Source organism: Agelaius phoeniceus, chromosome 1 (genome assembly GCF_051311805.1).
Source record: "Agelaius phoeniceus isolate bAgePho1 chromosome 1, bAgePho1.hap1, whole genome shotgun sequence".
In the NCBI taxonomy this organism is placed as follows: domain Eukaryota; kingdom Metazoa; phylum Chordata; class Aves; order Passeriformes; family Icteridae; genus Agelaius; species Agelaius phoeniceus.
Genome location: NC_135265.1, coordinates 115,407,942 through 115,552,120, shown reverse-complemented (window position 1 = coordinate 115,552,120; position 144,179 = coordinate 115,407,942). Strand labels below are relative to the sequence as shown.

General features: G+C 39.8%; 4 protein-coding genes and 1 long non-coding RNA gene across 12 annotated transcripts; 3 read left to right on the top strand and 2 right to left on the bottom strand.

Annotated features, from left to right (window-relative positions):
- The first annotated feature begins 6,395 nt into the window (after positions 1-6,395).
- On the top strand, positions 6,396-15,236 carry LOC129127522 (epidermal retinol dehydrogenase 2). The gene is made up of 6 exons (XM_054644212.2): positions 6,396-6,722; positions 10,009-10,140; positions 11,576-11,675; positions 13,337-13,481; positions 14,400-14,522; positions 15,029-15,236. The coding sequence occupies exons 1-6, from the start codon at positions 6,396-6,398 to the stop codon at positions 15,120-15,122; spliced, it is 921 nt and encodes a 306-aa protein (XP_054500187.1). The 3' UTR covers positions 15,123-15,236.
- A 38,108-nt stretch (positions 15,237-53,344) lies between these two features.
- On the bottom strand, positions 53,345-56,161 carry LOC129125213 (uncharacterized). The gene is made up of 2 exons (XR_008534947.2): positions 55,782-56,161; positions 53,345-53,545 (listed from the first exon to the last, which is right to left on the bottom strand). It is a non-coding gene; the product is annotated as an uncharacterized LOC129125213 (long non-coding RNA).
- Positions 56,162-56,277: 116 nt separating this feature from the next.
- On the top strand, positions 56,278-67,035 carry LOC129118699 (epidermal retinol dehydrogenase 2-like). Of its 2 annotated transcripts, none has more exons than XM_054630205.2 (7): positions 56,278-56,513; positions 59,839-60,182; positions 62,745-62,876; positions 63,849-63,948; positions 64,734-64,878; positions 65,444-65,569; positions 66,149-67,035. In XM_054630205.2, the coding sequence occupies exons 2-7, from the start codon at positions 59,862-59,864 to the stop codon at positions 66,240-66,242; spliced, it is 918 nt and encodes a 305-aa protein (XP_054486180.2). In that variant the 5' UTR covers positions 56,278-56,513; positions 59,839-59,861; the 3' UTR covers positions 66,243-67,035. The 2 variants fall into 2 exon arrangements, with proteins under 2 accessions (XP_054486180.2, XP_054486189.2); XM_054630214.2 differs by lacking the exon at positions 56,278-56,513 and adding an exon at positions 56,984-57,004.
- Positions 67,036-76,657: 9,622 nt separating this feature from the next.
- Positions 76,658-91,299, bottom strand: CHCHD7 (coiled-coil-helix-coiled-coil-helix domain containing 7). 3 transcript variants are annotated; one of them, XM_054630097.2, is made up of 5 exons: positions 91,011-91,299; positions 89,855-89,972; positions 88,200-88,277; positions 87,528-87,626; positions 76,658-86,773 (listed from the first exon to the last, which is right to left on the bottom strand). In XM_054630097.2, exons 3-5 carry the CDS (start codon positions 88,251-88,253, stop codon positions 86,672-86,674), a joined length of 255 nt encoding a protein of 84 aa, XP_054486072.1. In that variant the 5' UTR covers positions 88,254-88,277; positions 89,855-89,972; positions 91,011-91,299; the 3' UTR covers positions 76,658-86,671. The 3 variants fall into 3 exon arrangements, 2 of the variants coding, with proteins under 2 accessions (XP_054486072.1, XP_054486064.1); XM_054630089.2 differs by lacking the exon at positions 89,855-89,972 and having other exon boundaries at positions 91,011-91,151; XR_013184213.1 differs by lacking the exon at positions 89,855-89,972 and having other exon boundaries at positions 86,724-86,773; positions 87,528-87,746; positions 91,011-91,071.
- A 41-nt stretch (positions 91,300-91,340) lies between these two features.
- Positions 91,341-143,580, top strand: PLAG1 (PLAG1 zinc finger). 5 transcript variants are annotated; one of them, XM_054640962.2, is made up of 5 exons: positions 91,341-91,560; positions 132,507-132,606; positions 136,416-136,599; positions 136,705-136,774; positions 137,371-143,580. In XM_054640962.2, the coding sequence occupies exons 3-5, from the start codon at positions 136,533-136,535 to the stop codon at positions 138,632-138,634; spliced, it is 1,401 nt and encodes a 466-aa protein (XP_054496937.1). In that variant the 5' UTR covers positions 91,341-91,560; positions 132,507-132,606; positions 136,416-136,532; the 3' UTR covers positions 138,635-143,580. The 5 variants fall into 5 exon arrangements, with proteins under 5 accessions (XP_054496937.1, XP_054496921.1, XP_054496945.1 ...); XM_054640946.2 differs by having other exon boundaries at positions 136,416-136,774; XM_077185729.1 differs by lacking the exon at positions 91,341-91,560 and adding an exon at positions 127,152-129,533 and having other exon boundaries at positions 136,416-136,774.
- The last annotated feature ends 599 nt before the right edge of the window (positions 143,581-144,179 follow it).

Below are 144,179 nucleotides of genomic sequence, written 5' to 3'. Positions count from 1 at the left end.
AAATAAACAACCCATCCTAGTAAAATAGTCTAAATACTTGTCATTCAAGTTGAAAAGAGTTAAAGAGGGTTATTTCAGCCTTTCAATTAATTGAGAGGAAGGGAATACCATTTGACAGGAAGAACTGGTCAGACTACACACAAAATTACTTTGTATGTCTGACTAACTTAAAGAAGACATCATTCTCCTCCCTGGCTTTTTTTTTTGGCAAATATGTTATTTCTGCAAAGCAAAGCCAGTTTTCTACCTGTGACAGAAAGCTTTATCATTTTGTCCACTCCTCATTTGCCTAAAATTGTCCCCAACATACCTGTACTTTCCCTTGTGAAGACCACAGTCAACAGCAGCTTTTCCCCAAATGTTTTATATTTCCAGGGATGTGAGGCTCTGCAGCTTAAATTCTCAAGTGTCTTTACACACAATAATGACAGGTTCTGCTCTCTCTGCCCTGCTCCCAGGGAATGCAGCATCAGCTGTGTGTTTTCACAGGAATGAAGCAGCAGACAAGCACTGGTGCCCTGCAGCTGGTGCCCTTACACCAGATATGACTGCAGCCTCACAGATAGCACACCTGGATAGTGCCAGGTCACAGACCTGCAGCTGCTGAGGCACATACCCCAAGCACCTTCTCAGTCACAGGGTGGAGTTGCCCTTTGACTGACAGGGTAGTCACCAACTGGCAGAACATGAGGCAGCTGCAGGGTTAGATGTGGATCCAGATAAGCAGCATCTTAGAAGATGGATGAGGCATGCACAGGCCTGAAGAGGGATCCCTGCCCATCTCCACAGCTCTAGAGCTGCAGTGGCTCTGCAGGTTCACTGTAGGATGGCTTAAATTCATTAGCTAAGGATTTGCTTTAGAGTATTGAAAGTTTTTCTCACATGCCTCTTAAGTACATACCCTCCCACAGCTGCAGTAGCCTATAGTTATCCCCTGGATCATGCCTCAGCAGTATTACAACATCTACCTCATACAGCAGCTACTAATTTTTAGTTCAGTAGAGATTAAATTAGTTTGGCTGACTGTGTGATGAAGTATATTGAATCAACTAAAAGAAAAAAGAAAAAAAACATAGAAAAGGAGGTCTTCTGTGCTCCATACTACTCCTTGGAAAGCAAGCAACACATGCTTTGATTCAGGATACAAGATCAAAGTTTTCTGAGCTGGAACTCCTTTTCTTCCCCATTTATAGGGTGTACAGCCACTTCCTGCATACCTCTGATCTTCATCTTGAGGTAGGATGGCAGGTTCGCTGCAGAGGGCTTTGCCTAGTGGGTGCTCCCCTGTAGTCCTGAGTTTTGGCCAAAGCTGTCAGAAGGAATACACACAGATCCACAGGATTCATTGAACTTGTGCTGAGGATTTCCTTCTGATGAATTAATAAAACTATTACTTAGATTTTAAGACATAGCTATCTGGTGAGATTTCAGGCCGGTGCCTTTGACCTCTATGGATCAGAAGCATGTTTTCACCCAGTAAACAATTGGAGCTTTTCCTGCCATTCTGAAAGTTAAAATTATTAAAACTGGAGAGTTAAGGTTGTCACATACACTGTGTAGTAAGGAATTCCCACTTGTCATCTTGTATTTAATATTGGATTACTCTAAAATGTCAATCACATGACAATTCACTATCACAGACAGACACTATGTGCTTCTTTCTGGGTCCTTATATACATTTTGTTTTCATGATATTAATTCACTAACTTCAACAAATGCTAGTGACCTACAGAGAGGTTCTTTTCCTCACCAGTCTTTACCAGTGCTAAACAGTTCACCTTTTGAGGAATTATGTGTATTTAGGAGGTTTTCTGTTCCTCCAAACATATGAATGCAAATTGCCACATCATTTGAACAACTACATTAATTATTAGCACTGATATGATATCAAACAATTCTGAATGTCAAATAAAATTCTTCCATAAATTCAACAGAGACCTAAAGAACTGTTAGACCCTGCAGGAATGAGTTTTGTCAGAAAATGTTAAAATATCTCTTGCCTGTATTTATCAAGGAATTTGTCACATCTGTTTGCAGTATGTGAATGGCTTATATTAAGTTTTAAAAAGACAAACCCAAGTCATTCAGCTTCCCAGTAAGGTAATTATTTATCAAGCACTTTAATAAAGTAATCTTATTCCACTAAATCCATATTTTTCTTTTTAGTTCAGTGGAATTTTAAGCTGATAATATATGAATGATTTATTAACATATTGAAAAATACTTAATAACCATTTATTAAAAGCTGTGGGATATAATAATTAACAGTAATTTATAACACATATTTAAAGCATCTATTGCAACTCAGCTGTGAAAATACTTTTCAATACCATTCATCTCAGCACCTTGCAAGTAAGCATCTTCACATTTTTGGTAACAAAAAGTACTGATCAATGTATAATCCACCAGAAATATTCAAAAGGTCCAGCTGGCTTGAGGATAAGAGTAATTATCTAACCCTAATCTTTACTACCAATCAAAAGGCCAGCCAATAAAATGAATTATACTTACAATTACTATGCACGGTCATTAGCAGCCATGACAATTTCACACGTCACACAAGTATATACATTAATATACTGAAATACTGTCAGCTTTATCACTTTGACAATTTCAAGTATGCCAGAGGATTTACACAATGAGAAAATCTCAGCCAAATCCCTCACTACATGGGTAGATTTTAGTATATGTGTTTGACTGATTCTTACACACATAAAAAAAGGAGAGTGAGTTATTTTAATAGACTTGCTTGATAGACTTGAGAGGCTTAATTTGACATGCTTCTGTGCTGGTTTTGGCTGGGGTAATTTTCTTCACAGTGGCTGATTTGGGGCTTGGTTTTGGATTTTTGTGCTGAACACAGGGCTGATAATGTAAAGATGCTTTTGTTGTTGCTGAGCAGGACTTACACAGAGCTGAGGCCTTTTCTTCTTCTCCTGGTGCCATGAGTGTATTGGGGGTGCATGGGATGCTGGGAGAAGACACAGCTGGGACAGGTGGCCCCAACTGACCAAGGAGATACTCCAGACCTTATGGCATCATGTCCAGTGTACAATGTGGGGGGAAGAAGGAGGAAGAGGGATGTTTGGAATGATGGCATTTATTTTCCCAAGTAACCATTACATGTGATGGGGCCCTGCTGTCCTGGAGATGGCCAAACACCTGCCTGCCCATGGGAAACAGTGAATGAATTCCTTCTTTTGCTTTGCTTGTGTGCACAGCTTTTGCTTTCCACATTAAATTATCTTTATCTCACTAGTTTTCTAGTTTTTTCCCTCCAAATTCTCTCCCTGTTCCCACTGTGGGGAGTGAGCAAAGGGCTGCATGGGGCTTGGTTGATGTCTGGGGTTAAACCACAACAGCCTCTTACAATGTCTCTTAACTTCTCATAACATGGAGTATATACAAAGTGTACAGAGGTGAATAAACATACTGGTGAACTGTCATTTTTAGGCATTCTTGGTTATGTGGTTATCCCTGCTCTCAATATCATTAGTGATGTACTTTTAGATTGATCTATCTGTGCATTTGCCCTGTTTCCTACGTTTAATAGATTTTTTATGATTAAACCAAATGACAGACATGTGAAGGTTTGTTACTGGAAGGTCAGTAATAAAAATATCACTCACAGAATTACTTCCATGGCTTCACTAGCTGCAGCAGGTTTTTTGCTTCTTTTTTTTTTTCCAGTGCAGTTAAATGTGGACAATTTCATTCCTGTATTCTTACTATCACTTAGGAAATTGAGCTTTTGGTACAAATTCAAGGCTAATGCAGACAAAGATAAGTTTGGGGTTAGAGACCAGCTACAGTGCATACATCAGTCAGGAGAATAAGTTTCTGTTTGACAAAAAAATTCAATGTTTTGAAACACTGGGACAAAATTGAGACAAAAAGCCACACAAATACCTAATTTCAAAATGATAAACAATTCTCTAAATGAATCATCAAATCCAGCTGGCAGTGAGTGGAATGCAAGCTATCCTAAATCACTCTGTGTTCCCCAAGACTCTTGTCACTTACCACATCCACTCTTTATCTCAAGATAGCGACGAGCTGTGACATTCCATTACCACACCAAAGCATCTAATTTAGATATATAAATTATTAATCATCATTGTCATTTTCATCACAAATAGAATGATAGCTGGCTGCTCCTTAGGTATGTTCAGCATAAGAGCAAGGAAGTCATGTGTTTGCATCCTTGCATAAGGACGTGCTTTGGAAACAGGCTCCTCCTGTTAACTTACAGCTTACGAAGTTCTGGTTGCAACACCATTCCTCACCAATGTTGTTCACCTTGAAATGTCATCATAATAAACAAGCATCTTCCCTGAATTGTTTCATAACCAGGAATTCATTGCTGAATCATCTCAGCTTCCCCACCGTAATCTGCTGCTTTTGCCATGTAATTACTGATTACAGCATGGGACACTTGGAGTCAGGTTACCCACCTATTTTGCATTTCTTGGCACCTTGTTTGGAACCACAGCACACCGAGGCTTTAAAGACCTGCCACTCTCCTCAGTGTGAGTATTTCAGCTTCCCTTTTGCTGGCACCTACATAGAATATTCAACAGTTAACTGTGCATGGAAACACATCCTTTCCATACAACTGTTTACACTGACAGCATATAGTTTTACACTGTATTTCTTGGTGTAAATGACATCAAATTTTCTGAGCTACCATTTTATCTCAGCTCAACAGAAAAATACCTTATGAATTCCCATATACTGTAATCTGAATGGTGTATACAACACAGATGTGTACATCAGAGCACAGTGTGAGTTTATTCCATTTTTTTCCTTTTATGACTTGCCAATAAACAAGGCCTCTAATGTAACTCATTTGAAATGCAAAGAACACCAATTCAGTAGTGTTCTCTTCATTGCCTTTTTACATAAACAATATGTGGAAGACATCATGGTGATTGATACAAGCTGATGCCATAGGAGAAGCACATTCATATGGACCTAAGTATGTGTGTGGCTTTCCATCCAAAAATATTGATGATACAGTGGTGTGGGGCTGTACTTTTTGAGTTGGATAATTCACGTATGGGAAACTGCGGACCCACAAAAATAATTTCAAAGGTGTGAAATTATAATCAGGGGATTCACTGTTTTACGGGCCACACAATCATCATCTGCCTTTTTGCTCCCAGCTTGGCAAGCTGGAAAGCAGTAACTTATTATATAAATTAAGTGTTTAGCTTGGTACCTCATGCGAAGGAGCAGCAGACGCAGGAGAGAGCACTTGCTCTCCGAGCCCTCGGCCGGGCGGGATGGAGCCAGGGGAGCCTCCTCGCTGGCCGGGCCGGCCCAACAGGAGGGCCACCGCCGTGGCTCAGCAGCAGCAGCAGCAGCAGTGCCGCCCCACAGGTGCCCTCGGGAAGGCACCCCGCTACCCTCAGCCGGTGGCCTGGCCGGCATCCCGCACCCGCCCAGCCGGGAAGCGCCGCCCGCCCGGGCCCGCACCCCGCACGTCCCCGGGCCGCCCCCGCACGGAGCCAAGCCCTCGGGGCGGGCAGGGCAGGGCCAGGCCAGCCCTGCTCCGGCGGGCAGGCGGCTGCGGGACAGTCGGGAGCCGGCGGTGAGTGCGGGGGTAGCGGGCGCAGGGAGGGCGCGAAGATGGGACTGCTGGGGCAGGGCCGGGAGAGGCCAAGGGACCGGGACGGGACCGGAGGGGACGGGACGGGACGGGACGGGTCCGATCCGATCCGATCCGATCCGATCCGATCCGCCGGGATGTGCGGGCGCTTCTCCTCCTGAGCCTCTCCTGTCCCGTGTCAAACACTGAAAAGGGAGTGGTGCTGCCTAAAGCAGGATGAAAACCAAGGCTCGTAAGTGCCAGGGCCAGGCTTTTCCCCGCGGCTGGCCAATTGCAAATGGGAATGCGTGGTGTGATTTCGGCCGCCCGGCACTGGAAAACACACAGGGTGTGGGAACGTTCCAATTGTCTGGCTTCCGAAAGAGGTCACGGCTCCTGCTAAGGAAGACACCTTCCTTCCGAAGGTTGATGTGGCACCAGTGTGTTCAGTGCTTTTTGTTCAGCTAGCATCAGCTTGCTGCGAAAACAAAGTGCTATTGCCGTAACATACCTCCCTAAAATGTATGTTACTAAACGTTTTTAAAAGCAGAGTTGGAAGGTGAGGAACCTGGAATCAAACAGGTCTGTAGCATCTAGAGGAAGGCAATTGCTTTACCCCTACTAGTAAGGTAGCTTTCACAAAACAAGTCTTTAATATATTTTGTGTCAGAACAGAAGAACACTGCAAAAGAACTTGCTGTTTAAAGGTCAACCTCTTCTTTTTTTCAGTCAATATCCCACTGTTGTAATGTGTTGTGTTTCTGGGTTTGCACAACAGAAGAGTGGTGCTTGTTCCTGAGAAATCATGTTCAACTTCAGATGCATCCAGAAGTTACTACAGTACCTGAAATTTTTTATTTTTTTAATTATCGAGAACACCTTCTGTTTATTTTCTCTCCGCAAAAAATATTTTGCTGGTGAAATAGTACTTATTACTGGCTCTGCAAATGGGATTGGAAGGCTGGTTGCCTTAAAATTGGCTCCTTTGGGAGTAACCTTGGTTCTTTGGGACATCGATGATGAAGGTAACAAAGAAACAAGCAGATTGGCCCAACAAAATGGAGCCAACCGGGTGTTTGTCTACCACTGTGACTGCAGCAGGAGGGAGGAGGTCTATGAACAGGCAGACAAGGTAAGATCTGCATTTTTGCTTCTTTCTAATAGAATATCCTATTGAATTTATTGGTTTTTTAGAAACCATGCCTAGAGGGAAGTTATCATGTAGGGTAATGTCTTTCTACTTTTGAATAGTTTCTAGATGGAACTTAAACTATGGTTGCAACAAAGTAACTGGGTTTAATCGGTTCTGTTGAGATTTATCCATTTCTGTTCTTCATTGTGAGATGGTGATGTTTATATTAAGAGTGTCATAAAGCCTGCAGCAGAGGTTATCTCCATATATTAACATATATAGAGTTTATAGTTTCTTTAAGATATCAACAAATAATTTTAAAAGAAAAGAACAATCAGTGGATGTTGTGAAAGGGGGATTATTTCCTTTGCCTATTTGTTTAGGAAGGAAACTATAGTTCTTTAAGGGTGATGTGGGATGTAATGTTTTCAGACATGTCATTGGGATGTGGTTAGTCTCCAGTCAAATTGATGATTCAGCTTCAGGTCTTTTTTTGATCAATACAGGTGGAAAACAAGGTAAAGAGCTCCATTTTCAATGAAACTCTTCTGCTGTGCTGACCTGTGCTTTGCAAACTATTACCTTATTAACATTGTCAGAGTTCAGAAATTGGAAATTGAATTAACATGATTAATTTTTACTTTTTCTTAAACTGCCTGAAAATGCTTCTCAGTGTAACTTCACTTATAATCCAGTTACTCACTCCGCAAACTTCATCCAGGTGTAAACTTCTGTTAAATTCTCAATGTATGTGCTTATATACATGACTCTCAAGCCACATCTTTGACATTCTGTGTCTGAAGGCATACATCAGAGAAATTAGCTAAATTATTTTATGATGTGAATGTTGATAGATTGTTTCAGAATAGACTTGAAATGTAATATTAATTTTCTATGAGTTGTGGGTGGAAAGGTGGGGACATAGTGGGGACTCAGCTTTTTGTTTTGTGGTTGTTGTTTTTAATTTTAACCAAATCAGATAAAGTCTTTCTGAGCAAGGTAATGAAAGTTTGAAACACCTTTTTTCCTCAAGAAATGTTCCTGAGGAAAAGTACTTTTAAAAGGTAAGTTGGATTCAGGATCTGTAAGTGTCTGGAACTGCAATTCCCATGATTTCAAACCAGCAAGGGTTTCTTTTACCCATATTTGTAAGTAGCATGTGGGCCACAGCTCACTCACATTGTAGACAAATAAATGAACATTTTGAAATTATTTGTTTGCTCTTACGTTAGCAGAGTCTCAAAAGTTTTGTTTTGTGTCCTCCAGTAATTTTCAATCTCCAAACACATTAACCAAATCAGCCACAGGACTCCAACCTGTGGAATTTTCTGTGCCCAAATCAGCAAACACTATTCTGAAGTGCACAGATTGACCTGCCAACAGAAACTTAAAGAGCAGTTCAACATTTTAAAATTGCTGTTAAGGTGTCAAATTATTGTTAACAACACCAACATATTCACAGATATTTACAGGTATTGTTCAGTCCTGGTGGAGATAAAAAATTTCTTAGATGAAGAGCTTTTCAAATATGAACGTCCTCTACTCTTGGAAATACCTGCAAATTTTTGATTGGTAATATGAAAAGACTTGAGCTTGGACACAGAAGAGAAAGCAATAGCAAGGAAGTTAAATTAATTGGTTTTATTTGGTATACTCACTGCTGCAAAGCATAACTATTTTCCCAGAATGTAACTTTTGCTTCTAGGAAACAGAAGAGACCATTGAAGTCTTTAAAGAAGAGGTTTTGGAATAAATTGATCAAGTGAGCAACAACTAATTTTCAGGAACAAGAGGTGTCCACCTGGGAATTCTGAAGGAAATCAGACATGGATCTGGTGGACTAGAAATGCAGAATGTGTATTTTGCTACAACAGATGAGCAAGGAACAAAGCATAGTTAAATAAATAAAGCACAGTAAATTTGCCAGTCTTAAAAGGCACTTGAGAGCCTTTTGAAGTTCTCTTGAGAGCCAAACACACTATGAACCTGTCTTACAGAAAACTAGTAGAAATTATGCTAACAGAAGAATAAACAGACACCTAAAAATATACATAATATAGAATAATCATCCTGACTTTTTCTAAATGGAAGCCAAGCTTCACACATATTTTGTAGTAGTGAGTAAACAGGACAACTGATGCCATGGTAAATAAAATGCTGCCATTGGTGAAGATATGTTGTCATGTTAAGAAAAAGAGGATCATCATATGGACTGACACAGCAGTTAAAAGAGTGGGGAGAAGGTGCAGATGTGTTCCTCAAAGGAAGAATTGAGTAATCCTGCCATAGTGAACAGTGTCTAGATTTGCATTCATTTATGCAGGTGGAAAGGTGCAAGTATCTGAGCCCTACTTGTCAATGAGAAGGCCTAAACCTGACACAGCTGGAGAAATGTCAAACAAATCTTCACTGAATGCTAAGGTTCCCTGAGAGAGAAAAAGGAAGGTCAAATGTTGGTGCACCAGATCCAATCACCTCTTTCCAAATTGCCAGAAAACAGCATATGTAGGATTTTAATGTTTTTGTAGTCATAATTTTTGAGACCACACATAATCATCTACCTTTAGCAGAGAAATCTGTGAGACTTATTCTTCATACTATAAGTAAATCTTGGCCTTCTGCTTTGGTGCAAATCCAAATCATGGCACAAAATCTTTTGAAAACAAACCCAAATGGAGCTAATGATGATTTTATCTGTCTATTTCATGGTAGATGCTATTGTGCTCAGAGGATGGTATCCCCCAGTTATCTGAGCTGAATTCTTTTCAGTTCAGTAGAAATTACATGGAAAAATGGGAGCAGGCTTAGCAGAGGAATGCAGGTTCTCACAATACCAAAAATAGGGGACTGGAAGTGTTGTGATTGCAGTTAAAGTGTGCTTACATTGCATACTAAAGCTGCATAACATTTTACCTTTGGTTTCTGTGGAAGCCAAAAGTATTCCAGAGTTCAGGGAGCAATTAGACAAATTTGGGGAGGAGGGCAGGGTGGAGAACCACTGGGATATATTAAAGACAATGATATAGATATCTTATACCTCTCTAAAGATCCTAAATTGGACCATGTGAAAAGTTGAGCGCACAGGAGGACTTAGAGCCCAGGTCCTTTTTTCATTGCTTTCCACCATGAATTTGATCTGATGCAATACAACAATTCTTGCACACTTATGTTTTCATACATATCAATTATTGCAAATATTACTAAACATTTTCATAAATGAAGCACAAGACTCAAGGATACCTTCTAAAGCTTTCTGTTTATCTTTTTTTTTTTTTTCTTAATTCAGGTTAGAAAAGAAGTTGGGGATGTTACTATTCTAATCAATAATGCTGGCATACTGATTGGGAAAAAGTTCTGTGATCTTACAGATGAAGACTTTGAAAAGACCTTCAGAATCAACTTCTTTTCTCAAGTCTGGGTAAAGTTTTTGTGGGATTTTTACTCCTGAGTGACCAAAAAGTACAGACAAGTATTTTGGTGTGAAAACCACAATGGTGGCATCTATCTTAAAAACTCATCTGGGATAGGGATGTGAAGGACCTTGATTGGGGGAATATGTGTTTTCATGATCATCCTGTAATTTGAGACAGTCTCCCCAGTATGTCTCAGCAATGTTAACACAAACCTGCCGGGGCACTCAGGTAAATCAAAGTTTGTGGAGCTGCATCATGAACACACCCTACCTGTAACAGCTGTGGTTGAAAGGAGAGTGCTGACATGATGGCATTTGACTTCCCTGCTCCTGATGTTTCCAAAGCATCTGAAGGCTTTGCCTAAGAGACTTGCAGCATTGAGGGAGACACAACCATGGTTTACTGGCAGACTTAGCAGTGGTACACTTAGAGTTGGTCTCGATGACTTTAAAGGCCTCTTGGAGCCTAAATGATTCCATGATTTTATGCTGCACATGTTGCCCTTCAGGCTGTGCTTTCATTCCTAGTCACCATCTGCTTGAAATACATAGAAAACTAATCCAGCTAGTAAAAATTTATTTTGGTATTTTTACCTCTGGAGGAACTTGCAGTTATTTGGGGTCTCAGTAGATTTGGGAGAGTTTTTTTGTGAGAGAGTGTTACTATTGCCCCTCTTGCATTTTTTGTTTATATGCCTGAGTGAACAGCCTGCACCAGGGAGCAATACAGCATTGCAACTCCTTTGTTAAAAGGCATTTCTCAATGGATAATCATTGCAGATAGAAGTTCTCTAAGTATTCCCCAGTCACACTGCATCATTCTTCCAAACACTTGAGGAGAATGGACTGGGAGAGATGTTACCCCTGAAAGGTCTGAAGAAACCCAGGGCAGGAGGACAGCAATGTACTTAGCCCTCACATCTGAAGTCTAATAGGATTCCTCAGCTATTGAAAAAAAAATGTTACTGCTCTTGTCTCTTTTTCTTATCTCCCCCTTTGTAAAACACTAGCATTCTTCCCAGTTCGTATCACCCACAGTGATGTCCTGGACCGCTGGAATTGTCCGGCAGTTCGGCTTGTAACAAAAAGGACCCACAGACAGCTGAACTCTCCTTAATGTGTTGACTTCCAGCTCCCTCTTGTGTACCAAACCTTTAGCAATAGACAAACTCAGGAGCCAGGAAAGCAGAGAAAATACAAACTTTACTGCTTTTAATAAGATGCTTTTAATGCTGTTAGATCTTCAGACAGAGGCAGACATTCAAGGAAATGTTGTCTTTCATTTAAAAATTGTTACAGAAATAAAATATCATTTGGGTTTCTTGTATATTGAAGTCCCAGAAAGCAAGTCAGGTTGTACCACCTAATTTTGGAAAGAAACATTTTTGTTATGCCTATTTATAAAGGGGATTTTAAAATAAATGTATTTATATTCTTTTAGACTTGCAAGGCCTTTCTTCCAGCCATGGTGGCCTGTAACCGTGGGCACCTGATTAGCACGGCCAGTGGAGCTGGATTCCTGGGACTCTACAGGCAGTCAGGTAATTATTGTCAACTGCCATTACAAAATAGATCTACATACTAATCACTTTTCTTGTGTGCCTTATAAATGCTTGGCTTAAGCAGCCTGTACTGACAAGAGCCTGTGGGTTCCAGAGGTGATGGTGTACTGGAGTGTGATGGTGTCACATGCCTGAGCAACACAGGGAGCTCGCTGCAGGTTTTACTGTCTGGTTGCAGACTATCTTTTTTCCACAAAAAAAAAGACAATTCTGCTTGTACACATGCAGTGGGAGGGAGCCCTGCATACAGGTTGTGTAGTGCTTTCTCATGACAATTTTTCTGCAGGTGAATGTTCAGAGACCTAAGACACACAAGGGTTGTAACCTGGAACTACACATTCAGTTGGTTTATCAAGTGCAGAAGGCATTCTGGCATAATTTTCAATAAAATTAATTTGAATGAAGTATGGTTTAAGCTATTTAAAGCTCAGTATTCTCAGCTGTTTCCCTCAGGACAGCAGTCTGATAGTCTAGCCTATTTCATTAGTCTGGGTCTGCTTCCCAGTCTCCCCTCAAGCCTCTCTTACATGTTGATTCTATCTCTGAGGTCACCCTGTGAGAACTTGAACTTCAGTGTAATAAGGATCTCTTGTTTCTTCTACTGATTGATGGTGTTACTGTAGCATTTACTTGCCATCTATTACCTAGGGGTTACCTTGATATATTATCAGTATTTGGTATTGATAATACAAATCACATTCAGCTTTCATCATATAACTATAAGGCTCATGAGAGTAGTCCTTCCCATCCATGCATTACAACCTTTTACAGCTTATATACAGGTATATATTTTTAGGCTGTGTGGTCCCATCATTCACTGCGAGTGAACTCCTGAAGAATAGCAAACTGTTTCTCATGCCAGTCTTTGGAGTCAGTCTTTTAGCAAAATTTGACTTCATTGTATCTAGCAATTATTTTCACACACATTTGAAAAGGTTTTAGGAAATTACATGTAAGGTATTAAATTCATTTCTAACAATTGGAAAACTGTAGAATAATTTGTGTGGGAAGAAATCTGTGAAGGTCACTTGCTCCATATCCCCAGATAAAAACAGGCTCAGCTTAGGTTAGGTTGCACAGGGCTATGTGAGGGCAGGTTTTGATTATCTCCAAGGATGGGGTTCCATACATTCATCAAACAATAAAAATCAGATGAGTCTTCCTGGGCAAACAAAAAAGTGCTGTAGTTGCAGGGCAAATCAGAAGTAATAGGCCGAAGCAGCATTTAAGTAAGGTATTTTTATTTTACTACTAGAAATAGTTCTGTCTGAAATGTAGCCTATGATATTAAAAGTTGAAGACATTCTGAACTGAAAGAATGCCTGGTTGGTATATGAGTATCTGGAAATTTACATAAAATGCTGAATAAGCTCATTTGCCTATATCTTTCTATAGTGCACTGAAAAAAAAAAGAAAAAAACCTCCTCTGAAAAGGATTCATTTTATCCTTAGGCAACTGTGCATCATTCAAGAGAAGAGCCATTAATATCCAGAGCTTTAAATACTAATTATAAGACTGCCAATAATAGAAGTAAATAATATTGTGGCTTAAATGGTATTATAAAGAAATCAGTTCTATAAATAGCTTTTATTGTGGTGCTTTTAAAATTTTGGATATTTCTCTTTTCTTCCCTTTCTAGATTATGGAGCAAGTAAGGCTGCAATCATTACAATGATGGAAGCCATAAATTCAGAACTGTATCATGGAGGAAAACGTGGCATTAAAACCACAATCATTTGCCCTTATTTTATTAGTACCAGGTTAAGCAAAGGCTTCAAAAGCGCGTAAGTAAAGCTTTGATTTGTACTATTTCATCTATAAAAAATAATTGCCACTCACTGGGTATATCATATTCAGTTTTTGGTTGGTTGATTTGATTTTCAATTCAGTATTTTTGCCCTATTGGCACAGACATAAAGAAATGCAAGTCTTGCATACAGTGAATAACAAGAACTGTGCAATAACCTCACAGTCAAGGAACAGTTGGGGATACACAGCAGTATTTAAGGGTTCAGGGAACCTTATTTGTCAGGAGAGCGCTGATGTTCTCTGCCCCAAGTAATTTTGGCAGTATAATTACATTTATGGCTGTCAAGATACCCATGACCTGTACTTATTAACTGTCTGCACTGGCAGGGACTGTACTTTGAGTGAGAACAGCTGTGGTGATGGTATCTGCTGGGTGGCTCTGTGGCTGCACTGATAGGAGAGGCTGCAAGCACTGAATGAGCCATTGCAGGAGTACAGGACCAGTGATCTTGGATTTTCAGTGCTCTGCTCCTGCTTGCACCATTCTTCACCGTGCAGCAGCATATGTATGCAGAGCAGAGCCCTTCTCCTGGCTGGTGACAAGCCTGGTCCTGGTCTATTCAGCTGTCACCTCAGCACTTACATCTGCTGGAGAGCAATGATGCACAGAGCAGCACATAGTATGGCTAAGCCTGGATGTTTCCAAAGCTGCAATCAGTGTGGGCATCAACTTCATTGTGGTCAGCTTACAAAAAAGTCCTTAAATTCACAACATCATCAAAGTGTCTTCAATTTATTTTGATGATAGTAGGAACAAAAGGATTTGGAGATTCCTTTTCAAGACTATGTGAGGGGAAGGGGAAATTGCATACATTATTCAATTATGTATGCGTGTGTATTTACCACGAAAGTAAAGTTCTAAAATTTCACAACCCTTTTTTCCTGTTTTACAGAAGACCCTGTTTGCTTCCTGTTTATGATCCAGAGTATGCAGCCAGTAGGATCGTGGATGCAATTAAAAAGGAGAAATTTTATCTGATCATGCCTCCATCTGTATACTTACTTGGTCTCAAAATGTAAGCACGTGACTTGTCTTCTAGCATTACCTTCTTTCCTTTGCCATTTGCCTGTAAAATCAGCAGGAGCATTTAGTCAAACAGTCCTTTAGTTAATATTCCCGCAATCAATCCAGTTATATGTACCCAATTTTAAAGAAACAGTGGGTTTGATTTTTCAATAATCTAGGTGAATAACATTCCTCTGGCCTCTTCTGTCTCCAAGAAATGCTTTAAGCTGCAGTTGGGTGCAGAAACTTCAAAATTTTTCCTGAGATGATACACTGGGAGCAATGCCTGGTCTAGCACTGTCTGCTTCCAGTGCCTGCCACCACTGCAGGGTGGGATTTCACAAAATGTCTTGGTCTGTCATTCATTTTCCCAATTCATAACATTGAAGTGCCAAATGTGCTACTAGCAGACATTAGAAGTATTGAGCACATATAATGTATTTGTCATTTCTTTATTTACAGAGTACCTTTATCTAAAAAAAAAAAAAAAGGCTAATTCAATGTTTGTCTCCTCAGTTTCCTTCCTAGAAAAGTAGTGCTATTCCTTGAGTCTTATGTCAAGTTCCCTGAGAGCATGGAAGAAGCCTTTGCTCAGAAGAAAAAGGATTGAAACAAAAAGTATTCTGAAGATCTCAAGTGCTATCTAATTTAACATTTTTAGTAAAAAAATAATTTTAAGTCTTATTTATTTCTTGGCAAAAAAATTCACTTCTTTTATGCTATTTTACATTGGCCAGCATGCCATTTAATTCTTTACAACTGTCTTTTAAGCCTTTATGTTTGGCAATTTTCTGAGAAATTTTTGAAAATTCACTAAAATCTAAAATAAATTAGGTATTGTGTTGAATGACCAAGCAACATCTTTGCACAGACTGTACTGTTTTCAGACTGAAGTTTCAATGAGGTATCCTGTTAGTGTGGAACACAATTCTGTTGTAAATCATGGGAAAATGAAGACAGGAGGAATACCTGGAAAGTTATACGTGAAATCTCTCCTTGTATTTGGAGAGAAGTCACACCCATGTTCTTCAACTGTCTTCGAATGAAATTACAACATAAGGGTCCTAAAGAAAAAAAAATTCCCCAATAGCAGAAGTTTGGGGATTAGTTACACAAAATATGTGCTAGTACTTGATTGATAAACATCAATCCTCATGTAAATTTTCAGAAAATGCTAACATAAAATGTTCATAATTATCTTAATTCAAAAACAAATAAACTGCATAGCCAAATAGTGAATCTACAAAGCCTGGTTCATAAAACCTTAAGGAATTACAGAAAACATTTAACAGTCATCTATTGACCATGTTTGCCATCATAATTCAATTAACTAAACTCGTACTTACAAGCTCCCAGATACAAATAGTTATTAGAGTACACACTATTGAAATCCCTGTGTTTCCAAAGCATGTATGCATTCAATAAATTCTTTCATGTACCAGTAGCTATTACAGGGAACCTTTTCTCTGAGAGAAGGGAAAAGCTATCTGAAGTTTGGCTCTTTGGAAAGCAAGGTTTATTGATTTATATTGTTTAAAACTCTCTAGGTGATGAGCAATTAAATATTATTTTCCTCTTATTAATGAGACAGCAAAGTCTAAATTACTTCCTGCAAATACCAATCATTTTCTCAATTGCAGGCAAATATGTTGAATATTGGGATTCCCTTGTTCTGCATGAATGTTACTATTTGGCTCTAGATCTATTATCATTTTCAAGTATGATTACAGGAGTCAATGCAAATTGACATGACATTATGTTTGGGAATATATTGAGAGCTCAAACATCTTCATGCATAATTTCATTGCTGGTGCTTCAGAGCGTAAGAGCTTAAGAGCAGGGGTCATGAGATGAGAAAAATATATTTAAAAATTATTTGTGAAACAAGACTCCCACTTGAAGTAGTCTCACATGCTAGTGACATTAATATATGGTGGACTATCCATCATTTAAGTGTTAAAGGTTTCAGGATGAAATATTTGCAGGCAAGGAGCTCAATGTGAGGGCTCACTTTTAAGGATGCCTTTCTTGTTTTCAGTTTTCTTAACTGAAGTGTGTCTACCTTACCACCTACATCTGCAGTTGTAAATTAACCAACCATATAGGCAGGACATGAGTAGGTTAAGAATAGTGCAAAGGAAATAATACCCTATTCTCTAAGCTGTATTTCAGCTTTTCTGCACAGCCACCCTGCAGAACCTTATTCTGTATTGCTGCAACCTCAGCCAAGGGCACTTTTGGCTCCATATTCTTTTCAAGCTAATCTGCTTGTCTCAAGAAAGAATTTGTAAAGCTTATACTTTCTAAGTCTCACAGTGATCTGTTAGATCTTCTTATCAGTCCTAGAAATCAGTAACTCACTCTGTTCCATGAAAATACCAGGAAAAAATTTGAGGTTTGGGGTTGGTTGATGGTGGTGCTGTTTGGGGGGTGTAGTTTCTTTTTCATACAGAAAAGAAGTGTGATAGATCCAGTAATACAATTCTAAAACTGTAAGCCAAAACCTTCTTATTAAAGTTCAGAAGATGCATTTGAATGGTGTTCATGTTTTTTAATGGGAAATTATCTTCATATTTTGAAATATAGTGCGCCACTTAAGAAGTATCTCAGACTTACCAACAACTCCTGAGAATCCTGTCCTTTCTTTGAGGCTTTTTATCTTATTTGTAATTCCTCCATGACAAAAACATTTTTACAGGAGAAATTCTGTTACTACAGAAGCTGCCAATGAGACTACAATAGTTTATGTTAATTTGTTCATATCGTTTTCTCACTCCTTGTTCTAAGCAAAACTGATGAAGAAAGGCCTGTGTTGCTGCACCTATAGTGAGATAATCTGTGATGTCAGTTTCTTGTACTTTTTCTATGCCCATTGGTACAGCATAGCCCTTCAGAGCACATTTTTCATATAAAGGAAGTTGCAGTATTGTGTATCTTATGAAGATCATTAATCATATTCAAATTATAAGCATTTTTATGAAGAAACATCTGAATTCTTCTCGGTCACTTTGTAATCTAACTCTTTGAATAAACCTTAGAGGCAATGATATGCAACTTTGATTTCTCATTAATTTCATTCTTCTACATTACTTAGTTCCTCTTTTACTTCAGAGTTTAATGTTTCCACCCAAATTCATTATGTGTTCCCTGTAAGTCATTATTACAATTTTCATAGCTGCTCAAGTTCCTCATTTATATACCTAAGCATGTAATAAAAGCCCAGAGACACTGAGATGCAACTTGCAGGAAATCAAGGAAACAACTGGACTTTCCCAGAAATTGATAGCCTGTTCTTCTTTATCACTTGAATTGACATTTCCTCATTAAATTTGAAAACATTTCCATAAAAACCTCCATCTTTCTGAAGGCTGGATCACCATCTATTATCTTAGAAGGATGGCTTTTATAGAAGACACTCAAAGCTAATTTGAGGCAAGTTTCATATACTAAAATGAAAAACATATTTCCAAATCCTGCAATATTTGGAGTCTTTTTCATTAGTAACTTGTATTTTCTCACCCTCTCTCTGGAAAGATGTTTGGTTCACAGTTCCCACAGGTTATGGTACAATTGTGGACGGATAGATTTGGCACTGGAAGTCCAGAAATTCCCTGTTTCTCTGTCACTTACCTTTGTCTTTGGCCTTATTTGTACCCTGAGAAACAAAAGAAATATTGAAAGCTGCATAAACAATGTTATAGGTGTACTGTCCTGTCTTTTATCCCTGTCCTGGGAAAAGGAGGCTTCATGCCTATACAATTGTTCATGATGACTAGAAAAAGAATTTTCATCTCTTTACTTTTACACCTAGAGAAATGTTATACTTTCTATATTGCCTGATGATTTTCAATATTTTATATAATTTAATGAGGAAGAAAGATCTGAATCAATCCAAAGAGCCCAGTTATTAACAGATCAAAATTCTACATTGATTACTATTATGGATTTTCCTAGTCTATTTCTGCAGTCAATACAATGCCTCTGTTCAATACTTCAGATTCTTCAGGATGCTACAGACTGCCAATAAAGAATGACTGTGTAATTTTAAAAATAATTAATACAGCTCTAATTGCCTTCTACTATTGCACAGAACTGTTGCTGAAGCCAAATAAATGGTCAGGTGATCTTCCACTTCATTAAATTATCTCAGCTGGCAGCAGTGCCTGAGGTAGCAGTGATTTAAAGAGTCATGAGGCATTGCTCAATGCTTTCATAAGCTCCACAATTCTGCAGTGTTCATTGATCAAGTGAACTGTTGGATGGAAGGGGCATTCTAGCAGTTGCCCTGTTGTTTCCTCTGTATCTTCTTTCTCAGAAAAGTAGTTAACAAATTAAATGTCAAGAGTTCCAATATCCATTTTGGATGGATATTGGATTTAAAGTCCAATTGGATATTTGACTTAAAGATACTTTCTTTTCTGCAGCTGAATGGGCTGAGTAGAGCTGGCCTCAAGAGTCTGTTGTGTTGCCCGTCTGCCTGGGATGATATGCTAGCTGGTGACAGGACATAAGGACTGAGATACTCCTACAGAACAGGAAAAGAAGCCAGAGAGTGTGATAGTCCTGAAAAGATCTTTGAAAGCTACTTAGAGTGTGACAGCAAATAAATTAAAAGCAAGAAATCAGGGTAGACGCGATGTCTTCTGTGTTGTCTAAAGCCCTTCATTATCTATAGCTTGGATTTCGCTGGAAGCTGAAGGAATACGAGTGCCTCGACTGCTAGACTGGCAAACCTAAGAGTCCCCACACAAACTAAGAGAAGACCCATGATTCTAACCATGTCTGCAAAAGCAGGAGATGAGAGACCACACTGTGGGACCATGAAGGAATGGAAATTAGAAGGAAATTGTTCTTCTTCAATATTTAAGCCATGTTACATAGGACTCTGCTTGCCTTACATACATCTGTTTACCACTTGGTAAACTGGTGGTGTTTATTTAATTTACATAATTCTTTAATATACCATTTCATGGCAGCTGATTTCCTGTTTTGCAAAGGTTTTACAATGACTTTCTAATCAATTATTTCCTTCCATTTGCATTTTTACAATCTGCTTTCCAAGCAAGGAACATTCATCTATACGAAAGTCAGAAGCCACTGCAATAACTAAAGTAAGGATCAGAAAATTAAATACCACTTCTTTTATATATGGAAAAAGTTGCAGAGGCAACACACAGAATTCCTACACAAGAACAACCCCCACAATTTGAGAATGCTGTTAGAGATGTCACAATGGAAAACTTAAATCACTTCAACCACTCATAATGGCAACTTGATGCATTGTTGGCACAAATTCTCATCACACATTCTTTGTAAATGAAAGGTCTTTCCATCTTGGAGATGGCATCATGTCTAGTGACGTTGATGATAACAATTAGTTCTAGTGGTTTGTTTTCCACCACTCACAAAATACCTTTAAAATAGCTCCTTCAATACTATTGCAACAGAGATGCATTCAGATACTTCTTAACCTGATAAAACATCTAAAAGGGAAGTGCAGAAGGCAATATTATCAAATTAGAAGAATTTGATAATACTATACTTGCAGCATTGTGTTGTTTTTGTAATATTAATGAGAAATGTCATCTTTCTGGGGAAATATGAAAAAGAAGCATCTAACATTAGGTGGTACTTCATGCAAGAGAGAGGTTGTACATGTTTCATTCTTAAGTGTACAGGCCTTCTTTTTGTCCTAGTATTTTTATATTTCCAGCTTTTTGATTCTGGTTTCTTTGCTTTCTTATTAGAAAATTACCCTTAGTATTTTTCATGTGCAACTTTAAAATTTTCTCAGAGACAGTTCAGTCACTGGCAATCTTCTTTGAAGCTTTTGTATCATTCTTATTTCCCCCAAAGCAATAAAATCAGAACTTCAGGTTGTATGAAAGGCAGTTTGCCTTAAACTGAGACACAGTTAGACCTACCCTAGTGCTCTAGGTCACTAATAGAGAGTGCTAAAAAGAACATTAGGTTATCTGGACAAAATGATGTGTAAGGAATGCTTGCCTGCTAACAGGGCTGCAGGAGTAAGGAGGAAGGCCACAGAGGAAGGACAGGATTTCTTGCTTACGTGTTATTATTCATTAAAGGGGTAAATCTTCCAAAATCTTGTTTATTAAATTGTGACATTTAGGAAAGGGGAGTAAATAAGCAGGTCTGTGATCTTTTTCTAATTCAACTAGGAAATTGTAAAAAACCATTTAAACTGTGTCTGTAATAAATAGTCTTGGAACATACTTCACTTTAAGCTTCCCCATAACACATATTAGCAAATATTCCCCTAAGATATTAGCTGCTTTGGTCAAAGAGCAGAATTAGCTGTAAAAATTGAAGTTTTTCCCTTTTTCTGGATAAGACTCAGAGTTTCCAAGTTTCCAAAGGGTACCAAGAAAGAAAAAGGAGCAGGAAACTTCTGGTTTTGCCCTTTATGTTTAGCCAAGTGTGTATGAGCAGCAGTGCCTGTTACACTGTGGTTTCAGGGTGTGTCTAGGATCCAGGACAGTGTTAACTTCTCACAGAGCCTCAGCCCTGCTGCTGCCTTCTGCCTGGGTGGCACAACAAGAGGAAAGTTCTGCTTGTGGTGTTCACCAGAGCTACAGCACAAAGACCCGCCATGCTCTGCCTTCACTTGGCTCTTCTACCACACCTCTCATCAGCTTTGCTCTCTGGCACCCAAATGTTGCTAAAATCTAACAGCCAAACAATATTCCACTGATTGCAAATATGAAAAAAGTCCATTTTGGAAATCTCATGGCTTGTAAATAATGCCCATTTGCAAGAGGCAAAAACTTCAAAGACTCTTTCTTATAAGAAATACTTATCTCCAGCCATATTTATTTCAGCCTGTCATAGCCAGAAAGAACTAACCACCTTGCCTACAAGTGTAAGTCACAACAAGACCAATGAAAAACAACAAAATAGAAAGCTAAATGGAAAAATATTTTTAGCACCTTTGCCAAATCAGTGTGCAAACTCTCAGGTATGGAAGAGCATTTTGATTTGCCTCCCTAAACTATGCTTTTAAGCAAAGGACAGCAAGGAATTACTGACATGAGTCACAGTTTTGGTAGAAAGAGTCAACAATTTGGCAGAAAGGGGATTTATCCTGAGTAGATATTGGCAGAACAAATTATATCTGTGATACCAGTGACAACCTTCTTCCACACAAATGTGGGGGGGAAAAAACACAGAAGTTTGCAGTCATTTTGAGAAACGTATCAGAAAGGTACTGGATAACAATGTGTCTCCAAACAATGTAATGCCAGAAATATTCTGTAAAATAATGGCTATTTCACTAGTAATACACATTTCCATTCAAGCAGAAACTGATCCTACAAGTCTGATAAATGCCTAGCTGACTGCTGGTCCACAGCTTAAATTTTCTCATCCTGAAAAAAGGAACCAAGGAAAGAGTAGGTGAGTGAGAAAAAGGAAAAGTGTGTTTAAAGTTGGCTGCCACCATTCTCAGCACAAACAAGAGAGGCTTGTGCTTGTAAGCAAGGACAATTTCTCTGAAAAATACTGCTTCACAATCCTAAGAAAGGCAGAAAACCTGTCTTCCCTGCCAGTAAAATTCTCTGATGGAACTAAAAATACAGAGGGAGTTCATCTGGTTTTTTTAACCAATCATTGTGAAACAGATTTGATTAATAAATTTCAAATGTATTTACAGAATTTTTTCTAGATGTCCTATTTTTTCTCACATAAAAACCACAGAATAAATAATGCTAATTAAATCTATTTGAATCTTTCCTAATTTTCACTTTATAATAACATGATAGCATTTGCTTTGCTTACACATGAACATCTTCCTTTTAATCACCAACTATCCTTGTAGAGCCTAAACAGCAGAATGAATATTTCTGATGGTGCTAGTTTGAATTCAAAGTGCATTGCATAGAATTGCAGTACACTTTACACTGAAGACTGAACTGTGCAGCATTCGCTTATTTAAGCTAAAATGTATTCGCTCACCTGAATGATCCTGCAGAAGTAAGCAAGTGATCTGTCTCATTTAATTTTAGTTATCTGGAGGTGAGGTGGCAGACCCAAACCTCTCATTTCACTGCCTGATTGCTTTCTCAGAGTATCAATTTATTTCCACCAGCAGATGAAGAAGTTTGGATGGATTTCCTGTCCTGAGATGTCCAGTTTATTGTGTAAAAATAGGATGAAGGAGTTTCAACCTATACTCTTATTGACATCAGCTCAAATATTTGGACATTTAATATGCATCACAAAACAGACAGGAAGGATATAGCTAATTTATATCCAAGTTTAAACATATTAAAAATAACATGTATATTATAACTACATGCAATGCCAAAACATCACTTTGCTGTTGATATGTTGGATTATTCCTTCTTTTCTTCACTTCAAAGATTAGCAATTACTTATAACTAATAAATTTGTACTAATTGGGCAAGCTGGAAACAATGGATTCTGAGTTGAGTGCAGCAGGCAATTGAAACACCAGATGTCTTCCCTGTGGCTGTTGAATTATCAATAGGCGTTCAAATTGGTATTTTAGGTAAAAACCTTTTTCTGGAAAAATCTGGTTCACTTCACTCATGGAGATCAATGTGGAGTGAAAGGTTTTTATACTTCAGAGGATATTATCCTCAAAAATGCTGCTGAGGTTAGGAATGAGGTTACTTCCCATTTCTAAAGCAGCTTTGGTGAATGTGGTCTTGGCTAAAAAGTTTGCCTGCCCTTTCTCATTCACAGCTTCAGAAAGGAAACCAGGTCCTGAAATGCACTGATGTAGACATAAAGTTTGAGTTCAAGTTCTGATTTTTTAATCTCCTTATTATCATGCAAATTTCCAGTGTGCCTTTTAAGATTTTAAATTAATTAGAAATGCTGGTTTTCACTTATGAAAACTAAGCTGCTATAAACCAGAAAATTAAGGCCCTTGTATAGGTAAACAGGGTGGGCTTAATATGGAAGAACAACTAGGAAGAGTGAAGAGTTGATTTCCAGAGTGGAGGTGGGCTGTTTGGGAAACCTTAGTGCTGTGCTCATTTCATGTTTTTGTTACTGATCTGGAATAGAGGATGAAACAGCAAAATCATCTGAAGATATTAAGGACATCTGAACTATTTATTTCACTCTCTTCTTCATTTGGCGCCTTTGTGTCACAGGCATCCCTAGACCAGATGTAATAGCTAGCTACCAGCCAAACTAAGGCAAACCTCAGTTTCATTTTTTCCCAAAATGAACACTGGTCAACATTTTCAGGTTACTTGATGGAAGGCATGACTCTGTGGGAATGGTGAACTGCACTATGGCCAGAATACAGGACAAAAGAGGAATCAAATGACCCATTATAAGTTTGAGGTATATGAGCAAGGGGGAAAGGTATCATGGTCCCTGTGAGCCTGGCACTTAGACACAGATGTGACACAGATGTAACACAGATTTACATACCAACAGGTACACTAAATTTCAGAAAACACTCTGGCACAATGGCATTCCATCACACACATATAGATTCCTTTATGTTGGAAAAGACATATCAGATCATTGAGTCCGACTGTTAACCCAGCACTGCCAAGTCCACCACTAAACCACGTCCCCAAGAGCCACGTGTACGTGTCTTTAAATACCTCCAGGGATGGGGATTCCACCACTTCTCTGGGATGCCTGATCCAATGCTTGCCTACTTATCCAGAGAAGATTTTTTTTCTTAATCTCCAGTCTAAACCTCTGCTGGGACAATTTGTGTCCCTCTTCCAACTTCCTCTTCTCCCTGGTTTCCCTCCCATACAGTACCGTTCTCACTGAATTTTCCTGCAGCTCATCAGCTGCTCCCGAAATTACGGAGAACAGGAGAGACCACAGTTCTGCACGAAAATAAACCTGACCTAAGCCTGCTCTGTCCCCCGGTTCCTAGCGGGGACGGGACTCCCCAGAGCGGGTGCCCGCCGGGCTTGCGGCGCTCCCGCTGCCGGCAGCGGCAGGGGGACGGCCCCGGGCAGCGCGGGGCTCCCGGCACTGCGGGGCTCCCGGTACCGCCGGCATCCCCCGCTCCGCGCCTGCTGCTGGGGCGATGTGCCCTGTGCGCCTCCGGGCCGGGCCGCCGTGCCAGCCCTCCCTGCTTCCAGCACCGGGGATCGCCTCGTATTACCGACCCACCCACTCACGGCTATACTCATGGCTACTTAATCCTGTTAAACTGGCATATTCCATACCAGGAACCTCACCTATTGATGAAACACCATATAAGCACTTCATCACTCTTTTTCTTTTTTTTTTCCTTTTTTTTTTTTTTTTTCCCCGAGCATATAATTTTTAATACTCATCAACTATTTGGAAAGGAGGAGAAAAACCTTCGAGGGTCGCCAGACCACAAGTGCACAGCCCTCGGCGGCAGCACGGATTCCCTGGAGGAAGAAGAGGGCTCGTCCCGTGAGAGCAGAGGGCTGCAGGAGAGACAAGGGCTCTGCTGCCGGGGGTCGCCTCCCCTTTGGGAACCCGCCGGCGAGGGAGGAGCACCGGCGGCTCCGTCCTGCATCTCTAAGAGGCAATTTCACAGACTCTTCACTCGCTCCTCCAATCCTGTCGGCAAAACTTGAAAGGCAGAAGGGTACTTGTGCTTAATTCTTTACCTTTTTCCAGATGGTGGCGATTTATATTTCCCGCTCACACTGGGGAGTGTGATTTATGGCGAGAGCATTCACCACTAGAGAAGACAGAGGGGTCAGTGCCTCTTTTCACTCCCTTCTCCCACCCCCGGCCTTCACAAGCCCCCAGAATGAGAAGATCGCCTTTCGGTGACACCACAGAATTGTACATCAAGACAGAAACGTGAAGGAAACATTCTCACATTACAGTGTTATAAAAGCGCAAAATCCTTAATCCAGTCGATCTTGCCTGGCTGCACTGTGCCGTACAAGCTTTGCGCACACAGGAGTGCCCTCTAGTGAATAACAGTATCTGTATATTGAAAGCAATGTTTTGCCGTGAACATTTCGGAGTTAAGAGAAATTGTCGTGGTTTTGAACTGCAAGTAATTTTTTGCCTTTTCTTTAGAAAACTGTCCCGTGTATGAGAAGATCCATATACACTTATTAAAACTTCTTGTTTTAAAATGCCAGGGCACTTCTTTATGATTTTTGACAAAAGCATTTATAACACCTTAATAATTGAAAGCCTGGCAACTAGAAAAGACAGGGGACAAGAGTGAAATTCATGCAGCAAATTCTTATGGAAGTAAGCAAGCTATTTAAAAAGAGAGGTGCAGATCCAAAAGGATCTGGATTCCAAAAACTAGACATGAGACAGAGCCAAATTTGGAAGCCCTTGGTAATATGAAATAGCAGAAGCTAATGATGTTGCCCAAAGTTTATGAGGAAAGAGGAGGATGAACACTGAAAAATGTTAAAGAGTTGGGGTACAGAGCCATAGCTCCCTTCACAGGGGGTACTCTAAGAGTAGTGAGGGTACAGTTATAAGCATGGAATAGCAATAGTGTTGTCCTGGCCCTGATAAAGAGGCAAATAAATCACTGGTCTAATTTACAATGAAAAGTCATGTGTTTGCAGGTTACTGCAGGAGACAGTTGCCCTCATTCACACTCCAATGAAAATTTCCTCTGGCATTTCTCAGCTGAGATGTCCTTAACAGGTTTTTCACTTGCTGTAAACATGAAGACATCGAGGATGAGCAATGTCAAAAAAGAGTGATGTCCCTGTTATACAGGTCTGGCACTCAGGAAGACCTTAGTCCTCCTTCTCATGAAGCAGATGAAGTTCCCTGTGGAGATCAGGTACTCGGCAAGTACCCTCAGAAACAAACAAAAAAATTTTGTCCTAGTGCAGACAAACTGTGTAAAACTTTGTAAAACCTACAAGCTCTCTCTCTTGCTGGCTCTGCAAAGCCTGCACATCAAGTGGATATGTTTTACTGGCACACCCAAACCAGAGGGACCATGGAGATAATCTGGAGCTGTCTGAGGCACAGACACCCACTGCATGGCTACCACGCACATTTGTGATAAAATCTTTGTATGCTCCCGATATGCTTCAGTTCTGAAAAATAAATGCTTTCTCCTCATCAAGTTTAGATTCAGTTTGAACACCCCATCAAATAACATTGCAATTTTTCATGCTTTTTCCTTCAGTTTCCATTGAAAAGCACAGGTATTTTTCTGAAGTGTAACAGGGCACAAGAAAGAAAAAAATACTTTCCCAGAAACGCTGGCATCCTTTTTAGTTGCCTAGGCAGACAATATCCCAAGAAATGTTGATAAGGTTTGTCCCAGCAGTACAGCTCATCAGCCATGAGCTTCAGCTTTTAATACATCCTATTTAATCAATTTGCTGAGAACTGTAACCAGAATTGTGGGCATGAATTCCCCTTGCAGGCAGTAAAAAGACCAAGAAAAGGAGACTGAAGGCAGGTAAGTAGTCTGAGATACCATGGAGATTTTGAGCCCACTTTGTGCATGTGAGTGTGCAAATTAGGTCTGCCTTCCCAGAAAAGTGTCCACATTGCTGCAGGAAACTGCAGTTGCCTTCAGCTGGCCCCAGTTAGGCATGCATTTACAGGCACAGAACCCTGAATATTTACACATAGCATGAGTTAGTAAACATTTGAACAAGTCTGTTACTGTGGGAAAAAGTCCTATAAATTTCACCAGGCTCTGGAAGAAGTGTTATTTATTCATTGTTAAAATCTCACAATGTCTGCAGCTGTTCTTACAGATTTTATTGAGGTAACTCTGTGAGACTGGAGAATGGATACTGAAATAATTTGCTTTAAAACAAGAAAAGCCGAAAGTGAAACTTTACACTTTTTTAAATCCCTATTTCTTATTTTATCAGGTGCACATTTTCATTATCTACTTGGACATAGGGTACGCTGTCAGAAAGATCAGCTTGAAGTCCAAGTGGGAAAACTCAAACACATTCCTACTTAAGCACTTAAGGATGTGTATTTCCTCCTTATGATATCTTTCTTCTCTTTGCCAAATATTGATTAGCAAATATCCATTACTACAAACATGGTAAAACCCTGCAATAAAATAGACTGTCGTACTCATGGTCGTTTTCAATCTGTGTCACAAAGAAAATGTGTTTTCAAATTTTATGCTTTAGATTAATCAGATTCCTATAGAGACACATGCTTCAGATATATTTTACCAGTCCTATGCATGTATATATTTAATCCAAGAATTTCCATTAGTCTAAAGCAGAATGCTCTGGCAAAATGCCCTCTGCAGGAGGAATCAACAATTCCCAGTTTCTGAAGCCTCTGTTATTGACAGTTCTATCAACTACAGAGGATAATTTAAGTAAAGGTCCTTCTTCATCTGCAGCCTGAGAAGGCCAGCTAGGTCATGAAAAACAGTGTTGGAAATGTAAATGCAAGATGGTATTTCCATAATAGTTAAACAAAGTTTGCAATAACTATATATAAACATAAATGTTTTGAATTTTATGGGGGGCAGGGTTGTAGATATAATGAGGGGTTTTCAGATATCATTAGTGGAGGCAAAATACAATATTTTCAGGCCTAATTAGAAATGTCTCCTTGGTTTGGCACCGCCAATACTGATGCTCACATTGTTCATTGTTCACCTTACAAACTTTCACTGAGTGAAATTACTCAGTTTGTTGAAGATTCATGTGATGAAAAAGAAATTGTGAAAGAAAATGGCTCTGAAGATCTTAAATGCCAGCAATTTAGCAATTTCTATTACTGCATTTACCCTGTGTTCTTAGCCATATGGGTTGTTCTACTTTTGTTGACTCTTGAGCAACCTTGCAAATACAACATTAATAAAAAAACTCCAGAGACTTAAAAAATACCATGGAGCACGACTTAACCACATTCATTTTAAATTGGTTTATTGAGGATGAGAAAGAAGAAGGTGACTTTCACAGTATCTTGGGCTGAGAGGAAGTCTGTATTTGCCACCTCACTTTTGCACAAAGAAAATGATAATATTGCTTTTTAATTACTTTTGGATTTTCAGCTGCCTAAATAAGATCATTGCTCAAAAAAGGAAAGACTGGAACTAGACATATTTAAAATATTGTTACTGGTGAACAAACTTCTTCTTTAGTCACTTGCAGAATTAATAAATTACTTATGTTTAATCTTTCTTAGGTCATATTTTCTGCATGACACTGAAGATTTTTCAGGTTGCTATTCTTAATATCTGTTTAAACAAAAAGATATTGTGAAAATTTCTCTTTGTTCTTTCACACATACAGTTCTGTTCATTATTTTTTAAAAAGCACATAACACATTGAGTTTCACAATAAATCTAGCTGGACAATCATCTCTTTCTTATAAAGCAGTAAAAGAGAAGAAGATATTTTAGTATATATTTATACATTGTAGGCAAAGCAGGAAAGGAAGTACTTTCACACAAGATTATTTTTCATTAGTATCTGTTGTAAACTCTATAAACTGTTTTATTCATCAGTAAATCTTTGGGAATTTATTGTTTGTAATTTCTAACCTTCAATTTGATTACATATGGGGCTGTGAAGAGTGTTAGATAACTGCCTTCAAACAATAGGCCATGAAAATATTTGAATACAAACATGATTATAATTAAATGAGAAATTAATTTATTGTTTTAAGGGATATGCTATTATGGAGCAGGTCTAATTTCTTTCCTCTCTAAGCTCTAGTTTTCTCAATAGACTAAAGTGTAAAATGAATTTTTAAAAAAAAGTCATCAGAAATAACTTATTGCCTTGAAATTTCCTGGCTTTAGCCATACTTTTTTTATTTTGAATGAGTATTCTAAAAATGTCTTTTTTTCCCTAATTACTTGTAATTTCTTGAATTACAGTGGGGTACAAATAAATCACAAAAATAATTCCTTGCATTATTGTATTCAATTGCAAATTCTGTATCATTGTGTCGAGATATGTACAAGTTTAAGCACACAGTCAAATAACACACACACTGAATTCACATTTAAATCCATAGAATGATAATTCCTCTCACAGAGTATTCTGGATGCTTAAAAGTAACTGAACACAATCTGAATGCAATGCACTGTTCACCCCAGAATAAAGAAACCATTTCCCAGATAACTTCTGAAATATATTTTCAGTTTCTTGGTATTTTGTTAATCTCTGAAAAGAGTAGCAGTGGATGTCTGGAGAAAATGGTCCTTGTAAAATCAAAATCTTGCCTCTGTGAAGGGCAGCAGACATGTTTTCACCTGCACCTGCCTTTTGCTAACATGCCTCTCAGCTGCTCCATCCCAAACTTAGTCTTCACACCTGAAGAGGCTGGGAAGCCAAGACAAACATGCAAACGTGCAGTGGATTGGGTCAGCATGGGATGGCAGCTCCAAGCACATCAGGCAGCTGAGATAATGAGACCTGCTGAGGAAGAACAAGAACATACAAAGCATAAAAAAGATTCAGTAGTGGCTCTGGAAGTTATGGGGAGTCTAAATGAAAGTAAGCTTCAATTAATATTGGGTAGACTTAAATATATAATGTTTTAGAGAAAATGTGGTGTCATTTATTATTGGTGTTTGTTCGGTACTGTCTGCAGTGGTCAAAATTAAGTGACCTCTAAAAAGTGTCCCTGTAGAGGTAAAGTTCATATTTATTAATATGTTATGGAAAATGAGACATGGAAATTAATTTACTCTATGTTTTCCATGAAACTTTGACATTAACCTCTTCCACAGGTTTCCAAGATGCTGGTTCCACTGCAAGTATTAATGCATTTTAGTGCATGTCACTAAAATGTCCTACAATTGAAGTGTTAAGTATTTTTAGGTTTCTGCTGAATTCTCAAGAGGTATTGATGAAGGAAGATGAATTCTCATAAAGGCAGAACAAAAATCGATGGGCACTACCTTCATTTAGTTTTATTGCTCTATCAGTATTTGGTTTTGCACTTTCCTATCAGTCTGATAATCAGGTTCTTAGCTTGTGTGTTTATGTGTTTGTTAAGTCAGCCTAAGAGCTCTCGTCATGGATAGGAAATCTGTAAGCTTAACAAGAAATTTGGCAGCTGGCAGAGGGAGTAAAAGGTGGAGTTCAGGGGTTAGGAGTCTAGGGCTGAGCACAGAGAACTCAGGGTGCTTTTGCAGTCTGGGCCTCAATCACTAAAACTTAAATAAGAGAAAAATACCAGTTTTGCGTGTCATGTCCCATGACAGTATTGCAAAAGTTCAAGTAGCAGTACCAAATGCATTTGAAGAAAAGAGTGTGCTTACTTCCTCAATGCCATTTACATGTTGTCCAAAAAAAGCAGGTATCAAGGTTGCACCAAAAAAAAAACCTTAGAGCATGGGAACTAGGCTGTGAGCAACTTTCTGCTCAGTTTTGCAAGAGTTCTTTATACCTCACTAGCATGGCATTGGAAAGTCATTCCAAAATACATTAAGCAGCACGACTTCCTGCTTGCTGCATGCTGTTTGTTCTCTCCTCTTCTTCCCAAGGGAAGATGCTTGGGCAGTGAAGTCTCGTCTATTTGGTAGAGTTGGTTTGATTATAAACAATTATGTTGCCTCAGTGTTTTTGCTAGAAGTCAAATAAATATGCCTTGAACTTTAATTGAAAGGTCAGGTTTGTGACTGTCCTTATATCCCAGGATATTCATTTCACTGTCTCAGAGTGGTCTCCAAGAACATTCTGTCTCCTAGACAGACAACTTTTATGACAGCATTTACCCCTACTGAGGTGGAGATAGGGAGCAAAGGGAACAGTCTGCATGGACAGATGAATGCAGTTGTCAACACCAAGCTCTAGACAATTTTTTGGCCATTGTGGAGAAACCCCACGGCGATGAGAAGAACCATCTTCTTGTGGGGAGAGATTGTAGACAGCTGAGGACAGGTCTGATGATACACTCAAAGTAAACAGAATGGCTGAGGGCTTTTTATTGTAGGTGAATTGTTCTAAGTGCTGAAAGCCTGGTGACCAAACACATCAGACTCCCGTAGTCCAGCCAGGAAGCAAGTGAAGCATGAATAACTGAGTAACGTGTCATCGTCTGCCAGCATGGGATGGGATCTTCTAGCCAATCAAAGCTTATAGAAAGCATTACTCATGGGCAATGCTATGTCCAAACTTAGCGCAATCAAGGAATGCAAAAGGACTTCTAAATTATAGATTCAGCTGATCAATCACAGATGTGCAACGACTAACTCCAAAGTAGACTGCACTCTTCAGAACGGCTTTCCTCACATCATGATTCTTGCATGGGTTTGGTTTCACACAGATGTTTTTCATCCTTGGGCTAACTTTGTCCAACTACAGAGCCGACAAGGCAGAAACAGCAGCACAGTTGTATGGAGTAAGTAACAGAGCAGTATCTCATCTACCTTTTTCTAGTACTTGAGTTTATGTCACCTGATGAGCTTCACTTGATGATAAAAAAGACCCAAGAGACATCCTTCTTGAACCCCACATGTGAGCAGCCTGACAGTATCTAACAATTATTCATCAGTGCAAGCCTGCAGAAAGGAGTCAAAGCAATTTATTACAGTCTCCAGCATCCTTCCCTTTCAGAGGAAACAACTCATTTTCATGGCTGACCATCTTGAGTGCTGTGGATATGGAAAGGATATGAGAGCATGTGAACGTGCTAGCTCTCTCTAAGTAGTCCTTTCTCTTCATGTTCATGACATTTAGCCACTCAATGTCAATGCCTCTGCACGTCAGTGTCCAGACCTGAGATCAAGTAACCTTATTTCTTCTGCAGAATAACCCAATTTCAGAATATTTCAGAATAACCCAGTGAGTTGTGGGAACTCACTGGGGGCTGAGATGTCATCCACACCTTAGCTCTGTAATGCCTGACATTTCATTTTCTTTACCTAATTGACCACAATGAAGACTGAAGGTTTAGTATTTAAACACGAGTCTGTCAGTATTTCCTTTTCCTAATTCTTTTCCAGTCATGACAGTCCTTTACTTTCTTATTCACACCACAGAACAAACTAGTGCTTAGTCAAAAGAGACTTTCTGTAGTACTGCTTTATATGTTTCAAATCTTCATTGCAATGGAGTAGGAAATAAGTAATAAATCTCTTTGGGTAGTTGCCTCTGCATAAGGACTCGGGAAATTGTTGATGGTAAAATATAAGTTCCATCAGCAATATTTCTTGATGGAGGAAATTTTGAATGGTAGATGTGCAATGTATACATTGCTGCAACTTTATCAGAAGATCATTAAAGCAGTGCAAACAACCCAAGTCAATTATATATTCCAGAAATATCTTTTTTCTGAATGGTTTCAGGTGTCCATTTCCACTCATATCATTCAATGTATCTCTATCTATACTTAGTAGATCTGTTTTCTGCAAATGACTGACACCAGAAATAGAGAATAAAAGTAGAATTTAATATACTTTAGGAAAGCCACTGCATTTACTTCACAGATCTATCTCTGAAGTAACCAAGAAGCCTACAGACAAGGGAAAAAAATATAAGAGTGTATACAGATTCAAAAAGACATTTGACAAGATTTTTAAAAATTACACTGACAAGGGCTAGCAGGAAAACCCCTTGTGCTATTACAGTTGATAAAAAAAAAAATAGGAGTAAATGCCAAGTGCCACAAACTGCATGGTGTTCTGATCCAAAGTGTTCATCATATCCGAAATGACCACAAAAAGGTGTGACTCAGAAGGAGACATGGTGTGCTGCTGATGTGGTTATTCAACATCATGAGGCCTGAAAATGAACCACAGAAAAGCCTCAGGAGATTGAGTGACTAAGTACAAAAATACCAGAGGAAATCACTTTTATGTAAACAAATGTAAAATGACACATGAAAACACAATCCTAACTTTGCAAACAAATCTAATTATGGTCCCAACTTGACTATTACTACTAGAGAGGTTTTATAGATATAATACACGTTTATGTAAAAATATCACTAATACAAACATAAGACGCCACTGTTTTTTAATAAAGATTTTTTATTAAAAACTCAGGAAAATGACATGAATTATTAGGAAATTAATACTGAAAAAGACAAAAATGTCATTATGCCACTGGATAAAGTCAATTATATGTATTATGAGTACCAAGATCATGACTGAAAGGGCATATCAGAAATGAAAAGGTAGAGAAAAACCTAGCAAGGGTAATTTTGACCTGCAAAGTGGCCTTTGTATGAGGAAGAGATAAAATAGAGTAGGATTAATAAACCTGGTGAGTAGACAGCTGAGAATATAAGAGGTCAAGAAATCAAGGATGTCATGAAAACAGTGACTAGAGAATCTGTACTGAAACATCTGGGAAACATCAAATCATACTAGCAACAAAATCCACTGTAGATACAAATGTGTAACTGTTACCGTTTCTTTTCATCAGAAGAACAGCTGCAAGCTCTTAAATAATCTTAGACACTAGATGAGCAGTTCTTATGGTACTTGAATTTACTAGCAACACTTCCATGATTGAACATCTGACTGAATCTTCTTTATGTCTAGTGAGACACCTGAGAAACCTCAATCTCTTCTTTGACTCCTTGCAGATACATAAAATCTTTGACATTTTTATGTTGCAAAAAATAATAAGTAGGATGTCCACTCACCTGAAGTCTACAAACCTAAATTATTTTCTCAAAAGTGGGTTGGCCTCAGTGAATGATCCCTGGCCTGAACTGTCCTCAAAACCATGACCATGCACAGTTTAGGGGAGGGCTGACTGATGAGGACAAAAGCCACTAATAATGGATGAAGACAAAAACCAAGGATATGATGCATCTCCTCACGATCTCAAGGGAGCCAGGAAGTCTGTGGTGACTGATCACTTCTTTCTTGTGACTCACGGGCCACTTGCTGCAGAACCTTTTTAAAAACTCACAGTACAGAGGTGCTCTCTATTCTTATGGAGCACACATCTGCAAATAACCTGGAATGAGGACTGTAGGCGCATCATAGATATTTCTGTTATAGATTTGTGCCATATAGACATATATCAACAGCCAAACAATGATAGCAGAGATTCTGTGTAACCATTGTACAATCCAGAGCTGTGTGAATGATGTCACTGTGTTTGGAATAATTCCTAAATCACATGAAAAATACTCATGGGCTGTACTAAGCACAATTGAACTTTGCCAGATTTGATTTCAGGCAGGCAGAAATTTCTTTTTCATAAGACTTATCACAGAATCATAAGCACATTAACTGGAAGGTTTCGCTGGGGGTTTCTAACCCAACTTTCCACTCAACACTACAGGGTAGTTTCTATTTGAAAACTGGAAAGAGATTTCTCCATCTCCCTGGACTCACTCTCTAGTGCTACACTACCAGTATAGTAAAGTTTTCTCTAGTGTCCATCCTGAACATCCCAGGCCAAAGTCTTGTGGTTATTGTACTTTATTATTAGATAACCAAAATAACTTCCCACAATTTGCTGGCAATAATCCTCCCAGTGTAGCCTACTATGCAACTGGCCTTATTGTGCACCAGAACACAGTGTTGGTCCAAATTTGACTTCTATTTGTCCACTGTAACACCCATGTAATTTGCAACAGGACTGCAACTCAACCTTTAAGCATCCCTTTGCTGAGAGAGGAGCATGTCTTTCTGTCCATAAAAAAGGACAGTTTGCTTTTTCCAGCACATATTCAAACAATGAATGCGATCCAGCAGTGGTCTTCAACAGCATCACTAAAACCAGAACCTCTGAATTTAATTTTCTTGGGAAGATAAGACCAGTCATATGCTATTTTAGGCCACATATATATACGTGTGTGTGCCATGCACACCAGAGTGCATGGCAAGATAGAATAACATCAGACATATTTAACAGTTTTATTTCTATTCTAGTATTCCTGTAAGAATTTTAAGATGGGTAATCAAAAAATACACATTATTATAATGTGTGTCATAAATCAATTAGAATTTACTTATGCATGGCATTCTTTCTTAAATTAAGAAAACAATACTTCAACCTCAACATTCATCTTTTAAATGCATAACCTGTTTTGGAATGAGTTTCTGTGGTTTATGCATGAAAGTTGGCCAAATAAATACTAGTTTTATGAAAAAATAATTATGCCAATGGCATGAGGAAAAAGAGTAATCCTAATTAAATAAAAGCTTATTTTTACTAAGTACATTTTGGGAAGTTCATATCGGGGAAAAGCTTTTGGTTCCATCAACACTATTTTTTTTGTAAAACTGACTGCATATCAGAGCCAACACATTACAGGTGAGATCAAACACTACTCAACAAAAATAAAAAATCTTACTTCATGAAAAGGCTTCATATTCAACATGCAAATGCTATATTTCAGTGCTGAAAATTATGTCACAACTAAAACATGAATAATTTTGAGATACAATGAATCAAATGCAAACACTAAAAGTAGAAGAAAACTGCCATGACTGGAGTTCTTACCTGCAACAATAATTTAAGATATTTTAGATAGTAAACCTTCCTCCACAAGTGCCTGCATTACTTTTATTCAATACTACTTGCAGTTTCAAGGTGCAGTTCCCAAGTTTCAGAAGATTTTCTATGGAATATATTAATCCAGCACTACTACTGTCTTTTCAAACAAAGAATGAATTTACCACATAAGCTGTGGGATGTGGGATATTCTCAAACTTTACCAATTGCTGGTCTCCTTATAAGATATCAGACAGTTGTTCCCTGACATGACAATGTGTGCTTCATCTAACTCAGACGGACAAAAGCCACACCGTTGATATTGTGAGTACATTTGATTATACTGTATGAGGCTGTGACTACATTATCACACTGAAAATTTCGTTCCAGAAAATACCAAGTAACACATATGATGAAAGCTAGACTTAGTCTTTGCAGACCAGTCAAAGATCAGCATATTGCTTTTAGCAGGGAAGAAAACAGAAGAACTTGAATACATAATCCATTCACTAGGAACTGGAAACTTTTCTGAAGAAAAAATAGTGCACAAAAGATCAGCAACGTACTGAAGCCAGGAAAAAAATTGAATACATCCCTGCAATTCAGAAGCCAAGCTTACCAACCATAAATCTGCAGTGAAATGCCTGGAAAACCACATAGCAGACTTTCAGCCTTGACAGTGCTTGTCCCTGATTCTGATGTTTCAGCACAGGACACTGCTCTGATACTCTGGGTGACAAATGGAGTCTCTCCCTTATCATTTGTCCTGAGAGTATGTGTTTTACTCAGACTTGTCTCCTCATCGATATAGTCATGTCTGTAACATGCCTGTGTTGTTGTATTCAAGTTGTGAAATAAGCTCTTGAGCTCTGTATTCTTCACTTCTATTTAGTTACAAAACAACCAGAAACAGAAATCATAACAACTGGGGCCAAAACTGTCCAGGTTCTTACTGGAAAACCAGGTTGATCTCTTTCCCTGTCCTACTGGATGGAAAGTCATCTTGTTTAATGGAGTTTTTCACTCTGACTGACCTGTGCATCCCGGCTGAAAGGAGGGGATGCACTGTGCTCCCTCCAGTGCCATTACATGCAGCAATCTCACCAGGTAGGCCTTGGCCAACCCTGTCAGGAAGGCTGGAATTTCTCATTTTCCACAAAGTTCAGTTCTATTTCTTTTCTAAATTCCATCACCCTATTTGTCTTGATGTGTTCAGCAATGGAGCAGTCTGGAAGTTAACTTCCTTTTCATCCCACTCAAAACCATTTTTCTCAGAACCCACAAAGCATTGCCTGCTTCTGCTTCACCCTCTGACATACCAAAGCTCATCTCTCACACTCCTGATTCCTTTAAAACCTGGTGTTACCATAAGACATTTATAATAATTAGTTGCTATAGATTGTATTGATACAGGTGGTAGCACTGTGAATTTTTCACTGAAATCAGTGGCCAAATTTCTATACATTCTTTAGTCATTCACGCTTTTGCATACCAACAGAAGAAAGGGCTGTGGAAAGTAAAAGAAATGAAGATGTGCCTAAAAGATAGGGATCTTCTGGTGATGGCATTCCATCTTCCAAAAACAGTTCACTTTTTAGACAGATTTTTGCAAGTGCAGAAAAGATCAAACATCAAGAATCTTCAGCTTGTATAAATCTTTCAGTCTTACCATCAGGCTACACTTATACCAAGTTCTGCTGAAGGCATTGCTGAAAGTGTGTCAGTTATTCACACTGCCTTGACTGCAAGGATATTTCTAGGGTGCAAAGACTATCCTGGACTGATGAACTTGCTCACAAACAGTGTTACCTTAAAGCCAAAGAGTAAATACTAAATTTGAGAAAAGAAAATCATTTAACAGAATTAGATAAGAGCAACACCTTTTTACAAAGCCCAAGAAGCATTAGCATGCCAATTTTACCACCACCTTCTTCCCAAAGCAACTTTGCTTCGCATTGCCATTAACAAATCCAGATACTAAGTTAATTGTAATGAATAAGTTAAAAGGAATAACATGGGTATTTATTGCTCATAATTTCCAACATCACACTTCAAGAGATAAAAATGCACTCTTTTTTTTGTTTGTTTATTTTTATGCATTTTTTTGTTTGTTTATTTTTGGTTTTAAGATCAAGATAGTTTTCCTGCTTTGCTTTGGACTCCTGCCAACAGAATCTGCAGCTTTTCTAGCATTTGTTCTGCTAATTCAACAATACCCAGTAGGTGGCCTCAGTGTATAATCTATTTCTTTTCTCCCAGTGATTTTGCCTGCTTTTTTCATTGCAACAATTTTATCTCAGAATCTCCTGTGTTTATCTCTTATTTTCCTCGGGGCTTAGAGAAACATTTACTTTAGAGAATATGAATATTATCCAGGTCCAGACAGACATATGGCCTGAAAAACACAGCAGTCCTTAGAGTCTCAAGCTCTGGATCTTTCAAAGAGTGATTGCTGAGTCTTGTGGTTCTCCTGCATCTCCACCTTCAGAACATAATTGACTTCTGGGAATCAGTCAGCCCCCGACTATGAACAAGGGTATCACCTACATATGCCATCCTATGGGAATGCCCTTTCAGGTAAAGAAAGGGAAGTTCTCATACAAAAAATGTGAAATTAATTCTTAACTGGATTGAACACATTAATTATCTTATTTCTTGCATTTAAGTATTTAAGACATATTGAAATTCATTTATCTACCCATTATCACAAAATAGGAAATACTGAGCTCTGAGTTAGTGGGGTCACTTCTATAATATTTTACAAGTATTCAGTCTGCCTTGCTAAACATCCTACAGACAAGACCAGTTGACATTTTCACTGTGACTTCCTACACCGAAAAAAGTGCCCATGCCTTTGTGAAAAATATTTATCAATTAAGTATATTTGTCTATGATGGAGTCCCCACATTTTTTGACCTGATTTTTGTAGTTAATTGATGTGCAAACTCAGTCTTTAGCAATTGCCAGTAAGCTAGTAAGACAGACAGTCTTATAGTTTCCTTACCATAATGAGGCCTGAAACCAATTTGGCGGAGATCAAGGAAATATGAAGCCTCCAAATATTTCCGGAATTGCCTCACTATAAACTTTTTCAAAAAGGCAGATTGAAATGTGCTATAATAGATGTGCCTGTCTGCATTAAGAAGGAGATATTTTTAGATTTGTGTTAACAAGAGCTTCCTATGGAGCAGTTGATGGTCCTATCATACCCTAACACCACTTTCAGCTAAGCTTGTGACCTTTGTTGCCCAATAATGTGACTCCAGTACTGTCCTCACTTAAGGCTTCATTCATATAGGGCACTAAGGAAAATGTTCGCTCAAGACAAATAACCAGACAATGTATGTAAGTAAGGCTTTATTCATTTTCATTTAGAAGAAGGGCAGTTTAATTTTTTTAGTAAGCTAAATATGGCGACGTATGTTACAATGACTGAGAACATCCACACAGAAGTTCAGAGCAACTTAGCATATGTGCAGTAATTTATTTCATTTTAACATTCCAAAGTGTCCAAGTGTAGGCAAGCCCTGAGAAAACAACATTAGCCAAAATGAAAACTTGGGTTTGCATTTGTTCCCTCCATAGCCTACTCTGCTACCATGGAGACAGACAGCTCTGTCACATCTAGTAATCTCATCTTCAAAGAAACAAAAACATTCTTGGTGAAAGAGCCTGTGAAGCTATATTATTGGTCCTAAATGTGATCTTGCACCCTTCACTGAAATCCCACTTCATCACAAAAGAAAACAGAACTATTCTCTGCCACTCTTGTTTTCCTCTCATCTCTTTCTCTCAATTGTAATCAGAGCTCCCAAATTGTTCCATGGGCAGCACTACTAATTGGCCTCGCACAACACCTTACATGACCCCAGCAATACCAACACAGCACCCCTGTCCAATCTCTCATACTCCTTCCTAACCCTTCCAATTCTTCCCCATCAAGGCAGGACCCTGCCACACCTTCAGTCAAGCCATGCATGCCTAACTGAGGCTATCTGGTTCACACTCTTGATGTCTCCTCTCCATAGCTCTTGCCAGTTTGGCTGGGGACGGAGAGCACCCTGCTCAGACAGCACTGGAGGACTGGCCAAGCGTTGGCTGCCTCTGAGCAGGCAATGACTCAATTCCTCCTACATTTCTCTCCGTTCAAATCTCTTCTCTCCTACAATTCTTCACAAGAAGTATGGAAATGCAACTTCTATGCCATTCTGCCAAATGTTCCTGATGATATCACTGGCAGAGACGTCTTGGTTAGTAGTGTGGCATTGTGGTCAGAAACCATGCTCATGAGATGAGGGTCCTGGGGTCTCAACACATACTAAAAATCGAGTTTCACTGTGCTCCCTACAAAGGAACCTCATTCCTCATTTCTTAGTCTATTAACAGAAACATGAAAGAGGCTATTAAAACTAAAATTCAGAAAAGTGTTGGGAGTTTAAGACAATGGTTGTATATTGGCATACTGATGTTTTTTATCACTGAAGAAAGAACAGACTGGGTATTGCAGTTCTCAAGAAAACACTGAAATAAAGAAATTAAAACTACATTCAAGTGCTTGGGGATAATTGTAGTTTGGGGGTATATTCTGAATACCAAACATAATTTTGCAGGAACTCCAACTATTTTTAAGGAGAGAAGTGACACATGGAAGTTATTTTCATGTTAGCTGGAGAGACATCGAAGGAAATGCAAACTTAACCCTCAGACTGGGAAGGGCAAAACTGCAGCACATTCCACTTTCATGAGACTTAAATAAGTCTCTTCACTACAGACAAATAAAGCTCTTACAAGCAAATCACAGATCTCAGCTCTGCTCCTTCCAGAAGCCACTGCCAGAAAATCTTGACCTCTTATTACTTTTAACCATGTGGTTATACATGATTTGGGTGACTATAGCAATCACAAGCTCTTTGTTAACATACCAGCACTGTGCATAAACTACTGAGGAGTCAATGACCTGGGCTCATCTTTCACCCAAGGCACTGATCTATCCAGATCAACAGAGTGATTTAACTGCTGCAATGCATTCACTATTTCAATCAGATCTTGGTATAAATTCATTAGGCTGAATATAAGAAGAGTCTCAGCCTTTTCTTTTCGAAGAAAAATAGTGAAGCTAATCACACCGCAATAAAGAGGCACCTGCAGGCACATAGGATACCTCAGGTAACCCAGAACTCCTGAACCCCAACTGACATTTATGGTGTGTCCAGCAATATAAAATGTGAGATGGAAAGCACCAACTTTTCACATGCTTGCATTGCCACCTACAAGACTTCAACAGGAATTAAAGAGGGTGAGCTGGGAATGCTCTCTGTCATAAATCTGGGGTCTTTGGGGGAAAAGTGAGCAGGTAAGTGGAAAGGAAAAGGATGTTCTCAATATGCTGCAGGGATTTGGCAGTTAAATATATTTTTTTTGTTTCTCTCAATGGCCCTAAGATATTTTAGCTATTTTGAAGTATGAGCATTAGCCCTCTTCTCCTATATAGTGGTGTACAGGAAGGCTAAGAATAGGGTCATACACCTCATGTTCATTGTCACTCAGACTTTTGAAGATAAGCAATAATGAGTTAAGATGTATGCCAAAATCACCTAAATTCTGCTCTCTTTGATCATCTGTAGTTTAATTAACATTAATATATTTTGCCTGTGAAGGTACCATTCTAGAATTGAGGCTCTGATACTGATTCCATCCCATTGCTAAATCTAAGCACGTGTCTACATGAGACATATTAAACCAAGCATCCCACACAGCTGTGCACTCAAACTTTTAGTCATGTGTCCAGAATTAACCCTGTTAAATTTTATAAACTGGTATTTTGTTCTCAGCCACACCAACCCTTACACAATGTTATCCTTTCACAGGCCTACCATGGACCCCTACAACACATATGGACCCCTGTATATCAGAAGCCCTGACAAGAACACAGGAATTCACCACTGATACATGCTATAAAACTTGATTCTGGCCATTCTGGTTTGCTTAGGGAATCCTGGAAATCTCTCTTGTCTTCTTTTGATCATACAAATGGGGTGGATCATAGAATCATAAAATAGTTTGGGTTGGAAGGGGCTTTTAAAAGTCACCTAGTCCAGCTCCCCTGCAATGAGCAGGGACATCTTCAACTAGATCAGAGTTGAACTTCTCAGAGCCCCATTCTACCTGAATGTTTCCAGGGACTGGGCATCCACCACCTCCTCTGGGCAACCTGTATCAGTGTTTCACCATCCTCATTGTAAAAAATTTCTTCCTTATATCTATTTTTAATGTACCCTCCTTCTGTTTAAAATGTCCGCACCTCCTTCTATCATAACAGGCCCTGCTAAGAAGTTTGTCCCCATTTATTTTACAAGTGCTACTTAAGTATTCAAAGTCTGCAGTAGGGTCTCCCTGGAACCTTCTCTTCTCCAGGTTGAACAACCCCAACTCTCTCAACCTTTCCTCATAGGAGAGGTGTTCCCTCCTTCTAATCAACTTTGTGATCATCAATTGGACAGGGTCCTGAAGAGAGCCTTCATCCTACATCCTGTACTGAAGGATGAATCATCTCATGTCCAATCACAGCTTTCTCAAACTGTTCCAGCTAATCCCCTAATCCCTCAAATCAGCATCTTCTAAAGATGGGGACAGCATCAGGCAACTCCAAGTGATTATCATCTGTTCAGTAAGGAAGAGCTAAGGTTACATTAGCATCTACCTTGATTCCACATTCTGGTTTTCAGGAATCAGAATGTTATTGAACTGCACATCCTAAAAGAGCATGAGACATTACAAAATAATTTTGACAATGTGGTAACACATTTTTCTGCAGTGAAACCTGCAGGACTATTGAGCTAATGGCCAAGCTTTTTAAATCACAAGGTCAACCACTTCTTTCTCACCCCTCTGTATGCAATCCTCTCTTCTGTCATGTGGTAATCAGGTTCAGAAAAATTAAAGACATCTTATCTCTCATGAGTCTTTGATGCAGTGTTGGCCCTGTTCTTCTGGTTTAAGAGCTTCTGAATGGTGTTATAATGAGCTGTAAACTCAGTCATAAGCCTAACAAGCTTGCATTTTATCTATGCAAACTATTCTGTAGAGTACAAACAATGTATATTTTCTTTCCACAAAAAGAAATATTATTATGATTATTTATGATTTAAAAATATGTGAAACTGATGTGGAATAGTGAAAAATAACATCCTGCAAAGACTGTGTTCATTTTAGTTTTGACCTGCAAGTGTGTTTTTAAGTGTTGCAAAATATACAAAGCAAAACCTGGACATAGACAAACTTGAAAAGTTCATGAGGTAAATAAATCTATCTACTGATGATACAAAATTATCTTGTCTGCACAAGGCAACATACTGACTGTTTAAAATATAAAGTGGCCTTTTGACTTCTTCCCAGTGAGCTTCAGTTCATATTCTACTTTTGAGCCTTCTCATTTCTGATATTCATTCAACTCCAGATCTTTCAGGCCTTGAGAGATGGTCATCAACAATTGAAACTGGAGTGAGGTCTTACCTAACCTCACACAGCAGGGTGGCAATCATTCCTGCTCCGTTCCACGTGTGTGTAATTGCTCAAATATGAAAGCCCAGGACTTCCTTATTACAATTGTCCTATTTTTCTTGGTAATAAATCAAATTAAGGTGTCATTTTATTACGTATGAAATATCTTGGTGTATACCTTTTACTGTGGTTGCTACAGGTCCTAAACAAATGAAGGAATGCATCATTACATCTTCACAGGAGCTGGCAGGACACACAAGAAGAAATTAATAAGTTCACAGGATACAGTGATAAAGAAGGAATAGGAGACACAAAATGAAGGTGGAAATTTGCCTCAAGGACTTTCTACAAAGGGACACCAGCAAAAAGAAGCTTAGAACATTGAGAAAAATACTGGCTCCACTGGAAGGACTGACTAGTGAGGCATTAGCTCTGAAAACCAGGCACCACTGGTTTGAACTCAGCTGTTCAGGACAGTCAACTCTTGGTTCAACTGTTCAAGGAGTCGCATGCCCTCCATTGCACACATTTTTCACTTAAGATTCCATGGTCATAGAGATGTAGCAGTAATATTAAAATTACACGCAGAGGAAATTTCTCTACACGAGCATAAATAGATCTACTTTAAAATGAGATTGTTTTGAGAATCATATTAACCTATTAAACCTGAAACCTCTGTACTGCACCAAACTTTGTACATACAATAGTCCAGTAATATCCAGAAACATCTAATGGCTATCACCTCTTCAAACATCTACTAGGTCTGAATTATGACATTCAGGAAATAATTACTTTTTTTTTAATTATAGCGCTATCAGGAAATAATGTTGAGTATTATAAAAATTTCTATGGAGCATGTTAAATAATTCAGAGGAAAAATTAGAAAGATCATCTAGTTTCAAAGTGGTTACAGTTCAATTTTCCACATGTGAAGCAAATTTGCCAAACATGAAGGAGGTTTACAGGAAACTATATGAAATAAACCCCAACAGGTTTCATTTTCTATCACACCTTAACACCATGATGGCAGAATAAATATCTGGCAGACAAAGAAACACAGATCTCTTCCTGTAAAAGAAACAAAACCAACCAACCAAACACCCAAAGAAAATGAGCAAGCCACAGAGTGAATTGTTCTTGAGCGCTTTGCCTCCCAACCAAATTTCATTCACAATTCACTACATGCAGAAACAGTTCTATAGTAGTTAGATACAGCAAAAACTGAATTGATAAAGAAGTGGAAAACAAACATCAGCAAATTGTGGAGGTGCACCTAAATATTTGAACATTTAGCAAGATCTAGAAAGTATTTAAGTCAGACATTATTTGTATGGGTTTGGAAAGAGTTCTGCCTGTGGCCAAGGTACTCCTATAATTTCTTGTGAGAGAAACTTTGCATTTTACAGTAATCTTTTAGTAAGTTACAATGGATAGCTTAGTTCATGCTTGGCATTATTCAGGCCAGCACCTTCCCAGTGCCCAGGAAAAGAAGTCAAGCAGCACAGGTGCCAGTATAACAGTGCTGCTCCCCACTAGCTCCAGTCCCAGCCCATGCAGCAGAACCTCTCTAGTACTGCAGTTCTAACCTGCGTAAGCCTGGCTGGCAAAGCACATTCCCATGTGCTTCTCTATCCTGGCTTTGACTACTGTTGTTTCACCTCAGAGATAAGGCTTCTCTGAGGGAGCAGCTGCTGTGTGCATCAGAGCTTCTCCTGTCCCTGCTTTCCAGAGCTAACACAGAACAAAGAATGGAACAGACCTCGTGGGTCATTAACAAATGCATTCTCCATTCTTACATCCCTTATGCTTAAGAGGGTCTCTGGCTTTGCTGTATTGGGAACTCATGTGCTAGCAGCCTCTCATAATCTTCTGCACATTTCTGGGTCTTGATAGTCAAGCGTCTGGGCAACATCCTCTGTGGAAGTCTTTTCTTAGACTTCTGAAGTTAATGAATGAATGAAACATGGATATTATTTTAATGTTGCAATTTGCAAGTAAAGGATTGATTTTTAAGATTTAAAGAGATAAAAACAAAATTGAAGAGAATAGTTAAGGGTAGAAAGAACAAAATAGTGGTCAGCTGGCTGAGTAGGAAGTACTGTATAATTTTAGGAATGTTTAAGTTAAAAATGCACAAAAAGGGAGTGGTGAGAAGAGCTAAGAATCTGGCCATAAAAAGGTGTGCGTATGACACCCATCCAAATGTCGAAGAGGTGATACTTGGGAGACTGGTAAGATTTACTACAACATGTAGTAAATATGGGTTGGCTAAGGTCCTCCTCAGGGGAACTAGATAGGATTCTGGTAAAGGAGAGCACATGATCAGCTTCTGATCCCAAAAGAGTTGAGGAGAGCACACCACCACCAAAAGAAAGGCTGTGGGGAAGACAAGGCAAGCCAGTAATTGGATGACTTGAGCTTTTAGCATCATGGACATGCAAAAAAGAGATTTCAGACCTAGTGACATGGAGAAGCAGGTCTGGTTGAAACACAGCCTGTAACACTGAAACCTGCCACAACTAAAACATGAGCACAGGATACAAAACCGCTCGCAGGTAAGCGCCAAGGTGTGTTTCCTGTTATGAGTAGAAAAGTTGCCCATTTTTAAAAGGTTGCAGAGTTCACAGGTTGGGCTAGTTGCTGCAAGGGTGGAGTTCTGTTTGTTGTTGTAATCACCTGTTGTTTTCGTTAACTACCTGTTGTTGATGGTTGGGAAATCCCCATTTTGACAAGTGGCACCCTGCTGCTTCCGAGAGGATGGCACCCGGACGGTGAAGAGGAGGGAACATTGGAGTTGGCATGCAAATGAAATCAAGGCTAGCATGCAAATGAAGAACCCCCTCACGAAACCTAGCAAAAAATCCCTAAAAACAACGAGCCAACACGGAATTGACGGATCAAATTGATGTCTAGGCGTGAGGAACAGAATTCAGTAGCTGCTACGACCCTTTTTACCCCTCGCCCTAAACCAAGAAGTCGGCTGGACAGAGGAGGTGGAATGTCAATCGAAAGTACCAGCTGGCTTTGGGTGGTCTGGTGAAGACGGAGCCCCCAGCTTTGCCCACAGACCAATCGACCAAGCTGCGCTCTTCATTCTCCTCCAGGCCACTTCTGGGAGCGGCAGTGGCAGTGACGGCGTGAGCGCGACTTGTCTGTTCTTCCCACTCGGGCTGATTAGTAATGAAGGTATTTAAAAGGAGAAAGATCTCCTGTTCCATTTTTTTCAATTCTCCACCCATGGAAACGTCGTTACAAGGGCACACCTAAGCTCGAGGCTCAGAGAAAACGTTTCGAGAGCCGCGTTGTTGTATCAGGTGCCTATTGCTCTATCAGCCCTCGTTGCTTAAGTGCCATCATTGCGGCAACTGGGTTCATCGCCCTGGGGGACGAGGCCGAGCCGGCCGCGGCACTCGCCCGTTCGATCCGGCAGGTGCCATTTTGTGCCACCTCAGGCCCGATCCGCTCCCGCGGCCCCCGCGGGGCTCCCCCGCCGACGTCCCCCAGCCCAGGAGGCTGCGAGCAGGGGCACGGCGGGGACCCGCACTCCGGCCCCGCAACGGCCGCCCCCGGGCCCCGCAGGCCGGGCTGCCCCCGCCCGCACTACATTTCCCGGCAGCGCGGGGCGGGGATCGGCCGGGCCCGGCTGGGGCTGCTGGGAGGGCCGGTGCCTCGCCTGCTGGCTTTCCGGAGCGTCAGGAAGGGAAGGGTTGTTTGGGGGTTTTTTAGTGTAGGTGCAAGCCGAAAGGGGAAAGCTCCGCAGCCTAAAAAAAGCATTCCCGCTTCCTCAGTTCGCAGCGGGACCGGTAACGGCAGCGCCAGTCAGTGGGGCGGCGGGGAGCGGGCTCCAGCCGCTTCCCAGGTGGTTCTACGGGGGAAGCGGTTCCTTCCTCCGGAGGGCTGTGGCACTTCAGAGGTCGGGTTTGGAAATCATTTACTTAATTTATGGTTTCTGTAATCACTTCGCAGGCATCCTGGAGACTAACAGCTCTTGGGGGATCGTGGTGGCTCCGGGCTGGGACTGTTTGTGGGTGTTCGTTCCAAATGCAGAGTCAGGCCCTGTGAGGCTGTGGCTGTACACCACTGTACACCTTACTAGAAAAAACCAGGAATGTGAGGTTGCCATCTGGGCCATCCCTTTGGCCGTACCTTCCTGACCAATGTTTTGTTTCCCAGTGTTACGCCAGATGAAGTTACATAAACATGCAAAACAAAACTCTAGCCACCAGTATTTGGGAGTGCACACAAACAAATGCAGACAATGTGAAAATAAGAAGAGAATCGTTAAAGCTCAGGTTTGGTTTTGGTTGCTTCTAAGTGAAAACTGGTGCCCAAGCTGGCCTGTGCATTTTCTTTGCTTAGAAAGTTGACAGATCTCTCTTTTTCTTCAAGAACTATAAGTGACCTGTCAATTGAAATAAAAAAAAAAAAAAAGAGGTCTTTATTGAACATGATGGAAAGTATTTTCCCACCTTCCTTACTAACCTTCCCTTCCTAATATATTTTTCAATCTCAGTTTTCAGATGTCTAGAAATTTTCCAATGGAGCTACATGTCCCCATATGGCAAATTTAAGCCCAGTGGGAAGAAGTATACTTTTTTAGTTACTGTTGTCATATGTTGGGTATGATCCACAGATAAAACAATCCATGGATCACAGCTTAAAATGCAACAGGTAGGCAGATGTATATTGTTTACCAATTCAGTGGTACCTTCAATAATTTATAGTTCTTCTAATTGCACAATATAAATATTATATGCCTATTCTCTAATACCTACAAGGGCAGGTAAGTGAGATAAGACTCCAAGACTTTAATTATAGTTCATGACATACTAACATGGACAGACCAAAAACATATACCTTACATATAAAAGGTCTTTTTCCTAAGGGAAAGTTCACAGGCATTATCTAGAGATCAAAAGGCATAAAAGCAACGTTTCCATAATTATTCAGAAGCTGCTGTAATGCACAAGCATGTCAATTATATTTTCTCCATTTATCCATCAGAAGCATTAAATGCAACACTGTTTTCTGTGGCTTAGGAAGCCCCTGACTGAATGTGTCCAAATGCACTGAGGGAGCCTTTGTTTGCTTTCCCTGTTCTTACACTGTTTGCCTAAGTACGTGCTGCTGGCTGCATGAGGAGTAAAATACAAGGTTAAATAGATGTTTTGACTAACACAGTATGGCTCTTCTGCAATGAACAGTGTTGCTGCCAGTGCTGTATAGGTATCAGTCATATCAGATCTGGTGTGTAATTTAGCTTTCTGAAATGAAACACTTCTTTCTTGAAACTGCTGCTCTGAGCAATAAGACTGTTCTCCACAATCACTTTGCAAGGTGTCCAATACTTATTACATACATACATAAAAGACTGTTGAATCTCTGAAATGGGACTTCTAGTAGGCAATCTGTGTTTTAATACACTTTTTCTTGTGTATGTATTTATTTTATAATCAACCTGCATAAAATAATTACAAGTTTGCCATGAAAATCAGTCTGCTTTCCAGGACTAAGGGTGTAGAGGGAAAGGGCAGTTTCTTTCCTTTCATTTACACCTTGAGGTTGCCAGTCACTTTTTATCACCTGCTTGTTTATTGTGAGAAACTGAATAAGCATTCAGTTCATCCACAGCATTTGGGATGTTATATTCCTTTATCACAACTCTCCCCTCTCAATTCTTCCAAGCTGTTAAAATGTCTCTTAGGCAAAAGCTATTGCACACTCTGAGAGCCTGTTCATTCTTTGGTACACCTTCCAAGTTGTTCTAGATCTTTTCTGAGATGGGAGTAGAAAGCAGGGGAATTAGTTCTCACTTAGCATGGAAGATGTGGGTTCATGATGGATTCATCATGGTGTGATTATTGCTTTGTATTTCCTTATCCTTTCTTCCCTGAAAAACTATTATGTCACTTTGCATGTTATTCTGATACACTTCCCAATGCTTTCCAAATTCTTTCCCTTCTTTAGAGACCATTGATTTGGGTTTAAAAAGAAGCAATTTTCAGCCTGACATATTTTGAAACAAAATCCAGTCAAAAATTAGGTGGTCTTGTGGTCTTGTTTTCTCCAAGTGTAATTTTCAGGGAACAGGAAGGAGGTTGAGAAAGGTAACGTTGGTGGAACTCTCCTTCAACCACAGGAAACTAAATAGGCAACAGTAAAGCATTTTGAAAATGGCTTTCTTTGGCTTTCAGCTATGGAATTAACATGTTACAGATTTCAAGTCTAGTATAGAAAATTTCAGAAATTCAATTTCAGAAACTTTATACATTTCAATTTCAGAAATTAAGTGAGCAATAGTGAGGAATACAGACCTTTCAGAAAACATAAGGGACTTACTTTAGATATATGAGAAGCGACACTGTGAGAGCTCAGATAATATCCTGCATTCAAATGGAACAAAAATGGGGAAAAACGTTCTGTCTCTGTAATATTGAGATGATTTCATAGGATTTCTGTGGGTGAGGTTCCACACTTAGCAAGTGATGTCTTGGGGAAAAAAAAATCTCAAAATCTCCCATAGCTATTGAAAGTCAGCTGTGGAAACTCCATTTCTAGTATAAAATACAGTGACAGATAAAGGACTACAAATGCAGTGATAAGGTTTTTTTCTTAGGTTAGCTGAGAGTAAAGATCTCCTGGACAGGTTTCCTTTCTTCACAAACTTCCTTGAGACTTTTTCATCATACTGCTTTGTGCTGCTGTGGCATCACATGCATCAGCCTTTTGCCACCAACCAACATGATTGATGCTCAGTTTAATCCATCAATAGCCAGCTACTACAGGCATTACAATCAGAGCTGAAATGAGACAACAGTGAATTTTAAAATAAGAATCTTACATATAATACTCAAAGATACAACATTTTATTGTAGGAAAATGTATAAACAAATGCATTTGATGCATTTCAAACAAGTGTAGGCAAATGGATGTAACAAAATCCTCAAAGTGCAAATATAGTAATAAAATACAACAAAATGTACTACAACTTAGGGTTGTGAAGTGTGACTAAAAGAGCTGAATAGGATTTTTCCATCTGCTTTAGGATTTGAAATGTCTTTTTCCTTATACTCTCTAACTTTCTAACCTACAGAGTACTGCATAGATCAGTAGACTCATTCGTACTCAAGACCTCAAAGCACTGCATACAAATCATCTCCCTAGTTTAGATCAGAATTTTACTGCTGTTTGCTTTGCATGTTGTGTCATGTGTACCATGCAGCACAAGTGTGTAGCACTGAGGCACATCTAGAACCTGTGGAAATCAGGCCTGTACACTCTTAGCTCTTCTGGGGAGTTGTTCAACTTAAATGTTAAGTGGACTATTAAGTGGATCACATAAATCTAGATTTGCAGATGAGAGAGAATGACATTTAAGTTTGAATCAAACCTGGCAAAGCAGAGGTGATTTAATCTCTGGTCCCTCAGAAATCAGCTGGATCACTCCGAAAGTAGCAGGTTTGAAATAACTCTTTTGAAGTAACCAAGGGAACACAGGGAAACATTGTCCAAGTACTCCTGTAAATGTACATACTTCATGCTCAATGTTCATGAATTTATATGTTCTCTGAGAAAATAATTTCACCAACATGTTTATGTGTGGATTTCCTCTGTAGCTGAAGACCCTAATAACTTAGAAATTATAAGAAAAGGGCAAGTTAAACTGCAAAAGCCAAACAGTGCTGTGATTTTGCATGTAGCAGAGACACGAGGGTTAATATCATTGCAGCTAAGTATGATATCATGGACATAAAAGTTAGCATAAAAATCAATTTTTCCTTTCATAGCATTTTTTTCCAATTTACAGGCCAACAATGCAGAGGAATGTATCACCCTTTATTTTCTTCACAGACATTAGGAGCATTATCTCAGCTTTTGAGAAATACACTGCAAGCCAAAATCAACCATCACAAGACATGGCAAGTATATTCTGGCACTCACAAAGTTTTACTGAGTGACCGAGGGTACTTTCTGTCTTATTGAGAGGCACATAGATGAGAATAGGCAAAAATCCTGATACTTAATAATTACATCAGCTGATACCCTAGAAAGTATGGGGCAGAGCTGGAAACCCCCATCTTGTTCAAGCCTACAAAAAACAAAGTGACAGAGGAGCAAAGGAGCTTTTTTTTTTTCATGGTAGTTTAGAGTGATACAGGTATGGAATGAAGCTGACCACTCAGAATTAGTGGCCACATGTTACAAAGTGCATTAGAATACACTAGAAACTCTGCACCTCACTTTCCCCAGGCTGTTTTAACATCTAAAACAAAAAGCAACAGTATTTGAAAAGAAGGAAAAGCAGAGAAATGAAGATTAGGTCTGGCACAGAACCATTATTCATTTCCTTCTCCCCTATCATTTATGTTCACTTCTAGCCCCTACCTGCATGTAAGGCTGCCCTGGCTTTCCACAAGGGCACAGATCTGCAAGCCTAGATAAGATATTCATGCCACACTTGGAGCCCTCCCTCCAGCACATGGAGGTTTAAATTAGGTTTTTGGTTATACCTTGCTGTTTCCATTCTGTGTTCTCCTCCAGTCCCTACTTATTCCTGTACTAGAACACACTCTCCGACCCACTGCTTTCCTATATATTCAATTAATAAATTAAAACTTTGCTAACTTTTCTTTCTCTTAACTGGATATCAGCCTTGCTGCTTCATTTCCCAGACATCAAATCTTCTTTGGTGGTTTTACTTCCCTGCTGTGTCTCTAATTTTTCCACATCAGAAACCTTACATTATTCTTTATTAGGAAGCATTTTTTCCAAGTCCCAAATGGTAGGAAACTGCCTCACTCTCTTTACTATTCAGCGGGAATTATTAATTACCTTTTTTTTTCAACTTCTCCCTTTAAATACATCCTGACAGCCTGTACATCATAAATGATGTTTTACCCCAGACTCCTCCAGTAATTATTCACAATTTTTTTTTCATGAAGAAAGGAGAAAAATCTCTTGTCTGACAGTCTCTCCTGCAGTACAGGCAGGTACTCTAGTAAGTAAGGATGCTAATAAGAGCATACCATGGGCACACAGGAGAGCATGCAAAAGGTCTGAGCAAACAGCTACATAGCAGCAGTCCTTTCCAGCTGCTTGTAGCAGCCAACAGATTACCTGTGTTCATTGTGCATAAAGTTACAGCTTATACATTGGCAAATAAAATCCTGGTGTGGGATCAGAAAACATACGCTGCTAAACAAAGCTGATTTATATTTTATATTTATATTTTTATATTTAGAGCTGTCCAGCTCTTGGACACAATAATATTTGATATTTAATATTTAAGCATATGCAGTAACATTTCTGCATCACACTAGAATGCACCTTTTTTTTTTTCATTCATCTCACTGTTCTGAATAAAGTGGGTTAACTCTGGAGATGGGCGGTTAGCCAACGCTGCCTCATTACCAGACTCATTTACCAGGCATTCATGTGTGGTAAAGAACATAATTTCATACACACCCCTGTGTATAATACTACCTGTTGCCATGGTTAGAGGCAAGAGCGCCCATACCACACTTTCTTACGGCATGAGAACCCCAGTTAGGTAGTCATGTTTGGCAAGCTTTCACTCCTCTTGCCACACAATCCTCTGCACTGTGTGAGCATACAAGAAATTTCACCACAGAGCTGGCCCATATAAACACATTTTCTTGTTCTGATGAGGTTCACTGCCAAAAATGCTTAGGGAATTAAAAACAATCTATCAGGTCCTGACTTTGGAAACACATCTTAACAGGCACTGAACTATGGGACCTGAGCATCCAGTGGCTAACTCATGGTGATACTTAGTGCTGGCATATTCCAATGAGAATTTGTCCCTCTCCTGATGTTTTAGGAACACCAAAGCTGCTGGTGTATTTGCTGTGTAGTTTGTAAATACTTTGAACAGATGTTAATGCAGCACATCTCAGCCCCTCACCCTCACAAAACAGGACTTGGCACTTTTCCCAGATGAAATGAATAGGGCACCAGTGGGTAACAGTTTGTCACTTTTACAATTCCTCTATTTTTAAATCTGCTAATACATGGAACTAGAATTCCATAAATCTCCATTAGACAGTAAAAATTACTCAAAGGAAATGCACATAGTAAATGAAAATTCAGAAGGTCACTTAGTCTTTTGTGTTCAGGATGATAATCCTTCCTCTTGACTGGAATCTCCTTTGCCCCAGCTGTTTGTCTTCTGCAGGAATAAAAAAGGAAAAGTCAATTTTGAGGAACTCTGGCTAAGTGGTGTTTGCCCTGTTTCCTTCAGAGGCAACACAGGACGCATATGACTACTATGAGCAAGGCACTAGGGTTTTTATGAAAACCACTCCCCTCCTAGAAGTTGGAATGTGTGACTGAGGACAAGTTTGTGTAGGCTGCAATTGCAGTGACATACCTAGAGTTGCTAAAGCAGCTCATACTGCCAATAAAAACTTAACCATAGAATTATAGAACACACTGAGTTGGGAGGGACCCATTAGGATCATTAAGTCCAACTCTTAGCCCTGCACAGGACACCCCAAGAATCACACCATGTGCCTGAGAACATTGTCCAAACTTGATTGCACCAAGCTTCTTGAGCTTTGTGCTGTGAACACTTCCCCGGGGAGCCTGTTCAGTGTTCAGTCACCACCTGGGTGAAAAATCTTTTCCTGAGATCCAACCTAAAACTCTCCTGACTCAGATTCATGCTGTTTCCTTGAATCCTGATGAGAGTGAAGAGATCAGTACCTGCCCCTCTGCCCCTCCACTTCCCCTTGTGAAGATGTTGAACAGTGCAATGAGGTAATTTTAGAATTCTACAGTAAGCATTGAAAGAAAGCAGAAAGATCAGACTGTTTACAAGCATATTACACATATTACTCCACTTCAACAGCTGGGGTACATGGGGGATAACTGATGCTTTAATATCAAAATATTTATTGCATTTTGAGTGTTCTGATGGGAAAAAAAAGAAATAATATGAGAGCTTTTAAGAGAATATGGCTCCAACAGCATTACAGGATATTCTTTTGTACTCTAAAGTGAGGATGACTGTTCAAAGCACCATGCAAGTGCATTTATCCAGCTTAGACCAACCTTAACTCTCTATTTGCTTTATCCATGCTTCTTCTGACACATCTATAATCAAGATGAAGTGGTGGTGAAGTCAGGTGAATGTAATAAAACATCTACCACAGATTCACATGAAGCATAAACAGCACTCTAGAGTGGTACTGGGTACACTGTTCCAGCAGAGGTGCCAATATCTACCCAACAACAGATGCCAAGTGCTTTCTTGAAGTAAAGGTAGGCCAAAATACAATACAGCCTTCAGTAAAAAAATGCTACAGACTAGCAGTACACTTACACAGCGTAAGTACTACAGAGAAGCAGAAGTGACAGCACTTACAAAGCTCCTCAAACATGTTCTTATGACTTGAATGACCTTGGGTTCCTTTGAAGACATCCAGTGGGACGTTACACAAAACAAACAAACAACACCAGTCCCAATTCTACACTTCTGGAATTCTGACAGCACTCAAAAATCAGTCCAAAAGTAACATGTGGCAAGAGGGAGACATCCTCATCTGATACAAATTAGCATAGTTCCATTTCTAGACTAGAATCAAGAGTAATGATTCCATTTGTGTATTCTCAGACACGAGACTCTGAAAGATGAAATCTGACAGTCTTAAAAATAGTTTCTCTACAAACTAGTTTTAGTCTTTCATAAGGTAGGCTAGTAAAGTGAAGCTGTCCGGTGAATTTTGTTTCAGCAAGTTTTATTCAGCAAGTTTCTTACATGCCCAAAATCTTCATACCAGGTGGGGAAAGGGGATGTGTCTTCCATCTTCTAGCCTCCAACTCTGATCATAAGGTTATTCTCAATGTTAAATACTATTAACTTCCAAGTATTAATGCAAAGCTCATATTTAAACCTCTTCAAAATTAAATAACTGGGGTGTTTTTTTACACTTTGTTGTTTTAAGTGAGCCACTTTAAAAAGAACTTTTTCTAAAAACAAAGCAGCAGCCAGTGTCACTGTTTGACTATCATTACCCTCCTAAATATACTGCTTTAATACAATAATACTGGAAAGTAGGCATATGAATGATCATGATAATGATTTGCCAAGCAAATGCCTTCAGTCATATTTTTTCTGGTGGAACTAAGCATTCTCTTATCATGCAAACTTTCCTTGAAGTTGTGAATGGTCAGCAACTTACAGTTCAGAGTTCTGCTGCCTAAGGATAAGCATATGGTTAAAAAAACCCTCCAAAACAATGCTGCCCTAAGGGACTTATGTGAATATATAGCAATAAACGAAGAGCATTTCACTGAATTAGCAAACCAAATACTCTAGTCTGGGTAGAGCCAGAACTCATTTTTTAAACTGAAGTGTCATTCATTCCCTCAAAAGGACACCACCCTGAAAGGGTCCTACTCACCCGGTGAAGCCGCTTCCGTGCAGCATGGCTTCACACAGGCTAGGTGACCTCTTTACATCAACCACGCCTCTAGGTGCAGGTCTCAGCACAAACCACCTCATGTGTATAAATACTTTTTTAAAACAAACAAAAAACAAAAACACAACCCCAACAAACAACAACAACAAACCCACGGAAAGAGCGTGGGAGTTAGGGCGTTGTGCCGAGGGCCTCCACCCAACAAACTACTCCGTCCTTTGAGCTTTTGACCTCTGGTCTCAGCGAAGAGCCCACGGGGAATAAGCGTCCTCACGGCCGCCCGGGGCCGCAGCTCCCCTTCCTGGGCACGACCCCACAGCTTCGAGCCGGGCCCGCTCCCTGCCCGGCTGAATCCCACCCCGGAGGCCGGCAGCCCTGGGCGGAGCGCGGACAGCACCACACCCCCAGCCCAGCGTTCTGCGTAGCGGGCACGGGCTCAGCCCCGGGCATCCGCTCAGCCCCGCGCCGGGGCGGGCTACCTGATAAAGGCAGGGCTACCTGATAAAGGCAGGGCTGCCTGTGAAAGCAGGGCTGCCTGGCTCCGCCCCGCTGTGCTCCTTACTCCCTTCGCACCGCCGCGCCTGCCCGCAGAGCCTCTGGGCCGCGGTGGGAGGCGGAGATTTCTTGCCTGTCCTTCACGCCGGCAGGTGAAGGTACCCCCGGTGCTGGGGGGTTGTGGGCCGGACAGGACAAGACAACACAACTCAACACAAGGTAGGGTAGGGTAGGGTAGGGTAGGGTGGTGTGCGGTGTGCGGTGTGCGGTCACTCGGTGGGAGGACCGAGGGCCGTGGGCAGCCGGGCGCTGCGGGGCAGTGGTGTGTCCTGGGGAGGCGGCCTGAGGAGGGCGGTGAGCTGGGTGCTGCTGCTTGTGGGCTTTCTTATGGTGCTGGTTGGGTTGGTAAGCGCGCTGTGCCAAGCCAGAGTAAGGTTATCCAGCATCCCCCGGGGGCTGAAGAATTTACTGTTGCGCTTGGGCAGCCTTAGCTACAGGACTGTTGTACTTTTGTGGGATCGCAACTCTCCCGGTACAGTGAGAAAAATGTATCCTTGCCAAACGCCGCTCAGGTGATTGCGTGATCAACCTTTAGTTCTTCGACTAGCAAGGGTGGTGTGTGTTCAGCTGCCAGCCCCAACCCTGGCCCTGTGATTCGTGAGCAGTGATGGTCTTTAAGACCCTCTCAGGTCTGCAAGAGCCTGTCGGTGGTGAGTGTTAGCATATACCAACAAGCCTTTGCTGGCCAAATTATCTACACTCGAAATCTGTCTGATAAAATGTGGCAGCAGCTCTCTGGCCACAGAAAGAAACAACTTTCCCAGGCATTGTCCTGGGGGAAAGTCTGTGAGAAGATCAGAGAAAAGAATGAGAAACAATTCTTACTTTCACTTGCTGCACCTGTTGTTGTGAACATGTGGAATGTGTTGTGGAGATTTGTTTAACAAAGGGTGGTTTCTTAATTAGCCAGTGGTGATGGTGTTTGGATTGGTCGACCAATTAGGTCCAGGTGTATCGTAACTGTCTATAAAAGCAATGGGTTTCTTAATAATTATATATATAATAAAGAGATTGACTAGCCTTCTGAGTATCATGGAATCAATGCTAATTATTACCGGGCTAGGGGCCTGCAACCACAATAAAATGTTGTAGAACATCTGATATTTCTCTACTGCATAAAAGCCCTCCACACTTACATCTCTGTGGACATAGGCATACTAAAAAAACAATACAAGACATCAGAAGTGATTTGAGATTTTATATGTGCCAAAGGCCCCCTTGGTTAATTAAGGGGGGTTAATTGTAAATACATCCCTGATCACTTTAGTTGACAAACCAAAATCAGCCAGGTGAGCGGCAAATTTAATTGTCTGTATGGATATGCTTGGTTACAGTAGCTGGTTTAATTAGCAATACTGATGCATTGAGTGAGATTGGAGGCCCAGTCAGATTTGAGTTAGGGGAGAGATGTGTCCGTGGAAATTAAGCATCTTGTTGAAGGATGTAAAGTTGGTCTCCTAATAGGAAGTCTCCTGTGGTCCGCATGCATACACAACTCTGTTTCATTAAGTGAAAGGTATACTTTTCTGAAAGATCTAATGTGCCTCTGACCTATATAAGCTTAATTCTTGCTTAAAGAATTACTGTCATAAATTTTCAACTGAGTTCAAATTGTGTATTGCCTCTGAAGGCAATTGCCTCACTTGGTTTTCCATAGGGATTAACTTTAGCATCTTTATCTATGCCAGAGATACCAGTCTCCTTTCATGCAAATGCAGGGTCTTATGTTAAGTGCATTAAATTAGTGCAATCAAGTTAAATTCAGAAGCTGAATTTATTTTAAAGACTTATTTCTTCTGTTTTAGACTCAACAAAGAACTTGGGCTTCCAAAAACTTGAACTTTTTTATGTGCATGAAATTTAATAACATTTTTCCTTTATAACTATATTTTTGCTTAGAACTGTAATATCTGTATAGATAAGAGAGCCTATTACAGGAGATGCTCTTATTGGCTCTAGAAAAACGTTTCAGTGCTGTTTTGGTATTCGTTTCACTTCTTACTGGAGTTACTGCCTCTGCGCACATTTTGTCACATTTTAATGAGAATGAAGAATAGAAAGTACTCAATAGAAAGCATTCACCCCATGCCTTTGCCAGAAAGAACTTGTTTTCCTACCCACTATGTCTGTGGCAAATGTTTTTTCTGTTATCAGAACAGTTTTAAGATGTTCCAATGTTTCTGCCAGAAAATTTCCTGAAATAACTAGCTCTGCTCTAGCAGAGGCCTGTTTCTTTTTAAGACTGGCCTAGTTTCCCCATGTAGAAAACCTGAGATTGGTAGTAACACGTGTATGTTCACAATCTCAGTTTCATGAATTTTGCTCAGAGTATCAGAAACCTAAGTTACTTATCTTCTGGCACTTGTCAAACATGATTACCTACCTATACACATGGATAGCAAAGTTAACTAAGAGATGTAATCAGGCTGGGTATGTCTAAAAGTTGCTAAATGTCTGAAAGTGCTAAAGGTTGAAGTGTAGGTGCCAGCATGCTCTACGTTTAGTTGAGAAAGAAGATGTTATTGTTTCATAATGTTGTTAGTCAAAGATTAAAACCTGTTTTAAGCAAGGATTAATTTCTTGCACAGCTTTTGTATGTTGGAAAATGCAATAATATTCCTCCAAGGATTTAAGGCCTGCTTGGTGTTGGCTTTACTGGGATGTGTACAGATTGTGAGCTTAAACATGTACCTGAGATGGTATAATTCAAGCCTATGACATTTGCTTAATGCAGGGAGGTGAAGAGAAGAAACTCAGCAGCTTTGCAGTGCATTCTCTAAGAGCTGTGTTCAACTGCGGAAGCAGGCTCTCCTCAGTAATGGTACTACAGGTAGTTGAAAAGTCAGTAGTAACACACAAGTATTTACCTAATGTGCTTTGGAGATTTACAAGCATTTTGTCTTCTGAAGCTCCTTATACTCATGTTTTTTCAGCATATTGGGACTGTGACTTGTTCTGCATATGATTTCATGGTGACAGAGAGTGCCTACAAAGCAAAAAACATTATGGTCCTAAAAGGAGAATTTTTCCTGACCAATAGTACTAGTGTGTGAGCACTGAAGTTCTTTGATCAAACCATAAATTTTGATTTGTAAGTGTCATGCATTTCTGTTTGAGATGCAGTAGTAGTATGTATTTATTTATTTTAGGTTTTTGTCCACATTCTGTCAGAGCAGAAAATGAAACCTATGGTATGAGGGATGGGGAATTTCTAAAGTAGATGAGGGCAGGTGTTTCCTATTGCTGCTGAATGGTAAATGAATTGTATACTGCATCCTAGAGGAAAGTGGAAGCAACCTGGAGACAGAAACAGGACAAATGGATTAGATATCCAGGTGTATGCCTATATATTTCTTTGAAACAGTACTCGAAAGCAGGGTAGAGAGTATTTACAATGGATCTGAAAATGTTTTTGCAATATTGATGTTTGTGTTTTCTCTATGGTTTACCCTATCTGATAAATGTTTTGGGTTTTTTTAATCAGATATCTGAAGAAATAGCCTGAAGATGAACTTCTTCCTGGAAACATTAAAAGTGATTGTACTTCTTGTTTACTACTTACTGGAGTCACTGGTACTCTTGGTTGTTCCTGGACGGAAGAAGAATGTTAGTGGTGAAATCATATTAATAACAGGAGCGGGAAGTGGCATTGGAAGACTCTTAGCGTTGAAGTTTGCCAGCCTTGGAGCCACGCTGGTCCTCTGGGATATTAATCAAGAGGGGCTCAACTGCACAGTAAGACTGGCCAAGGAAAAAGGAGCAGCAAGAGTACACTCTTATGTCTGTGACTGTAGCAAAAGACAGGATATCTACAGAGTGGCTGACCAGGTAAAGTATATTTGTGGCTTTGGCATTATTCCAAGATGAGTGCAAGCATGGGTGTAAGATGCATGGGTGTAAGATGCATGACTAAGTTTTCTAGTGGATTCAAAGCAAGAGATTAAAGTTAATTAATTCTGAATGTATTGCTTCCTATCTATTTCAAGAATTCTTGTTTTTAGAGTTGACTTGTGTATCTCTACTCCTTAAAAAATAAAAAAGAGCTGGCTCTTTTTTTTTCAGTAGCTCATTTTAACTGAGTAGCTTCTTATTTATTCATTCAATGACTGAGCAGGCACTTAATCGTGAAGTGCGGAAAATCAATTTATTGAAGCTAAAGCAGTATTTCAAGTTCTGGCAGCCTTTTACCAAAAGACCATACATTGTAAAAAGGATTAACTGCTTAAACAATTTCCAAATAATTCCATTGCTGTGAAGAGATTTTGGCAGACTTACTTTATCTGAATTAATAAATGTATCTTGATGTCTTATATATTTTATTTCTTTCTTTCATTTCTGAAGAGCTTTGTAAACATAGCATGTGGTTAAATAATTTGGGCAGACTAGCATTATTGCCAAAAGCTAAAATTGTTAAACAGTTTCAAGTCTAAGAACCTGTTCTCATTCACTTAAAATCTGCTAAACCTAACTGTTGAACTAAGAGATTTCCACTGTGAGTCTTGCTTGGGGATGATTTTTTTTAGCAAAAAGTTCAGCTGTCTTCAGGAACATCTTTTGGTTGAAATAATGTTTTGGTGGTCTTTAAGAAGCTCCAATTTTCTGTCTTTTTCTGTCTGTGCAAAAATGACTGTGATAGGCTTTCTGATACATGAAGCTTGTGTATGAATTGCAGCTTGCTAGAGGCTGGTGCTATTGGTTTTGTATGCCAGTAATGCTGTTCAGCTTTGGTCCCCCTTGCAGCTGTTACACCAGCTGAGCTGGACATCTGCTGTCCTTGCAAAGAAGTTGCATGTCTCTCCATAGAAAGAGACATGGGAGAGCTGGAGGAAGAATATAGTAGTGTGAAGGATACTGGAATGGAGCAGATGAAAATTAACCTTTGGGTTTGAGAACTTGAATTGAGGGCTAGCACTCTGGGCCCATGGAGAAAAGCAGTGGCTGAGCCACGCTGGTGAAATTTGAAAAAGAGAACTGGGTGTAGATCTGTGTGACATGGGTTCAGGATGATGCAAGCAGCTTGCAGGAACAGAGAAGTTGCAGTAGGGTCCAGTGTGTGGTCCCTCACTTAAAACCTTTTGTCAGCAGTTCAGCAACTGTCAGATTCACTAATAATCCTCATGCTAATCTGCATAGAAGAAAACACCTTACTACCATTATTTCATAAATGTCATGTCCTGCTAATGATGTAGAATCATCCAATCTTATCAGTTACAAAAACACTAGTATAGGTGGTGCTTGGTGCCACTGCTTAATTCATGCAGCATAGTAAACTTTGGTTCTTAGTGTTCATACTTTGGGAGATATGACAGCATGGTTCCAGGTCCTTTTTCCTCTTCTGGTGATTCAGCTTTATGCAGGCTTGGAGTTTTGCAAGACTATGGTCTTGCAAACTAAATTTATGCTGGTAGGGCAGGATATGTTTGAAAATTTTGCTCCCAATGAAACAATTTTATAGCCAAAATGAAATGTATGTGGATCTTTAATATGTGCTTCATCAGCCACACAGAGACAGCATGAAAACGTTACTTCAGTAGGAAGAAACATGAAGAGCCTTTTGGTTATCAGGTCATTGTTTCTTTCCTGTAGCAACAGATAAAGGACAGCCTTTTGGCTATTAAAGCCTATAGCTTAAAATTTATTTCTAATGTCTCTGTTCCAGAAGTACCCAACTCCTAAAGCTTAGTTAAAAAAAATAGACAAGATCAGAGCAATTTTAAGGAATACAAGGAAGTTAAGGTAGAATAAAGGATAGGTGATAAATTATTCTTTAATGCTTCACTGTGTTACCCATTTCATTTTTCGCAGGTAGCTCAGGTCAATGACTTGTATCTCAGATTCTATATTAAATATTTTCATTCTCCTTTGGAGAGCTGCCATAATATCTTGCAATCAGCTAGACTACATTGTTCTCTCAAATGGGTCTGTTCATGAAGGCTCTCAGTCTGGAGCTAAAATGAAAACTGTACCTCCTCTTACTGAGTTTAATGTATACGTATTATTTTTTAGCCAACTTAATTTCTGGGGTAGAGCGTACCAGATTCTAGTCCAGAATTACTCTTTAGTTTTAAGATGTGTTTACTGTAGAAAAATACTTGTTGTATTAGTTAAGCTTTCTCCATTAAAGACTTATCTGGATCATTTATCCTCAGAAACAGAGGTGCTGAAAGCAAAGCTTGTGTGGAGCTGTTGAGCTCCACAAATCTGAAGAAAATCTATTTGAGAGCTCACATTTAAAAAGGAATCAGGTGAGACTTCAAGAACCTGAGGTGTTTGGATCCATAACAAGTTCAACTTATTTAAGTGTGTAATATTTCTGTTGCGTTTTCATAAATAATACTTGGAAAGAATGTTTGGATTTATTGCATGCTCTCTTGATGCTTTTTGTTTTAGGTTAAAAAAGAAGTTGGTGATGTCAGCATCTTGATCAACAATGCTGGTATTGTAGTTGGGAAGAGATTTCTTGATTCTCCAGATTCACTTGTAGAAAAAACCATGGAAGTGAACACAATAGCACACTTCTGGGTAAAATCTGTATTTTGCATATATATACTAAGACATACTTTTAACATGTTTTCAATGTATTTTGCCTTTTAGAATTGAGGAAAACATATAGACCTCTTTGGAAGTTCAGTCAGAAATGATACAAGAAATTATTTATTTGCTCTGGAGTGGGTAAAATTTTTTTTAAAAGCGTGGAAGAATGGATTCTTTGGGAATCTCTAGTGTAGGCAGGTGGAAGCACTTCACATTTAGAAATTCTCTTAAGAACTGAAGTCCACCATCTGCTAAATTCTGAGGCTAGTCATAAATTAGTGTCTCATTATTAACTGACATGAAGCAGGCCCATGTTAATAGTTACTGCCCCGAGAAATGTTCAATTCTACTTCAGTTCTTCTGTTCTGTTAATGTTCTAGTTGTTCTGTGGCTGTGATAATTCCAGTAACACCACATGTTCTGATAATCCTCTTGATAATAAGTGAAGCTTTTGTCCAGAATGAGTAACCTGGTGTGCTTTTTCTTCCTTTCAGTGAAGGCTGGTCACCTATATGGTGTTTCTATCATAAAGAATTGTATAGAAAATATTCAATCATGTGTCAGTTTATTTAGAAATAAATTTAATCATAAAGATTTAATGAATTTAATGGAAGGAAATCTTTGCCATTTCACAAAATCTGCAGTGAGCACTTAATTCTCGTTTGAAAGAAACTTCATGACTAGATTAAGCCATATATTTAGCTTTCATCAAGTTACCATCTGCCTTGGGTAGTACAGGTAGGGTAGGAACTCGCCATTTAAATAGTTGAAGGTTAGAGTTCAAACAACATGCGGTTCAAGCTCCACATACATACACACACACATCTTTCCATAATGGAAGGGGAAAGCTTATTTAAACTGTTGGGAGAATTTCTCCAAAACCATCAAACACCTTCAAAATATTATGGCATGTAGCTTACTTAGTAAAATGTTACATTGCAGCTCTGATTTACTTTGCAGACTTACAAAGCCTTCCTCCCAGCAATGATTGCTGCTAACCACGGACACTTGGTTAGCATAGCAAGCGGTGCAGGCCTGTGTGGAACCAGTCAGGTTGCAGGTAGTGTATTAAAGAGGATTAAAGCTAATATTAATTTAAGTAATTAATTTGATTTTAAACTGTGCAATCAATATCTATGGGGGGGGAAAAAAACTAACTTATTTTGAATTTTTGGATCTTTCCATATAGTTAAAGCCAGTAGTCGGACTTTCAAAACAGCTGACTTTAAACAGATCATTTCTTTACAAAGTGTTTTCCAGAAGCTCAGCAGTGCTGTGAAACAGTTTTTTCTGCCAAGGCAGAAGGATCTAGAAGCCATATAGAGCTTTGGAAGCTGAGAATCTCAATGTTATTAAAATTTACTTGCAGGTTTCTGATAGGGGAGAGGCCACTTTAGATATAGAGGGACCTCAGAAGGCATTTCTGCAATATGTATACAAAGAGGGCAGAACATGAAATAAGGTGACATAGCAGTAAAAGAAATCTAGCTCCCAGAGAGTTTCAAGTCAAAACCACATTAGGGAGTCTTGAAAAGGTGAGTTTGAGGCATAATAAGTGAATGCATGGATTTAAAGAAAAAATGGTATGAAAAACAATTTCATTTACCATTGTTCGTTAGAGAGTGAAAAAACGGTAGCAGACATGTCATGAGAAACTCTCTGTCTGCCAGTCTAGAACAAAGGTTGATTTAGGAGAGGAAAGAAGAGGAATGAATCAGATCAAAAGCAAATTTTAACCTAATCCTGAAAACCATTCCTATTCTGATGTGAAGTGGTTTAGTATTTGACAGTAAAGTTTAATTTTTAAATTTAAATATTAACTGCAATTAATGTTTTATTTTACAGATTACTGTGCAAGTAAATTTGCAGCAATAGGTTTTGCAGAGTCAATTGATATAGAGATGAGAAATCTGGGAAAGACTGGTGTTAAAACCACAATTGTGTGTCCTTACGTGATAAACACGGGAATGTTTGATGGTGTTAAATCCAAGTAAGTAAACTCTTGTGATGTTTTTATGAAAGTTGCATTTTTAGCATGTTATAAAGCCCTATTTCCTTTATGAAAATCATGAGCCAGGCTTTTTTCTGCTTGTATTATTTTTAAGGGTTCAGATGGGTGTTGTCCCGTGACTGGGCAACTCAAAAGGCCTAGGTACTTTAGTATTCATTTAAGCTGAAAAGTGAAACATAATTGGTGTCCTTTCCTTTGCAGAAGCCAGATGCTCCATTTGTCCTCTCTGGTTTCTAAACCCTCATTCTCATCCTGAAATTGATGGTATAGCTTTGCTCAGTATGCACGTATAATGACAAAGTTTGGGAGCCAAATAAAAGTCTGGTGTGTCTTAGTATGAGGTCTCTAGTTTTGTCTTATGAGAGGTTATACAGGGGGGAATAATCATGTCCACTCACTTTAACATAATGAAGATTCTCTTGTTCATAGGACTTGTGGTATTTATTTCTTTTTTTAGTTGAATAACTGTAAAATTGAGACTTTTTTGAAGAAAATGTGAATCCAAAGCAATTTGTATGATAGCAATAAATACTCTCCTTTTTAGGTGGCCACGTCTGCTTCCTGTTCTGGAGCCAGAGTATGTGGCCGAGAGGATAATCAGGGCTGTTCGGCAGAACCAAGAAGTCCTGTTTATACCACGCATTGTTTATATTTTCTATTTTTTAAGAAGGTAAGTTATGTTTCTTTTCCCCTCTCTCTTTTCTGTTTGGGGATGCTTAAAGAATAAAAGAAGCTTCTACTTGCTAGTTTGAATTTTCATTAAGTTATGCACATTTTTGGAAGGGTTTTGTTTGTTTGTTTATTTGTTTCTGTGGGTTTAGTCTACCCTTGGGCCATAGAACAATGGCAGAACTATCTAACTGTGCCTTGCTGACTCCACTGGGGTGCAGTTTTACTGGGGGCTGTAGAGATCACCTGCTTCTCCATTACTGCATGTCAGAGAATTATTGGTTGGAAAAGACCTCTAAGATCACTAAGTTCAACTGTAAATCCACCTGGTGTCTTGCTCTAGCATTTGGGCACTTTTGACTCTGTTGCAAGCCAGGTTGGAATACTGATCTGTCTATAACCCAGGCTGCCAAATGAGTGTAAAGGATATTTTGAGAGGACCAGTGGGTCTATATTCTAAAGAGTATACTGCCTTTGCCAGTATTAGCCAGGTTAAACTATTTCTGTGATAAAACTGCACAACTCTTCTGATATCACTTTGTTTCTTTTTGTCTTCTTCTTCCATGTCCCTACCTTACAGCTTCCTGCCAGTGAAAGCAACAATTCTCTTTTTAGACTACTTTGGACTCAGTGATTTAATGAATACCTTCAAAGGTCGACCAAAGAAGGAGTGAAAAATTACAAAATTCAGAGACAAGCAGCTCTAAAGTCGGTGTTGAAGTTAGTTAAAGGTGGTGGTGGGTAAAGTTCACTTCACTAGCAGCTGTGAACTTTGGGTGCCTCATTTTGCAATAGTAACAAGATTTTTAAGAGTTGCTTTTTAACTGGCTCTTAATCAACAGCTTTCATCTGAACTATTGTTTTTGAATTGTTTTCTTTTCACCTGATTATGAAAATACATTAATTGAACTTAGTTGCTTTGGCTTATAATGCCTTAAAATGGATCCTGCATCACAAACCAATAACTGGCAACTTTGGGGGCAAGAAAAGACCAAGAAACCACATGTATTTAGCAGGTATCCTGAAAAGCCTGTAGTGGATCTGACTTCTTGCTGCCATTCTGTGATCCACGAGGATGATCTGTACTGCTGGTGCCGTTACCATTCCTGGTAAGCTGAGGAATTCAAGAATTTCCTTAAACAACAGATTCTAACTCTTACAAATGAAAGTTTTGGGAGATAAAAATATACACAGTGTTGGTGAAAAAAAACAACTACATTTATTAATTTTTGGAGGTGTGATCTCTCAACTTCCAGATGACAATGGATGTTGAGACAGGGATAGGGAAGGATATGTAAATTAAGCATTTGTGCTGCTAATCTACTTTGTGCCTAATTTATTTTAAAAGCTAATACTATGACTGCAACTTTGTAACAGAAGTCTTTGTATCTTTTAAGTACAGTATTTTAAGAACTATTTAAAATTGTCATCTCCTAAGAAGAATAAATTTGCATTTATAAAGCATGAGACTGCCAGTCTAGGTGGGCTATTCAATGTCTCATCAAAAGAGACAATGAACTACTAAAAGCAAGGGTGTTGTGTTGTATAATAGGGGTTTCTCTTGGGATTGTTTCAGAAAGAAATGATGTTGACAGAGCTGAATGGTATCATTACAGCCATCCTTTCAGTAACAGCATAATGTTTTGCTTCTCTGAGTTGGGTGATAGGTTGCCTTGTGTCTACAGAGACTTGGTTTACTTTCTGTTTACTCTTAGGACTGTTCATTTATTTTGAGCATATGCTGTGGAGGCATTGCCCTTTTTGACAATGGATGTTAGAAAGCTACCTTGACTTCTTGTAATCTAAAACAAGAAAAAGGAAGCTTATGTGTACATCACTTCTGTACATGCTAAATCCACTTCATCTCACAGTTGTCTGCTAGCAATTGGTATAGCAATTGGAACAGTATGGAGAAAAGGGGGACTTTTTAATGGGGAGTCTTTTTTTGTTTCAATGATGGCCTAGAAACCACCTTAATAATTTCCCTTGCCTATACACATAGTAAGATTTATTAGCAGAGAAAGGTTCACATAGAGCTACTTTACTACTGATGAGCAAGAAACACTGAGTAAAACAAGCATGTTAAAAATCACCTTACCTTTATGATGGATTGATGAGAGCTAGATTCAGAGTGATGAAGAAGAGATTTGTTTCAATCTCCTTTCAGATCTTCAGCTTCTCTTCCTCAAAATTTTTACTCATTTTACAGTACACCTCAGGAAACAGAAGTTAACCAAGTGAAAAAGAGGTTGTCTCAATGTGCAATCCATACACACATTGCAGTGTTCACAAATTCTACCACTAATTACTATGTGGTGTATCTGTGTCTTCAGCCTCCTCACCTTTTTATACTAACAGAACATACTTTTCCCTCCTGGAGCAAAGGGGAAAAGTGAGCTCTGCATATGCACACTATGAGTATCAAACTCCAGCTCTAGTGAGAGCAAGTAGCTTTTCATTTTTAGTGTCTTTGTGAACACCTTCTGTTGAGGAAAATTAGAAGCAGTAAGTCTGGCAGTAGGATTTAGGGATTCTCAGCAGGTTCATGTTTGTCAAAGCCCTAGGACAATTTTACCTGAAAATCTGTGCCAGATAAATACATCTCCGAGGAATTTTCCTACAGAATCAGTGGAAAGGACCTTTGTCAATTAAGTTTTGTATATCTCTAAGGTTGGAAACTCTACAACCTCTCTGGGTAACCTGTTCTAGTGTTTGTTCACGCTCTGTTTAAAAACAGATAAATGAAAATTATGTGTAAATTGAATGTACTTTATTTCATGTCCTTTCAGAGGATACCACTAAGAATCTGAGTTTGCGTTTCACACTTTCCTTTTAGGTACTTATACACATTGGGGGGCTCAACCTTTTCTCAAGACTAAGCAGTCCCAGAAATATAAATGTGCTGCTACCACATTAAATATTGTGGTCACTGGTAAATTACATCATGTACCTGGAGGATAACAGCCTGTCCTGTGGTGTTTATCTCCTATGATGGCATGAGAGATGTGGAGTTGTATCCTGGAGGTCAAACAGCACACATCCCTCCCCTGTGTTCAGGAGGTTGCTTGGAGTGAGTGTTTGGATCTTCAGCTGAGATATAAATTTCTTAAGATAAAAGGTGGCTTACTTCCAGCATAACAATGATCTTGACTGATTACTTTCCTGTTGCCAAAAAAGAGTCTTTTCTTCTGCTCTCGGCAGGAAAACTCATGGAAGGATCCTTGTGACAGCCAAACAAGAAGATAAAACTTGAAAAGGAAGAGCATTTCATTTGTGACAGCATAATGTCTGACTGCTGGACAATATATCAGGCAGCTCCCACAAAAGAATTTTTGGTTTCATGGCCATTGCCTAAAATTTTAAATAGTCTCTCCCCAAAAATGACTGTCCCAAATTTGACTAGGATGGCTGCATTAGCCTAATAATAATGTTTATGGTGAATCAAGAGCAGTCCATGGTATTTTATTGTTTGCTGTATTTCTTTTCCATGTGGGACCATATTCCTGTGGTAGCAGAAATCATGCTGTCCCCTAATGCTTCAAAACATGGAGAACATAGTGTCAAGAAAAATTAACTTGATTAAATCCTTTGAACAAGATTGAGAAGGAAGGCAAACAAAAAACCAGCAGCTGAGATAGAAGCTCCATTATTATTTTATGAACTTGGAATTCATACCCAGAAGCTATGTGCACCTGCTTGGACTTTGGTGTTCATGGTGGTCTGGTTTCATTTCAGGAAGGAGCCAAGCAGGTACCTCTTCTCTGGTAACTTTCCTCAGGACAGTTGGTCTTCCAAAGACACCAATGTGGACTGCATAGTTTGCTAAGCAGCTGTTCAAAGCCATAGGCTGTGTAAAATAAGCATTTCAACAAAATAACTTGAGTTCTCTCACTGACTTTTTCTTTGCTGTGACAATCATGAGAAATTATTTTGGATCCACAGTTACCAGATATTCTAGGAAAATGCAGGATTGCTGTCTTTCAGGTGACACTTTAAAATGTGTTATCAATGCCTCAATAGGTAGGGCAGCACTACAAGCTGTCCACTCATTGCATTCAATACACACTTGCTCTCTCGTCTTAGGTGTCTCCAGCTTGATGATATTTTCTCTGCCTTTCAAAGCCTCCAGGCTAACAGCCTGAAGTTCTGTGAGAACTTCACAGATAGCCTGTGGCCTATGGCTGAGGAAAACATAGCTCTGCCTAGGGAAGAGAAGTGGAAAAAAATCCCACCTTCTTCCTTTACCCTTGGCAATATCACACTAGGGAGATGAGTGCCCTCAGGATTGCAACAGAGATGTTCAAGACAAAGATGTGACAAGGACAGAAGTTCTATGCCAAGGTGCTCTGTGTTGTTGCATCTGCTGGGTAGTTACTGCTTGATTAAAACAAACCTTGGCTCTTGGTACAGCTGTGTTGAGAAATTTTACACCTTATCCAAGGTCAGGCATAACTACATCTACGGAAACATTGTTCTGTAGGACTTGTAGTGAGTGGTGTAGTCTTCCACAATCCCTGCCCAGGAAGGAAGAACCCTAAGACATATTGTTACACTTTGGCCTCTCCACCTCTTGGGATCCAGAGGCAGCAACTCTGGCTTTGGCACAGAAAGAAGAATCAACAGAGCCAGAGATGAGCAGCAGCAGCAACCCTGTCAGCACATGCAGCCAACAACAATTACAGAGGTTCTTGCTGAACAAGTTTGGCCTGTTGGTACCAGGAACTTCATGCCTAGAAGGTACCATGGTGAAGGCTACCTGGGTGATGGTGCAGTCCCCCTGGGCAGGTATCTACGTCACCTCTGTTAACTGCAATGCTGTAAAGGCAACTTGCTGAGAGATTAATGCAAGGTGATATATGATGGCTGAGGAATCTGGTTGAGCACATGATCTTTAATGATTGTTCCCCAGAAATAGGAATTCTTGTTGGAAGGTTAACGTGGAAGGTCTTCTCTATATTAATTCTAGAAAACATACTTTGCATTATTTATTGTCTGTGTATTTCTGTCATGATAATGATGATTAACCCTGAAGCACACTCACACAATGCACCATGCATAGCTAATAAAGCTACAAAACTGATTTGAATCATGCTACAGTTATTGTGGAATGTCCTACCTGTGTTCTGGGGCGCTTCTAACAAATTAAGAGAAAGCTGTCAATTCCAAGTAATCACAGCAAGGGTGTTGTATCAAGAAGGAGCAAATATCACTAGAATAGCCAGGTGAAGTGCTTGTTTGCAGTGTTTCCTTCAGCAAGTATGTAATTTCTACCCTCTGGTATTTAGTCGGTCTCTAACAGAGGATGGGAGTAATTGTCAATGTGCCTAGTTGAAATTTCTGTGTTGAAATTTCCTCAAAAAAGGAATACCAAATTAATTCCACCAAAAAGAAAATAAAAATACTTGAAGCAAGCAGAGCCTGCTGTAGCAATTATCTCTACCGGCAGCAAGAGGCAGAAATCTGTTTCCAACCTTGCTTCTGAGCCAAGGGCTTGGAAGACAGCTATGAAACTAGTTTATTCAACTTTATTATTTTCCACGTTGACAATGAAATGTCTGACTGCCCTCTTTCATGCTTTTAGATCCAGATAATTTTATCTGCAATGACATTTATTACAACATTTTAGGGATTATGGATTGGTCCTTAGCATTCAAATAATTGAAAAAACAAAGTATCTTTGCTTTTAATTTGTGTGTGATTGTAACTCTGCCTGTCTAAATGGGTCAGGTTTTCAACTCCCATTCAAAGGGGAGAGAGCACTTAAACAATCCTTCACATTCAAGAAATAATGTCCTGACATCTGCTTTTTCCTAGATTTGGAATGAGGCAGCTAGATTTGTTGGAAAAGAACTACAGTATCCAAAGTGGAAAACCCCTTAGAAAAGAAGACTGGAGGAGGGATAAAAAAAGTGAGGAACTTTAATTCACCAGTTCAAATGAGAATCCACTAAATATATGGAAAATGCAAGAAAAGAGGGAGAGGTGATATTGGTGATATTGTTGATGAGTAATTAGTTGGTATGTGGTCTCAATAGGGGTAGGTTTGCATTGTGTCTCACAAGCAAGGTATTTTGTAAAAAGGATAAGCACTTCGGAAGAGTGGAATATAGGATATATATCAACATATATATGCACACTTCAATTATACATATATAGAGTATAATGTTTAGATTTTGTTTTGATTCTGCATGCACAGAGGTATAAAGAGGCAGACAGGAAGGTTTCCAAGCCTATCCCCTTTTAAAAGTCTTTTCAATTAGTTTTTGCAATTTAGTGTACTGTAGGCAGTTTGAGATTTACATCTGAAGCCAGGTTTGTCAGCCACTTCTTTGTCAGATTAAATAATCTCTTACCACAAGAATTTTATGGAGTAGCACCCCTGACTTCTCGGAACCTAGACTAAGGAGACAATGGCATGTTCACAGCATTTATTTTTATTCAGCCAGCCACAAGCCTAGCCATTTTAACATTATTTTTCAGAACATGGCATGTAAACAATGGATTTTTCACATCCATAGGAAGAGCTGTTGCATTATTTCCAGTGTGAAGGCCTGTCCTGTATTATTATTTACTATATATATGCTTTTTTGTTTTGTTGTCTTACAGCAGAAAAAGCCACAAAGACATACCCAGAATATCTACCTGTGTTCTTCACCTGAGTTGTAGATTGATTTGTTTGGGGTTTTTTTCTTTTTAATAGTGTTGTCTTAAAATCCAGAAAGTAGCAGTAGAAGTCCAAGGAGATCAAGAGAACAAGCTAAGGGATAATTTCAGGATTCATACCAATTCTTTTTCTGAGGGTTTTGAAGGAGACAGAGTAGTGCAATAAATTATGCCTTTGCAACCAAATGCAAATTCTCATAACTATGTTGAAGCATGTGAGCTTGCCACTCTGAAATCCAGGAAATCACCCCAAGGAAATCTACAATGTCCATTCTTACCTTCCTGCATGTAAATCATTAGCTCTTCTGTGGTGGCTAATGAAGTTCAGGATTCATTAGGGCTTCACCCCCATATATCCCATTAAACCTGTTTTGGGAGACATTCTGCCAGAGGACTGGTCTCTGGATTTTATACACCTACTAATATTTTTTAGGATATTTTCACATCAATAGATGCATTAATCTTTTAAACTGTAAATCAAATATCTGAATAAAGAATGAATTGAGGAAGGGACTTAGAAAAGGTGGTAACTAAAATAGTCTTTTCCAGAGACTGGGGTCAAAGAGTGCTAAAAGCTTGTGTTTTTTCCTAAATGGGGAAGTAAGTATCCTTTTTCTTTCCCCACTATAAGCAGGCAAGAATTTTTTACTTTTTTTGGGATGCATTGATAATATCTGCTCATTAGGGGCAGAATGGCCCTGCATCTTTCCTCAAGCAAATAGTCAGGGCTCTGCATCAGTAGTGACTTAGTAGCACTTCAAGATTTCTGGAAATTCCTTGGCTTTCATCCTATTGCCACTCCCTAGCTGGACTGTAATGAGACTTGGATGGAAAATTTTAAGAACCTTTTTATTTTGCCCTCATGGAGAAAGGACTGCCTATAAATTGACTACTGTTACCTTGGATATTTTTAGAGATTAGCAAAGTTGATTGATTGTAACTGGACTATAGTCTCTTAAAGTAATTGTCTCTTAAAAAAAGTAATTGGCTTAGAAGAAAAAGATAAATACCTATAAACTTGCACACACATATGTGTTAACTTTAGATTACCGTTAACATAATGGTAAATAGTTAGCTTCAGTGGTATGGAGACTTCCAACATTAAAGTGGCTGATGGTTTGAAAAGAAATTGAGGTAGAAAGACAAAACAAAGGCAAATCACACTCAGTACAATGCTGATAATAATTGTTTGTATTTAAGAATTGTGTATGCTCTGGTGCAACTAAGCACACACAATTTAGCAGTGGCTTTCCACTGAGGCTGGAATGGCATTAGAGTAGGCAGCACTTGGGGAGTGTGCACCCTTGCATTTGCTTTTGTGCATATGTATGCATATTTGCATTCTGCACGAGGTGATGTTTTGGATCACTAGTTCTCTGTGTAAGAACCTCAAATAGCACCAAGTCTAATGTCTGCTATTCCAGACAATAAACTATTTTTTAACATTACTAATGTGGAATCCTCATAGGAAAATATGTGAAGGAATGCCTTTCAGTAAATCCCCTATCTGTTTTTCAAACAATATGCTCATCATAAGACTAGTTTGAAGGCTTATTGAGAGATTATATGAGCAAACCTGGTTTATATTGGGATTCTGCCACATCCTTGGATCTTCCCCCACATAAATATTAATAACATCAGACTTGTTCAAAAATAAGAATTTATAGAGATTGACTTGTTTGTTTACCTTGGTCCTGCAGGTGATGAACCCTCTGGCTTTGCCACAGTGAGAAGTTACACAGATATGTAACTTCAAGTAGTCCTTTTTTGGCTCTGTTTTCTCCACCCTACATGACAGGGAATTTAACCATCATTGTGCAGTCGTTGGTTTGAAAGAGGGTTTTGCCTCAGAAGATGCTGACAAAGATGATGATATGAAATACCTCTTGGGAAAGAGTGACTGGGATAACTAGCTAAACAGGAGCCATGACACTGCTGTTCTCCACATGCTGATTCTTCCTTAGGGCCACAAGAGAGGCTTGGAGATGATGTCCTCACAATGTCTGCTCATCAGCAGGGGCAGTTGGTGCTGCTGTTGCTGAGAACAGGCTGCTGGCATATACACTACTACTGTACACTGTACGCTACTACTGCCTGTACAGGCTGGGCAGAATGTCCAGAAAGCAGCCTGGTGGAAAATGACCTGGAGGTGCTGGGCAACAGCATCTGACCATGAGCCAGTGTGTGCCCAGGTGACCGAGGAGGCCAGTGGCATCCTGTATCAGCAATAGTGTGGCCAGCAGGAGCAGGGCAGTGATTGTTCCCATGTACCCAGCACTGGTGAGGCCACGCCTTGAGGCCTGTGTTCAGTTCTCGGCCCCTCAGATCAGGAGGGACATTTTGGTTCTGGAGCATTTCCAGAGAAAGGCAACAAAGCCAGTGAAGGGTCTGGAGCACAGGTTCTGGTGAGGAGTGGCTGAGGGAACTGGGGCTGTTTAGCCTGGAGCAAAGGAGGCTCTGGGGGAGCCTTATCACTCTCTGCAATTACCTGAAAGGAGCAAGGTGGGGAGTTGGCCTGTTCTCCCAGGTAACAAATGTCAGGATGAGAGCACACAGCCTTAAGCTGTGCCAGGGGAGGTTCAGGCTGAACATCAGGAGGAACTTTTTCATAGAAAGGGTTGTTAAGCATTGAATGGGAGAGGATAGAGTCACCATCCCGGGCACTGTTTAAAGAAAGACTGGATGTGACAGTACCATGGTCTAGTTGACATAGTGGTGTTTGGTCATAGGTTGGATTCGGTGACCTCAGAGGTCTTTTCCAAGCTAAAAGATTCTGTGATTCTTTGACTATTAAGGTGAAGAGGATACCAACACTGAGTAAAATAGTCAAAAAGGCGCATTGTTTGCATAAGTTAAAAATTATTCTAATAAACTAACATTGGTTTGTATCATGTCTCTGTTTGTAAAAGACATTTAGACTTGCCACATAGTGACAATAAGTTTTCCATGTTTTTCTCCCGAGCAGCTGGTTGGACATGTAGGGACGTAGAGCCTGGCAGCTTTCCATGTGTTTTTTTAGTTTTCCTTATGTCTTTCTCCACCACCACCAATCCAGAAAACAGTAATTTGAAGTAGCAAGATTTCAGAAAGATTTACTAGACCTCATATATTTTTCTGGAACAATCTCCCTGGTTGGAATATTCCCTCACTTTTCAGGTCACCAATAGGAAAACAGTGAAACATCCCTTAGGAGCATTTCTCCAGTTATATTGTACATGAGCCATTCACCAGCCGGTTGTCTCATTAAGACAGCTTTTGAGCAATGCCTATGAAAATCCCTATCATGAATCAACAGTTGCACAAGGAAGTTTTTTTAGCAAGCAATATTTCAATAGGCACTTTTGAAATCACAGTAGTGTCTGTGCAACCTCTAATAGCAGCAAATCAAGATGTGCAAGCACAAAAGTTCTTCCAGCTGCAGAGGATTATTCTCTTGCCAGTCTGCCTTGACAGTTCACTGTTGCTTGAGGAACTGCAGCCAAGCCAGCATTTTCAGCACTTCAGCAGGTGATTCACCAGCAGCTGAGTCATCCCTGTCCAAAGCTAGCACATGCAAAACCCAGGGAGGGGTGGGCAGCTGGGGAAGGGAAGCACAACGAACCTTTCTCCACTAATTCATGCCATCTGGGAATGACAGCCCATAGGCCTGCAGCTTTGTTTGCCAAACATTGTTTACCATTTTTATTATGAAGTCCATAGGGAGGGAGACTTAATTTTATTTAACAGTTCATCATCATTACACAAACTGTTGTTCTGGGTTTAGCTTCAGAAAACAGGAAGCAATACTCATGATTAGTTAGTCAGACTTCTTTTTTTTGCAGGCTTTTGTTGTTAAACAATTAGATGGGAAAATTGGAATTGAAGTCACTGACATGCAGCTAGAGTATTTTGGTGTTAGAGGTCTCTCTGGTGAGCCACAGAGGATGTGAGCTGTTGCAGTCTTGACTCATCACTTTGGTTGGTGGTAACCCAGGCTTACATGGGAGGTCACTTGGCTTAAATGTCCACAACTGAACAGAAGGGCAGCAATCACAAATGGTTATCTGTAAGCAGATGCTGCTTTGTGCCTGAGGCTCATGGGTCCCAGTGCTTGCATGATCACTTTGTTTAAGTGTGAAATTATGTAAGACCAGTCACTGCCCACAAAGAAGCTCTTCCCTTTAAGTTGCTTTGTTGGCAAATGAGAGTAGGCCCATGTAGAACCCAGCAAGTGTAAAAACTGGTGGAAGGTTGAAGATGAGCTGTTCCTAGGCAATGGGACAGGGTAAAGGGAGCAATGGTGAGCTGTTAGCTCAGCTCTTCAATTTATCTCACAATGTTTTGTCTACTAATCATGGGCACCACTTAAAAAAAACAAACAAACTAGTAATTATTAGTTGCTTTCCATGTTCTGCAATGATCAATTGAAACACCAATCTTTGCAACATAAAGGTACACAGTGGATTTATTCATTAACAGCAAAGAAAAAACAAATTCACAGACTGTGTAATGCTTCAGAACACTTGGCTACAAGTCCCAATAATCACTTTGATCAGTTGTTTCCACAGAAGAGGAGCATTTACTGCACTTCCACTCTGACCATGCAGCCTGGGTTGAAAACAATTTCTGCCATCAAGGGTAGAGGTGAAAAAAGTGAACACACTTGTCTTCTCAAAGGCAAACCTTGGGTTTACCTCAGGACAAGAAAACTGGACTAGAACTAGGCTCCAGCTTCCCAAGAAAAGCTGATTCTAAGGGAACATGAGTAGAGGCAAAACACTCCTAGATCTTTTTTTGCACCAACTTCTCCAGATGGGAGGAGGGACTTGAATTTACCATGTGTTGCAACTCCTTGAGGAACTTGGATGAAGATGTAAGAACACGAGGAGTGGGATTAAACTATTGGTACAGGTACAAACTACCCATCTTGATAATAGGATTAGAGAAGGCCTATTTAGAAATGCCATTAGCTGCCATTACTTGCATATTTTTTGCTTTGGGTTTTTTTTTTTTTTTTTTTTTGGGCCCTGCTGGCAGAATATGGTCTTTATGAGGTATTTAGAAATTCTTTTTCTGCTTGTAGTTAATTAAATCTTAGCTGTCCTCCATAGCAGGGAAAAATTCAAGGCAGATGCATAAGAAGCACCAAGCTACTGACTAACATCTTTTTTTTTTTTCTCTCAAGAATTAGGGATTTTTAGTACCTGAGGAAAAAAGGTACTACTACTATGATCTGCATAAATACCATAAATAGTGTAAGAAATGTATAGGAGAAAAACTTTGTTTATATTACCCTTACTTGTAGTACAGGAACTCTTTATTATGTCCTGCTGTTCCTGAGTAGGTATCTTTCTTCCATTGTCAAACAGAGCTTACTAGACTGCCAGAATGACAGTTTCATACCTTATTATGAAGGCAGCTCCTTATCGTGGCTTTTCTCAGAGTAAGGCATCCAAAAGTCCTGTGTTTCACCACCCATGATACCACTTTATTACTTCTACACTTATTACATTATCCAGCAAATGCTGACTACTGTTTTGTTAGGTAGGGTCTCTTGTGACATTATGTGAAATAATCTGGCAAACCAATATTAGATGTCACTACTTCAGCTATTGGAATGCAGGATTGAGGTGGGAAAGGCTACGACCTTTATTTTGTTTCTTTGAATAAGTCATTTTAAGGTCATTTGGATAAATACTGTGGGAGTCAACACTATCTGTGAGCTACCTGACAGGGCACCTGTTAGGCAAAATCCAAAGCACATGACCCTTAATCCAAGATCCACTGTGAAGAAAAGCATATCCCAAATACCACACATATCTTCCAGAAGAGAAAAAGATACAGGGAGGCAACTTCTGATGGAAGAAGAATTTCTTTTTCCTGCAATAATCTCTCTTTGGAGAAATCACACTTAATTATAAAACATGGCCAACTTCTGTGCTACCTGGGGATACAGAGAGATAACTTGTTGTCCAGATGTTGAAATCTGTATTGAATATGGACTTTTGAAAGAACTCTGCATATGCCAACACATTCACTACCCACAAAAGGGTTTATGCATGTGAAGGTAGCACAGTGAATGGTAGCCCTTGTTAGAAACCCCAGAAATAATTATGAGACTGGAAGCAGAGTCTTTAGGATGCCTTCTGCTATTCTGACAATTTCCTACTTTAGCCTCTCTCTGGTGTTTATCACTGATGAAATGGAAAGCAGCAAACAGGCTACCAAACAACTCAGCTTTCTTTGGTTTTCATGTCAAGTGATTTTTTTGGGATGGGCTGTGTAGCAATGTGTTGTGTCCTTTCCTTAAGGACGCAGAGGAGGAGCATTTCTGCAGCAAGCGCCGCTGTGCTCCCAGCAGAGCTGCCCTCTTCCAGCAGGAAACCTCCCAACACCACTGTGCCTTCCCCCCACAAACACTGCCTGAACCAGAGCTTGGTAAGCAGCAAATTATACTGCACTAATAAACAAAAATTTCTCAGCAAAGTACCTGATTTGGTTCCATCTAGTTTGATGAAAAGAGGTTTTTTAAGTCAATTTCCTTACCTAGAGATTTGCTGAGTACGTTCCTGCAATGCCACATGTTGAATGTCCTTCTAAAGACAGACCTGCAAGAACAGGTGTGAACCTCCTCTGTCAGGCACATCTCATCAGTGGTATTCATCCCTTACTGAACAGCAAAAGTGTTTTCTTTTGGGTTGGTGCAGTCTAGCAATGTGAAAGCTGAACTGGAAATAAATCATGAGGAAAAGCTTGCCTAAAGAATTATTTTCTACAAGTAAACAGCAATTCTAGACCCGAAAAAGGATATGAACAAAACCAAATTAATCAAATGAATCAATATTTTAAGTTAGCAAATTGCTCTGATTTTAGAAACAGTGTCAGCTTCTTGGGGCTTTACAGAGGCCAATTGGTAGCAATAATCAGCAACAAGTTACCTCACCAACACAATCAAAAATGAGCAGCCTGCATTCCCAGACCTGTACAAAACTGGGCTGATCTGTACCCACTTGGGTCAGAGAACGAGATTTCCCCGCCTCAAGGAGCAGCTGCCTGTTTGCTAACATCCAGCTTTTTAGCAGCTTTTCTGGCAGGCTGATTTCCTGCAGCTGCCAAACTGGAGGAGAAAGAGATACTGATGCTTTCTACCAACTCCTGGCTGGATATTTTCCTACACCACAAAAAACCAAGGCATTTCATGAACTCTTCTTGTCTCACAGTGACACTAAAAGAACTGAAGTGTTCTTTATTATTGTTAATTGATTCTCAGGGTTTTGAACATTAAAATTTAAGGGACAGAAACTTGAAAGCTGCTTTTGATGCAGATGTAAGACCTACCAGTGAGCCTTTCCAGTAGCTTTCTGCTCCTCATACACATATGCTTGCAGCACCCAATTGCAGTGTGAGCATGATTGATTTTGATTGATTTTATCTACGACAAAATAGATGAGCACCTGTAAAGACTATTTAGACTGCCTGGCTGAAGGTGCTAGGAGACCATGGTTTCTTCTGGGTTGTATCTACTTGCCACCTCATAAAGCACAGCAGAGAGAAAACAGCCCAGGACATCCTGGAGTGTGGAAGAAAACTTCCTAACAGAGCTGATAAAGGAGCCAGTTAGGGAGGACACCCTCGTTGTGAACAGAAAAGGACTGTTGGAAACCATCTGGGGCATGCAATCATGAAATAAGTTTTTGATTCTCAGGAAGGGAGCAGGTGGAGGGGTAGGAAGGAGATGGGTCCAGCAGAACTGCCACATTGGACACCCACTGAACAGATTTTGGGCTGTTTAGGAGCCTGGTTGATACCACTGCTTTGGAAGTAGTCCTGAAGGGCAAACAAGTCCAGAAAGGCTAGGCATTCTTCAAGAAGGGTCTAGAATGAGAAGTAGCTAATGGGGTTGTTTAGCCAGGAGAAAAAGATGCTCAGTGGGGACCTCATTGCTCTCTGCAACAACCTGAAAGTAGCTTGTAATGAGGTGAGAGTCAGTTTCTTCTCCCAAGTAACAAACAAGAGGAAAAGGCCTCATGTTTTGCCAGGGGAAGCTTTAGACTGGAGACTTGGAAAATTTTCTTCACCAAAAGGGTTGTGAACCATTGGAAGAGGCTGCCCAGAGGAGTGGTGGAGTCACCATTCCTGGAGCTATTGGAAAGATGTGCAGATGTGGTGCTCAGGGACAGTGTTTGATGGTGGACTGGGTAATGCCAGGGTAACAGATGGACCCAGTCTTACACCTCTGAGTTTAAGAATCACAGCCCCTGGTGCTTACAGCTTTGAATAGCTAAGCCTTTTTTCAGGCACAGAAAACCTCTTCTGACTTGTGAGAGCAGCTGTGACTTCAGCATTTGCTTCCTGTATTTGGCTTACTCAGACACCCTACATTGTCCCTTCCAGCCCAGGGCTACAAGGGTGGCTACAGCTCCACAGAGAGGTGGCTCAGAGGTCCAGCTGGGCTGAAGAACAATGCTTAATCCCCTTTTCCCTTTGCTATTGGGCAGCTGGATACATGCCCCAGGGTAGAGGTCTGTGTTAGCACTGATGCTGGGAAATCACACAGAGGCACCTGCTGGAGGGAGGAAGAAGGGACACAGAACAGCAGTTGCTGAAGGGAATGACTGTAAAGATGGCCATTCAAACAATGTCTTGCAGAAAAATTTCCTTCTCTTCACCTACACCTAGCAGACTTCACAGTCAATCCTCAAGGCTGATGAAATATTTTTTCCATAAATCCCAGCAGTGTTGAGGTAGGAACAAGCAGTCCATCAGTGCTGTCAGCACCAAAGTGCAAGGTAGAACATGAAGCACCAGAGACTTCTGGGATCAAAGTTTCTGTCATCCACAGGCTTTTGATGTCTATATACAACAGTCAACAGGTATAGAACCCTCAAGACCTGTTCACTTTCAATCTGAAAGTCAGAGTTTTTCCAACATCTTGAACTGTCACCTTTAACTTAAGAACCACTTTAGTTTACCTGTCACATAGATAAATACTGAAACACAGCATTTCTTGGATTATCAGTAACATCCATTCAAATTCATTCAGCATCACAAAAAATATAGCCAGAAAGTACTCAAAACTGATATTGCAGGATATGGTAAATTCACAGTGCACCCCCTACCTAAGGATTTATCTTGTTAGCTTCATCCCATCCTTTTGTAACTTATAGATTGAAGCAAGCACTGTATGACTGACATATTCCAATGCAGCAACTTCATTCAATTCCACTATTTAATAAAAATAGGAGAAAATACCACCCTACTTGTAATATGCAACCACATTTGCTGACAACTTCAACAGCTGCAGGCGAACTACAGTCAAGGACTGCTCAGGGAACCACATTTCAGGCAAACAAAAATTTGAGATCCATGTGACACAGTAACAAAGTATTACCAGCAGACTCTTTCCATAAAATCACTGCAAAATCTTTTTTTTGCCAAAACAGTTGCAATCTTTTATCATCAATTAAAAATTTTTACATTCTTCAAAGTCAGGCATGAGCTGATGACCCCTATTGTCCCTACACTATTTCTCTTAGTGTAAATTTGTCTTAGAGCTGTGTATTGCTTCTAGAAATGAGGTATTGACTGAATATATTATCTTGAGCATAGTCTTTTTTTATCATTACACATGACCTTGTTACAATTGTTTTCCATTTTGACAGACACTAGCTCAATTTTGTTCTATGCAGAATTCTGTTGTGTTCTGCCAGTCACATGATATCAGGAAGTGATTGCAGTGCATAGCAGTTTATTTAAGTAAAATAGGTAAAGACATAGCTCAAGGGTAGAGGGACTTCTAAGAGCAAGTATGATTGAGGATCTTCAGAACCATTCTTCCAAAAAAGGATTTTGAGATAGGAGTCATCAAGGTAGAAACCTAAAGAATATAGAAAAATTACTTATTCACAATCTGATGGTTTGAGTTACTACATATGGTACCATATATGTCATAAAGCAATTAAGTTTAAGTGATCCACTGCATTTAGTTAATATAAATGCAGTACTTCTGGTTTCTCCTTCATATCAAATAGGTTGCAATAAAAGTTAAAATATTCTGAAGCAGCCAGCTTGTTTTACCTTTTACTACTTTAATACTTGAAGAACTATTTCTTCCAGTTGCCTGAGATTCTTCCAAGAAAACAAAAGCCTGCAATGGTGTTTTTCCACACAATAATTACTTCTTTCATGGCTATTTTGGAAGACTAACTTTAAAGATGTAGATACCTTTAACATGAGTTAAGAGCTGTCTCCAAATGCATTAGAACAGCATAACATTTTGTACTCTAAATTCATCTTATCTGTTCTGCAAAAGTCTTGGTAAAAGCTCATCTTTGCACATTTTCTTCATCACTTGAGTGCAAAAGTTTCATTACAAGATCATGAAAGAGACCTGGAGCAGCAGCAGATTCAACTCCCTGCCTTTCAAAAGCTTCAGCTAAATCCAAAGAAATTTTCAGGACTCTAGAGCTAGACAACTTGGATTCAATGATCCCTGTGGGTCCTTTCCAAATCAGCATACTCTGCAATTTTGTGAACTTCCTTTGAACATCTCCAAGAGCACAGACTCATCCCAATTGTGGTAGCAGAAAACTCTGAGTCAGACAAGGCCTTGCACTGTAGGGTAACAGAAGAAATGAGAAGGCAAAAATGTACATATGAGAATCAGGATATTCACCTAGACCTGGGAGAGAGCCTACAGTTGCTGTTCAGTGCCTAGTTGTGATCAAATAACCACACTGAAAAAAAATCTATCAAGGACCATATCCTAAGGTTCTCAGGCTGCACAGAAATCTCCGATTTCCCAGCAATGATTTAAGACTCCTGTCCTCCTTTTCTGTTTATAGTGTAGAGACAGGACCAATCTTTCCTTTCTATTGGATGATTTCTGCAACCTCTGTGGGAAGAGACCAAAAAGGCTTGAAAGAGCTAGTAGTGGGTGGAGAGCTTCTGTTTTCAGTCTGTTGTGCAACAGCACCATCCAGCTGTCAAACAAAAAAATTATCAAACATTAATGCCACTATCCAGATTTGGTCCTTGTATCACAAGCAAAATGAGTAATTACATGTACTTAAAAAAACAAAAAACAAAAACCAAAACCCAACCCACAGATCCCTTTCTCTGTTTCTTAATGAATTATATTGATTCACTGTGTTACAATTTCTGGGTTAACATACAAGAGTGAATTGGGAATTCACAATTAGGGAAATTAATAATGCAGCCCAGGTTTTGGGTGTTTTGTCCAGTAAGAGTGGCAGATTGCAGCTTACCTCTGTTTCATGAAGTGTGGAATGTAAGCTCTCAGGTATGAGGAAAAGACCATTATGTTTGGCTCACAACCAAAGGTAGTTAATCACACTACAAAAAGGAAAAATCTCAACTCGTAAGAGCCTATATTTAAGCTAGCACACTTTACCACTCGAGCTTCAGCAGTGGAAGCAAGAACAGCAACCTCAAGTGAGGGATAGAAATAATAAAAACTCACACTCAAGTAACAGGTCACTATGGAGAGACACTACGACATGAGGAAGAAAACACAAGTTTATAAAAACTCTTGGGGGAGCGAAGAGTTATTCAACAGTAAGGAATATGCAATATTCCATGCAATATGCAAATGACATTCCCTACAACAGATTACTGATTACCTGAATTAACATGGTCACTGCTCTCAGTTGCTCTCAGTTCTACACTAAACTCATTTTTGTTGTAGCATCCACAGGAAGCTTACCATGTACATCCACTGATGATCAGAAGTCTAATGTAAGACTACTGTTCCTGCATTACACGTGCCTTCACCCATCCTGTGATCTGAATTCTGGCACTGACACCTGAAAGCAGTAATGCATCTCCTTCGCTGATTTTTTGAAGACCAGTACTAGCTCTTTACAAACACTTTACAAAGCAGCACAGGGTACCTATCAATGCCAAAAGATAGGCCAGCCATCCTTTAAAAGAAAATAACATTAGTGGTGGAAGCTTCCCGAGCAAATATTGTCAGGAAAAAAAAAAAAAAAAAAACAACCAACAACTTACAAATGCATTATAAGCACTGCTACATACTATACTTACAAGCATTTCTACATGCAAAGAAGACCTGAAAGGAAATCCTAGGACAAATGAGACAATTTTAAGGAACTTGAGCTTATGCAAAGAAGAATGGGCATACCCACCTCAAGAACAAGATGATGTTTTTCTTGCACATAAAATATACTGTAGATTTTAACATAAGCCCAGAATTTAAGAGCACAGCAACAGAAAAACAGCAAGCACTAGAATAGTAGTTAAAGCCATAGGAGCAAAGAACATGTCCCAAGATACAGCAGAGGTGGCAAATGACAAACCTGTGCCAAGTAGGAGAGAAGGTGCCCTTATACACACACCAAGGGAGGCAAAAAGCCAGAAAGACAGCAAAGGCAGAAGAGTCTGAAGAGACACAGCCCTAAGGAAGAGAACAGCTCCCCAAAATCTGCAGATGAACAAGAAGATCAAAGAGAGGCATGGTTAATGAGGAAGTATTATGGCTAAGTTTAATGAAAGCAAGAAGTTCTCTCACTATTAAAGAGAACAGAGAACACACAACCTTCAAAAGAAGCTTTATTAGAAAGTCACTGCAAGACTATACCATTAGATCAGAGATGAAAGAAAGGTACTAGAAAAAACTGCAATGAGAAGAGACCAAAATGTTAAAATCAGTCAAAAAAGAACTGGTGTCAAATGGGCAAAAAAATGAGGAAAGATTGGTATGTAGGAGGGTATTAAAAGATAGCAAGGATGTGGCAGAAAAGAGCTAGCCCTTGAATCTAGAATGAAAGTATATTCAGCTCCACACACAGGGGAACAAACCAAACAACAATAAAAATGCCCAAAACAAAAACAAACAAACAAAAAAATTCCAAAAAAATTCCCACCAAACCAAAGACAACAACAAACCCAACTACAAAAAGAGGAAAATGTCAAAGTTCGCACTTTAGGCAAAGAGAAAGTAATTTGAAATAGAGAATCTTATGGTCTTGATGCAAGAAAGTACATTTTCCTTGCCAGGAACCGACAAGAGAACTTGTGACATGTTTGAAGGCTGTATAGCTTTGCTCGGAGAACTGCATACTCAAAAGGCATAGAGTTACACACTCATTCCAACAGAGAGGGTAGGATCAATCAATTTCAAAACTCAGATCTAAACAGAGAGCAGAAAGGAAGAGCAAAAGCAGATTTTGTGGAGTTACTAGTCAGATCAAACAACAAGGAAACAGCCTAAAATCATAGCAAGCAAAGAAATAGGCCTACAGTGGAAAGAAACAAGACAAGCCAGACAGGAGAAACAGAAAGCCATGAAGTCTTTCCAAAAAGTCTAAATAGAGAGACAACACTTTTACACTATCCTTCATGAGGTCAGCCAGAGTTCTGCCAAGTTGATCCCCGTACGAACTAAAGGATTTCACATGGAACCTGAGCTCATGACAGTCTCTGTTTTATCACAGGATACAAGCTTTTAAGCCAGGACACCAGAAGATAAAAGGTAAAAAACACTGCTTCCAATAGACAGCAACACGTTTACATTTATTGGTTGTTCAATTTAGCTAAAGAATCAACCTTATTTAAGATTAGAGTACCTGTTTAAACTGAGCTTTGTAATCTCATATGAGTAAGCATTTCCAAACCCCAGGTTTCAGCTGTCCAGAGTCTTAGATAGATGTGCTATAGTTAAACCTGCCATGTCACTCAGAGGATCTGTTTACGTGTCTGCAAGTCCCCCCTGCCTGCCCGCCACCAAAGTATCTATTTACTATCCACAGAAATTACTATGCAGCTCAGACTTGAGGAGTTCAGTTTTATCTTCACCATCTCTCTAACCTTCTAACTAGCACAGCTTGCAGATCTGAGTTACTGCAAGCTTCTGCTGTCACTGGCAAGTGCAGTGGCAGACCCAATGACAAGCTTATTGGGTTTAGGATTTTAGTTCGTGAACAGTCTTATTTAAACTGGGGACACAGAATTCAACATGTGAAAATAGTGATAAAACCACACATGGTATATCCATGCTATTGAGCAGAACAGCTGAGTGCAAGAAACATGTTGCATGTACCAGCTTCTCAACCTGCTCCAGTCTTAGAACTTAGAACCACGCTGCAAATGCTCACCAACCCATCTTTTCAAACAGGCTTTCTTCAAGTCCCATTAATTTTATATTTAGCATTTCACAGCAAGATAGTTTCTACTTCCAGAAGTTTCTACACAAGTTGCATTGAGACCTGTATCTTCCAATAAAAAGAGGCCAGGTTCCTATGACAGGAAGTAGGAACAAACCCAGAAAGTTCTATCCTAGAAAGCTCCCACATTTCAAAATTTAAGATCTTATTTTAATCCAACATATGGCAACTGTAAAATCCAGTTCATAGAATGGCAACTTGCTGCTGCCAAGTCTTCATATGTACAGTGACAACAGTCAATCAATTCAGATTTCTAGTCAGTAGGGCTTCCCCATTGATTCCAAGATTTTCTTTCTTTCTTCTGCTGAGGGCATCTCTGGTTTCACACCATTTCTCTTCCTTTGCATCATAATTCCATGCTGAAAACAGAACAAAGTGACCATGAGAACAGATTTCCCCAAGCTCTGAATGAACAAGATTCTTTAATAGAAAAATGCTTTATATATCAAGACCCAGGTACTCTAAAAGCCTGATTAGCTGATAACTAAATGTACTAGTAGTTAGTTCAAGATACCTCATAGTTTACCTTGCTGCTTCAGAATACAGTGCAATCAGTATTCCCATTACTCTATGCCAGACCAATGCACAATTGTCTGTAAACAGTTTTTTTTTGTAGTTTGCACAAGTACTTAAAGGCAAAGCTAAAACCTCTCTACTTCAATGGTATAAGGAAACAGCAGAAAACAGTTTAACTGCACATGGATCCTCCTAGTATTTCTCCACCACTAAATAAGCTTTATATCAGGTTAAAGTAAACATGATCCAAGCCAGTGGGAAACCAGAAAACCTTACCTTGCCTCAGAATTTTTTCACTGCATCAGTTAAAAAGAGAAATTATTACTAGAAATATGTGACTCAAGTTCAAAGGAAAACATCAGGTACTGCAAGAACACTGACTCACAATCCAAGAGAGTAAACCCAGACCAATCAAGTGAAGTACTTTGATGTGCATGTGCTTAAGTCTTACAGCAACGCATACTGGTACTACCTGGGCTGGTAAGTTACCATAAAAACATCATTAGCTGAATTTGAAGGGTTCAGAGAGCAGCATGTCAGAAGTAACATACATAAAGCAAAGCAGGGAGTAAAATTTAGAAAGTTTACTGTGCTTACCCAGAATTTTCTGCAGTTTTTGTACTTCAAAAAGTAATCAGTACACATATCCTTGTTATAGTTGTTGTCATTCATACATTTTGTAGTGGCATCTGTTTCCTTTAATAGGGGAAAATATACTTCAGAGCTGAGGGAAGTTACTGTACTCAGTGTTTAAATATTTTAACAAGTCCCAGAATAACTATGAAGATAGGAGTGAGCTCTTCAGATGAAAGAACACTATCAAAGAGAGCAAAGTAACACCTATTACAAAGGATCATCAGTACTTCCAAGCAGTGATTTAATTTGGAGATAATAGAGAATAGTACTCTTCAGACAGTAAGTGCAGAGGCCACAGAATATTTGTTTACAATGATGCTTGGTATAACTCACTAAAGACTTTTAAAAAATAACCAAGCTTGTCTAACCAGGATTTCAGGCTCTGGTTTTAGGGACAGAAAATTTAAGAGACTGCCAGCAGTTGTATTACTCCTATTTATAGGGAACTAAATTGTTATTTCATGCTTATTATAATGGAAGATTTTCAGCCCTTCCCCCCTTCAGACTCTTAAGAAACTTTTAATGCAAAGTGCTAGAATGCCAGTGTTCTACCCACAAAACAGTCCCCTAGAAAGTGCATTATTTAACATTGAAATGTACAGACAGAAATCAATCTCAATTTGATCATCTTACCGCTAGACATGGATTTATATCGTGATCTCTAAGCTTTTTTGCATGCCTGGACATTCTAGAAAGACACTCGTACCTTGGCTAGAAAAGGAAAATAAACAGGTTAAGTATCTACTTTTAACAGTAACTCAGGATTAAGTCTGAATTTCAGGATGTAATAAAGGCCTTCTAGCAACACACAGTTTTGTTATCTTAAAAAAAAAAAAAACTTAACAAAACCCAACCTTCTTTTGCAAAGTGCTGTTTCAAAAGCAGTAATAGCAAGACAACACTGGCAAGTTTAGCCCATCACCAAGACTGCTCACTCCCTGATAAACTCCTGCAGAGAATGGAGCCACTGCAGCAGCTCTCACACCAGCCTGTGTATCATGGAGGAAGTGACCATGTGTAGGAGAAACAGCTCCATAGAAGCTGTTCACAGCCAACACACTGTAGACACTTCAATTAATAGTGTGTGGGAGGAATGTACAAGTAAACTTTTCCAGATTTGTCCCTACTCCTTAGCTGGATCACATCTGCATCATCACTGAGCTTTCCCAGGTACAACAAGTGCCGAACTATATCCTGTGTTGCAACAGCAAATATTTAATAGAAAAAGAACTGGTTTCACCGCAAGGTGGGACCAGACCCACTTACACTGTGTATGAACGCTTGAATCACATTTTTTACCATTTAGTAGTTTGACACTGACTCTGTAAGCTTGAGAGACACAGAGTTCAGTGCCAACACTCTACACTGATCCAAGATGATGACATCAAGATGAACAGCAGACCCTCTTTCCCTTTACAGCTCCCTATACATTGCCTCCAGCACACATATGGCAATACAGGTATGTGTTCCAAACAAATACTAAATCTAACAAAAAATAAATTAATGTTGACCAGATGACTGCTTGAATCAATGCAATCAGAAACACAGGGAGCAAATTAAAGTACTGCTAATGAAGGACACAACTTAATCTTGTTTTTTACTCTCAAAAAAAATTGGTGCTAATTCTTAACTTAACTTAGACCTGTTTCTGTGCACATTAGGGAATGATAAGTGCAAAAGTAAAAAGTAAAAAGCCTGCAGTAAAAAGCCTGTTTTGCTTGATACCAGATTACAAAAAATTCAAATATTGCCTTTGTGGCTCATAGAAAACCATGTTTTAGATGGGGTTTCTTCTTTGGGTAAGAGTGAACTATTCCCAGTAAACAACCCTTAGGTTTTACAAGCTGTGCACGTATACCTTCCTGGTACTTGGAGTACTCTTTGCTTTCCATATGATCATCTTCTGCAAATGGGTCTTTTAATTAACAACATTGGGGAAATGCTTTCACTTTCCTTTGAGAACGATCCGGTGCTTAAGTTAATTTAACAATGCAGGCAAATGTTCTCCTTTTTGATGGGTGGAAGTGCATTTTTGATCAGGCACTTCCAACTCAAATGGAAACAGAAGCATGTATACTAGCATCATCACAGACTTCAAGAAAGGAGGAGAGAAGGGAGAAGTAGGAAGCAAAAGCAGCATACCACAATGCCTCACCTAACTCACCACAACAGATACAAGATTTTTAGCTGTTTGCATGTGTCTGTTTTATAACTCTGCATTTCATTGCTACTGCCGCCTAAGCAGACATGCCTCAAGGTGTACATTGTCACTCTGACTTCAGACTTACTCTCCGAAAGAATACTTGGGAGTCATAGGATGGGCCGTCGTAATCAGTGCTCCTTACACAAACTGCACTTGACGCTTTCGGTTTGATTACACTATCAGAGTCTGCAACCGCGCCCGTTCTAAGGAACAATGCACACAACCCATTAAACACCTACTTAACGAATAAACAGTTCAGGTTCTAATAAAGATTCACAGCTCGGAGCAGCAAATGCTTAAACATTCTTAGTACAACCCAAAAGGTCTGATAGCTCCTGCGCGTGTTGCTCTCTCCCCCTCTCCCAAGTACTTCAGACTTGAAACATTATCAGCTGGAAGGGCAGGCGGGTCACGCCGAAAAGCTGCTGTGTGACTGAATGAGCAGTTGGGCAGGAAGCGAGCTTCCCCCTCCTCCCCGGTTTTGCACATGTACAGGCTTCCCTTCCTGCTTTCAGATTACAGGTCAGAGCCCAACCACAACCGAACGCTTGTCTATGCCACAGTTCTTAATTATGCTTTAACACATTAACAGTTGTAAACTGTACCACAGAGAACCAGGGCTGTTGCTGGCACTCTTTAACCCTAGGGCTTTTCCAGTTCATAAACCATCAGGGCACTTCGCTACAGGCTCCCGCCCATTGAAAAGCATTTGGTCTGCTTTAAATACACACATATAGATACAAATTCGCTAATTATGCCTCAATATAGACCAGCTCATTAAAACTCTGAACCCTGGAGCCAAGGCCGTACTAAAATTCCTACGGCACTCTGGGCTGTTACAGCGGCGGAGGCAGGAGGAGGTAGCCGGCGGTCCCTGACGCTCAGCACCGCGGAGCTACCGCCTTGCCCAGCTCAGCTTCCCGGGGAAGGCCGGGAGCCGTCCAGGTGCGGAGGCGAGGCCGGCGCCCCCCGCCCGGTCCCTGCCTCCCGCCGGCGGCGGAGCGGCCGGAGGCGGCCGGCGACCCCTTCCCCCGCCCCGGCTCGTTCCCCGCGGCCGCTCCCGCGGCCTCCCCTCGGCACCACCTGCCGCCAGGGAGCGGTGCCCGGGCCGCGCCGCCGCCGGGCCCGAGCGGGGCTGCCCCGGCCCGCGGGCGGCGAAGGTCGAGCGAGACTTTTCTGCGCCGGCCGGGAAGGGGAAGCGGCGGGCGGGCACAGCGCGGGTCGCCGCCGGCGGCACTCACCTCCGTCCCCGGCCGTGTCCGCTGGAGCCCGGGGCGGGAGCGGGGCAGCCCGTCTCCAATTCGAAAGACGTCAGCGGCTCGGGCAGCGCGCTTAAGTACGGGCGCAGCCTACCCCGCTCCCGGCCCCGCGGCTCCCCCCGGCCCCGCGCCGCCGCCGCCCACGCCCCGGCGGCTCTGAGTGGCACGGCCGGGCCGCCAATGGCGGCGGCGCCGCGCCCGCCCCGGCCGTGAGCGGCGCCTCCTTCCACCAACGGGGCGGGCGGCGCGGGCCGCAGGCGCCGGCGGCGGGGCGCGGCCGCGGCCCTGACTGACTGGGGGAGGCGTCCAACCCGCGGTGCGTGTGGGCGGCGGGCGGTGTGGGCGCGGCGTGTGCGGCAGGCTGGGCTGCACCGCAGCGCATACACTACAATGGCTGCTGGAAAGACGGGAAAGCAAACAATTTCCAGGCCCGCCGCGTCCAGCCCGAAATATGGGGAAAAAATTACAGAAAAATCGGAGAACACTGTAAAGGGTGGAAACGGGGCGCAGAGGGGATGCTGAGGCTCCCGCGGTGAGTCTGCTGCGGGTTTGGGGGGCAGGCGCCGGGATTTAGCAGGGAAATATCAGGGTTATTTAAATTATGAAGGGGGAGGAGGAGAAGGAGGGGGGAGAGGAGAGAGGAGCAGCGAGCGAGCAGTGAGGAAAAGTTTGTGTTAACCATCCCTCCCTTCCATCCCTCTCCCCCCATCTCCCGCAGCCCCCCGCCGCCCCGCGTCGGACCCCCCCGGGGGGAAAAGCAGGGGAGGGGAGCCGAGGCGAGCGGTGCCCCCCCACCCCCCTTCGGAGGGAGAAAGAGATGATTTTCAGAAAAACCTCTCTCAGGAGTTTCCTCCACTCCTCCCCTCCCTCCCCGCGGCGCTCTGCTGGTTCGCGAGGAGCGGGCGAGGCGGCGGGGCTGCCCGGGGGACGGCAGGAGGGCGCGGGGTGCCCGCCGCCGACCCCCGCGGCGGCCCGGGCCCGGGGCCGCGGGGCAGGGGCAGGGGCAGGAGCGGCGCGGCCGCCCCCTCCCCTCCTCGCCTCTCCGGAGCCTGTGCTGTGAATGCAGTGACAGCGGCGAGAGCGGCGAGAGAGGGAGCGGAAGACATTAGAGACCGCGGTGCCGAAAAATGAGGGAAAAAATTAATATAAATTCGCCCGCCGCCTCAAACCGGACAAATTTCGCACAGAAATTTCCCCCGTGGACCCGGCTATCCGTGGGGTGTCCCCCGGACCTGGCGGCTGCGTCTTTGGGGGGATCCGGAGTGACTTTGGGGCACTCGACCCCCCTTTCCCGTCGTTTTTTGGACAAAAGTTTTTTTTTTCGTAATAAAGAAACGAATTTGCCTGCTCTCCCCCTCCGAGTAGCCCAGGAGCTTTTCCCTTCCCCATCGGTGTGTGTTTAGAGAAAAGTGTGAACCCAAGTAAGTGCTGAGTCGTGTTGCATTGGGGAGGGGGGTTTGCTAACTGAAAGCAGGAGAGATCCGGAGAGAGAGAGAGAGAGAGCAGGGACAGCTTGTTGTCAGTATCATAAACAACCAAAATGGAGGGAGAACTGAGGCATATAACAAAATAAAAATCAGAAAAAAATGCCAAAAAATACCTAAAAATCGGGGCTGCTCCCCCTTTTCTTCCTCAAGGTAACAGTATAAAAACCGTGTCTTCCCGAGACCGTTTTAAGGTTTCAGGGAGCAAGGAGTTAATATTTATTATTTTTTTTTGTTGATGAATTCTTTGGAAAGGCAAAAGCCTCTTATAACTCGCCACCGACAATGAGAAAACGTGAAAATCCCTTTCAGGACAGAGAGGTAGGGGGAGATGATGGTGCAGAAAGTGTATAAGTTGGGGGTAAATGTGGAGTGATCCTAGATAAGATAAATGCTGGATGTGGTGCTTTATAACTTCCTTTTTAATGCTTTTTTTGTGTGTGTGTTTTTGGGGGATCTGGGGAGATGGGGGCTCTTTTCTTTTCCTCTGGCTTTTTCTTTCTTTTTTTTTTTTTTTTTTTTTTTTTTTTCGGACCGGAATGTTATGCTTTTGTAGTGTCACTTTCCTGATCTAATTAGGATGTGTGAGGCAAAAAGTAAACCTTTCCGGTTTATAAAGTGCATTTTCGTTGCCTTTGAATTTCAAGTTTTCTTGGTGGCTCCCTCCTCTATTTGAACTGGATTCTTGAGAGTGGTGTGGGGTTGAGCTAATGCTCCATAGGGAGAGCAGAGAGGGCTCGGGGGCAGGGCACCTCTTCTGCGGGTGGTTGCTGATTTCCCTGGCACGTTCAGTTCACCTGTTTGTCTCCTACAAAGAATGTATTCTGCAGTCTCCTCGTTTTATTTATATGAAATAATGATGCCTCATCTCGCCTCACATTGAAGTTAATGCGAAAGTGCTGCTTATGTTGGTTCCACGTGGGATCAGGGACATAGCAGGGCATTTTAAAGAGACAGCTTCTCTTTTCCTAGGGTTATCATCACCTCTGCAGCACCTCTGCCTCTAGCAGAGGGGTGGTTCGTTGTTTTTTTTTTTAATGGAAAGGTATCAAATCGGCCCTAGTCTGATAAATTAGGGAAGGATAGCAGTGGGAAACGTGCAGAATCGTTGGGATCAAAGCAATTCTTTTGTGTGTAGCAGGTCTTCAGGGGAGTTTTCTTGGTATGTTAATTCAAGTGCTGTGTTTTGGAGAGTGTTTTTTGGATTGTATGCTGCAGAAATGAAATAATCTCAGGTTGTATAATATTAAGATCTAGTGCTGTTCTGCTAGCTGCGAATTCTGTGGGAGGGGATGAATTCCCTGTGTGTAGGGCAATTTCACAGACATTTTGTGCAAGATGTGAAGTGCGTTATTTTTACTTTGAATACATTCAGTTTTGTTGGGAACACTTGAGTTTGTTCAAAAGTTTATTCTATGCCTAAATCTCCTAAACCATCCCCAAAGGTTTTGAAAATACTGAAAAATAACTGTAGGTTTTAATTGGCCAAAGTAGGGGCTCTTTACAAGTACACCTTAGGTGTGTAGTTAAAACATGACTTGGAAGAATTACCTCTGGCTTTATTTAAAGAAAGAAAAGTTATCCTAACTGTGGTCTGGTGTCATGTATATGTGTGCATGTGTGTATGCATGCATGCTTTTAGCATGGGTTCTGGCTGATACTGGTTTTTTTCTTAATTTTTAACTTGTAAATGTTTAACTGTGATGATGTGAAATGCTCTGCTTGTCTCTATTATCTCCTATGTATTTTAATTTTATTTTTGAATGTCCTATTTTAAAAAATTAGCATTGCCTCTTAACATGGCAATTTGATACCTTTATGAGGAGTTGCAATGTTGCCTTTACACTTGCTTTGGTTTTGGAGCCTTTGTACTTAGTTCTAGATTGAAAACTGAGTACAGGTATGGGCTTCTTGAGAGGGGAGATGGGCTACTGAACTTGGATGGAGGCTATTGCAGCCTCACACGTTTTCTGTGAATCTGTGGAAGTTGAGTAGGAGTTGTGATAGCCCTCTGTGTTGAATAGCATGTGCTTGCAAATGATCTGTACCCTTTCTGCAAGTGTGACCAAAGAAACTTGTTGCCTAGGATAGCCTTGTGGTTAAAGATTTGGGCAGAAATCTCAAAGTTTTCCAGTGACTCACAGTTGTGAAAATTAAATCACATTAACTGCTCTTAGGTTAGAAAACAGGGTCATTAAGGAAGAAAGATCAATCATTTTGTATAAAGGAATGATATTGAATGTTTTTCCAAAACTGCCTTTTATGGTTTAGAGATCTTTTTTATAGTTAATAAGAATTCAGACTTTAAAGTTCCTTTCTGAATATTTCTTAAACTGATCTATTATTTTTATTGACTGAAGTAACATTACCCTGGAATGCATAGAAATTTGATAAATTAATAGCAGTTCACCATATGTTGGTAGTTTTAATGTACCAGGGTAGAGAGACAGATGGTACTAGATGTGCAGAACTAACTTAAATAAACTGGTTAATGGTACTGAGAACTCTTCAAATGCTGTTTCTGTGACCATCAGTATGAAGTGCTTAACATGCCTCTACATTTTTACCTAATTTGGAGCTTTTTAATCATTAATATTTCAATGCTGAAAATAGGTATAGACACTGATAATAACAATGTGAAAGAAGCAGTGTTGTGAAGTATCTTTCTTGACTTACACCTGTGTATTACAAAGTAAATTTGGTGTATCCAACCATAGTACAAAATTCAGGATTTAGGGTGGAGAAAGAGGAAAGGGTGTTCTCTCAGAATTTGATACTCTTCTAAACTGGATTTAATTTTAAGGTATAATCCAGATGGAGATAATAATAGCAGAAAAGAATGTTGTTTAGGATTATTTTTTTACAAACTTACTCTTTCATAGAAAACAGAATTCTTACAGTGATTAAGTGTTTTTTTTTTAAATAAAAATACAAAGTAATTTTCAAAGCTTCCTTGTTCTAAGAGTTAAGATAATCTTCTTTATTATGTATTGGTCTGATTCCATAGATGATACAGTTTGATTTTTTTCAAGATTTTCTAAAATTAAAACACCTGAGGAAACAAATACTATGGTCTGTTGTTGGTGAAGTTAACCTACTTTTTCTAGGTAAACAGGAGAGGTGCAAATGTATTAAAATCCTTTTTAGAGACTTACCAATCCTATTCAGTAATGTTTAAAAATTAATAACTACAGTATTCTACAACAGTTCAAGCCAATACAGGAACCTAAAGTGAAATGCATTCAGCTTTCCTTGAATGGTTAGCTCAAATGTGTCTCTTGGTGTGTACTTTTAATTTAGTAATTATCCTGAAAAATTAGTTTTCAATGTAGAACTTCTGAGATTTAAATTAAGAAACTTTTAAAAAGTTTATGTAGTTCCAAAAGGCACTGCATACAAAGTGCAGCCACTTCTAATGGTTGTCCATCTCTGCAGCTGGTTAGTCAAAATGGTGCCCTAAAGTCTCCTCCTTTCAGGGTATTGCATATGTTTTAAAATTAATGGGTTAAGGAGGGCACTGCTCATGTTCTAAATAAACCACTGTTTGTAAATGTTCAAGGTTATTTTGTAAAATAAATTTTTTTACTTCAGAGTCTAAACCATAAGTTTTTAAATTTTCTGTCTGTAACCCCTTATGTTGTTAAAACCAGTTTTTGTGAACAAATACTTTTTGGTAGGGTTCTTGAACAAATTTACGTGTTTACCAAGCAGAAATATTCTGGAAAACATGAAATCTGTTCAAGTACTTAGACCATTCTCAAATCAGTATAGACTTAAAAGGAGCTAGCAGTGACCACCACTGAAGTGACAGAGAACTTGCTTTTAAGGAGTTATTCTCCAAATATCTGCTCCTAGTAAGGATTTAGCTTGCAGAGCTTTTGAAAGAAATGTGCAGCATTTATCCACTGAACTGCTAAGCATCTTTAACTGATTACCAAATGTTTAGGTAGCCTTAAAAAACTATTTAAAATAATTCAAATATTAGAACAAAGTAACACTTGTATTGATCAAACATAAAATGTTTAAATTTCTGAAACATTGGAGTGGGTTTTTTTTGCAGTTATCTGGGCATTTGATAATAGACAATTGTGTATTTTCTTCTAATCTAAAAAAATCCCACATCTAGAATTTAATTCAATTTATATTGATTTTTAAATTGTGTGATCTTGTAACTTGAATGTAAAACACTGATTAACTCTCAATATAATCACTTACACAGATGCTATTTTTTTTTAGTTGTCAAGGGATATAGTGAACATTTATCTGAAATTGCATAGATAGTAGTTACTAATTCATTTTAAATAAACAGTTGTCCACCAAATATCAAATGCAGAAGATCCTAATTGTATGCAAGGTCAGAAAACCTAATATTAAACAGAACTGGTCACCATTACTGCAGATTAAGTTTTATTTTTATTTAGTTTGTGTTGTTAAAGTGTTTTCTATCTATATCTGTATCACTGTTCACCTGTTATTGTCTCATCTTAGGACAAATCGCAGAAATTCATAGAACTAGAGGGAGTTTTTTGACTTTTGAAAAGATACAGCATGCTTTTTAGAGTAGTTGTGTGCTCAAAGTTTTAAAGGATGGGGCCTTCTCATATGATGTATTAAAATTTTTAATATTTAAATGGACCCTACATGTCTAGCAAACGGTTACTGTAGGATCATGGCATTGAAATTAGCCACCATATATGTCAGGGGTTTGAGGTGACTGTATAAGTACATACCTGACTGTGAAGAGTGAGAAAGGATATGTAATTCTTCTCATGTTGAAGGAATAAATAATTTCTATTATATCCTTCTCTGTAGCCTTCTTCTCTCTCCTTCCTGGTTCATTGCCTGTCCAGAGTGTAGAGATACCTTGTCAAATACATTAAAATACATGGCCAGAGTGATGACCTGTTCTATTCATGACCAAATCTGGTGGTTTTTATACACTTACAGGGGGGCACAAAGGAAATAAAATGTGGCCCAATAGCTATTTGTTTAGAGGAAAGGAAAGCGAGGGAAAAAACCCCACAGGTCTGAACTATTATAAAACTAAAAAGTGAGATTAAAAAAATGAATGCAGACGAGTGTGGCTGTAATGCATACAACAGTAACTCAGAACTCTGAAGTAAAATACCTCAAATCAGATTTGAGAAAGTCAAGTGGGAATCAGGAAAGTAAAACCTAGGAATTGCCATCAGATGCAATTAAGAAATAACTATGTAAAGAAACTTGGAAAAATGCAAAAAGTGTCTGTTACAGTAAACTGAATTGCTATAATCTTCTTTTGCACTTAATGTGCTAAATTCCTCTCTCAAGGAAAATATCCCTAGAAATCAGATTAGAAAGTGTTTAAAGGGAATTATTTGTCAAAGTTGTTTTTTCACTTAAGTTAGGATAACTAATAATAATCTCTTCCATATTGCTGTAATAATACTTTATTTGATACAATTTAGCAATACAGATTGCATGTAGATTTACTTATGTATTCTGCAGGTAATTTACCAGTAGCCTGACACTGTGTATCTCTAACCCTAAAAGCTTTTCTTTATGGTTGTGAGTCACATCAGATTTGGCAGTCTGCAAGTGTAAAGTATTTCTTAGGAAATAAGATGTAGATTGCTGATTTTGCCTTATGCACATTTACTGTGAATTGCCAAATAACCAAAAAGGAACAAAGCTGTCAGAAAACTTAGCTTACCTCTTCATGTATTGAGTACGTACTTCTTTTTGTAGTGCATGAGTTTTCAAAAAAACCCTGCAAATCATCTGATTGTGAGTTAATGAGATCTCACTATACTACATGTTTGAGCAATGGAAAGACCCTGTGTACGCAAATCAGATTTTACTGTCTCAAGTGCTTGTCACTTGTAATAAAACTGTTTACTGTGGGGTGTATGTATTTATCATGAATGTTCCATTTGTATGTGGGATAGATACAGACATGCACACATTTTTAGGAGACATTTAGGGACAATATCGTGTCTTTTGACTCAGTTGTGGAATAGGAATATTTTAAAGAGATCTTTTTGAAGGAAAGGCAGAATGAGAGATTCTGGCAGCTTGCTATTAAATTTCAATCAAGCCAGTATAGTTAGTAATAAAACATTTACAAGTTTGTAAATGTTAAGTTTCTTCAAACTCCTACTGTCACGTGTGGAATTTTCATTTATACTTTTTTGCATTTACTGCAGCTGCCTACATGCAAGGCTTAGTAATGCTGCATTTATCACATGCAAGTATAGATAAAATATAAATATATAAAACTAGAAATTGCCTGCAGCTGTTCTTATGTTTTCATAAGACGATACATTACAAAGGTGTAAATTTATGGTGTTAGCTACCTGCTATCAGTTACTGGTGCTCTTCTCCTCACTAGTACTTTAAGAAGAGTATTAAAGTAAAATAAAACAAGTAGAAAATAGTGTCAGAGTTTTGTGTTCTGTTTAAAAGTTAAACACTATATTGTTCAAGCTTATTTTGTTCACTGGAAGTTACTGTGATCAATACTTACATATTTGTTTCACCTAGGACACTAGGAAATATTGAACCACCTAGCTTAGGAGGAGCTTAGACATAAATGCCGGTTATTTAAATCTTTAGGCTTTTTTTTCATCTGTGATTTGAAGTTTTCTTTTATTATTTTGAATACTAGGATTGTGCTCAGACTAAACCACTCCTAATTATGCCCCAGCACAAACATATTGCTTATGGCTATATTTTAATCAGTTTCAGAAAAAGTAATAAAAATATTATTGCATCTGTCAAAAGATGGTGTTGCTACATGCTATTTTAAATGGTGTTTAAGTACAGTTATAAGCATACCAGTACAATGAAATCAGCTCTATTCCTAAACAACAAAGTTACATTATTTTTTACTTAAAAAGTTAACCAAGAATCCTAATATGTTAATTATCCTAATTATTCAGGCTTGTTTTAGTATGTGTTGAAATTGCTTTAAAAAGTATACATGAAATATTTATATCAAACTTGTTTAATTTCTCATTACTTGTAAAATGTAATGTTTTCCCAGTTATAATTTTAAAGGGTTTTTTGTCTTAGCTGCCTGAGTGTATCCTTTTCTTTTGGATACACTCTTTTCTGAACTCAGCACTTCTTTAACTTGTTTAAAACTCTTTTATTCTCTCAGAATCTATTTGTGTCCTTTTAAGTTTAGCTATTGATAATTTTTGTACTACAAAAATTGTGCCAAGGAGTACTGTGAAATTAACTTGAGCTGGTGATGCTACAAATAGAAAAATTGAGTGCAGAGTAATACAGGAAACTTAATCATGATGGTGTTTGGGTGATGGCAATAGTCCCTAACTGGATGAATATTAAACTTACCTGTGAGGAAAAGATGTCAGGTCTTGTCAAATATGTGCTATCATTGTTTCGCATAAGAAATACTCAGACACACTTCTAGTGTCAATTACTGTAGAAGGCAAGCAGAAATTTAGATTATACTTTCAGAAATGTTAAACTGTGAAATTTCTTGGTGGGGGGGGGAATGGTTTTAGAGGTCTCCCCTGTATTATTTCACCTTTGAAAACTTGGCCACTTCAGAATATTTGAGAACAAGTAAGTTAAGTCCATATTGAAAAATACATTTCAATTTCTAGTACAGGTTTTATCTATGCATCATGTAAAACAAATTTCTTGCTCTTTATTATACTTAAATATTTGTACTGAAAGGACAGTGCATTTAAGCAGTTTCTAACTACATTGATTGCTTGTCAGTTTGATTGGAGTAGCAAGATACTTTCGTTTGGGGAGGTTGGATATCTGTTATTATTTTCAGTTTTTCTGTAGTTTGACTAATAAAACAACTGAACATAAAAAGAGACTGGATCTTTTTTCAATCCTCAAGTTAGAAGACAGATGTGGTCAAAAAGGTGCTCTGGTGACTTAAATCACTGCCCCTCAGTCCTCTCAAAATATTTAAATCATATGAATTTGTGATATCAGTCACATAGTCGTGTTGCAACCTTGAAACTGATAATATATTCAGTTATCTTGAAATGAACTCCATAATTCTTCATTAGCAGATTAAATTTCCTAAAGGTTTTGTCTGAAGAAGAACTTGAGTATTGTGCTGCTTATTCCGTTTCTCATCAGGAACCAAAGCAAAAGAAAGTCTCTCAACTCTGAGCAAAGCCTCCAAGTTTTAATGGATGCTCTAAATGACTGTTCTTGTCATAGTTTTAGGTGTTAAACTGTGGTTGAAGGTCAAATAATCCCTTCTGCTAAGCATCTGAATTTCATCATAAAGGAGGTAGTTTGGTATTTGAAGGTAGTTTTGGCGTGAAAGTTTCATGTAGGCAGCTTAACAAAAAAAGCTAAAAGGCAGGCAGAAATTAGCTGTCAGGTGGCAAGTGCTTTGTAACTGTCCTATGAAGTATACCTAAATCCCATTTCTTACTTTGGGATTGTAAAACTCATAGTTTGAAGGAGAAAGAGCTTAACTTAGAGCAGTTAAGAACAGTTAGGAAAGAGCTTAACTGTTAGTTCTTCCCAATTATATATAAAATTTCCCACCATTTTGGCTGACAACAGCCTCTGGAGAGGGACTTTTCATAAGAGTGTGTAGTGATAAGACAAGGAGTAAAACTGACAGAAGGTAGGTTTGGATTTGGCATTAGGAAGAAATTCTTTACTGTGAGGGTGGTAAGGCACCAGAACAGGTTGCTCAGAAAAGCTCTGGGTGTCCCATCCCTGGAAATGTTCTGGGCCAGGTTTGATGGGGCTTTGAGTCACCTGGTCTAGTGAAAGGTATCCCTGCCCATGGAACTGGATGGTCTTTAAGGTACCTTCCAACTCAAACCATTTTACAATTCTATAATATATCCAGACTTTTTGTAATTAAGGCCTTTGTAGGAAGGTTATGAGGTCTTCTGGACAAAGATTATATTGCCTTTGTGAATTAACTTATGAATTAACTGTTACTTAGCAACTTCATAAGTTAGTGATGTGATTTTGTCTTTGGGGGTACATCTGAGAGAGAATGTAGTCAAAATTACCTCACTCCCTGTGCATGGCAGAGTTCTGACCCAAAGAGTGTGTGTTATGTCTTCTTGCTTTGAGGATTTTTAGACTGTTATAAGGGGATAAAAAAATTAATCCTTTTTTTAACCTCTACTTTCTGCATTTGTCATTTGTTTAGGAAGTTTGTTTCTTGATAAATTTTTTAGTATGTTGCAGTGGCTGGCAAAGTTACTGAATGATCTGAACTATAGAATTTCTAAGTGGAAGAGGGACATGTTTTCCCATCTGATCTTGACCAGATTATTTGAAAGTTTCCTGTTCTTTTCAACAGTGCTTTGCTATAAATGAAAACAAATTAAATTAAACAAACACTTAGTAAAAATGCATGGCCCAGGTTCCTCTTGCAAAGCTTATTAGAATCTAGTTGGATGCTAACAATTCCTTTCACTGTGGACATTTGAGATATGAAGCCTCTATTTCATGCTTTCCAATCACCATTTCCATCTGTCAAATTCTAGGTCGGTCACTAGTAAATGCATAGTAGTAACTGTGTGGTCTGTAATGCCAACATAATGAGCCCATCTCAGAGTGAGAGATCTGTGCTAAAACTGAAATGCTTCTCAGGGAGCAAGTGGTATTTCCCCAAGATTTTTTTTTTTTTTTTTTTAAATACTGTAACATGCATTTGAGATTGTTTCAGATGGCACCCATTGAAAGGGGTGGTCTTTCAGGTTGGCAAGAAGGAAGCTGTTCAGGGTTTTTTCTAGTAAGTAAAACCCAGTATTTTTGTAGCTTCATTCAGAAGCTGGTGGTCATTGAGGGTACATCATGGAACAGTAGATTCATGTGCTTCTCGGCAGGGGATGCTCTTAATGATGGAACTACAGTGTCCTGAATGTGGAAGGAGCAGACCAGCAGTGAAGGATTGATTGCTTTCTAAAGTGTGAACAGGGAACTGCTTCATTCTGGCTTTTACAAATAAATTAATTATTTGGAATAAGATGCTTCCTTTACTTACTAGCATTTTAATTTTTTCCTGCAGTATCAGAAATGGACACTTCAGGATGATTTTACAAGCCTGTCAACTTGAAAGGGCAATTAGTGTAACCACAAATGAAGTTAAAATGTTCAAAAAATATTAAACTGTCTTGAAAGCAAAGAAAAATAACTACTGTACTAATCTGGTAATATTTTTCAATGAAGTAAATAATACTTATGTGTCATGAGAGATTCATTTAGCAGTAGCTTGGATCCCTCAATAAAAGAATGTTGGTATATTAGTATATTTGTTAATATAATACATTATGTACCTAATTTAGAAGAATATAGTTTTTGATAACAAAACCATCATAACTCAATCACAGAAAAAAATTACATTGTGTCTACATATCTTCATAACCTAGATATGCCTAGGTATTCAGAAGCTTCCATGATGATTTCTGGGAGCTGTACAAACACAGGGCTCTTCTGCTACATTCAGACAGTGCATGATAAAGTGCTTTCTAAAGTTAGTGAGTGTTGGTTTGGGGGATTTGAATTCAGAATTAAAAATGATACATAGAAAGTGATACTGTGCTGACTTAGTAGCACAAAGTATTTTAGTCCAGTGTTGAAAGTACATATTATAAAATCTGTATGTGAGTGTTACATGGCTCTGGAATTAACTTTCTAGAAATATGGAAATTAACTAGGAAAACAAGAATTTTGTTTTGTTAGAACTACAGTTTCCCTCTGGTGGATTTGCCTTTAATTGAATTCTGCTCTGTGATTTTTCTTTTTATTATTTGCACAAAATTGTGCTCAGTCTTTTTCCTCCAAAAAAATACAAATAGTATTGTATTCCTGCTGTGATTATTATGCATAACATCTCTGACTCAGCAGATCAAAAGTTATGTTTACTGGAAAACAGAATTAACATTTTGTAATATTTTTAAGACCACTTAAAAACAGCTGTGTCAAAAGAGATTATGTTTTTAACATGCTAATCCACTAAGCCATCATACATCACTCTGTAGGCAATGTTTTTGTTCTAAGCAGCTACCTCTTACAAGAGCCCATCTGAGAGATTTCAGGATAGCCCAGAAATATACCCAGGAACTTGAGTTCTTAAGGAGAGAAACATCCTAAATAGAATGCATGATACCTTCATTATCAAATTGAAGATATTTTTTCCAAGAGCGGACAACATGTTTTGGCCTCCTCTAAGGAGTTCTGGCTATTGGGGACAAATTTATGATTAAAACTGGCATATGCAATTTTTTTTTTTTTTGCAGTAGGAGAGGGTAGTAATTCCTAATTTTTATGGAGAATATTATATTGTGATAACCAAATACCTGAATAGAATACTGTACTGATTAAGGAAAAGACAAAGGAGTATGAGAATTTATGCCAGCTGGATTGGAGACTCTGAGATTCATCTGGATTAGTTGTTTCAATTGCTAATCTTGCCCCATGTTCCCCTGCCACTTTGTTTTCTGAAGTTGTCTTTTCAGTGTTTGTAATTGTATACTGTTGCTGAGTAAAGAGTCACACAGACGTGGGAAACAGCAGTACTGACTTGGCAGAAAACTCAGTGAAGTGGAAAAAATCCAACAGAAAAATGGAGTTCTGTCTTATCTTTTGACTTCAGAAATCTTAAGTGTTGCTTTTAAGAGCAGTACATACATGTGTGGTAATCTGAAATTTACCTGTATGTTGACTGGCTCTGTGTACAGCAATGACTATAGGTAATAAATACCAATACAAGGAATTTGTTTGTATTTAGTTAAATTACTGTGCAAAATTTGCTGAAACAGCATAGAAGTAACAATTTTCATTTATTTTTTAAATGCTAATTCAGAATGGTACAACATCAGTGAAAAGTTTAGTTAGTTGCTATTATGTGATACTCTATTCTGACTAGTTATGGAAATCTATTTAATGTTATCTGACAGATTAGAATATTTAACTTGAAAATGTGCTACTGCCTGACTGGCAAGTTGGGACATTGCCTACTGTGATTTCCTACTGGCAAGAAGTCTGTTTCAAGGCAAGCTTGGCCATACTTGAAACTAACAGAGTTAGCTAAGGTTTGATACGCTGCTTTCTTCTTTAGGCCTGCTGAAACGTCTTTTGGAATTTGTGCCAGTGTGGTTTTGGACTGTAGAATGTGCAATGTGTGTAGAATGACTGCAGAATGTAGAAGTGTGTTTCATACAGTGTAAAACTCCTTGGGTTTGGTTCTGTGGGGGTTTTGTTACTCTGGTAGTCAATAAACATGTATGGCCAGAGCACAATACATCATGGCTTTGATCTGTTCCCTGTATAACCATCTGCAAAGAGCCGTGTTGTAAAGAGACACAAGGAGAATATGGGACAGAAGGTATTATGTGATGCAGGGAAAAATGAAACATCATCAGGCCTACACTGGCAACGTAGCAATAGTCCAAAGAACTGTCTCCTCACTGTGCTTTCCTGTAAGGCACTGCACCAAATAGCATGAGATAGTACTTCCTACATAACACTTAGGGATTATATTAGTTAATAAAGTATTTTCCACAAGGAATTATATGTATTAGCAGGTGCTGCGTGGAAGCAACTATGCCAGTCTTTATGTAAATTGTTTTTAAATAGACTGTTGAATATGGTGGTGTTCCAAAGAGTCACAGTTTAAAATACTGATAAGGAAGGAATTGTTGTAAAGTATTTTGTTCTGAAGCTATATACTGAATTGTCCTGGCAGACAGAGTTCTTCATTCTTCCAGGGCTGGATTTTCACTGAACAATTAGATGCAGTTACCTACATTTGAACTGACTGCTGAAGTTATCCCAACAGACGTGAGAGCGATAACACTGAAAACTGGTACATAAATCACTTTGTGGAGCTGGGTTGTTAACTGCATTAGTAAGAAAATATGTTCTTTGACTCACTGATTTAAATATAAAAAACCTAAAAACAAATACCTAGAGAGTTTTGTATGTAGTTAGGATAGGGTATTACTCAATTTATATGTATGGCCAGTGCAGAAACAGAGAATGTCTCTAAATTCAGCAAGTGGTGTGTGTTGCTCTAAAGGCAGCAAGTGACTCATGTGACTGTCTTAGCAGCTGGGCAGCAAGATTAGAGAGCTACTATGTACACATTCCCTTACTGAGGGGTCCAAACTATTGCTAAATGAAGTTGTATTATTGCCAGAAAGTGAATAACAGGCATAAGAAAATATAATAAATAAGTGTGTCATCAGGTTAGTACAGTAGTTATTTCAGATAGTCATTAAATGAAGGGAAAAAAAACCTAAATGCAGCTTTTCCAAGATTCATATTTAAAAGATGTTTGTCCTTTTTTCAGACTCTAAGTTCGTATGAAATTACATGTGAAGTGTCCCTTTCAATTTTGATATTTGGAAAAGTCAACTTGAAATGGCTGTTTCTGAGACTGCAGGGAAAAAAATGAGAATGTTAGTGAGTGAAGGATCTTATTCCAAAGAACTCATTTATTTGTAAAAGTACTAAAAATATGCTTGTATCATGAAGTATTTTGATTTGAACTGAAATTGGCAGTGTGTACTTCTTGGTCACTTGTTAATTTGAAGACTTATTCATGATGTTATTCCTCATGTATTTCCTAATTGTAAGAATTTGTGAAGTTTGTTCCAAATTGTCTTTAAGTTTTCCTGGCATGCCAGTATGGATTAGTGGAATATGTATTCTTTTTATTTTTTCTTATGTTTCCCTAATCTAATTTTAGTTGGTTTTTTTTTTTTTTTGCTCAGATACTTGCTTTTCTTTAGAGAGTTGCTAAACATTTGTAAATGCTTTGTTCTTTAGACATAATGTGTTTACAGTTACACATTGAATTTCAACTATAATTTATGGATTTAAACTGAAAACTGTCACCCTGTCAAACTTATCTTCAGGATTAACCCTCAGGAGAACTCCTTTGAGTCTTGAGGACCAGAGGACATACACTTGACTGTTGCAATCGAGTAAATTGATACAGAAATCAAGAAGATGTAAATATGAAGCTCCTTAGTGCTATTTTTAGTGTCAACTTTCAGACCATAATTATGTTTTAAAGATGAGAATGTATTTACCGAAGAGGAGCTTTTATATTTAAAAAGCCAAATCAGACAAGAAGTTGAGCTCATGATAAATTCCTTATAGTAAAAGAGGACCAGAAGAATGTGTGTTCCTAGTTATCATCACTGTGTCCCAGTCTCCTTAACGAGGTTAAACTGTTTGTTTGTGATTTTGCTTCAGGTTTTCCAGATTTCTGCTTTCTCTGTTTTTCTGTGTAGCAATGACTTGTTTCTCATCTTGTTCTTTCCTGTTTATTCCAAGTTTCTGCAGCTTTCCTCAACAATGGTTTTCACTTATATCTCTAAGAAAAGATGGAGAGAGCATGATTGTTCTGAGTAGTCAGTGCATCTGAAAACTATCTTCTCTGGGTGGATGATCATTTTAATAATTCTTCCAAACACCTTCATCTGACCTTTTTATTTTTGCACATTTAGATTTCTTCATAATCAAGTCTCTTATTGTTTAGCGTTCTGAAATCTTTGATTTATAGGAAAAGTTCACTTTAGGTTTTGTTTTGATTCATTCTTTCTGAATGTTTCATTACTACTTTTTTTTAATGTACCATTTTTCTGTACCAGATTTCTTTTGTATTCTGCTTTCAGTTTTCACTCCCAAATTACTCATCAGTTGCAAAAGAAAAATGTTTCTGCACTTCTTAGTCTGATGATGGTCTGTGACACAGGATCACTAGGAAACAGGAATGTTAGTGTATTGACAAGTAGTTTATAGATAAAGCACTAGCAGATTGTGACTAAGGATCTACATACTTGCAAAATATATCGATCCTCTAACTACTTGAATGGTTCACTGGATTCTTACATACTGTTCTTAACACATTCCTTGAGATGAACCATCTGAAATATCCATCTCTCAGCAGGGTTTCAGCTCCTGGGTCTTGCTGCCCTGTGTTGTGTGCCACAGCAGCTTCTCAGGCTTGGACTTCCTACCCCCGCCCCAATCACCCCCCCCACCACCCCTCCCCAGGGAAGAACTCTGCCATCCTGCGGTTGTGTTGAGCTCTTATCCTTTCTTCTGCAGTGTGCTTTGTTTTGTTAGAGCACCTTTGCACAGCTGGAAGAATTATATAAAATAAACAGCTGCCCCGAGAGGATTTTTGCATGAACTTGGACTTCGGCTTGTTTGTTTGTACCTTGCAGAATTACACCCAAAATTTCTTAGCCACAAGTTTGTGCTGCTCCACTGAACTAAAGAGGGAAGTATCTTCTCATAGATTCTAAGGAGGAAAATTCTTAATCCACCTCTAACCAAAAATACAGTATTATTTTTAATAAATGCGGAATTCAAATGTCCAAGGAGAAACAGCTGAACAAGATCAGACAAAAATATCTTGCATTTGTATGAGATTGCCTCTTGTATGCAGTCGTGCTTTAAGAAAGGAATAGGAAAGATTCTTTCTTGATATAGTCCTCCTCCCCCTGCTCAATCTTGCCATTCCATTCTTAGGATCAGGAATTATCCTGGTGTTTGCTTCTTGGGGCTGTTAAAAAATCATGGATATTTTGAAGGAAGTTGAGATGCTGTTTCTGATGCTATTTGTATCCTTCCGGTGAGAGTTTCGCAGCGTCAACTTGTGGTAGTGTGTGCCACCTGCCCAGTATGCTTTTCTTTGGCAGGAAGGCCTACAAATAAGAAAAAATGGTTTTGGGGAAGTTGGTAATTCTTTTTTTTTTTTTTTTAAGCCTCAACCTGTGCTCTCTGACAGCATTTCTTAGGGCTAGAGTTGCTGTCTCACCTCTTTCTTTCCCTGGGTTGGGGGGGGGGGGGGGGGGGGAGGCTGGCAACTGGCAAGTTGTCTGGAAGCTGTAAGTTGATCAGAAGAGACTCTTCAGCTCTTCAGTTTCAGATGTGATGTTGGTATTTGATTCTCTAAAGAGTTGACAAGCTTCCTGGTGAGGAGAGAGAATTTTAGTAGCCAAAGCGAGAAATCTTGGTTCTGACGTTGGAGAGGGCAAGCCCTCTGGGGCAAGCTGAAAAGTAAAGCATGGGAAGGTTTGGAGCCTAGATAACTGAAACACTCTTCTCCAGTAACTATAGATACTGTGGGCTTTCACAGGAGAGCAGTGGACAGGAAGAATGTTTGTTTCCAAGCACCGGTGACCGGAGAAGAATAAATAGAACTAAAGGAGGCTTTAGGAGTTGTGTTGCTTTGTTAATGTCTTAAAAAAAAAAAAAAAATAGCATCCATTTTTAGGATTCAGTGTACTAGAGGCTGAAAAGGAAAACACAGCAGGCATCTGTCCTTCCCCTGACAAGCTAACAGTGTTGCTTGAAAGAGGAGAACTGAGACATGTGGAAAGGAAAAGGAAAAAAGCAGTTAGAGTACTTGCAGTTACATGTGTGCACACTGTTTAATTTTGTGTGTTAATTTAACAATATGGCACAACAGAGGCTCACAAAGCCAAATTATGTTCCTCTCAGTCATCACCATGGGCACTCCTATGCTATCCTGTTTTTCAGGCTGAGGATCTTTGAAGGAAAATACCCAGTGGGATGCTGGTTCTCAGAGCAGTATGTATCCCACAGATGGGAGTTCACAAGCCAGTTTTCTGGCTGGAAACTTATACATGGATCTTGACAATGGAACATATTTATACAGAGTTCTGGTATGCTCTCTAGCACGTTGGATGTTTTGCTTCAGGCTTTGGATTCTTTGAGAAAACCTGCCCTACAGCCACAGTCCCTGCCCTGGTGAAATGCTAAGCTGCTTGTACACTGTTGCTGACTCTTGTGATGGAGAGACACCTCTTGCCCCACCTGTATTATGATGCTTAAACTGTAAAGCACTTTGATTCCAAAGGAGGAGAGCCTCCAGTGCATGCACAGGATAAAATGCAGTGAGAATAAAGTAAATTACTCCTATGGGGTTTTTTTTTGGGTTTTTTTTTTAGTTGTTTATTTAAGAATCAAATTTCTGTGGAATTTTTGGAAGAACCTGTTCTGAGATTACTAGGCAGCGTTTTTCAAAACCATTGTCTTCATAATCTGTTTAGAATGCAGCTTTCACTGCCTTTCACTTCAGCTTCAGGCACTGAGTATTTCTGCAAATCACTCCTTGTAGACACATGCCAAGGACTGGGAAAATTAATGACCTTCTCTCTAGCATTTAGTTTAAATGACACAGAGATCTCTAGTAGAATCTGAGACCTCTAGGACAGCGTTCAATTATCTGACTCAAAACATTGATTTCTGAGCTACTAATGGGATTGTGGAATAAGTAATTAGAAAACTGGTTGAATTTGGGTAGAGTTCACAGGAATGACAGCTACACCACTATCCCTGTCTAATTTTAAATCTCCATCTCAAAGCAAGGTGTTCAAAGGAAAAGTAGGAAATGTGTGCCAGAATTTTTTGACACAAACAAAACTTTTTTTTTTCTTTTTTTTTTCTTTTTTTTTTAACTTTTATGTTTTAGAAATGCACTGTTTGGAATGAATAAAAACTGAAGAAACAAAACAGGAAAGCAGATACTAATTTGTAAAATTTCATCCCAAACAATGGTAGTTTGGCAAAGTTGTAGGTTGGCTTAAATAGAGGAGTTTATCATAAAATGGCAAGTGTTTGGCAGCATGGTGAAATGTGATCCCACTCATTCTGCAAGTAGTCAAATATACTGGATTTGAGTTCACATTTGTACTTACTGACAGCAGCGTTGGTTCTTGTGCAAATTAACAGAGGAATTGTCCTGCTTTGAAATCAAGGATGGCTAAAGAACTGTTACAGGAGGGCTTTGCAGCCTGATCAAGGCCTGAGATGACAGTACTTTTATTTAACCTGATAAATGCTGATCAAATTCTATGCTTGCATTTTATTTAGTAAGAATAATTTTACTTGTATGTATATTAAAACCTGGTGCTCTGTTTCTGGCACTGGCAAAACCAAAGTTACTTTGTCAGGAAAATTTAGGAGGAATAGGGGATGATACTCCCAGAGTATTCTCCTGATCTTCAGTAATCCACTTGTCAAAGGCTTCCTGAGCTAAGCAAAATGAGTTTATATTTACTAACCTTTACTGTACTTTTTCCATAAGTTTTTTGTGTTATGTCTTGAGCTTTTGTGAAGGGTCTAAACGTGCTGTTGCAAGGAGTTAAACTGCAGATATGTTTAAAAGGCAGGTGCATTGCCTTCTCATACCTGTGTCCTTTTGTTTAATTTCACATCTCCAGCTATTTCATTGGAAAAGCTGCCAGTCCATTCAGCTTTCTGTCTCTCCAGCCACTTCAGTTGAGGTGTACTTGCATGTTATTCATTTGCATCTCCCTTTTCTGCATCTGTATTGATTTCTCCAGAAACTCCACTTGCTTCTTGGAGCTTGACATACTTTTCTAAACTATGTTGCTTCTTCACTGATATGTTTATTCTTGTGTCCTCCTACTCACACCTCAGTTGTTCATTGAAAAGTTAATGCTTTCTTGCCTGGTGTAGATGTCAGGCTTGCTATAGTACTTCACTGCATATTGGGTATTATTTTTTAGGAAAGAAATCAGGCAGGCAGCAGTCTGTGGTGTGTCTCCGCAATACAGTGCAAGAGCTACAATAACTGTATTGTAGCATGGCAAAGATACAGGACGAGGTGATAAATGAAAAAAGTAGTGAAACAGTTTCCATTCAAGGAAGGCCTAAGTTGGTTTAGACTTTTCAGCTCTGTAAGAGACTACAAAAGGGAGAGTACTGAAAACAGAGATTTCATATCACAGACAAAATGATAAAGGAACCATGAGTGATATTGATGGGATAAAGGGTGAGCAAAATATTAGCTAAGAGGAAAAAGAAATAGTGGGAAATGGGCTCAGAACAAGCTAATAGAGACCTGTTGTTAATAAAATGTGAAATTAAGCTGTGGCACTCCTTGCCATGGGATGTTGTCAGTACAAAAGATTACATGGGCATGAGAGAGAGCTGCCAAAATAGTGGAAAAGGAGGGTATTAAATCTGTCTAGATCTCTAAGTCCCTAAATCACAGGTGGTGATACTTCCCCAAAATCCTGGGCATTTGTCTTCCTCATGATCTGCTGTTGGCTGTTCCTGGAGCAAGGCTGCTGGGCTGATGGACTTTTGCTCTGGCCTGCAAGGACCATCGTTGTGTTGCAATGAGTATTCAGGGACCCCGAACCGGAACAAATCACCCAGAACTGGAACAAATCACCCTGGCTGAGCCAGATGCCTCGCTGTCACAGAAACCACGTCTGTCTCTGTGAACCTATATAGAGCCACTTGCAAACTAGTGAAGTTTTTTCCATGTAAACTGAAAGCCAGTGTTGTGTTGTCTAGAAAGCCTTTTAATTTCCAGCCTAAACTTATTTTGGTAAGCTTACACTTCCACTTCTTTGTTCCAGCACTACCAACTGTCTTTTTGGTTTACTTATTAAGAACTTTAGTCTTTTTTTTTCCTTTGGTCAGATGTTTTGTTGTACTATCCCAGATAAGTTGTTTGTGAATATCTACTACCAGATTTATACATGGTGTTCCCAGTGAGATCTTGGTAGTCCGCTATGGTGGTGTCTTTCTATCCCTTCCTGCACTGAAAATACAGCTGCTTTTTTTGAATCATTATATTTTATTTCTTCTGAAACAGCTTTCTTTAGTGACTTTTACTAGCTGCTTATAGGAGGGTTATACTCAAATTTTTTCCTTCTCTGCTGCTTCCAACTAACAGTTCATCACTTCTCAGCAGAAACCACTGTCTCTGAGAGCATTACTCTGTTGTTTGTTGTTCCTTTTCATCCTGTTTCTGTCCTTAAGATTTGTTACAATTTTTCTTGTGTGTTGTTTCAGTCTGCACTGTACTTCTGCTACCTCCTAGTTTCATATTTTCTGCATGTTTTTGTAGTGCTCACTTAAAGGCATAAAAAAATCCTAAATGGAAGTGTTGAATCAAAAAAGACTAAAGACCAATCTTGGCAGAAGTCCCTACCTAACATCCTTCCACCTTTTTCTGAAAGAAATCTGTTGTCATCTCCTCTTGATCGGCTGCTTTTTCTGTCATGCTATTCTTGAACTAACTCCTCTCTTCTCAGCTCAACAAATTACTGCTCAGGTGGTAGTGTAGAATATTCCTTAGGAGTGAGACTAGAAGTGTTGTGCTTCTTTTGTATAAAGACTCTTCGTAATGTTGAAGAAAAGCTGTGTGTTTGACATGGTTCATGCTTTTAAAAATCATGTGACATTTTGTTTGATTTTTTTTTCTTTACCTTCATGTTTTCATTCTTTCATTGAAAATGTGCTCCAAGCAAGAGGCCATGCTGTCATCATTAGTTATATGTCCAGATAACTTTTCTCCACCTTTCTCAATATCGAAATGAGGCAAAAAGTTTGTACTTGGATTTGATGCTCTGGTGAGACTGTTCCATCTCATCACAGCCTTGCTTCCTTTTAAATCAGAAGACAGTATTTCAATATGAAAGGTAAGACATTATAAGAGTGGCAGATGCTTTTTTTTTTCTTAAATTCACCTTTCAGAAGGCCCTGTGTTGGTCTCTGTGGTTGACAGCCATCTATGGTGCAGAGGACTGTAAACTTCTACATTTTTTTCACTCTAGTAGGAGTAGTGAGTTCAAACATTTTCCCAGTGCTCTTCCTGTTGTGATTTTAGATGTTTGGCAGACTTAGATCATACCAAGTTTGTTCAAGGAGATCTATGCACTGCCAATAATAATATGAACTTGGTCATTCAGCACCTTTTGTCACCCCTACTAAGGTGAGAGCATCTTACAGTGCTGTGATACTCCAGTAGTCTGCTGTGCTCAGTCTGTTCCATCAGGTGGGTTCTTCTTGGATGTTGGGTCTGCAGGACAGAGCTGGTGCCAAATCCCCGTGTTCAGCAGGGTGCTGAAATTGCTGCTGTTCCTGACTCTGAATGGCTACTGAATACAGTTCATACCAAGAGACCACAGGAAATCTGTACATGCTCTTGGGGCTAGATGTGTGGGAATCCAAACTGCTCATCCTTGTTCATGAAGTGGCTCTTCTCTGCCTCCTCTTGTGCTGGCACAAAACCACTCCAAAGACTTAGACTGCATGGAAATGGTTGGAATTCTTTCTGTAGAGTTAATTTGACGGTTTTAGCTCTCTATGGTTAACTTGAATGTCTGACCTGGCACAGAGTGTGGAAAGGAAAGGAAAGGAAAGGAAAAAGGAAAGGAAGGGAAAAGGGAAGGAGGAAGAAGCACTGAACTGTGTCAGTGTGGAGGCATGCTGAAAATAACTAAGTTCTGGGCAGACTAACAGAGTGCTGACGTGTGCTGTCTTCAGCGTGACAGCTGGACAGATGTGTCCATCTCTGATCCCAAAGCATTAGCCAAGATGCTGTGCCAGAGCTGTTACCCCTGCCTCTGAGCTGCTCATGGATGAAAAGCTGAAAAGCTCAGCTGCTTCTGCTGCATGGTCTGGCTTCCAGCAAGGAGGTGGCTTGTGTCTGGCCAGCTTGGCATCTTGGCTGGGCATGGTTGCCTCTGCCTATGTTTGACCCAGTAAACAAGGTGCTTGCTGAGGTGGAGCTACCTAATTCTGGCTGCTTTGCTTTTGGGATTAGATCCAGAGATGAGAAGGTAACTGCTGAAGTTGCTTGCCAAGGCAGCTATCAAATCTGATGACGGATCAGGCCTTGAGGTTAACTAACAGCAATTATCTTTACTCTAGCTATATCTATTCTGACTGATTTTTTTCAGGGGTTTGTTTTGTTTTGCGTTGAGTTTTGTTTTGTTTCAAAAAGTTGATGCCTCGGAGTGCTGGTTTGTGTGTAATTCAGGGGAAATATCAGCCCTCATCTTGGCAAGTACAGCCTTTTGGGTACAAACCTCAAAGTTGTGGTGACAAGTAGGGTAGCAGTGAGAAATTAAAATGTAAATGTTTGATACATTCTTGTGTTTTCATTTGGGAAAGGCTCCTCCAAAAGCACCCCCCTACTTTGGTAAGAAAGCAAATGTTTCAGAAAGAAACATGTTGAAATCATCAGGCCATTCATTGTATCTGTTTTGGTAGTGAGTCTTTTTTCTCAGCAATTCATTTGCATAACCCTAGCTCTTTTTGACCGTTTTGTATCCTTTTCTTTAGCAGATGTTTCCCCCCAGCACTAGTCATGGTGGCAGCTTGTGCAAGGTGGCAGGACTGGGTGAGTTGGGGGGAGAGGGATGGAAGCTGCAGGTCATAAATAAGTGTATTGTGTGTGGTTGACGGTATGTAGCAAGTGTGGTTTAGTAAGATGAGCTTCCAGCTCTTCCTGCAGAAGGGGATGCACACCTTCCTTTGCTCTGGCACATTTCTGTGAGGTGATAGGGGGCAGGAAAGAAATGTCATTTTTACAGACGAGTTTCTGTGTGTCACTTTTTCAGGTGTTCTTACTGATAGAAGGCTTGGGTGGCTGCCCTGCTGTCAGACTGTATTACCCAGCCTTAGCTGGTCATGAATCCCTGCTTCATGTTCACATTGCTTTTTTTCTTGAACACTGCTCATGTGGGCAGTTACCAACACTGATGGAATGAGCATGATTCTCCACATCTCTCTTTCCTCCCTCTGGTACTCAGATTTCAGTAAGTAGGGCATTTGCAGTTTGAAATTTGTAATTGTAACATTATCTGTCAGAAGTAAAGGGAAAAAAAACCTGCTAAAATAAGTTGCGTAGAACACGCTAGATCTGCTTCAGATAAAGCTGTTATTATCATGTGCTATTAAACCAAGTGTTTTAAAGGATTAGTAGATACTATATTTTAAGAGATTGGTTAGTGGTAGGAAGTAAGGCTGCCAATGAAATCTTTATTCTAGAGTGCAAATGCAAAGATCTCTTATTAAAATTTATCCACTTGTTTAGCTTTTCTTAACAGAGGGTTCATGGGTCACAGAAACAAGTGCAGTATGAAATTTCATACTCAATAGTCACCTGCTTTGAAAGAAAAATAGTTGTATTCCATCATTTCAGAAGACAACAGTTACTGCTTTTTGCTGTCAACAGATGCCCCTGTGTGTTTACATTTGTCTGTACCCTAAACTGTTTTGATTTTTGTTTTGTTATCTTTAGCAGTAGAAGCCTTTACAGGCTCCAAAGGATTTCATTGGCTTTATTTCTAGACACTTTTCCCTAAGATAAGGTGACCATACCAGTGATGTGAAAAATCCTGTCTGCAGCATTGCCTTGCAATTCATTAACTCTGCTGCTTTGCCTCTGCTTGGCTTTGTTTCACTTTTTAGGCTCCCTTCTCTTCGCAGGATCCCTGTTTTGGGGTTTTTTTTAACCAACTTTTCATCTGCTACAGGTGAAGAGAAAAGAGGGCTTTCTTATAACTGTTTTATTAAGAGAGCCTTGTTGTTCCTAATCCACTGTAATTTGTCTCGGTTTCCTCTTCCTTAATCTCATTTTGCCCCTGTTTCCAAACCTCCTCACCTTCATGCTGATGACTCCTCCCTCCCTGATCTTGGGGTTTGGACAAAGCTGGGAGGCGTGGTTAGATGCCAGAAGCACTCGGTTATTACTTACACAGGGAAACTTCATCCTGTCTGACAAGCATGCTATTCGTAGCCTTGAGGGATATACCTGAAGGGCACTGAGTTTCCACTCAGAATTTAAGTAGATTAGATTATGTATACATATTTGTTGTGACTTGGCAGGTATCCCAGTGCCCGAGGTTTTAAAACATATACTTTGGTATACTCGAGGCAAGCACAACTGCATGTTTTAAAAGATGCTCTGGGGAGATGGGAGGCTGCTGTTTGGAGTCCACAAAGGTGTTATCCTCTCTAGATCTGGTACAACACAGGAATTCTGACTACTGTTCTGTTTAGTCCTGTGTTTTGTCTTGGTATTAGGTGCTATCAAATGCCTCAGGGGGTGGTATAACTGTAAGATACAGAGGAGAAAATCCTCTCTTATTTAACTCTGTTGTGCTGATTTGTGTTTTGTCCTAGAAAAAGAAGGTTGCTATTATTTTTTCCTGAAGCCCTCTTGAAATCATATTATAATTTTGGATGATGCAGTTATCTATGTAAATCTTTTCTGTCTGACTGTAAACTACCTTCTGGCAATTAATCTCACAGGCTAATACGTTGCTGTTAATAAACAAGTTGTGGCTGTTTATTTGTTTAAAATTTGCTATGCTGTGGCTTTATTGAGTCTCTCTGTCATAAGATCATAAGAACAGATGAAACCTGTTACTCTGAATCTGAACAAGTTACTCCACTGCCAATAATTTTAATAGTTTTATCTTGTTATCTTGTTAAAAAAAAAAAAAAAAGAGAAAACCAAAACAACAAAGACACAAGCATAAAAATGCAGCCTCAAAATTCAGGTGCTGCAGATATGCTAGAGGGAACTGTGAAGTTAAAACAGCTGTATTTTATGAAATTCTGTTTGGTATGGCACTTTTCCTTATAAGGACCAATGACCAATTGTTTTGATTATTTAGAAGGAAAAAATTCCATGAGAACTGTTACTGAAAATGACTAACTTGGCATTTGTGATCTGTCGCTCTCTTACAACATTTGATGCAATACTGAATTTTCAATAGCTGAAACATCCAGTTAGCTGCTCAGTGCTTCAGCTGTTCCTATGTGACCTATTTGTTTCATTTTCTTGTAAATTGCTAATGATATCTGTAAATAAATACTCCTCCTTTTTGCAGTGGTGTCTTCTTAATATCGAAGCCTTTGTAAATAAAGAACAGTCTGTGCCTCTGATAGAAATCTCCAAGACTCAGTTTGCGATGCACAGTGACCTACCCGCTTCAGCAGCAAGGAGCTGAAGTGATTCCTTGGGTTTTGCCATCAGAGCAGGGAAGCCTTGGAAGGAGGAGTGTGGCTCTGCAGCTGCTCATGGGCAGTGGATGCTCTGAAAGAGCACGGTGGTTGGAACTGCACTTTAGAAACAAGGAATGGATGAGTCTTGTTGGGAGAGGAGGGAGGACTTGACAGAGAGATAGGCTGGATTTGGTTAAGTAGTTTTGTTTCTTTCTTTAAGCAAGGACTGGAAGTTGATCAAAATGTGTAAGCTGATATTCCTTAGCTGCTTATGTAAGAGAGATGGGACCAGCACTTAGCAGATCTGCAATGTGCATATCCATCTGACCCATTCCTTTGGTGTCTTAGTGGCTTATAGAAGATGCTTGAATACAGTAATTACAAATCTGTTTGTATTATCTGTTAGAGTAATCTCTTAAAGGTAGAGAATGAGGAATAACACATTGTGAGGGTTTTATTGTTTTTTGTTTGTTTTTTTTTTTTACATTATGAAATTCTTCTTATATGTTGAAAAAGATTTTTCTCTAACAAACAAACTGCATATAAAATTCACTGCATTTCCGTTCTTTACTTCTATTTTCCTTTTGTAAGTACGGAAACATAGGATTCACTCAAGCAGACAATAGGTAGGATTGTCCCTTTGTGAACTTTAAAATGGATGAAGTGTGAAAGAATTTCTAGGCTGATGATTACTGAGAAATTATTAACAAATCCAGTTCACTATGGCTTAGTCCCCAGTAGGATGTTACCTTGAATACAGTGCAGTTCCTCTTACAGCATCATGTGTCCGTGCTGAACTGAATTCTCAATGTTATATCACAAAGGAGTACTTACTGTAGTAAATGCTTGTTGTGGCGAGCTGGGTTCCACTCAGGGTTTCTTTGGATTGTTTATAATGCACTGGAGTTCTTATTTCTTCCCACCTGGCTTACTACCCATGTCGTGCTTTACTCCAGGATCATTCTGAGTAGAGGTAGATGCTCCATACATGTTGGCAGGTAGGCAAGAGTGCTGCTTTTTGTGGTGGAGGTTGTAAGAAAGTTGGTTATAATAATCTATTAGTTTTGAAGGGTCTGCTAAGGCTCTGGTGGCCTCCAGTTCATATGTGACTGAGCCTGGATATGAATCGTAATGGGATGGGCAGGTACAGGTACACACATAAATGAAGGAGAGAAAACACACCTGGACCTGGCCTCGGGAATGAACCAGCGCAAGAGACCACAAAGGATATAGCAGAAGACAAAGAAACTCAGCAGGATACTTGATCAGTGCCTTCATATGTGCTCAGGGCTGTGGTTTTGCAAGTGACATTGCCACCAAATCCAGGAGTGAATATTTCTTTTCTCTCAGATGGTACACAGTGCCACAAGAGATGCCTGAGGTAAATGAGTTTTTAAAAAACCACAACAAACCAGCAAAAAAAAAAAAAGTCAGTAGCCTCACCTATACCATAGTGTCCTCCTGGCCTGGGTCTGCTGCAAAGCACTGTGTCTCCTCAGCTGTGAACAATACCCAAGAAACAGCTACAGGATCCTGTGGAGGCCGGAGGAGGAAACTGATCCGGTAAGTATTGCATGTCCAATTGCAAAATAACTTCACAGGAGGGTTTAAACTACTTTTTCTGGAGCATTGCTCCATCACTCAGGTAGCAGCCTTTCCCTTGCAATTTAACTTAGCCATTCTCAAACTTATGTCAGACTCCTGTTTTATTTATTTTCTATGAGCTCCTCATCCACACAGATGTGCTGTCATTTACTGATCATCTCTAAACTTCTGCATTCCAACTACTGTCCCTCCATCCTTTCATTTCTCTTACTCTGTCATCCAGAGATCAACCTTTACTGTCCCCTACCCCTCTCCCTGGTCTTTGCTCGGCTAGCCTTGCCTTCTTACCAGTCCAGCTGTACAGAAGGACTTCTCAGAAACTTTCCTGTATCAGCTCCCTGATACCTCCCATGTCTTCACCTTCCCCTTGTTCTCTGTGCTCTGTACCTTCCATGTAAAAGACCCATTTCATGGGGAATAGCATCAAATTATCTTAGCTGCCCAGATCAGTTCTCCTCACTGTCCAAATCTTTGCAACTCTGTCCGGTACCTACCTTGCCCTATTTGGAAAGCCTGGAGATCTCCAGAAGGAGAGTGCTGACCCTGCTTTTGGTGTTGGTGTCACCATGGAGCTCACTGCCCGCTCCCTGCCTTGAGGGCCTGAGGCTGTGGAGAAGGCAGAAAGCAGCCCAGCCCAGTTAGACACAGCAAGGAGCTGCCTGTGCCAGCTGAGCTGAAGCCATGGCATGGCTCACCTCCATGCTCCCTGGAGCTCTGCTCCTCAGGTTGGGTGCAAGGGGAGATAGTTTGAAGGCTGGAGGGAGTCATGTGTTCAGGGGGTGTGCACTGGCATAGAATGGATAGTGTTGTATGGGACTGCTTCCTTCTGCTGCTGCCTGCACCCCTGCCTGTGTGACATCCTTCAGCTTAGCAAGTGTTGGTTTGCCTTCCTCCCGGTCAGAGACTGTCACATCTGTGCTGCTGACTCATGTTTTGTAGTTTGTCCAGTACCTGACTCCACAATTGCAAGAGCTCTCAATCACGCTTTTTGATACTTTTGCATGCTTTTTTCTTCACTCTTGTTCCCCTCAGTGAAATGTCATCTTCTCATCAGTCTTACTTCAAAGCTTTAATGATGTATTTCTTTGCTGTGCCAAGTCCCAGACATGATTCACACTTTTCTGCCTCCTTTCTCTACTGATTTGATCTGTCATTTCCTCCTTGCTAATCACAGCCTTCCCCAGCTTTGGTTATGCTGCCCCCCTGCTCCAGACCTTAGTCATGCTCAGAGTGTTTATTCATCCTAGAGCAGTCTCAAATACAAAGCTGTGCTGTTGCAGAGTTTCATTTCTGTGCTCAATCTTCACTCAAGGTGAAGTACACAAAGAATTTTGAACTCTGTGGCTATTCTGTATTTTCTGTGTAATAAAATGAGCTTGTGTAGATCTAAAATCTGCAACAGAAATTTCTTACCTTCACAGTGTATTTTACAGTAATCTTCAGAAGCCATAAAAGGAGTGAAAATAGTGTGTAAGAGGGGGGTTTGACACAAAAAGTGCCGGTAAAGGAGGCTTTGGGTTGTTTGTTTTGGGGTCTGGGTTTTTTTCCCCCTCTAAGGAAATGGTCCTCTAACACTCCTGGATGAAGCTTGTTGATAGGTAACCTTGCAGTGCATTATCACAGTTTGCCTGTTGTCTTTATAAATGAGGTCCTTAGGTCTCTCAGGAATTTGTTGGGGAGTGCTGTCCTTCAGCATAAGGACAACGAGTTTCTCATGTATGCAGTTAAATATGTAATGCACACTAGTTTTTTCTTTAAAAACCCAACAAAAAACCAACAAACAACCAAAAGCAGAACCCTTTATACTCAAATTCCCTATCCAACAATGTCTGACCATTTCAAGTTTTGAAACAATAGCAACCAACTTACCCCATTACGTATGTCTCAGAAAAACCTACAACAGCATATGTAGTATGTGGAAGTAATTTGGAAAGCATCTTGCCGTTTTGAAGGGCACACGGTGAAAAGAGAAACTGGAAGAAAAGAATCTAAATGTGGTCATGAAGGAAGAAGCTAGTTAGCAGTACTAAAATAGACTTTGTATTGAGTGGGGTGACTAGTAACATCTTTATTTTTTCTGAATTCACTTAGCACATAAAAAAGCTGCAGCCCATATGAAGAGGGAATTAATAGCTAAAAGACAGCCATCAGATTTCAGAACATAAACGAAAGGTGGATCTGAACCTTGAAATTGTCAGCTCAGCAAAGGCAGAATGGTGAGAGGAGGGTTTCCTGGAGAACCCCCAGAAGATTGTGATGGATTATGCATTTCTGGAAGGGGACAAGCAACAGGCAGTGCAAAGATGCTAAACCTAAACAGTTCTAACAAAACACTGGTAAAGCATTTTATCTTCAACACCCTGCAAAACATAGAAGGTATTTCAGATTGAGACCTCTATGTCAGTTGAGCTGAAATGTTTCCTGACTACTGATTCTTATGTATACCATCTAGAGAAGCACTCTGTGCAAGACTTGCTCTAAGGTTATTATTTTTCACTGAAAAAAATTCACCATCAGCTAAATAAATCCATTTGTCTAGACACCTGTTTGACAAATTAATTGAACACACAACTATTGTAAAATTCATCTCTTCACAACTTATTTTTAAAAATAAAATTAAACTAAACATACCTTTTTGATTGCAAATTTTTTTTGCTAGCCTAGAGCTACTTTCCCACAGCATGAAAGGAGCTCAAGCGTCTTGCTGGAGAGCACTTTAGAGGAAGACATTCTCCGGGATTCACAAAAGCATCTCTATTTCATGTTTCCATCTGCCCTCCAGGATTTTTTCCCATAACGTGCATGAAACATTGATGCATACCATACAGTCATAAGACTATTTTTATTCCATCTTTTTTGTCACCATCTTCCTTCCACCTTTCTGGAAGCCTGCCCTACTAGCAGTTTGCAGCTGTTCGAGGCAAAGTCTTGCATGTGTTTTTCTCACATCACTTAATGTAGGCTTGAAATCAGGGAAGCAGAGTCTACTAAGTTGCTTTAAAAAAAAGAGAGTTTGTAAGTGGCCTGGTGTCTTAGACTGTGGAGAATAAAATTTACATTTCAGGAAATCTGGGTCTTTCATTGTAGATCAGCCAGTGTTGGTGAATGCTTACTGCAGTAAACCGTGTCCAGCAAGACTGAGAAAGTCTTAAGCCAGTGTGTTTGGAGGTGGAGCTGGGACAGAGGAGGGGAACAGGTATTCATTTCACAACCTGTTTCTGTGACAGCAGGCAACCCTATCCCTGTCCCTTGACATGACATGGAGAAATCTCGTGCTACTGTCAGCCTTCCTGGCTTGCTTGTCCTGCCAATAATATGATGATTATCTTGTGATTTAATGGTAAAGTTGTTTGGTGACCACATCGTTAGGACATTTCATCAGGCCAACAGGAGTTCCCAAAAAAAAATGGTTTTCTACTGGTGTAGCTCCAGGACAAAATCTGTGTGGACTTCTAGCAAATTCTGGCTTTGCTGGCTGAAACTGGTCCAGTTGTTGCTTCTGGTCATCTGAATCCAAATACTATAATCCAGGTGGCTATTCTGGATACTAACTGCCTGTCTTATCTCCCACTGCAGTATTCAGTTGTGTAGCTCTAAATTATGCATGACTGCTTTTAGTTGTTCACTAATCCGGCATCAAATCTCAGAATTCTTATGCATTGAGTTGTGCATCCCAAATTGCATTGCATGACATTACAGTGCTCTGGAGCAGAATGCTCAACATGCCAAATGGGAACAAATGCAGAGCTATGTACTTACCTTGTTCACAAGGATGCTCTGGTAGCAACAGGGCTTGTGGGTGCTCTGAGTAGTCACTCAGTAAGAGTAAGCTATTTAGGTGTGTACTAACAGCATTGCACAAAGCTGGTACATGAGCAGAGTCAGAAATACATCTGGTGTCTGTGCTGTGCAGTTTCAGAAAGGCTCACTGGTTGCAGCTTTGAAGAGGGATTTTGGTATTACCTTAAGTATTCTGCATTTTCAGCTAACCTTCCCTAAGGCTTTTGTGTTTTAGCTCATAAGGTCGTTGATACCATCATCCAGCATCACAGTTGTAGCAGTAGTAGCAAAAGCAATCATGGCTGGATGTAGCCCTTCCTATTTACTGTAAAGCTATAATAATCTGTGAAGTATTTTCTTTTCAGATAGAACCCCAATTCCTTGACTGTAGGTTGTATTAGAAGTGACTGCTTGGAAATAGGTCATTCTTCCTTACTTGTTGTCTTTCTTGAGGCTGGGATAAGAGGCAGGGGAAAGAGAACAATCACGATCATCAGCATTTCAGTTGGAATAGCTCCAATAAATAATATGGTTAAAAGAAATCCAAGGTTACAAAAAAACAGTGCTAAACCCTGTCACAGGTTTTGCCCCCAGGCAATGTTGTTTTCACTGTGTGACTCTAGGCAGGACTGGGCTTTTGCTACAGGCTTTGCACTACTGCATGGTCACATCTATACCCAGGATGTGGTAGTATGTAGTGGGGAGACTACCCTGTCTCTCAGTCACTTCATATCTGTCCTCCATGAGTTGTGGTTTTGTTCCAGAATTGATCTTCTCAACCATCTAATGTAGCATCATGAGAGAAATCAGCTCCTGTGGAAAGCCTTGTCCTAGCACAGTCCTTGCAGCTTCTATGATGTATTGAGATTTTTTTCAACCACCAATTTGCCCCTCTTATTTGAGCTTGTATTAACTAGCAGGACTAGAGCAACAGTAACCCTCTTACTTGAATGATAGCTGAAACTGTTAAAAACATCTTTAGTTATGATTTGTTAGGTAACTGTCTCAAAAAGCAAAACTTAACACATATCCAATCTATTTGTGCTCTGCTACCTAATTACATTGTCTAAATGGTACATGTTTGAGTATTCAGGTTCAGAAAAATCTTCTGAAATGCAAGTATGGAAATTCATGGTTTCAGGGGTAGTCTGGGCCAGGCAGGCCTGTACCAGGGAAATCTGAAGTCTGCATTTGGTTGGTAGATGCTGTAATAAAGCATAGCATTGGTGGCCAGCTGCATAGGAATGATAATTTGAGAAGAGTCAAAGAAGAATTTGTGAGGAAGTCCTGTCTTGGGCAATTGGAGTTTTTGGGAGGATCAGCAAGAAGTAAAGATGTTCTGGTTCAAAAATCAAAGTGAAGTTTATCAAAAAGACTTTTTAAGGAAACTAAGATACTGTAAGACGGGAGGTCTTTGCATAAGTAAATTACAGTTTAAGAGATACAGTCAAAAGGTAGAAGGCCAATTCTCAGTTAAAGGAGGGTCCCAGTTAACTTCCACAGAGACCTCTGGAGCATGTTCATGAATGGGATCAGTAAGGGGATGAGCAGTTGGGTGAGCAACTTTGCTGTGAAGAACAGAGATAGCTGTGGAGAACAATGGAAGGACATTAAAGTGCTGAGGGCTATGCAACAAAATGGGTGATAAGATTCAGTGTAGATAAATTATGACGATAACTAAGGATAACTGGGCAGAAAAATCCCTTTTATATATTGGATTAAGAGTTTGAGCTGAGTATTACCATTGAGGAGTAAGATTTGGGAATTGTGATTGGTGATCATGTGAGATCATGAACTCATTTGTCACCAAAACACAGTCCAAGTATTAGAGTAAAAAAGTACAGAATAAATTTTGAGAATGTCATTACAAGAGTGAATGTTTGAGTTGCTTCCAAGTGTTGTGTGTATTTCTGGAGCTTTCAAAGGTGTATTAGAACTAGAAGAAGCTTAGAGAAGATCAGTAAGGATGATGAGCTACATAGGTGGCTTCCATTAAAGAACATTTTTGTAAGTTGGAACTTCGGTCTGGGGAAGTAATTAATTGAGGGCAATGTTGTGGACATGTGCAGAGCAAGGAAGATGAATACTGACCACTGCCTTTCAAAACAAAAGCATGCGCAGTTAAGAGGGAAGGCACATTCAGTGCCTTCAAAAATAAGAGGTTCTCCATGAAATCAGTGGTGGAGAGACCTATGGGATGACTTGTTAAATGTATGTTGTGGATATTATAAAAAATTATGTGGTTTCCAGGAGAATCGTGGACTATTGCTTGTATTGCTTGGAAGGGTGATGTGCTCAAAGTTGCTAAACAGAAACCACGTATGGTTCAGAAAGTCCCTGACATCAAAGGAGTGGGTGGTCGGAAGAGAACCAGAGAAATATCACACATCTGTGACCTGTCCTGTACTTTTGGCTATTACTGAAGATAGAATACTGGCCTAGATGTAGCACTAATCTTGCCCTCACACCCACGCTCATCTGGAGGTGTCTTGTGGCAAAGGAAAATACTTTTCCTTAAAAATATCAAATTAGTTCCTGACCATATTAGTGTATAATCTCATGCACCTTTAGGTTGTGTGTTCATGCTTGCATGTGCATCTACAGAATTTCCTTTGCATTTTATTATAAAAATAGTATGAAGATTAAACAGTAACCAAAGCTTGTTTTCACAAAAGCATCATTACTTCAAAAATGGGTCCAGATTATTCATGAGGAAGAGGGGTGGTAGTGGTGGTGATGGTGTGATTCCAAAACACACAAAAACACTTCCACAGGTTTTAAAAATTCTAACAGTAATTACACTAACAGTGTTATTTGTATCACAGTCTGTCCGAAGTTTTTAGAAAAACATCTATGCAGTGCCATGGAGATTCTTAAAAAGTCCATAAAACCACAATCATCAGATGGGTTAGCTCTAGGCAGCTCTTGTTTCCTTTAATTTAGTATATAACCAGGAATCCTTTGGAACATTTAGTAACCAAAACTGAGCTCTCAAGATTTAAAGTGGACCTAAGTAATCTGAAACATGGAAAGCCCGCAAAGAGATGCTGGATGGTATTGTGATTTTTTTTCTTTAAATTACAGACTATTAGGTCATGCTAAAATAAACATTAGTAAGTTCATGTTCTACTTTTCCAGAAACTTAAGGGGAAAAAAAAGGGCAAGCATGATAGAATTTTTTCTTCTATATTCTGAAAAAAAAGTTATGTAATCCTCTTTCTAGTGTAGCATATTACAAGAATGAGTTGCTTTCTAAAATTAAAAAGCTAGTTGTCCAAATTTCATTACTGTAGTACAGCTCTCAGAATTGCATAGAATTATGACAATGAAAAGAAACCTTAAACTTAATAGTCATATCTACATAAATACCTATTTTTCTATGATGGTTACTGTCCCACAGGAATCTAGTGGGTTTTTTCCTCCAAGTGCTTGCTTTATTAATTAATAAAAGATATGTATATTTAACAGATGTTTACTACTGAAATCCTTGTGTTTGCTACCCACAAGAGAAGAAATATGTTTAATAATTTTAGTGCATTTGTTTCCATTGCTACCCAGATTTCAGACTGGTTTGAAGGGGATTGGGATTTTTTTTCCTGCTCTACTGCCTGCAGTTTCTGTAGGTTTCTCTGTTTTGTGGATGTTTAAAAAAAATCCAAAACAGTAAAGCCTTAAATAAAATCTAGTATTGATGAATCTTGCATTTTTCTGTCTTCTATATTATATTCTTTGCAGCATAATCATCATTCTGCACACAGTAGATATTAGTAATGTGCTGTCACTAACAGTAGACTACAATGGTTGCCTGGTTTTAGTTTCAGTGGTTATGTTAGTTCATTGTGTTCTAGATGTTAGGCTGTTTCCCTCAGGGTGAACTCTTGTGTGTTATTATCTCTAAGTCATTCTTATGTTTATATCTAAGATCGCTGGAGAGATATTTTCACTGTTTTGCCCACATCATCCCATTTTCCTGCAGCAGCTTTTTCAGGCAGTTCTCCTGCTGCATGCCTGGATTTGGGGATTTGGTTGTGTCTTCCTGCAGCCTGTGCATGCTCTCACTGCTGTCCTGCCATGCTCCCTCAGCCACCCCTCTGCACTGTAGGCTAGAGCTTGAATCCTTGTAGCAGGATTTCCCTGAATTGAGCTGTGTGATATAAGCAGGTCCTGAAGTTCAAGATAAAATAAATACAGCCTTGTATATATTTTTAAAAACCCACACAGCAAAACTATCTGTTCTTTTGTGATTAGTTTGCATATGTGTGCGTGCTGCCTTTACACGAAGCACCGCTGTACCACAGGGCCAGTGCCTGCATCTTTGAATGGTTCTTTGCAGTTGTCTGAAAATGCAGATGGCCAGGTGGCATCACCCACCTCTCAATGGCATCTTGTCCCACCGGGGCCTCAGTGTTGGACCCCTTTGTCTTTTCACATTGTCTGTCAGCTTATGAGAGAAGAGGAGCTGTAAAAGCGTGGCTGATTTCCAGCTGCTCTCAGGTAGGGTACCTGCCAGCTCTCCCCTCTCACTGCTTGCCATCCAAAAGGCCACAGTGCCAGAGACAGGGCTCTGGGGCCAAGATCTGTCCCTCCTGCCATTTGGCAGTGCCTTATTTTTGGACAATTGTGCCAGGTGTCTGCACATGTTGCTTGCTGTTCAAATCTCTTCCAAATTACACAAAAAAGCAGACAGAAAATTAAATTTCACTTTGTGAAAGTGCAGGTGTGAGCCTCTCCTGGCCTAGTCAGACTTCATGGCCAAACTCACTTTCTGTTGTCTCACCCAAGCAATGCCCATTCTTCCTTTCTGCCCTCTAGCATATATGCCTCAGCTTGAGTTTCCATATGTAGAAGCACAGAGAGACATTTGTTGCCCCTTTCCCTCTCCACCCCTATTCAGCCAAGACCAGATGGGAGAGGATCAGCATCTTCCTACCAAAGCCAGGATTCTCTTTCTAAGTATGAGCAAAGGTGAGCAGGCTCCCTCAGCTGTCCCTTTTAAAAAGTGACATGCTGTTCAAATAAATGCCGGTCAAATGGCCTGCCGAGCACAAGCAGGCAGGTAGACCCCTGAATCAGTCAGAAGACTTGATTTTAATTCAGTGTGGAGAAAGGCACCCTAAATAGGTTGAAGCATCAATACTTCAACATCTTTGCATGGATTTTTCTTACCTGCTTGACTGTTTCCATTGGTGGGATCAGCTTCTCCATCTGAGATCCTCCCTTGTGGAAAGTTAATTCTAAGAGGGAGAATTCTCTCTAATTCTCTCTCTGAAAGTCATAGGTGGGAAGTTGGATCTTCTGCTGCCTGCAGCTACTCTGAGTTGAAGTGTCTGCTGCAAAAAATTTTTCTACAAGTGTTTTTCTACGGAGCCGGTCAGACCTCCTGCTCTCTCTGTGAGGCCTGTACAAGTGTGCAGTTGGCACGTTGGTCCTTGTTGATCCAGGAAGGGTGTCTGAGCCTTGCAGGGCAGCAGGTCCCAGCATGCTGTCCTGGAGCAGTGCAGGCACTTTGCCACTTCTACCCTCAGCCCCTTCTGGCAGCTAAATCAGCAGGAGGATTAAATCTGCTCCCCCACAAAATGGAACTGCCTGGTGAGAGGCTTGTGTGTAAGCTCACAGCACAGGGAAAGCCAGAGACGCCTACATGGTCCTCCTTCTTTTGTCACCTTATTGTAGGGCTAGGTTCTTTCATCTTCAGGAGCTCTGGCAACATTTGTGCCATTTTAAGAGCTCCAGCTGAACAGGGATGGGGTTTGTAGTTGGAGTCATAGAACAGTTTGGGTTGGAAGGGATTTTAAAGATCATCTAGTACCAGCCCTCATGCCATGGGTAGGGACATCTTCCATTAGACCAAGCTGCTCAAAGCTCCATCCAACCTGTCCCCTTGAACACTTCCAAGGATGAGGTATCCACATCTTCTCTGAGAAACCTGTTCCAGTGACTGCCTCTCTACAAATGGAGGTGCTGTCTGATAGTCATTTTGGCTCTTCTGAGCCACAATGATGAGATCAGCTGTCTCTTGCTGATGATTTCACCAGCTCAGCTCCCCCAGCTGTCCCTGATTGCTCCAACAGAGCAGATTTCATTTGTAGGTACTTTTTAGTCAGGTGACTGCCTGTCAGTGCTTTTTAGACTATTAGTCACCTGGTACAGAAAAGAGGAAAAATCATTACTTATGGTACGGCAATGGTGGCTCTTCTGGTACATGGGCAATAGAGGCACCAGAAGTCATCTATTGTCCTTTACTCTGAATGGGTCTTTACTGTTGGCAAACCTGAGAGAGGTTGGACTGGGGCATCCTGAGATTAGTTTGCTCCATTACCACCCTGAGCAGCATCAACTCCTTGCTTCCTTGGGTTGCATTTGTTCATCCTCTTTCCTTCCTCAACTAGGATGCCAGTCAGTGTTTCAGCTTTCCAAACTTCACAATTCCAGCTAGGACATCAACTCTTGCCCATGTATTGCTCTCCCATGCCCCTGCTCCCCTTCATCAACCACAGCAAACCTTGCCAGCTCAAGTCACATCAGCACCCAAACCCTCAGGTGGGAGCAGTGGTTTGGGAGCAGCAGGGGAGAGGGAGGTTGCCAGAGCAGCGCGTTGGCAGCAGTGGCGCGGGGGATTGGGTTTGTGCCACGGGGTGAGCCAAGGGCAGAGCTGGGAGCTGCCACTGCTGCTGGCCGTGCTAGGTGGGGCAGTGGTGGCCCTGCTGGGGAGTCCTTTGCCTTGTGCAGAGCTGAGGTGGTTCACAGGCACAGCCTGGATGGCTTACTGACTTCAGAGGCCTTGGTCCTGTCCGTGTGAGTACGTGCTCACCTGGGATCTGTGCGGACAGCATTGCTTAAAGAATCACAGTTCCGTAGGGTAAGTAACCGCTTTCCATTTTGTTTCCTTAAAGAAATATTTGAAATCCACGATGACACTAATGCTATTAACTCCTTACTGAGTTCTACCATTACTATGATTCTAATATTTCTAGGACCCTTCCTTTGGTTTAAAACTGATTGATTTCAGGAATTGAAGCTAGATTTGCTGTTTTGTATAAAAGGTGAAATGACAAATACTGTGTTCTCAGTACTGTGTTCTCATTATTGCTCTTTGATTTTGAAAGAAAATAACCATGAAACTGTTGTTTTCCTTTACTGTGATTGAACCCTCTCAAGTATGAAATGCAAGTTGGGAGCAGGATTATTGGTTATATTTCTGTATTGTCTTCATGATCCTTTCAGTTGAGATACCAAATGTTGTAAAATATTTTCAAGTGTAACTATCAGATTTTTGAATAGGAACTGTGAATTTGGGGGAAGAAGTGTTACTCTTTTTAATAATAAAAAGGAGTATATTATTTTATATTGTATATTATTTATCTTCCACCTAAGGGTTTTGGGGCACTTTTTTTTTAGTTGAAATTGAAATATTATCTAACCTGGAATTATCAGGGTGTTTGGAGACTTAGCAAAATTAGTGCTTCACAAATTATGGAAGATCTGGTAAATTGTAAGAATTGTAAGAATTCTGACAAATTAGAGAAGTTGTGTTTTGTTATACCAAGTGGGCTTTGGACACATGCATGCGACAGTGCATTTTGCAGTGTGATGCTTCTCTGCTTCATGTGGAGAATACTTTGAACTTTGTTATTCATTAAAAATTTTTCCTACCTCATCTATGTGAAAAGCTTAGTAACACTATGACTATAAGCAGTTACTAGGAGAATGATACATCTTTGTCCGGTATTATGCCTCAGATATTTTTTAACACCAAAAGCTTCTGAGAAAGTTGGTCTAGAAATCAGCATTGTCATGGACAACTTCTGTTTTCTGTGCATAAGGAAAAGTCTTTTATCCAATAGGATGCTTATTGTTGCAAAAATAGGAATTATTTTATCTTTTCACTTAATCCTGTCAAATGGAGTAAATGTTTTCATTATTCATACAAACATAGCCCCTTTTGTGCGTACATTGTTGAGCTCTTTACATAATAAAGGCCATGTAGAAGTTGAGATCCCACTAATTGTAGGTGTAGCATTGCCCTCACCTGGATCCACTGCATTGTGATTTTGCTGAATTCGTAAGGTAATGAATGAATGAATGAGAGCACCTGACCGTCCTCCTTCATTCTCCTCAGCATTTTAGCTACATCACGTGTTTATCTTGTTTATTTACTTGTTCCAGCTGCTTCATTTTCCTCTGATTCCATAGTCCTTCCATGTTTCTAGTGGCCCTGTCCCTGAGGTGATCTTCTTTTTGCTAGAGTGACTTTAGATGTGTGGTGAGCATTGAGGACTATAAACATTTAAGAGAAAATGTTAAATGGCACTGAGAGGACTTGATAATATTTTAACAGGATTTGTTGGGGTCTTTTTTCCAAACAGGAAATAGTCTGTAAATGTGAATAGTGAAGGAGCTAAGTCCATGAGGATGTAGTCTATTACATCTATGTGTTTGTCTTTAATATTGTCTACCTAACAATAGTAGTACATTAGTAGAAACTCTTAACAATAGTAGTACCTCAGTAGAAACATCTGGGAATGGAACTCTTCCTTTGTGATGGTGGAAGATGTTGATATGGGCATTGAAGGGGAATGGATTTATAAGGGTCTGCTGGGAGAGGAGGTAAGGAGTCATCATCATTTTCTCCCTTAAACAAGATGATTTGGGAACCCCAAAAAGTGGAGGTGAGAGTTGTGCTCATTAGTTGAAAAGAGAGCTTTTTATTTGAGTACTAGAGCTGTTTCTGCCACCTGCCTGTATGTACAAAGCCCCACATAAATGTTCCTCAGCCATAAGAGAGCTTCAGTCGGTTGTTCTGAAGCACTTCTGACATCAATAGGTGTTTAGGGACACCTGTTTGCTCACATTCACACTCACCAACAGAGGATGCTGGGGCTGTGTAGAGCTGAACTTGGTATCAAAAGGAAGAATGATTTCTGGAATGAATGGGAAGCCAGAAGGGAAAATGTTTTGTGGGGGAGAAATGTTACATTACCACAGGGCTCCTGCCAAACAGCTTCAGCCTGCTGTGGGGTATGTGTAGGGCTTTGCCCTTACAAATCTGGAAGAATTGGACAGGATACACCTCCCCATTACAATGAGGCACTGAACATGTTTTTTATGTAAAGCTGTGTCATCCAGGAGGCTTTCTAGCAAGACAAGGAAGACCTGCTGCAAATTTACAAAAGGATGATGGCAGGGGAAAGGGAGATACAAGGGAAATTCCAAAAAGGCCCTCTCAGTTTGCTCAGGCATACCTAGACTTGCCCTCCTTTGAGATTTACCTGTAGCATGTTCATCATTAAGAGGTTTTATTATTTTTTTAAAATTAATTTTATTTTCCTTTGCAGGTCACCTTTTAAGCTGCTATTTCCTGTATAATTAAGCAGAATGAAGGCATTAGGTTCTAGTAAAGTTGGGCCTAATCCAGAATCTTCTCTTATTCAGTCCTTTCTGAGTAAGAAACTCAAGTCTGGGCCCAGCATTTCACATATTTTGCTGTTACATCTAAATTATTTGTGGTCTGTGGATTTTTATTTTTTTTAACTACATGAAAACTCCTTTGCTTTTGTCTAATTTTATCTCTTTATGTGTCACTGTCCAGCATAGCATTAGTTGAAATTATGTAAGTATACTGCAAATTGAAGTGCATAATTGCTACTGATAATGCAGGAATGATTCCTACAGTTTATAATTAACAGTATATAATGTTCTGTGCATGGGTTGGATCTGTCCCTTTTAACTTTTCCTTTCTGATTCTTTCCAATCCCTGGTCTTGCCGCATCAGAGCCTTTATGAATGCGCTGGTTTCGCTGGAGTCTAGTCCATTGTTCCTTTTGTTTTTCAGAGCAGTAAAAATGGGAAGTACTGGATTCTGGTTTCCTCCAAGAAGAGTCAGCGGAACTGGTTAAGACCAAAATCTGAGGACTTTAGTGGGCAAACATCAGGTGTGCATTGAACAAAGGCTGCTTTAATCCTCTTTAAGTATATGCTTCTTTAAAAATAGTATTATATATAAGCTTTTGTGTAATGTGTTTGTTATATTTGATACTGCATATAATCATTCATCCTGCAGTTGTGAAAGCACCAGTAAGAATGTGGATTTTAAGTGATAATATGTTGAGACACAAACAGGCAGTATTACTCATAAAATTCTTTCAGCTGGTCTTTGGAAAATTTAATATTTGAGGATCAGTGTTTTTTTAAAGTTTTATCTCCATTGCTCAGTCTATATATCCACATCCATAAAAAGGAAAAAAAGTGGTTATTTGCTATTCAGAGATCAATACTGACATTCTTAATTGCCTCACCTATTGAGAAGTGATTCTGAGATAATAGTGCATACGTGTTCTTTAATAAAACTCCATCATTATGAAAGATTGGATCCACACTATATTTGTTCTAGTGATGCATTTTTAAGGACACTTAAACACAGTTCAAAGTCAGCTTAATTAGTTTTGATCGTAGAGGAACAAAACCCAAATTTTTCATCTCTGTGAATGTTCTGACTGGTACAGCAGCTAGGTTACCTGAAATTTTGGAGAAAACAACAGTGGTCTTATATTGGCCTGAATATAGGATGGTCTCCAGCCTGAGGTGTGATCTTTGCATTGAGAAAAGGAGTGAGAAGTTGTCAGATGTTAATTTGTTAAGCTTAATATGCTGTTTCATAATGAAGGCTGCTATTGACATCACATCAGATTCACCCTTCTGCATGGCCTCATATCCTGCAACTCCCCAGCTTGATGCACGTTCAGTTCCTTCCCACTCACCCCAGTGTTACCAGCTCACCCCTATCCTCATGTCCTTAGATATTCCCAATGCCTATGCAGCACTCCCTGAGCCTCCCTAGCCCCACGCCCCCATCCTGGTTCTGTGCACTCTCCCTCCCTGTGCTGGCTCATCCTCCTTCCCTGTATCTTTCCTGCTGTCCCTGCTTCTCTTGTCACTGTCTGGGCACAGACTCCACTTGCTGCTGAGCTGAAGCAGTGCCACTCTTAGGCAGCAGACTGTGGAGGCTGTTTCCTTGCTTTTCTGCTAATCCTGCCTTCCCTGTCTCAGGCTAGGAATGGATTTGGCTGGGGGGCCAGAGAGGCTGGATCCCTTGTACCCCATTGGGGCTGTAGGTGTGCCCTGGCCATGCAGTGAGGGCTGTGACTGCTCTGCTCTCAGCTCTGTGTGGTGTGTCTCATGCAGGTGCCTGTGTGGTATAAAAGTACCCTGTGCAAGGTCAGGTTGGATTTTTCTTCTGCCCCCTGAACTTCATTTGTCAAGAGAAATTAAACTAAAAGAAAATTTCATTCTACATTCAGGCCAATATTCACTGAAGACCAGAGTGTTCATTAACAGAAGAACAAAATTAATTTTATTAATGGATTCTGATTAAAACCTATATTAAAAAAACCAAAACTTTCAATCCACAGACATACCACAACTTTGATGTGAATCAGACTCTCCTTTTGATTACATTGGTGGCTTCATTGAAGTCTTTGGAACTGATCTTCATTTACTTTAATCGAAGAAAATTATTGCTCTTAGATCTCCCAACAACTGTTGCTTTCAAACTAGAATTAGTGAACTAGATTGTTGATTATGAGACAGAAAATAAAATTAAGCTGATACTTTGAAGACCTGTGCATTTTCCCACTCATGGAACTGATGTCTCCAGGCTTCATCCCACGAGTGGGAATGAGTTTGTGACAAATCTGAAATCAAGAGAGTCCTTAAAGAAATGCCTTTTCTCTCATGAGGTATCTTTAAAAGAAGTTAGTGTTTCTTTATGTAATTTAAGGGAATAAGGTGGTCTTGCAAAACTGCTAGTTTAAAGGAGGTAGAATAGTTTAACCTGTCATTCAAGGACTTCAGGGTTGAAAGGAAGCAGATTTCCATCTTGGTGTACCAGTACTTCTCTCCTCCTCTAAAGACAAGGGAAAATGGGGAGGAGGGAGGAAAAGGCTTAGACAAAGACAATCTCTGTATACACATTTCAAACGGAGGTCTCAAGTCTGAGGATTTCTTATAATGCAGACATTAAAGAGGCACATCCCTTCCTCTCCCTGCTTCTTCTGTCCTGCCATGCATTGAGGGAAACACAGGCTTTCCTTCCTTCTCGCTTTCTTCCAGGACTGTGCTGGGGCACTTGCAAAGACCATGTAGTTTCCCCCCGGCACACCTGGGCATTGTTCTCCACTTCTGTCTGGAGCAGTTGGCTGCCTCCATCTCTGCTGAGCCCCAGCAGGGCTGAGAGGACAGCTAAGGCCGGGGCTCCCTCCCAGCTACCCGGCCTCCCTCACTGCCAGCAGGGAAGAGCCTGGTTTGTTTTCCAGGGAGGTGGCGTTGGGCTGGAGCAGCTGCAGCCTGGTGGTGCCTGCCCGGCTCCAGCTGCCCAGCTCCACCTGTCCCAGCAGCTGCGGCCTCCCAGGCCCTGCTGCCAGGGCTGAGACGCTGCCCAGCCGCTGAGCCCTGGCCCGGCCGCTGCCCGGCCCCGGTGCCGCCTGGCCCGGCCCAGCCCGGCCCAGCCTGGCCGCCTCCTATGCAGCTGCCCCGGCAGGGACCGGAGGGGACAGCAGCTGCCAGCCATGACACCGGGGCTGGGGGTGGGTGCTGGCACTTTCAAGGGAGAAAGGCTAAATTTTGGGGCTTTCCAGCCCTCAAAAATGCTTGCAATGAGTGCTGTCCTGCTGTCCTCCTTGTCCCTGCTGCTGCAGACCTCACTCTCCACCCTTCCCACTCTGGGTAGCACAGGATTTTGGTATCTATAGTAGCAGTTGTGCTCCAAGGATGAAGTGAAGCTGTCAGCAACCCCTGACAAAGGAGGGCTGTTGAGTGCCCTGTCGTAGCAGGTGCCCAGTTGCCACTATATGATACCAGATGACAAATTTAAAACTTCTCACGCACAGTCAGGCACAAGGATCACGTCACACACTTCTGACAGTGAAAGCCTCCGGTTTAGTTGACATTTTGCTATGCCACAGGGTCAGGATTTGGAGCTACCATCCTGAGCTAGCCTGAGTCTGAATGCTTACAGCCTTCGTGTCTCACAGGGTAGCATGAGAAGGCTGGGGGTCTCCAGCACTGGGCTGATAAAACCCTGATCTGTCTAATCTAACCCTAATCCATGGGACTTCTGTCAGTCATAGATAAGTCTCTGTTAGTAGAGGGTGAGTTTACAGGAGAATTTCACCTGGTGTTAGGCATTATTGGCAGTGCATGCATTTTCCCAGCGTAGATGCGTAGATGTGCAGTAATCACGGGGAGGGAGGTATATCCAATAGGGAACATGAGCTTTGCCCTCCATAGTGTCTGCATGGGTACTGCTGTGTTTTGTGCAGGTTTTCAAACATTTTGAGGCTTACAGGCTTTGATAGTTGTGTGTGTGTTGGGAGGGGGGGGAATGTCCGTGCAAACACCGGAGGCGTGGCTGTAATTCCTTTGAAATCAGAAGCTGCCAAAAGGTGCCTGGGTAGGTAGGCCTTTGCCTGATGCCTCCCTTAATCTGAGAGAAACTCTGCTCTTCTCCATCAGTGCTTGAGGGGAAAGTTGTGAGGTGTGATTTCAGGGCATATGTGGATCTGTTCATCCTGAGCAATGCATTTTAAGAGTTGCAGCAAATAGTATAAAGAAACCTGTAGGTATTACGTTAGACCAGCTGAACCTAACTTTATTTTTAAGTTTTATTCAGAAGCATCACATAGCAAGTAAACTTCAAAATCTAAGTTTAGTTACAAACTAGTTGTTTCTTATTTTTTTTTTCCAGTCCCCTTTTGCTTTCTTTTACGACCACATGAAACTTGAGAAGCCATCTAAAGCTAAATCATTTAGTGGAGTTGGGCAATTCCCAAGTGTCCAACAAGAAGGCCTGGTTTAGGCTGCGATGGCCACTGTCATTCCTGGTGATTTGTCAGAAGTAAGAGATACCCAGAAAGTCCCTTCAGGGAAACGTAAGCGTGGTGAAACCAAACCAAGAAAAAACTTTCCTTGCCAACTGTGTGACAAGGCCTTTAACAGTGTTGAGAAATTAAAGGTTCACTCATACTCTCACACAGGAGAGAGGCCCTACAAGTGCACACAACAAGACTGCACCAAGGCCTTTGTTTCTAAGTACAAATTACTAAGGTATTAAACTCTATTTATCTTTCAGATTATATTATCTATTTTATGTTGGCCGTGTTAAGCCGTGTAAAAGTATATATTTCTGTACGCCTTCAGCTGATTGCAGAGAGGATGTGTTAATTAAAGTAGCTATTGGATTGTTTCTAGAATTCTAAATTACCTAAGTTTGCAAGCTAATGTCTTTGATTTTGTTTCTTAATTTGTTTTCTGCTTTTGTTTTCCGTTTGTTTGTTTTTGTTTTTGTTTTGTTTTGTTTTTAATGAGCGTAGAATTTTCATTTGTATAAGGAATTGTCACAAGAAAAAGAGTATGGACTGAAAGTTCTTTGGCTATGGACTTTTACATGAGTACTTTCATACTTGCCCATACACCCCCGTTACCGTAGCTAAGACCCACCAAAACTAAAGTGTCAATTTAAGAGAAATGGCTCGCGTTTTGCTATATTTAAATTTGTCAAACTGTCTTTGTAGTGTCATGCTTTCAGTTAAAAGGTTCTGTTGCAAAGCAGCCCTTAGCATAGTATATAGCTGCCATTAAAAAATGAGCTCATGTGTTTTTTGATCAAAATAATTACTTACAGAATATATCTGTGTTTAAAGGCATATGGCTACTCATTCTCCTGAGAAAACCCACAAGTGTAATTATTGTGAGAAAATGTTTCACCGAAAAGATCACCTAAAGAATCACCTACATACACACAATCCCAACAAAGAGGCCTTTAAGTGTGAAGAATGTGGAAAGAACTACAATACCAAGCTTGGGTTCAAACGTCACCTGGCTTTGCATGCTGCAACAAGTGGTGACCTCACCTGTAAGGTATGTTTGCAGACTTTTGAAAGCACAGGAGTGCTGCTGGAGCACCTAAAAACTCACGCAGGCAAGTCATCAGGTGGAGTGAAGGAGAAAAAGCACCAGTGTGAACACTGTGACCGTCGGTTCTACACCCGAAAGGATGTCCGCAGACACATGGTAGTGCACACTGGAAGAAAGGACTTCCTCTGTCAGTACTGTGCACAGAGATTCGGGCGCAAGGATCACCTCACGCGCCACATGAAGAAAAGTCACAACCAAGAACTTCTGAAGGTCAAAACAGAGCCAATGGACCTTCTAGATCCCTTTACCTGCAATGTTTCTGTGCCTATTAAGGATGAGCTGCTTCCAGTGATGTCTTTACCTTCCAGTGAACTGACATCAAAGCCATTTACAAACACTTTGCAATTAAATCTCTACAACACTCAGATTCAGTCCATGCAGAGTTCTGCATCTGCACACCAAATGGTTGCCACATCGTTACCATTGGGAATGCCTTGTCCAATAGATATGGAGTCTGTCCACCCTTCTCACCAGCTATCGTTGAAATACCCACTCGGTACTACCTCATACTCAATTTCTATGCCTGAAAAAGAACAGCCATTGAAAGGGGAAATTGAAAGTTACCTAATGGAGTTGCAAAGTGGTATGCCTTCTTCATCCCAGGATTCTCAAGCATCTTCATCAAAACTAGGGCTGGATCCACAAGTAGGGCCACTAGATGATGGGTCGGGGGAAGTTTCCCTTTCCAAGGGCTCCGTTCCTATTAGTGAACCTCTAAATGCCCCATCATTGGACTTTTCTCAGCTGTTCAACTTCATACCTGTAAATGGCCCTCCCTATAATCCTTCTGTTTCAGTGGGAAACCTCGGGATGAGTTATACGCAAGAGGAGGCACATTCTTCTATGACTCAGCTCCCACCACAAACCCAGGATCCGCAAGATCCTAGCAATAGTATAGGTCTTGGGTCTCTGCACTCATTGTCAGCAGCTTTCACAAGCAGTCTAAGCACAACCACCACCCTACCACGATTTCATCAAGCTTTCCAATAGGATGTACAAAGCTGGCTTGTTAACTGTCTATTTGTAGAAATGCCTTAGGTGACCATTTTTAACTTAGTGCCTACTATAAGACATTATGAATTCTCTGCTTTTGTACAGTACCAATCTCATGAAGCCAGTAAGAAATTTAAATTAACTTTTTTAAAATGTTTTGAAAGTGTTTATTCTCAGCTGTGTTTACTTTGGTTTGTTGGTTTTTTTTTAAACAGTCTCATTGTATTGTTTTCATTTTCACTGCCAATTTACACATTTAAAATGTTCAGTAGAAAGTCATCCCAAGCAAACTCACAACACTCATCCCGTTTTTAAAATTTTTTCAACCATACCAGCTAGTCTGTTTTATTGATGTCAGTGGTAGAACTGCCACTTTTACCTTTTAATATATTCTACTATTTGCAAATAATCCATTTAAAATATGTATCACAAGGATTCCTGAGATTTGGGAAAAAAATTCTGCAGTCTGTTTCCAAACAAATCCTCTTCCCAAATGGTGACACATCTGACCTGTTCTATAATGACAAATCTAAATTTTTAAAATAAATATAGAATTCAGATTTTTCTGAAAACTTGTGTGTGTATATATAGAGTCCATATATACACATGTACATATATATAGCATCTTGACTTGTATTGAAGTCATTATAAAAGTTGTTAAGAATTTTGCCATTTTCTGGCTTAAATTTTGGTGGCCTGTTATGGATAACAGAAGAAAAAGAAAATTAGTGTAATTCTCTAAAATTAGGGCTGAACAGAATTTCGACAGAGAATCTCTGCTTGCCTAAATGACAGATGTTTCAAGTTGAATTTGAAACTGTTGTTGTGCTTTCGTGACTCTGGTATAGGGAAACAGGCAAAATTAATGGCTGATCTTGAAATATAAAAGTGTTGTAACGTAGTAATGCAGAATATTTTGTCGCAGTTTTTGTTTGAATTCTTAACTTGCTGTTTTTTTCTCTTTAGTAGCATAGAAAGAGTACTGCATAGGAACCTTCCAGTAGTGTGTTCACGTTTGTAGGCGTCAGTCTTCTCCCCGCTGCCACCGCCAAAGGGTGGATCAAGTCCAGCCAGAAAGTGTGTACCTATTTTCAGTTCAAAACTAGTGTGCAGTCAGAAAGTGAATGTAAATTTGCAACTACCAGTTTGTTTTGTTTTGTTTTTATTGGAGTGATCTTTTCAGTTGTGTTACATGGTGTATTATGTCCTCCTAAGCAACAAGTTAGATGTTAATCACACTTTCTACACCTGGGTACTTGGTTAGGGACTTTTTGCCCATTGCCAAGATTTAAAGACAGGACTCTTAGGAGTGAAGTAAAAGCATATTGCTTACACCACTTTTACCTAATGCAATATATATTCTATTCCCCAACCCCTAATAACCAAAAGAGGAAAAAAAAAAAACCTAAAAAAACAACCAACCCTGTGATGCGTAAAAGCAAACTAGATTTGCTGTAATTCAACAATAACATTATTTTCCTTGTCATTTTTGTACAAGGAATTAAAAAATGGAACTCGAGTACATTAGTATCTCTCAAACTATGGATAATGAGAATTCATACAAGGTTTTAAGTGGTTAAACTAAATATACTTCACAGAAACAAAAGTTGCTCCCATTTAAGGAGCTCATGCTCCGGATGTTTTATCAGTAGCTCCTACTGGTTTTTTTAATGCTAGGAGCAATATGCAGGTGTAGTTTTACTATTTTATACATATGTGTATTTAAATTTTATTACTGAAAAATAACATTTTTATAAATGTGTTTGTGTTCCAAAGGCATTAAAATAAGGATGTATTAATAAGGAAAATACCTTTTGAAATTCTGCAAACTACTCCTAGATTTGGTTTTAGGAGCACGTTATCTCAAAGTGGGCGTTTAGCTCTGCTTCACGACTGCTTCCTCTGGTTTCTGTGAAACAGATTGCTCGCTTGCTTACATCTTTAGTTGAATGATTTGTTCAATATTGCTTTTTTTTTCATTCACCTTTCTAAAGGAAAGAAAAACACAGATGAACAGAGCACAAGCTGAATGCAACCGAATGTAGCTCTAGTTTACATGAACGACCGTAACGCATCTAAGAAAAACTTGGATTTATTCTCAATCCTTTTAATCTGAGATGAAGATAAATGGACTTAATTCCTGCAGTGGGTTATGTCCCGTGTGGAGCCAAGCATCTGCAACTCTCCCTGCCGCAGAGGAAAGCTGCAGGTGCTTGGCATCCTGCAGCTGGCCCAGCAGTGTGGCCAGGCAGCGCTGCCCTCCCTGGGCAGCTGGCACACGAATTTCCAGTCTGGAGCCACTTGTTATCAGCCCCAGCTGCTGAAAGACTTTGTGAAAACCAAAACCCGCAGACACTTTGCCAACACCCGTTTCTTAGTGCGTAGCCAGAACCCTTACTACCTTGTTTGTGCCTTAGCTTCCTGAAAAGGGATTGACATTTCACTTGGAGTTAGATATACATTTCACTTGAGAAATAGAGACCTCAGACAAGATATTGAACCTCATTCAGTCAGGGTTTCAGTGGGTGGCTGCACCCAGAGTGTTTGCAGCTGAACTAGGATGTAGGGTAACAAGGAAGCAGACTGACCCTTAAAGCAATACCAACACCACCAGAGTGCTTTTGAGCATCACTTAGGCAGAGTCACTATTGGCCACTACTAAACCATCCGTTTTTAAAACCCGTTTTCTTGATTTCCCATGGATTCTTGGTGGGAGGGGGGAGGGCTGGCTGATCATGCACCACTCTTTGTGCAACTTCTAAACTTCTAGTAAGGTTGTTTTGTTTTTTTTTTTTTTTTTTAAAATATATATATTTGTGTACTTGTTGCTTGTGCTTTATTTAGTAGTAAATTGTGGAATAGAGTGATTTATTGTTAATTTGGCAGTAGCGGTTTTTAAAAACCATATACTGACTGAAACATGAGCCAGAGCTGATTGCTTTATTAAGCTAATAATGAATGTTAAGAGTACATATTTTCAGGATCATTTGCCTAGTGAGCTAAACTTGTATTATAGGCCAATATTTTTTAAAATAAAGCTTGGTCAACCTCTATGTTACACATATTACAAGATATAGCACTTTCAAAAAGAAAACCTAAACCTTTTAAGAAAATTTCTTACAGGTTATGCTTTTTATTATAAAACCTTTTATTATAATTTGTTTCAAGTGCCATTAGATTACATATATGTAGGCCTTTGGTATAATGCTTTGTGTACAAAATGGTAGACATTGTAATTTTAAACAGGTACATTTTTACAGTGTTTTCTTATCAATTTGCTATATTGCACAGAACCAGTGTGTCTTTCTTAAGGGTTTTACAATGGTTTTTACTAGGTTTACATGTTTCAAACTACACTGTCTTCTACTGCCATTTTAAATACCAGTCAAAAACAATTAGGAGTTTGTCCTCACCATTTGCAAACTGTCTTCTGGAGTTCTTGATGGTAAACTTTGTCAAAAATATTGAACATGCAGTATTTGATACAGATTTTTTTTATCACATCCTATCATCGCTATGCTGCTGTCTGAAGTTAACTTTAGGCCTGATCCTGCATCTGTAAATGCTATGGGGATCCTGCATCCTTTGTTATGTCTGTCTCATACACTGGTTTAGCAGCTTCTCCTGTATTCTTCTCAGTCTATAGATAAGCCTCTGAAATATATGTACTTATCTGGTATGTAGTAAACCATTATAGGCTTAGCTGCCTGTCCTGCTTCCCCCCAGTGTACAGTTTAAACCACAGCTTACTTAGCATCATGCTCAACTTACAAGTAATGCCACAGTAGTTCAAAATGTGTTTGGGTAGTCCCAAAGCTTTTATGCAATAAGGGTGTCTTACTTTTGTTGGAAGGCAGTGTCTTTTGATAACAGTTATCTAGCCCTGGAAGTGACACAGAACTATTGCTAATCATATGTAAACACTTTTCAGTATAAGCTTCAGTGGTACAGTTGAACCAGAGTGAATGTTTATCTCCTCAGAAACACTCCTGCAATATTGTTATATTGGATCATGCTGCTAATGTAACTTGGGATACAACTCCTCTCATGGTGCTACAAACCTCCCTGTCTCATTCAGATGTATTTTTACCCATAGAAAAAAAAAGGACTATACTAGACCTATAGTTGTATGATATATTTTTATACTGTGACTTAATTTGTCATTAATGAACTTTTGTGCAACACCACAATGTATTCATATGCACTTGCAAAAGTAAAATTTTGGACATGCAAATTTAAACGCTGACAAGCCCAGCTCTTGTTCACAAAAATAGGTGACTGCTAGTTAATGTTAAATGCGGGCTTTTTGTATGGTGTGGAGTGAAGAACATACTATATGTTACTAAAAGCCTTAGACAAAAACTGGGAAGAGTATATTGGTGAATGATGTCACACCCAAACCTGACTCAGATTGCTGAAATTATATTTTTAGCTAGTGGAAAAATTGTTTGGACTTGTACGCTAAAATGTTTTTAATGATAAAAGTTTTGAGTCGGAAAAAAATAGAGAAAAAAAAAAGAACACAGAAAACCCTGCATTCCAGACTGAATTTGTATATGTTTCTTGCATTTAAAATTTGCTATCCTGTGATATGGGAAATTGAGTTGCTTATCATGTATATGTACTTTAAAATGTATTCACAAACTACTGTTGTATTTGTATAAAATATAGACAAAAAGATTGCATATATATTTTTGTGTATAAGCTCTGTAAAATAGCAATCACGTTATGAAGCTGCAGCAGAACTTCATTTTAAACATTCACATCCAAAGAAACAGACTATTTATTGTCCACATACCCTGATTATAAAATATACCTTGCTGCTATTAAACAATAGTGCTGCAGCTTCTTGTGGCCTACAGTGTTATGTTTGCTGTACAAAAATATGTGAACTCCACAAAATATATCAATAAAATTACAGAATGGTTTTAGTTAATGAATAACTTATGCCTGGCATTTCAATAGATAATCTTGATCTGCATGTTTGGGATTGCAAGAAGTAATTACAGAGTCCATCCAGTTTTGCTGGGAGTAGTTTGCAAAGGCATAACTGTCTTTATAATTTATGGCTGCTAAAATATCAGTTTTTCAGAAAATCTTAAGGCATAAATATCTGTGTTTCATGATTTCACCAAAGAACAAATGGGATGATGCTACTGTGTCTGTGACAAGACAGATCTGAACTGAAGGAAGCAATTGAGTTTGCCATCAAATTGCGCTTTGAAACACTGTGAGACACTGGAAGGTAAGTATGGGGTGTCCATAGTGGGACCATTCCTGTGGGACACACAGGTGATTCCCCATCATTTCAGATCCGTGCAAGTCTCATACATCGGTTGTTGTAGTTTGCAGGACAAACTTTAAGGGTGTGCCATGTGCTAGACACAGTATGTTGGATGTCTCTCTGCAGTATTTCCAGGAGAAACTCAGTTGCTTTGATCCCATAGGTGATCCCATAGATGTCTGTCTGGCCTGGCACTGACTTCTGAAGAAGCCAGGCTGATGCCTGGGGAAGAGGTGCCTCGCAGCCAGACAGGCAGCC

What these genes read in the sequence shown, in the direction of transcription:
- CHCHD7 (XM_054630097.2), bottom strand. Translation starts at nt 88,253, where the DNA reads ATGTCCAGGCATGCAAAAAAGCTTAGAGATCACGATATAAATCCATGT. An exon ending in ATATAAATCCATGTCTAGCG is followed by an intron (nt 87,627 to 88,199) that starts GTAAGATGATCA and finishes CCCCTATTAAAG; the next exon opens with GAAACAGATGCCACTACAAA. An exon ending in AAAACTGCAGAAAATTCTGG is followed by an intron (nt 86,774 to 87,527) that starts GTAAGCACAGTA and finishes TTCTGTTTTCAG; the next exon opens with CATGGAATTATGATGCAAAG.
- LOC129118699 (XM_054630205.2), top strand. Translation starts at nt 59,862, where the DNA reads ATGAACTTCTTCCTGGAAACATTAAAAGTGATTGTACTTCTTGTTTAC. An exon ending in ACACAATAGCACACTTCTGG is followed by an intron (nt 62,877 to 63,848) that starts GTAAAATCTGTA and finishes TTTACTTTGCAG; the next exon opens with ACTTACAAAGCCTTCCTCCC. An exon ending in ATTTTCTATTTTTTAAGAAG is followed by an intron (nt 65,570 to 66,148) that starts GTAAGTTATGTT and finishes CCTACCTTACAG; the next exon opens with CTTCCTGCCAGTGAAAGCAA.
- LOC129127522 (XM_054644212.2), top strand. Translation starts at nt 6,396, where the DNA reads ATGTTCAACTTCAGATGCATCCAGAAGTTACTACAGTACCTGAAATTT. An exon ending in TCTATGAACAGGCAGACAAG is followed by an intron (nt 6,723 to 10,008) that starts GTAAGATCTGCA and finishes TTCTTAATTCAG; the next exon opens with GTTAGAAAAGAAGTTGGGGA. An exon ending in GGGACTCTACAGGCAGTCAG is followed by an intron (nt 11,676 to 13,336) that starts GTAATTATTGTC and finishes TTCCCTTTCTAG; the next exon opens with ATTATGGAGCAAGTAAGGCT.
- PLAG1 (XM_054640946.2), top strand. Translation starts at nt 136,533, where the DNA reads ATGGCCACTGTCATTCCTGGTGATTTGTCAGAAGTAAGAGATACCCAG. An exon ending in TCTAAGTACAAATTACTAAG is followed by an intron (nt 136,775 to 137,370) that starts GTATTAAACTCT and finishes CTGTGTTTAAAG; the next exon opens with GCATATGGCTACTCATTCTC.